Source organism: Patiria miniata, unplaced genomic scaffold (assembly GCF_015706575.1).
Source record: "Patiria miniata isolate m_02_andy unplaced genomic scaffold, ASM1570657v1 HiC_scaffold_18, whole genome shotgun sequence".
NCBI classification, from domain to species: domain Eukaryota; kingdom Metazoa; phylum Echinodermata; class Asteroidea; order Valvatida; family Asterinidae; genus Patiria; species Patiria miniata.
Window position 1 is genome coordinate 12,808,205 of NW_024037056.1, and position 139,947 is coordinate 12,948,151.

The 139,947-nt window shown below is 40.6% G+C and overlaps 2 protein-coding genes across 3 annotated transcripts; both read left to right on the top strand.

The window, feature by feature from the left end:
- The first annotated feature begins 3,464 nt into the window (after positions 1–3,464).
- LOC119724664 (potassium voltage-gated channel subfamily KQT member 3-like) lies at positions 3,465–62,616 on the top strand. 2 transcript variants are annotated; one of them, XM_038195818.1, is made up of 4 exons: positions 3,465–3,650; positions 21,698–21,749; positions 35,335–35,473; positions 61,472–62,616. In XM_038195818.1, exon 4 carries the CDS (start codon positions 61,597–61,599, stop codon positions 62,023–62,025), a length of 429 nt encoding a protein of 142 aa, XP_038051746.1. In that variant the 5' UTR covers positions 3,465–3,650; positions 21,698–21,749; positions 35,335–35,473; positions 61,472–61,596; the 3' UTR covers positions 62,026–62,616. The 2 variants fall into 2 exon arrangements, with proteins under 2 accessions (XP_038051746.1, XP_038051748.1); XM_038195820.1 differs by lacking the exons at positions 3,465–3,650; positions 21,698–21,749; positions 35,335–35,473 and adding an exon at positions 50,496–51,563.
- Positions 62,617–100,318: 37,702 nt separating this feature from the next.
- On the top strand, positions 100,319–139,016 carry LOC119724665 (potassium voltage-gated channel subfamily KQT member 4-like). Its single transcript, XM_038195821.1, has 11 exons — positions 100,319–100,442; positions 117,290–117,416; positions 122,035–122,210; positions 122,994–123,122; positions 127,871–127,981; positions 130,265–130,360; positions 131,272–131,366; positions 132,770–132,796; positions 134,822–135,036; positions 135,719–135,908; positions 136,672–139,016. The coding sequence occupies exons 1-11, from the start codon at positions 100,440–100,442 to the stop codon at positions 137,441–137,443; spliced, it is 1,941 nt and encodes a 646-aa protein (XP_038051749.1). The 5' UTR covers positions 100,319–100,439; the 3' UTR covers positions 137,444–139,016.
- The last annotated feature ends 931 nt before the right edge of the window (positions 139,017–139,947 follow it).

Below are 139,947 nucleotides of genomic sequence, written 5' to 3' on the forward strand. Positions count from 1 at the left end.
AGCATATATATGCCAGTACTCAGTATCATTGGCTCTTTTTGTTCCCCTTTCTTTGTTTTAACTTACAAAATTGCTTGAAATCTGGTTAAAACAACTGCTCTGTGAAGATTATTTTAAACAATAGCTGACACGATGCTTTTGCCGTTATCAGGGAGCTCTGTGAGTACGGATTTGATTTTTTTTCACCTTTGTCAATGTTGGAGTACAGGGCCCAATTTCACGGCGCTGCTTAGCACAAAAATTTGCTTAGCACAAAAAAAGTCTGGCTTATAAAAGCACGTTATCAGCCAAGGCTCCATGTGATTTTCATGCTAAGCAAACAACGGTTGAATACTAATCACGAGCAATATACATCCCTTGGAGTTTTGGCTGGTAACCTGCTTTTATAAGCCAGACTTTTTTTGTGCTAAGCCAATTTTTGTGCTTAACAGCGCCGTGAAATTGGCCCCTGATATCGTGAGCACTGGGTCATCATGGTTGGCTGGTTCAAATCCGTATCTATATACAAACTAATTTTTATGTTAGCAACAGGTACGCTGTGTATCACAATCAAACACAGTGTAACATTGAAAGAATCACAATTGTTTGATGACTCAGTACACGCAACTTTCCCTTAACCTACACACCGGAATGATTGCCAAACGATGCATGGTACGTACGTTTTGAAATGATTATTGAACTAGTGATGTAATTACAGGCTAAACCATAGGCCAAAAAAAAAAATCTGCTTCCGAATACATGGTATTTGAAAATAGAGTATAGGTAGGGAATTTTTTCTGGGCATTTATTTTGTGTTAAATATATGGAGGCGTCTGCATGTAGTCAAGGGTAATAGGTAGTAATTGATGGTTTTGGGTTTTTTCCTCGTGCATTTTTCCCAAAAAAAATTAGGATAGGGGCTGTAAAGATAGGGTAAGTAGGGTAACCGGAAGCAGAAGTATTTGTTTTTTGGCCTTAGCACTAGTACAACATTGTATAACATTGTATTTATTACCTAACATGCTGAAACCATATACAACACTGTGTTGAATTTAGGTGTTACAAGGACCAATGGGTTTAACCAATTAACGCCTGAGGACGTGAAAACACAATGTGGCAATGTATATTCACAGGGGCGGGTGACGGGCTGAATCGTCAAGCTTTCCCCGCTCCGGTGTTGGACGTGTATACAAGTCAGTGGTTCCTATTGTTTTTTTTACACATCGTGTGTTGAACTTGAACTTGGCCGCTGTACACGGCCTGCTAGCAAATATTGCTCCGTGGCAGGTCCTTGGAGTGTTGCAAAATATGAAGTTGTGATGACACGTATCGTACAAATATTGTACAAATAACTCTCAAGAGTTAGTATCTGTGGTGTTTGACTTGATTTGAAAATTTGGCCGATATGTATGTGGGCAATTTCAGCGTTTTGTAATGTCCGTGACAGCTTTTGAATAAACCTGAAAAAGTCTTTTTTCCATTCCTATTACATTCATCATCTAGTAATGGTCAAGGAGATTACAGACTATGACTTCTTGGATTGTTTCTCTGAATCATTAATTAGATGTCATGGTTAATTGGCTCTGTCACGGACATTACACTTCCTTTCATAACGCTGGAATTGCCCAATTTTGTCTTTTTTTCAAAAATGGTGTTTAGCGCCATCAAGTGGTTGACCGCAGTGTCACTGAACTGACAAAACCGGTACATTATTTGCCTGGTAATTCCAGGCATTACGTGACATGAAAAGCAACTTGAAATTCACTGAAACTCCTCCTACATGCAGCCTGCTTGGCTCTGATTACTGATGTAAATTCATGAACAGCATTGGAGTATAATTCATTCCCCCACGTTATTGGTGTGAAGTGCCCTCTTGAGTTGATGCGCCGAGCGAGAGAATAATCAGTGAGTAGCAAGCCTGCTATATATGTGCATAGACGAATTGAGACAGTGGTAATGGACCTTATTCACGAAGAAGCCATTTTCGATCATGTTCCCTGAATGTATTTTATAAGTTATAAACAGTTGAATGGGATGGTGCCAGACTATTTATGCGTTTAAGCCTCACTTTCATTTTTTTTTTTAAATGTGGCTTAAAGGGAATGTACAACATTTGCTTTTTCTGCAATTTTCAGAAATAAATGGATTTGGAGGATTAGAATGTTATAGCAAATATTGTTAAAATGACTTGTTTCACGTTTTGGGCTTGTAGATGTTGGAAAAACCAAGAAAACCAATCATGATCTTGTAGTCTGGTTCCCCGACCCCACTTAAGATGAAATGGAGCAATTTATAGACTTTTGGGAATTGTAAGGTCAGAGAATCAGTCTAGCAGGCTTGTACCCCTTCACAGGTGTGTAATCAATTGCAAAGAACACAATGAATAAGTAATTATGAAAAATTGGAAGCAGGTTTTGAAAAAAGCCAGTTTTTTCCAACGCTGGTCGGCCGACCAGCGTTGGAAAAATACCATTTTTCTTGAGAGTGATATAGCACACCAGGAGCCACGATTTTACAGGATGCTTTAGACTGTCATTCCCTAACAATCCAGTAAGGTATTTCATGATAATTTGATCATTTCGTTTTGTGATGTTTGCAAATGTTGTATCTTCTCTTTAAAATATTATGTTGAATCACAAATTTCAAATTATTCATCGGAGTAGCTAGACTGGTATTATTAATAAATTGTGTAATGGCATCATTAGAGATAATGAGCAAGTGAAGTCAACATACATTGTCATTGCTCTCTTTTCCTAATATTAAAGCAAATAATTAATCAAGATACTTCAAAAAGTATAACATCATTAAAGGTTTCATTCATTTGTGCTTTTCCTGGAATGTGGTGAAAATTTGTTAAATTGCAATTCACCAATGCTTCTGCAGTTTTAAGCCTTGACAAAGAGTTCGATTGAAAAGTGAAACAGCTGTTCAATCCGAAATAAAAACACAAATAGGCCGATGAAATCAATAGTTATAACACATCAGGAGAGACCCAGTTTCTATCTGTTAGAAAGTAATAATAATTAAACAAATGACAAACAAAACGATTGATTTTGAAAAAAATGTATGTAGGCAGCTGCTCTAGAAACAAGTGAGGAATTTCACTCTGCATAATACCGGGCCATGATCACATTAAAAAGCCAGTACCCGGAAATATACACGTGCAAATACCCCAGCAAAACAGCACGCGTGAGACATATACATGCATCTCCAGTGCACCCTCCTTACCTTAACAAGCAATTTGTACCGCGGCCGTGCAGCGTTTAATCGCATTGCCGAATGTTTTTGCAGGCTAAATTCCCCCGATCGATAACGCCGAAGTCTGAACCCTGCGCTCAGCATTGCAGAAGGGTAGAGAGAGAGAGAGTATGTAGATAACAGTGGAAAGCGAAGGACAAATGCTTCTGTTTGCATAGCAGAGATGGCACATGTCTGCGTGTGAATATCGTTAATTTTTTCTTCTTCTTCCGCTGCGCCGCAGTTCTGGCTAGAACCTGATAAGCCAGTCTGCCTGGTGACTTGTGTGGTAGGGCAGTGGATCGCATATATACCCATACTTACATGCATAATATGAAGGACCGATCACTGGGTGCTTGACAACGCGATTACTGATGGCTGCACAGGCAGTGAGGTGTTCACAATAACCCAGAGAAACGCGTCTTCATGTATTGGTGAGTGTTGCTTTTGTTTGCTTTTGGATGTGGTACTCTAGCTCAATACTTTCATTTTCAAACGCTTTAGCTGTGATATTTGATATCCAAGACTGTACATAGTGATTACCTAACTGCACACACTGTGTGCATTGAGAACGGTGTCTTACGCTGCGGTGTTTTGTAGACGTCTTCCATTATTAGCCTGCACATAATGCGCAGAAAATGGATGTTTTTATTATGGCCTTGTGCATATGAGGTGAATAACTTGTCATAGGAGAATTGTACTTGTTAAAATTTTAATCAAACTGTTTCGTATCACTGCCATACTATAAAGCAGATAAAATATGTGTGTTAACCAGTTGCTCATGCAAATTAGGCTGATACGGTTGATCGCCCACATAGCGGGCAATCCCTCGTGAGATGGGACTTGCCCGTGATGTGGGCCACTCGCCCGTGAAGCAGGTGACATGTCCGCAAAGCAGGCGACAGGCGGCGAAGCTGCTTCCCTAATGTGGCAGGCAAGGCCAAGTCTCGTAAAATAAAATACGATCTTTTAATTGAAATGTGCACAATTGTTTAAATTGTATTAGTTATCCCACCGTGACGAGGGCAAGCGAAACACGGAATAGTGTAGTGCGTCTGTGTTCCACGTGCCACAAGGCCGAAGGCCGAGTAGTATGTGGGACACAGACGCACTACATTTTCTGTGTTCCATGAGTGTGAGATGGATAATAAATTTATCTTCAAGCAAACTTGACACACAGTAAAGATGGAACAGGAACGATGGACACAAAATTGTTAGCGGTTATGCAGGAATGGCGCGCGCATCTTAGAAAAGCGTAATACGCAGAGTGCGGTATGGACCGTGCTACATGGGATAATGCAGTGCTGCACCCAAGATTGGCTTGGGGGGGGGGGGGAAACAATTTTTTTAAAAATTGTTTAGAAGTTTAAATTTGTGTAAAAAAAATGTTGCCCAAACATTTTGGCTGCAGAAAACAATTTTTATTTTTGTGGGGGGGGGGGGATTATTTTGACATTGGTGGCACCACTTACACCCCTATTATACCACTCAAAAATAGGCCACTTACAAATCACCAAGGTCAAATAATGGGACTAAAAAAAAAAATTGACAACCTCTTGGGGGGAGCTCAAGCCCCCCGAGGGCGCCCCGAGGGCCCCCCCCCCCCTTGGGTGCGCTACTGGGATAATGAAGCATGGTTTGTTACCGTGGATTGACCAATCAGGATCGACGATTCAATTTTACTTGAAGATAATTGAAAATGTAGCTTGAGTGTGAACAAAATTTATTCAAATTCTATTGACATAAATGTACTTTTGTTGTAGCTGATTAAGTCATGTCAAAGAATCTATGAACATGAATGTTCTTGTTTATAATATTTGTTATTAAAAGAAAATAAATAAACTTCGTTATTAAAAATAAATTGACTTGGTTAAATTGGAATTAAAATGGCTTCAGGTAAATGATCTTTTTGCAAATTTGCTGATCATTATTTCACATCCAATGCTCCGCATTTGAAATGAAAACCACTAGATCATAGAAACCACTAGAATGGCAATTAAATTCCGGGACTACATATCCAGCAGTCGAGTAGGCACGTAATTTGAGCCTGTTTCAGTGTCAGTTTCAGGAAATCATTTTCCGATTCGTTAAGCCTGAATTACCTGCGCGCTGCACATGACTTGTACTCGAGCAGCTCAAGTGCGTTTTGACTCTGCAGTGATTCGCTCAGATTCGCGGCTGAATTGTGTGTATGTGTGTCAAGGTCTGAATGAATGCTGCAACTGGTACCACTGCACTTTTGCCCAGCTCAGGTGGCACGCAAGAGGCCATATTACTCAAGAACCCTGGCCCACTTGCCTGACACACATACTGATGATGACTGTCATCACGCTGAGCTACATAGAAAACTTGGAGTTGAAAAAGGGAACCCACTCTTCAATATTGAAATGTGGGTGATCTTGTTTGCCTCGGGAAAGTGCATCAACTCTGCGTCATATCGCGCTTTGCTCACGAAGTGGCAAAAACCTCAGCAATCGATAATTGTTCAATTTTGATTTTTGCTGGCCTTTTTTTGTATTTTTCGCAAGGAACAATTTCACCAAGTTTTAAAGCAAACTAACGTTTACTTTCTTAATTATTGTAAATAAGCACAATTGGTAAAAAGCCTGAAATCCTTGCGAAAAAGCATGGCTTAATACATCCCCTGCAAACAGGGAATGACTCCATCCACTCCTCTCTCCCTAGGATTCCATTCGTCAAAAAAAAAATTCAAGTCAATGACTCAAAACGTCGCATGGTAAGGATATCTCAGCGCTGAAGAGTGTGGTGTGACTTGCTTGCTATTTGCTTGTAGTTACTTCCCGTCATACTAACATTTATGTCATTTTTCTGCTTTTAAAAGAAATTGGTTAAAGATATAGTCCATCATTTGTAATTTGTGCATTTTGTTCGTTTGAAGCAACAAAAGTGTTCAAAATCTAATGAAGGATACTGAACAACTAACCTGATGAAGTTTTAGCTCAGCTTCAGCTGTATATTCCGAGAAAAACAGCATTCTAGGATCTCAATTTCAAATCAAAATTTGCTGAATTCAGCGTCCGAGACGCGTTCTCACTGAGCCGATTGCAGCTATACGCGATGTCGCACACTGATCCGACGAATTATAGCAACCGCGTGCACCTGTGCGTCGTGCCAATGCTTGCGCGCGCTTCGCCAAATAACAAAACGAACTACTAATTTACATTTTCCTACAATGCGTCTTAAGACACACCGTTGGAAAGGCCTTCTTTCGTTGATTACTTCAAAATGACAGCTTGCCAGAAAGAATAATTTCACAGGGAGTTTAGTCCCTTTACTATCTTTCAACCAAGTATGTTTTTCAACAATAATTACGCCAGTTACTTTTCGGATGGCTGCAAATGATGGACTATAGCTTTAAATGCTCATGAGTACTTGACTACTCGCCATCTCGAGTATTTGACTATCGTGAGTAATTTCTTTGCGAGTACTCGAGTAGAAAAATCCACTACTCGCCCAGGCCTAAAAACTGTACTACAAATTAATTTCTTCATAACACTTGGCAGATAGTCCTTTGTCTTTAACCATGCATGCTTGAACTGATTCAATTCTCGGAATAAGCTTCACCTCCCACCCCCCTCCCCCCCCCCCATTTGTGCCAGTGACAACAAGCGCCTGAGATCTAGTTGCCTTTGCAAAGTGCATGAACTCTGTGTCATGTTTAGGCCTTTCACTTTCCGAGCAAACCGAGCCTTTCACTTTCAAGGAAAAAGCAAATAGGACTTCACGCATGAACTACATGTAGGCCTAGCCAACATATCTTGGCAGTGAAATTCACTGGAGTTGAAATATGTTTTTACTTAAATGCGGCGACGTCAAAAACTCGTTGGTGTGTGCATTTTTTATTACACGTCAAGTTTGATTTAGCTTGTAAGCTTGATATGGAATATCAATTTGAAGCAATGGCCCACTTTTTTTTAACCATACATACATACTTGAACTAATGCGATTCTAAGAATAAGTGCTTATGGTTGAGTGTGTATGGTGTTAACGGGAAAAGTAGTCCCTCCACGTAGTAAGCATAAAGGGACCTCATCTGATGGTGGGGGATGTTAAGCTCTCTCTCTCTTGCAGTTTCTTTTGTGAAAATTATAATAATTGAAATGATAATGTTGTTAGAGTGCCCCTTCCTTTGTTGCAGGGTTGGGGAGAGGGAAGGGGGTGGGGAGAGGGTTTGGGGGAGGGAGGGGGAGGAGGGAGGGGGGCTCAAGTCCAAAGGCACCCCTTTGCTTGGTTAGATCACCCTCTTGGATGTACCACTGACATAATGTAATGTTTGTAGCTGATCAATAGTTGTTGTTCATAGCAAAGTGCATCCACTCTGTGTCATGTTTAGGCCTTTCACTTTCAGAGCAAATACAGCTTTTCAATTCCAAGGAAAACCAAATATGACTTCGTGAACTATCTCCAGCAATATTCACCAGGGTTAAAACACGCTCAACGTTTTGCCAATTTGCAGTGCAAATACTCGCCGTGACGTCAAAACCCGTTGTGCTGGTCTTCGCTTTCCATTTCACGCCAAGTACGAACTAGCCTTTAAAGCTCACTTAAATGTCATGTATCTGAAAATCATCACAACACTTTTGGCAGATTGTCATTTTCTTAACCCTGCTTCAACATATTCAGTTCTTAGAACAAGCTCCGCTTTCCCTGTATGGTTCATCAAAGTTAAGTGTGGTGATAACGCGGGGGGAAAAAGAAGTCGTCCACGAAATGTTGCATAAACATTCGACCCCCTCCCAAATGGATGTGTTGGTTGAAACCCAATCGTGCCATTCTAATTGAAATTTCATGCCGAGCCCCGAACCCTACTCCATTGCACACAAAATACGATCGCATCATGGCTCCAATTTTTTTTCCTTTTTTTTTTCCTTTTTTTTTCGTGTCCGGGAAATCATGAGGCCACTTAGGGTAATGTTTTCTTAGTGGGAAATGCAATTCTCGCCTCGAGTCTGACAGACTTGATCGTATTCCGCCCCGATCTCGAACAGAGCATAGAAACATGCCGCTGCATACTTTTAAAGATAGGTTGTGCATTGCCAGTGTGTTTCGTTAGAAAGTTTCACCTTTGAACGACTTTAATTTGGCCCGGATAAGATGTGTGTTCCCATTCTATAACTTTGGCACTGTGGTACGCAAATCATAGCGGTTTCTTGTTTGGGGTATTAAGCCAGCTATCAGCTCTGAGTTGTCAAAGACATTATTGTAAACACAAACTTCCAAATTCATGGCAAATAATTTAACCCTCCTTTGCAAACATACATTCTGTGCCAAGTAGTCCTTTCAGTCAAAATCAATCAAGTGACTGTTTTCAACAGTTAAGAGCTCCCAGCCTACATAAAGCAGGATTGACTGGCTGGGACTGTTTTAGTAACTTGATACAGCTATGCTTTGAATCCCGGTGAGTGATAAAACAGCTGTGACATCAACTTGCCTGCTTTGTCTGTTGACCCATCAGTTTGACTAGTCAAAGTGCTTGCTTGACATATGATCTGACTGCCGGTGACTAACCTTTGTTAAAAGCAAGGGCGGATAAGGAACACAATTTTGTAGGTGGCCAAAAAAAAAATGGTTCCCCAAAACGTGGGTAAAAAAAAGGTGCAGTGTGGGGTTTGGGGCCCGCTTAAGGGCCCAAAAATCTTTTGGATTCTAGATGCTCTGTGTGGTGCGATCTGAGGCAATTTCTGACCACTTTAACCAATGTTTTTTGAGGAAAAGATGGTGGTGTACTCATTGCCTGCCTTTTTTGCGACGTCACTTGAAAAAAAAAAGCAGGGGAAGTGGAAGTGAATTTTGACTGTCTGACTCATCTTTTCTTTTCAAAAATCCTTCTTTGTTCTTGGTCATGAGTGCATTATGTTGCCACTGAAGAAAACCTCACTCTACTAAACCTGAAAAAAAGGAAACCGAGGAAAAACACTTTGCTTCAAGTATTTCAATTTTGATATAGCAAACCATAAGATGAGCCACAGACCAAATAAGTGCATCCATACCTAAGTATGCATCTTTAATCCAGCATTAAGCCTCTTGCCATCTGGAACAGCGATATGAACCCCCCCCCTTCTACCTATCTCCCTACCTATCTTCCCCCCTATTGCCAACCTCATCAATGTTTATGCAGCAAACAGCCAAGCCCCGGCAATGGGAGCGTTTAGACTGAACGACTATACGGCCGATCGGATTTCGTCTAATTGGCATTCTACCTGCGTGTGTACACTCTAGATATACACGCACGTGAGCACGCCAAGCAAGCCCCACGCCGACACTTGACATTTTTGCATGGAAATTTATGTATTCTTAATGTGTTGAGAATGCGTTTGGATGTCCCCTCATCCAAGTGCGTATGTGTGTGTTTAGTGACGTTGGTTCCGCATGAGTGTTTTTTCATCTGAAACTTGAAATTTCGTGGATGTAAATCCTCGTGCTCTCTCAACAATCTGTTTTGCATTTTCTTGGTGAGTTACACCTTTGAATATTTGAATTATATTTATGCACCTTTTAACTTATGTGTGCGTCAGCAGAATGGGTGTATTGTAGAGCCCGTATTTATGCATGTCTGTGAAAACTGTGTAGAACATTCCGATTGTATCATGCGTCTTTCACGGCTTAAGATTAATTGACATTAAAAAACTGCGGATCAGCAGCTGTATGCATTTGCATTTGTAGAGCTTTGTGTGCATTAGTGGAAGCCGATCGAGAAGCAGAGAAGTTACTTTTTAAGGTGAGCTTTTCATGTACATCAATATTATCATAGGCATGGTGATTACCATGCAGTAATGAGCATGATAGACTCTATTAGGTTATTATCCTGTGGATATTGGCTGAATATAAGCATGTGTGTATTTTATATTACAGATGAATGTGAACATGGGGAGTTCTGTGCTTAAAGCTATAGTCCATCATTTGCAGCCATCCGAAAAAGTAACTGGCGTATTATTGTTGAAAAACATACTTGGTTGAAAGATAGTAAGTGGACTAAACTCCCTGTGAAATGAATCTTTCTGGCAAGCTATCATTTTGAAGTAATCAACGAAAGAAGGCCTTTCCAATGGTGCGTCTTAAGACGCACCGTTGGAAAATTTAAATTAGTAGTTCGTTTTGTTATTTGGCACAGCGCGCGCAAGCATTGGCACGACGCACAGGTGCGCGCAGTTGCTATAATTCGTCGGATCAGTGTGCGGCATCGCATATAGCTGCAATTCAAAACAATTCAAAACATGATTCAGCAACTTTTGATTTGAAATTGAGATCCTAGAATGCTGTTTTTCTCGGAATATACAGCTGAAGCTGAGCTGAAACTTCATCAGGTTAGTTGTTCAGTATCCTTCATTAGATTTTGAACACTTTTGTTGCTTCAAACGAACAAAATGCACAAATTACAAATGATGGACTATATCTTTAAAGTATAGTTTGAATTCAGAATTAAGTGCCTCAATTAGAATTTAAACAATCCTCTATGACGTACGAGCTGACATTTTACCCTCTCCAGAGGGCGCCATTTCCAGCTGATACAGACCTAATTCTTTGTGCACTGCATGCATACATATACAAAAATATAGTACATTACTATTCGCACTACGCTGTAGTGTTGTGTAGCAGGTCTGATCGACCAGGCCAAACCAAAACCGAAACCTAACCGACCTGAAAACCCCCCGAATATCTGGCTTGGGCAACTGTGTCCGCTTTTTGTGCCTGCATGACCTTACCCGCATCTTGTGAAAATTGTCGTCTCGATCAGTAAAACTTAATCATGCCGTACGGTACTCACAGCGTGACCTACTGGTAGGCCTATTATATAGACCGTGACTCTTTTTTTTTTTTTCGGTTTACATGTATTTCGGTTTATTTCGGGTTTTTCCAAAATGGCTTAACTGATCCGACCCGACCCGAAAAGCGCAAACGCAAAACCGACCCGATCCGACTGAAACGATGACAAACTGACCCGACCTGACCCAAGGTCAGTTTCAGGTCGGGTCGGTTTCGGGTCAGGTTTGCACAAGCTGCCACTCAAATCGAAGTTAACAATAAGAAGCAGTCATTGTGTAACGGCTTGCCGTTCAGATAGAGTTGCATCCCGTCTGGAATTCTACGCATTTGGATTGTCAGACAAGCCTCTTTTGTTGCAAACAAATGTGTCCTTGGGCAAGCCACTTTACGCTAACTTCTCCATTTAATATTTTTGTTGGCTGTCACATGTCACATCCTTAGCTTGGTCCGATAGGAATGCATGCTTGTTAATTCACATGCCAGTGCACACATATGTAATTTATCCTCATGACTCTAAATTTGCTTCATATTCATCCAGGTATTAAATAATTCAAACTGAACTTGAAGTCATCAATCATTTCTATGGTCATCATCACCAATGTTGGAATGTGTTCTGAACTGTTGAATATTCCACTACTGTGGCATGAATTTTACTGCTCATGTTTGTATAATGTCAGGGAAGGTAAAACCAAATAGTAAATTTAGATCTCCACGCACAATTTTTGTTTTTTAATGGAGATGTCAGGAAGTGGCTGCTTTTAAACATGTACGTGACCTGCTCATAAACAAATGTTGGAATATGTCATCAAGTGCTATTTGCTCAAGTACTGCTGTATGAAGGACGACTATTCTCTCAAATGATTCGATGACAATTGTAAAAAAAAAAAAATCAAAAAAAAGTGAAAAAGACATACTGTTATATTAGTTCCAGCAACTGACATCAGTGATGTGTTTTTTTTAAAGGTACAGTCCATCATTTGTAATTTGTGCATTTTGTTCGTTTGAAGCAACAAACGTGCTCAAAATTTTAAGAAGGGTGCTGAACAACTTAACTGATAAAGTTTCAGCTCAGCTTCAGCTGTATATTTTGAGAAAAAAACAACATTCTAGGATCTTGATTTCAAATGAAAAGTTGCTGAATCATGTTTTGAATTGGGCCTGAATTCAGCGTCCGAGACACGTTTTCACTGAGCCGACTGCAGCTACGTGATATCGCGCACTGAGCTGACGAATTATAGCAACCTCGCGCGCGTCTGCGTTGTGTCAACGCTTGCGCGCGCTTCGCCAAATAAAAAAAACGAACTACTAACGGAAATTTCCAATGATGCGTCTTAAGACGCATCGTTGGAAAGGCCTTCTTTCATTGATTTCTTCCAAATGACAGCATGCCGGAAAGAATAATTTCACAGGGAGTTTAGTCCCTTACTATCTTTCAACCAAGTATGTTTTTTAACAATACCTACGTCTGGTACGGATAGCTGCAAATGATGGACTGTAGCTTGAAAGGTAATTTTCAGAAATGGATGGATTCGAAATTGCTTTTGGGCAGCCACAGGAGAGAGAAGGATCCAAAAGGGAACAAATTGGCGTATATCGTGTCTTGGAAATAAATTCAATTGCATAAGAATTGCTTGTGAAACCACATGCACATGTATACTGTACATGCACATTGTGCACAGAAGTAGGTTGTATACATGTTGCTTTTGTCACTTTACATGTTTACACAGTGACAAGGGCATGTTATCCTGTGCCAGACATGCCCACGCTTTTGTGTCAAAACACCTTTCGCAGATGAGAATGCAAAAATAGGTCGCGTTGTGTTTACCTAAAGAGCCGGGTATATCTTTTTTTACAAAATGTAATTTTGTGTCGAGGATACTATAATTTCATTGGGACTTTTTTAGTTTTACAAAAATGATTTTGTCTTGGATACTAAAATGTAATCGGACTAGAGTGGACAAAGTTTGTGGAGAAATTAAATGGACATTTACAGGGTGAATCTAACCATAGAGCTAGGACCAGCTCTATGATCTAACTCAGGTCAATTATTTTTTTCCCGTAAAAAGCAATTAAATTTGACACACCAACGAAGCATATATTAAACGAGCATGTTTTTCCACTCATTTGAAAGAAGGAATTACTGAAATTGATCCATGCTATGAGTATGAGAAGTTATGCATATTTAACTACAAGAGTCCATTTTTACAGCTGTCCACGAAATGCCCTTTGAAGCTGTTGAGCTGAGTGAGAACCAGAGATTACACGCAGGCATTCAGATACAATGAGATGCGTTTATAATTTTTGTCAAGACTGAAACATTATTTTTACCATCAGATGCTGTGTTTTGAATATGAGGTTTTTTTCCTGAAAAAAAAGGGGAAGTGTGCGGTCTAGTGGTTAGGATTCGTGACTCATGATCAGAGGGTCCGGGGTTCGGATCCAGCCGCTGGCCATATATTGTGTCCTTGGGCAAGGCACTTCACCCCCACTTGCCCCTCTCCACCCAGGAGTATAAATGGGTACCGGCATTAGCTGGGGAGTAATCCTGTGATGGACTGGCATCCCATTCAGGGGGAGTAGAAATATTCTCAGTCGTTTCATGCCAAGGAAACCGGAGATAAACACCGACCTGATGAGCCACATTGGCTCGGGACAGACTTTACTACTTTTTACTTTCCTGAAATAATTATGGTGATTTTTGTCAGTTTTACTGTGCAAATTTTTGTTCAGTCATGAAGGCAGGAAAATGCCCTTGTTTCATTGTATTGCCCCCCCCCCCCATTTTTTTCATTCCGCCGCCGGTGATCCGAATCGATTCCAAAATGATGGCTTCACCCAAGCCAATCAGGACAATCAGATGCATCGAGTGCACGTGGCGAAACCGTAAATGTCAACAAGACACCTCACAGCATAACCTTCAATGCTTTCATTTATATCTTTGCTGATATAAGCTGCCTTTCCAAATATCCATTTTCACTCCATTGTGTGTCTGTCTCGTAGCCGTAGTTACCAGCCTTCAGATTAGAATAAGCCTAAAATATGCAACGAAAGCACAATGTTCATGTATGGCGAGGCTTCTTCATGTATTATGGCAACTTGTTTTTTTTTCCCCCAGAGAAGTAATGTAGATACCTTCTCCTGTATTCTGGGGAATGGGGATACAGACTCTTTGGGATTTCGAATGTATGTGTTTTGGGGGTAATTCAAACATTATGAAAGGAAGTGTAACATCCATGACAGAGCCAGTTAACCATGATATCTAACTAACCCTCCTGCTGTCTGAACAGTCACAGACAGTCAAAATAAATCAGTCCTCGCCCCTGCCATGCCTTTTACACAGGCTAGTCACCAACAGTCAGATCATATTTCAAGCAAGCACTGTGACTAGTCAAATTCAGTCAACAGACAAAAGCAGGCAAGTGGTTACAGCTGGCTTATCAGTCACCTACAGTCAGCATAGCTGCATCAAGTGACATAAACAATCACCGCCTGTCAGTCCTGCTTTATGTAGGCTGGTTGCTCTTAACTGTTAAAAACAGTCACTTGATTGATTTTGACTGAAAGGACAACTCTGCACAGCAGTATGAGGGTTAATAATTCAGAGAAATGATCCAAAACTCCTAGTCTGTAATCTCCTTGACCATTACTAGATGTTGGATGAAAGTTGAAATTTGGGGGACAAAAATTCAGGTTTATTCACTAAGCTCTTCAAAGCTCTGTCACGAGCATGATCTCGTTTATAGCCCAAAACAAACATCCATGTATGGTTATATAGGCTGATACTTGTACATTAAGGTCTCAACTTGTTTTCTCTTGGTGATCCAGCTATACTTTCTCCTAAATTGTGGGGAATGTAGCTTCATATATATTGGACATGTTTTGTTTTGGCAAACGAAGGGGGGGGGGGGGGGGGGGGGGGGTTTAAACCCCTTAACCCTAACCTCCCAAACTCCATCAAAATCCATCTCCCCATTTTTGATGGGTTTTGGAAGACTTGGTCCTGCAGACAGATATTGATGGAGTATGATGGACTTGGGCCTGGAGGCCTAAAGCAGTGCTGGGGAATCCAATTGATTTTGTCTAGCATCATGTACTGCTCTTGTCACGTAAGCCATGTGTGTACTAAGTCCATCGATATCCACCAGCACTTTGGTGGTGGATTCCATTTTAGGCCAAAAAAAACCTCGGTCTCTGGTCAGCGCGCGCGTCGATTTTAATCATGCACGTCAACCTTTTTTTTTCTTCAAATTAACACGGAAGCTACAACAGCGTCCTCTATTGCCGCACCTCCTCAAATTTTTGTACCAAGGAGCACCAAGGAATGGAAAATTGCACCAAGGCAAATGATAAAGGGCACCAAGGCAAATGATGGAGGACACCAATGTATAATGAGGACATAAAAAAGCAAAATAGTACCCACCTTGTCTGTACAATTGAAGCTTGAAAAAAAAAAAAGACACCAAAAAAAACGCGTCGCCGCATCAATTCCGGAACTTCGGTCTGACCCAAGACCGATTATTTTTTTTTTTTGGCCTTATCATGTAATGGAAGCTGAGTGAGTGATGGATTTTTTTCGGATGTTGATCCTCTACTTGCAGACAGCAGGGAGTTAGGGTTTTAATGCCCCATATAGATCCACAACTGAGTTCAAAATGTCATGCCCGTCCATTTCAAATTTATAACACAATGTGTTGGCGTACTGTTAATTACCTGCCCCATTCCCATGATGGCTTCCTCGAAGACATCATCGACTCATTACGTATGCTAATGTCATCATTTTCCCCATTGCTGGCACCACTAAGTGATTCCATTTCCCCTCTGTTACACCTTTGTGTGCGGCCGCACTGCCGTCTTGAACATGTCGCTTCCTGTTGTTTTCTAGCCGGCGGAATCGGGGGAATCACTCTTGTATCATCGTCGGCCATCGCTGACCGTTACATTCCAGGGACTGTGCGTTAGTGCCCTGGTCGATCAGATCAATAATGACATCTAGAACCACTCAGCAGATTTTGACGTGAATGAAAAAGAAAACAAAAATAGCTTAAAGGCTATCCCTTCCTTCAATTTCAGTTTGTTTCTTCTTGAATGAGAATTAAATTTTGAAGCAGTCGGGTTTTCAGTATACAATCGTGGTATATTTATTTGAGAGTGACACTTTGTGATGAGTTACTGGTGTGCTGTATTACATAGAATCATGTTTAAATGTTGCCTCTTTCAGTGATTCAGGGATGCCACTTTTATGGTTGTGGCTGGAATTCTGGCTTGTTCATGTTTTAAGGGGAAACGTTTGGTATTTCATCCCTTCGCAGGCCGGAAAATAAATCCTTGCGTTGCACGCATGAAAAAAAATCAATAAGTATAACAGAAAATTACAAATTACTTCTGTTTTGAGGTGTGCGATCACACCCCTACGCCATCACATGACTAAAAGCTTCCTGAGAAGTGCGAATAATCGCACGCCTGAATCCCTCAGTACCGCACACCTCAGCATACATTTACGTCATAATTACACTTCATAATTTTTAAAAAATAAAGTACGTCAGTGAAGAGAATATGGATTTATTGTAAACCAAGATGAATATTTTGAAAAACAATACCAGGTTGTTCAATCCCAGCTTGGACCACAGAATCACACGCCTAGAAAAATCACACGCCTAGAAAAATCCAGGTGTGCGTTTTCCACACACACCTGTGATTTTCAAATCAGAAGGACTGTTTATGGCGAACGATTGTTTAAAAGCTAAGTGTATGGTTCGCGAGTCTTGAATCATTGTGCATGGCTGCATGCGCTGCTCAATGGCGATCACCATGCTTGCGAGATACACAATATGTATTATATATTGTTCATTCAGTTTCGACATGCGTAACGCGTTATATTTCGACTGAGTATTTTGTACATGTATGGTGAATTGGGATGTTGCCAAGTTTTTCCGGTCGGTCGTGGGGCAAAAAAACCCACCAGCATTCTTGGATTTGTGAAGAGTATTGACTGGCTTTTTAACTGCCCTCATAAATTTTTATTACTGCCATAAATTGTAGCTTTTCTGTAAGCCAGACTACAGCATAGGTTTCAGTGAGTAGAGGATTTTTCAATAGGCCCATGGATGAACATGATGAACGCCTGAGGATACTTGTCACATCGGTACTCAAACACTTACGAATAGAAGCCTTTGGTTAGAGAAATACAGATAAGGATTGCCCTTCGTGGTCTGCCATATTACCTTTTATTTTGGGGAATAATGATCCACTTTGTCAGGCTCATCGTCAAGGGGGGGGGGGGACCTGGTGGGGCCAGGCCCCCCTTGGCGAGCAATTGGCCCCCCCCCCCCCACGGCAAAAGCCGCACATGTGTATTTTTGTATTTTTACGGTAGTGGGCCCACCTAGTTGGTACTTTGGCCCCCCCGATGCTCAGGGCTGGCGACGGGCCTGCACTTTGTTCTTGCTTCAGAAAGCAAATGTATTGTAACAAAACTTTGAAAACAGAATTTCAGAAAATGCATCTCTTTTTCCAACTTAGAAACCATCATCTCATCGTTTGTCACAAATCAACAAATTGCTGGCAATTATAATTTTAGGCTTTCTTCGTCTTTTTTTTATTTAGATGAAGAAAAAGAAATTGATTCTATAATTTCCTGTGCATAAACTGCACTTGACAGGCATCAAAATTGGAATCATAAATCGGTCACCTTTTTCTCTTTTTTCTTTTTTCCCCTGTGGTTGTGGGAACGTGACATACATTCCCAGCTGTGCCGCCTGCACCATGACGATGATGCAGTACCCAAACAATATCTGTCCGGTTCATGTCTCGCTACAAGTACGCCCTTGCCATTTTTGCACTTCATTCCCCCGCCAGTCGGCTCTTTCATCAAGAGCTGGAATTTTTTGTGATCGATATTTACGCATTTTTTGGGTGACAAGCCAGTTATTTTAGGCAAAAAAAAAATAAAAAATGTTGGTTTCTGGTCAGCGCTCGTCAATTTTGCTCATGCGCGCCAATCTTTTTTCCCTTCAAATTCTCGCAGTAGCTACAACAGCGCCCTTTATTGCCACACCGCCTCAAATTTTCGCACCAAGGAGCATCAAGGAATGGGGTAGGGCACCAAGGCAAATGATGGAGGACACCATACATGTATGAGGACATAAAAAGCAAAATAGTATCCAATTTGTCTGAACAATCCAAGCTTGAAAAAACAAACAACCCCCCCCCCAAAAAAAAAACCCCACTGCATCGCCGCATCAATTCAGGAACTTTGGTCTGACCAGAGACCGACTATTATTTTTTTTGGCCGTATGTACCTTGTGCCAATCTATATGACAGATCAATGTATGGCCCAAAAAAAAAAAAAAAATGGAACCGTCGGTGTGACCGACAATCAGGATTCCTTGTCGACGCTGATGCGATCCCATGACAATATTTGTTGAGTATCATTTTTCCATACGTACACGTAACATGACGGCCGTACATATATTGACTTTACCGCGGCAAGGTTGCAGATGAATATTTCACATCCTTGGGAATTGAATTTTAAGTTGAAAACAGATAGGACAGCGACTTACGTTACGGTTTTCTTTAAGGATAGATTACAACAAATGTTTGTGATTTCGAGACGAGGGAAAACTAGCAATGCTGTATGACATCGAACCTGAGGTGTGTCTGCATGAACAAAACATGTTTGGGCATAATTTGCATGTCTTGATGTGTTTTTGTGAATGCAGGGGCGTCGCTAGAGGAGTATTTGGGGGGGGGGTGGTGAAAAAAGTCATTGTTTTGTTGGCAAAATCCTCATACTATTTGCAAAACTACTTGTTTGTTGGCAAATATGATTGGACAAATAACAGCACCTATTGTCCGATAATGTCAAAAATATCCACAGTGACCAGTGCCCCAAGTCAGATGGTGTCGTTCTCCCTCACCCTCATGTAGTCCGGTTCCGTGTTCCTATACTTAAGACGAAACAGAACAATTTATAGACGTCAGGGAATTGTCAGGTCAGGGAACTAGACTAGCTGGCTAGATTGTACAAACAAATTGTGGACTAACTAAATTTGGTAAATTGGGGGGCAGTATTTTGAGGAAGCCAGTTTTTTCCAACGATGGTCAGCTGACCATTGTTGGAAATTGATACCAAAATTCCTCTTGTCTTGAAAATGACAGCACCCCAGGTGCCATGATTTCACAGATGCTTGAGACTATTTATTCACTTGCAGTCAAGTAGGTATTTCATAATAATTTGGTAGTTTTGTATTTTGATGTTTGAAAGTACTTTTAAGTGTAGAAAAAGGTAGCTCTAATGGTATAAGCAATGAGTCTTGTTGCTATACGTGTGTATGGCCTAATTAACAGATGACGAAAACAATTTATTTTTTTCATGTAGTAGAAAGACATTTTGTGTTTTCAATCTTTTTTGGGGGTAATCGCCCTCCCTCCATCCATGGAAAGATTAAATTACCTTTTGTTCACGGCAAATGATGTCAATTTGCAAGAAGCAATTTGCCGCATCTTATTCGCTCCACAGCACATCTCCTGCGGGTGGGGAAAAATATCCTCCAGTGATAGCGGGGCAAGGACGCAATATGTCTATTTCCTGTTATCATCTCAGTGCCACAGATAACACTTCAGTTTCTGTCCTCTGGGGTCTGGTACCGGAATTGATGCACATACAATGGAGTTACATTTAACCTTCAACTAGATTCCACGTATACATTGTACATGTATGTACGTGTGTATGTTTGCTGAAGACAAGGAATTGAATACATTATACATAAATACAGCCTATTGGATCCATGCACAAACAAGAGAGGGCGCTGTTTGACCAATTTTGAGAGCCAAGTGGATGGGGCACACTGCGTGTGTGTACTGGTTCGCATGCGTAAAAGTGCACAGCACGCACGACTAATTTTACTCTGAATGCATTGCGCGCAATTGCGTGAGCATCAGGCATCGTCGTCAATTTGTTCAATGAATATCTGTCTCAGTGGTCTCTCCCAACTCTCCCTTTCTTACCATTGAGGGGGTACTTGTACTTGTGCCCGGAAACCAAACTTAAAATGAAAGTTGAGTCATCTTTGTCTTATAATAGTTGATGCGGCACCCGCTGCTATGTACATCAGATTCCAACCAGCCAACCGATCCCATTAGCTCAGTGGTCGAGTGGTAAGACATCTGCACTAGAAAGCAGGAGGTCGTGGGTTCGAGTCCCACCCGAGTGATTTTTTTCCAGCTTTCACTCGAGAGGTAACACACTGAGTATACAGTGTTTAAAACGTTGGTGAAGGGCAAAACCTAATTTGATTTTTATCACCCCGACGCAAAATTCCATCTTATGATACATGTACATATACCAGTGGGGATACGCCTCTCCAAGCTGTGATTGTGGAGAGATTCAAACAATGAATCACATAGTGAATGACTGTCCCATTACCAGACTAGACGGAGGAATCGAAGCCCTACACAACTGCGAGGAAGCTGCCCTGGAGTGGCTGGCGGAGAGAGCGTGCTGAACGCATACGACAACATTCGTTTCGCACAGTCCCTCAACAATGCCCTCTTACAAAAAAAAATCCCTTTAATTAGAAATGTAGATGATGAGGGAATGAAAGTAAGCCTGATCATGTTCACGTAGGCAATCTGGAGCCTAATACTCATGTAAATGAGACAGATTGGGACTGATTGACTTCCATGGTGGATTGGCTTGCTATTACTGCTTCACTTGACTGAATTCAGCCTGCTAGCACAGCAGGTTGAATTGTAATAAAGGGCCCATGCAATGTAATATTTTTTAAGGCCCCCCCAAATAGTTCTGCTTCCGGTTTCCCTATACCTAGTACCCTAGTCTGACAGCCCCTACCCTAAATTTTGTATGGGAAGGATGAGGAAAAAACACCATAAACCATCAATTTCTACCTTTTTCCTTGACTACACGCAGACGCCTCTATATGATTGTACACAAAAAAATGCCAAACAAAAAAAATTCCCTACCTACCTACCCTGTTTTTGAATGCCATGTAATCGGAAGCAGATTTTTTTTTTGCCTAATGCAATCCTTGAAAATGCACCATTGTGTCCCATTTTTAACCTATTTTCAATTTTTGTTTTGCTATTTTCGAGGATGTTTTGGTGCCTTTTTGGGTTTTATGCTTTAAACAAATTTCCATATTCATGAACAACAGTGTGATGTCATTTCAGGCAGATACCTCAATGTAAATAGCTATTTCAGCAGCAAAAGTTGCCAGGATTTAGGATATTTTGCTGTCGTGAATTTTCTTTTCTTTGGTGATTCGTTGTTGTGTCAGTAAATGGCAGGAAGCCAATGAGCAAACTTTTCTCACAGATGTTTTCAATGAGCACATTTTTGGTTTACAATTTGAACAGAAAACCCCTAAACTGAACAGTACTGTCTTCCTGAAATGACATCAAAGCAACAGCGTCCTCAGTTGTCCGGAAAAGCATGGACAATTTTAAAAGTTTTTAAGAAGTGCACTTTTCAATAAAATTAACCAAAAAGGGATGTCAAATAGTTTTCATACATTTAAAGAGGAGTAAAAAGTTGAACACAAAACATGTTCCTAATAAGAAAAATTCATCTCATCGACCCTTTAAGATGTCTGCATAAGAAATTGAAAGCAAGGAATTTCGGTTTCAAATTCCTGCCCGCCTTAAAATAACCAGGGGAATTTTTCTTTCTTTCTTGCAGGTTTGCTGAAAGTCTAAGCATGCAAGGCTAACAGTTACAGTGCTTTGGAAAGGTACGTTCAATTTTTGCTTTCTATAATAGTTGCTTGAGGGCAGTGTTCATAAAATTCAAGTGGCATACCCATACATTTATTGCTCTTGATTGGATGGGTCAATTCAGGACACAAACTAAATAAAAAAAATTGGGCGTTACACACGTAGATCCTATACATGCCCGGATGTGCTGTATTCTCGTAAAATCTCGCAAGTTTTTGAGACAACTTACATATATACACGCTAATAAGTCATTTGCGAGTGACCTATATACCCGTTGGGATTTAAATTTGAAAAACATGTGGTACACTGACTAATGCTTGGCACACTTTAACTTCGAATTCTCCAGATCAAAAACACTGTTGCTATTTGCTAATCACATGATTCGGGGCAAGCTCTTGCATAGTTACGTATTGAGACGCTCAGCACAAATACATTGTTCACAATGGGTGAGAATGGGCACAAAGACACCAGGCCATACCGGAGCTGGGGGTTGCTAGCATAAGGCTTGCCTCGAATCACGTGATATAGTAACAGTGTCTTTGGTTGGGAGAATGCAAAGGATTTGGATTAAGTCAGCGTTCCAGATTTTATTCAAATTTAACTCGCAAATGGCTTATTGGAGGCCATCATAGCGGCTTCATATTTTGTTCACAACACTGGGCACGTGCACTTTCCTGTTGGAAAAATCAGTGCTCTTTACAGTAGCATATGTCGTAATCCTTTTATTGGTAGGCTTCCAAATACTCAAGCACGACACGTGCACATACGTCCGTCCTCCACCACTAAGGCTTCACAGTGGTGCCAAGGTTCCTGGCTGCTCACCTCCCAGGCCCAATTCAATGGCACGTTGCTGACATTTGCAGTGTCCCGCCTCACCATGTCAGACACCTCGGTATTTTAATGGCATTTTCCACCTAATGCCTTAACTGCCCGCCCCAGCTGCTCATCCATCCAGGACGAACTGTCCGTGGTCTCACGGATGAGATGAAAACGTCATTTCATTAGTTTGTCTTCTTGATACATCTTGATATCTTGCATGTGTTTGCCCATTACTCCTTGAACTGCCCCAAACAGCCCTGCCTGTAGCATTTTTTTTAGGGAATAAATACAGGGTGAGTCAAAAAAAGCGGAACCCAAACCCCAAAATTATATTTCATATTCAAAAAATACTAAAATTGCTCAATCCTTCAAAGAATTTTACCATTTAAAAACAATGACCCTAAAACCTCTTTCGTCTAAAAATGGGATTTCAAGAATCGTTGTCACAATTGTCTTCAAGCACCACCAGTGATAAAACCTGAGTTTAAAAGTTAAAAATGTTCAACAAAGTCCTTTTGAAGGCCTGTATTATTAAAAAAAAGTGGATTTTGTAAATCATATTGTTTGCCTAACCAGGGTTGTTGAAACATATTATGTTCTACTGTTGTTGACAGTTGTTGAAACAAGTATTCTGTGTCATTTTCTTTGTTGTTCCAAACAGTCAGAATACACAATGACCTTTTTTTTTGACGAAACAGGTTTAGAGGTCATTGCATTTAAATGGTGATATTCTTCAACTGGATTGAACAATTTCAGTTTTTTTGTTATCAAACATTAGCTTATGAAATTGGCTTTCCAGTCATTATTATGTTTGGTGCTACATATTTTTTTCAAAATATGAAATATATTTTTGGGGGTTTGGGTTCCGCTGTTTTTGACTCACCCTGTAGTGGACACAGTAGGAGCCCTTTCGAAGTGGGTAAGCTCCAAAATCACAAATTACATTAAAATGTATTTACCCAAATTTCCCCATTCCAAATATAGCCCCGTCGTATTTCAATTAATCTAACTCTTTAGTTGATAGTTCGTGTGGTATTTATCAGTCATCAACCAATGACAACAGCAGCTGCAAAGTAAAGAAAAAGATTACATTATGAATCATAGTTCTATATGAATCATAGTTCTATAGTATTGTGTCTGGCCATAAATTAACTCTATCCAAAGAATTCTATGGAGACTCAGAAAAATAACGAGTGGTGTGTTAATAGGCTGGCTAGTCGAACAGGACCTTGAGGATAAATTGAAGAAGTCACTTTGTACGTGTGGTACATTTACCCACAGAAATCAATGTGGCGTCGATATCATTTAAGCTCCTATCACGTCAGGTGATTTTCTCTCGCACTCAGTGCTAGCTACCCCCTGGGTGAACATGACCAAGCATCCGCCACACAGCACGGGCAACATACAACCCCCGGTGTAGACAGAACTTTAATGATTTCCATCGGTGGCCTGTCATGAAAATCATTAGAAAAGCATCAATAGCACTTTGGAGTGGGCACTAGTAGCAAAGTATGTATCGACATAATTATAGAGTAGTGTATATTTGTATCAACATCAGCCACATATATGCGGGTGTAGCTGTATAGTGTCAGTCTTTAGTAAGTAAGTATAAAGTCTGTCACGTGCCGGTGTGGTCCATCAGGCTAACGTTTATCTCCGGTTTGAGTAGCATGAAATGACTGAGAACATTTCTACTCCCCCTGGATGGGATGCCACCGGTAGTCCATCGCAGGTTACTCCCCAGCTAATGTCGGTACCCATGTATACTCCTGGGTGGAGAGAGGCAAGTGGGGGGAAGTGGCTTGCCCAAGAGCAATATGACATGCAGCTGGATTCTGACCCTCTGATCATGAGTCATGAACCCTAACCACTAGGCCACAGTCTGGCAGTCTTTGGAGTTTTCAAAGAAGGTAGCTGAGGTGTTTACGTACATGTACATGTACATCGTCCAGGATTTTGCGAGAGGGTTCCTGTGTTAAGGTCGACACATAAAGAGATCTCAAGCCCTCAGCACAGAACTTTGCAATGTTGTGTGAGATATTTTAGGAAAGAGAATTTGAAAGTTTTGTTGGTCCCATCAGAGGGCTAGCCAAATGGGCAATTCCATCATTACTGCTGTTACTTCCAAAGCTTCTCATCCCCTTTTAAAGGCTTTTATTAAATACAACATTTGAGGTTTTGATGCTTGCAGTTCTGAAGATTTCATAAATTTTCCACTTGCCAGCCATGTTCACTTTTGCGTGGAATTGCCCTACATGTACGTCCTCTTTCTAAACCGCGCATTGCTCACGTGTAGGATTACCCTGTAATGCCAGTAAATGAGCTACATGTATATCCAGCCTATTGTGTAGACCAGCTACATGAAAACGCTTCCAAAAGATAGCCATTTTAAATCAACTCAATAAAGTTTTGTGCGCTATGAGCTCAGCTTTAATAGGATAACCTTTTCTTGAACTGTCAGTGAGCTATTTGAACACCTTCTGATAGTAGAAACCCTATACAGGTATGCATTTTAAATGCAATATCCCCCAGGTTTTGCACGCCTACATTGGTAAGATGCACTGTCAGATATTTTACACCCGACTTGCAAATTTACCGTTGACCCTCAGGCCATCCGATGGCACAAACCTTTAAGTCACCTTAGTCTACTTCTGGCATGGAACACCATCTCCTAGGACGTCTAACCCCTTTAAAGAAACCCTACGTCTCGAGTTTTAATTAAGATGCCCATGTCAGTACACCATGCGATCCCTATAGATCAACTAGACGGTGCGGTTTCTTTCCGAGGATCAGCGCTGATCCTTTCCGATTGATTCTAACACCCCGGCCGAGTAGGAAAAAAAAAAGGTGTCAACGCTGAGATGTATTTGTGCTCATAAGTCCGCGGATCCAATAACAATTATTAGTCTGGAACACCCTCGCTGCAGCATATGTGCCGGTCCCCCCCCCCCCCCCCCCCAAGGATGCTTCTGACATACATTTATCAAAGATTAGCTTTGGCTTTGGAGATATTAAAGGTGATTACATATACCCTCTGGGTTAGCACCTTGACTGATGCAGTCATTAAATGCACAAGGTTGATCAATTCTTGCTCATAATTATCGTTGCGTGTATCGAAACGCTGGCCATGTGTCATCATCAGTCATTCATTCATCGGACTGTAATAAGGTGTATTTACATGTATAAAGCGCATGTATCCACCAATATTGCTGCTCAAGGCGCTATACATCATTATTACCCCTGCTCGTTGGGCCAATGAAACATTCCAAATAGCATCTCAGCTCCCTGGGGAGTATACAGCTCGATGCTGCCATTTCAATGCTGAGCAGCTAAACTCGATCACAAAAAAAAGAACAATCTCTGCCCTCACAGGTACCCAATTTACTCCTGGGTGGGGAGAAGCAATGAGTGACAAAGTGCCTTGCCAAAGGGCACACGCACCATAACACCAGGCTGGACTCGAACCCACAACCTGCAGAATTACCCGCAGACCACAAATTCAATGCTCCATGCAGACCACGAGGCCACGGCACTCCACTAAGTATCTGCAGGATCTGTGTTAAAGATGACCTGCCTGGGAATGTGTTTTAGGGTTCTGCAGTTTGGAATCATTTAGTACGGCCAATTCAGTTATTTGAACTTGGACTTGATCGAATATTCGAATATTTGATTTAAATATGCACTGATCACATCAAACGTGCGCCAGCCTAAACTGGGCCACGATCGAGATTTACATGCACCTGCGCCTGTCGAAAGTTGACAGGGCTTATTAAAATAATATAAGAATAGGTAGCGGTGGCTGAAATATGATCTGTGGTTGGTGACTAGCCTGTGTAAAAGGCATGGCAGGGGAAGAGGATTGATTTTTTGACTGTCTGTGACTGTTCAAACAGTAGGAGGGCTAATACAGTCAGTACACATGTGCGGTAAAATCATTAAATCAAATTCATGATGAAGTCTTGAAAAAGGCATTTCATGTACATTTAACTTGACCATGAAATTTGCAACATAATGTCCTTTCTCAATGCGTCGTCATAGATCAATTGAGCCTCGTACATGTACATCAATGTGTATTGGCTACTGTGGACCCAAATCTGGAGACAATAACGCAGCTCGCCGCCGTGGTGTCACACACGAGACGAGGGTCACGGCCGTTGTATTACCGTGCCTCGCACCCGTTAATTGCGGCCACCTTGAGCAAATGAGCCCTGTGGTAATCGGAGACCTTCAACCCTGGTGAGTCTGGAAGGCTGCACTTTTTAAGCAGCCTCCAGTCGCCGCCATGCAGATTTCCCATCCGATAAAAGACACTTATAGGCAGGCATGTTGTGTTGGCGAGTGTGGGGGCTTCCTTCCTTTCTTAAAGTGCAGCCTCATATGTACGAGGATAAATGCTCTGCTCTTTCAGACCCTTGCGTTGTTTTCCGTCCGTATTCCTCGATTCGATTCCTCCCATCAAACGTTGACAAGATCTTTCATCATGGTCGAACGGATGACCGATATTTTAGCAAATAGATCTTTGCCCCGTTTTACAAGAACAAATATACATGAGTATAATACAGGTCGAGTTGCAAAGCCCTGAGTAAAGATCCACGATACGTTCAATTTTGCAAGTCAAACAGAGATCACTTCACAATTACTGTCTGTTGTTTTGATCATTATTTGATCATGTTGTAGGGCAATTCTCAAATGTTGGTTTTAAAAGTTAGATAAGCCTCGTCTTGACTAAAGGCCTTATTTTTTTCAGGGGATGAGGGTGCTGTAAACAGTATATAAATTTTGTTTATTGAAGCAGTGTAGTAATGTATATTTGATCCAGATTTCAGATCAGACTATATTAAACTGTAGCAAAAAGTAATGTTACGTTAGTAACCTTAGACTCGCGTCTGTGTAATAAACCTCTCAAATGGTGTTGTTTAACCTGCCCTCGCGCTCTCAAAAAGTCCTTTGTAGGATTCACGCGGAATCCAGGGTCAAGATTTACACTCTTACTGGTTAAAACGACACTTCTTTGGATAATTTTCTGGGCCATGTTGACCAGAAACCCTTGACAAAATGTTATTTTGATCCAGAAAAGCGTCATCTTGACCCTGAAAAGGATTAAGCCAAATAGAAACCGGATTCCGAGTGAAATCTGATCAGGGACTTTGTAGAGTGCAGACTGCATGGTCTCTCAAAAATATGGCTTGCAACAACCCTCCAATGCAAACAAACATTCCGTGCCAAGTTTTCCTTTCAGTCAAAATCAATCAAGTGACTGTTTTCAACAGTTAAGGATTCCCAGCCTACTGGTACATAAAGCAGGATTGACTGGCTGTGACTGTTTATGTAACTTGATACAGCTATGCTTTGACTGTAGGTGATTGATAAGCCAGCTGTAACCACTTGCCTGCTTTTGTCTGTTGACTGAATTTGACTAGTCACAGTGTTGCTTGAAATATGATCTGACTGTTGGTGACTAGCCTGTGTAGGAGGCATGGCAGGGAAGAGGATTGATTTTTTGACTGTCTGTGACTGTTCAGACAGCAGGAGGGTTAATTACTTGGTTTGCAAGGCTAGCTGTTAGAAATGCGACATATTCCGTTTATACACGGATGGTAATGTTGGTTCAGTACATGTTTGTTTAGTTTTGGCTGTATGTGTCCTCTATCACATTCTCTGAATCAATCAACAAAAAGCAGTTGCAACTTTGTCATCAAGTTGGCTAACCCAGATACTATTCATCCTTGTGCCACCATCTCGCCTGTTCTTTCACCTCAATTAACCCTAGACCGTGCCCACAACACACTAGTCAATTTTCTTCACGTCACCCAGTTGGGTTGTGGTTTGGATTCTCTTTTGTTTACTGTCTTCTTCATGGAAAGTGGTGAGAGGAAATTAGTTGCAAGGAGTGTACACATTCCAACTACACTGATTCGCCAAGCAAAGGCGATCATTCACAGCATTTCTTGTTCATCAGTGTCTCCCTGCCGCAGTTTGTGCCTGAAATGGTAACCAAGGGATTTGTACAAAGAATGTTGATGGGAGAGTTTGAATTCCTTGATGATGAACTTTCTGAGAATAACAAATTCAGTGTCCGTGTTTTGGTCTTGAGGGTAAACGGAGTCAGTGTCGCAACAGGACTTCAACTCGGGTTGATTGACTTCTTTATAAATTGTAGGGCATTGACTTTCTTAGAGTAGCATTGTATATTTTGTTGTTAGTAGCAGCCAATTTTCATCTGCAAAATTTGTGCGATGATCTCACTCAAGTTTGTAGAACGATGTACTATATTAGGCGGTGCAACAAGTTTTCATACAAAAAAAACCCAACTATGCAGCAAATAACAACAAAAGGGTATGTATATCACAGTGATTTTAGGTTCTCCTTAGTTTTCAGGATTTGTTCCTAGGTCTCTCATTTTGGCACAATCTTCTTCGAATTCATTGTGGCAGTGTCCGTATTTTTCATACGGACCATAAAATAATGAGCAAGTACACAGTAGTTTGTTTTAAATCACAGTGGACCAACATTTTTTGCTGGGACAATTCCTTTTCTCTGTCAATTGACCTATCGCCGTTTGTGAGTTAGCCACGCCCCTTAGACAACCCTAAGGAAATTTGTACGTTAAGATTTAATTGTCTCAGATTTTGCGCATTCCGCGTCTATTTGTATATTATGGAATGGGACAATATTTCACAAGCCGCGTTGACGTGATTCTACCATGATAGGTTTGTTGAACATAAACCCCGAAGAACCTACTGTTGCATAAATATGCAGAAGTATAAAGCACTTATTTTTTTGTTCAACTACAGATATCCCTAAGGTGATCTCCATTGTGCATGACCCACACGTAAGTGCATCCTGCCCCTAAGGTAGCCGAAATAAAATGTAAAAGTACAGGAATCAGAACCCTTTGTTGTCAACTGAAATCAAAACAGGTTAAGGTATTCCTCGGATGCAAAAGCAATCAGCAACTCATTCATAAGATCATTTAATTAAAAAAAGGTGAGTTTCCCTTTCAGTTTCAGGAAGATTGTGTCCAAATCTGAAAAGGTTCTCAGTAATAAAACTGGAAAAACATGGATCAAGGAACAGAGAATAAGGAAACCGCTGTAGGGTTTGGGTGTCCTTTTTATTAGTCTTACATGAATACGAATCCGATTTTTGAACAAAATCCCAGAGTCTTGCCCATTACTGCCTTTCTCCCCTAAGAATGCAAACGTCAGCGTACACATGCAGACACATGTACAATCTCTTCCTGATACATATAGCCAAGGGATTGTATTTTAGTGCACAGGCACTTTGATCCGCGCGCCTTTTCCCCCGCGCTGCAAAGAGAACGATACTCATTTTCGCGCCGTAGCGTATCCATTAGCCCCGTTACCATGGCAATGTCATGACCCGGTGGCCTGGAATCGATCCGTTAGGGATAGCTTCACATTTGGTGAGAATTTTCTGCTTGACGATCGAGGAGGCAACTTTGCTCCTAAAGGGGTACATTGAAATGTTCTAAAAGGAGAATGTAATAAATAAAGGAATGTAATAAATAAAGGAATGTATTTGCACTCCGTGACCCATATTTGTAAAGAAAAAAAACCCTGTTTGGATTGTGTTTATACTTAAAGTGACATGTTTTGTGAACAATCCTTATTTTAATTCTTGAATATACATGTGTGTGTGTTTGTCACTTGTAGGTCACAAATTATTCAGGGCATTTTGTTTTGCGTGCTAACATACTCGATCTTTGGAAATACTTAAAGGGTGAAAATGCAGCCTTTGTGTTGATGAAAACTTTGTTCAAATGTGTGCGCCTTTTTTGAATGAATATGCAGTTTTCATCAGACTTTTCCCCAGTTTTTGTGTGTGAATATAACTGCAAATTGTGAACAATACTATAGCCACATCAGTTGTTGACCAAAGCTGTCATCTGATAGGCCAATCAAATGGTTCACCCAGCTCTAGAGATAATATTTGCAAACAAAAATATGTACAACAAAAAAGACAAAACTGTTCAAAACAGAAAAATAATGGGAACAGAAGATATAAAATGAGAAGATGATATTTTGTACTCACTTGACCTCCAGTACATGCAAAATTTCAAGGAAGGGATGATTATTTGGCAAGGCATGGCAGAGAACCCTAGAGACTTAACCCTACCGAGAGACAACGGCACTAGGCCTGGGTTAGTAGTGGATTTTTCTGCACCTGATCTCACTGCACTGTTCTCCCACAGTTCAAGGAACAAGTCCAGCCGGAACATTTTCTCAGCTGATGAACTGTACATGAAGTTGACCTAATTTTCAGATCACTCCTTTTTTCTTCTCTACTCATTCTGTGTGGTTAAAATTAATAAGCTTCACAGGCTAAATTTGTTTCTGTCAATTTTGCAGAAAAAAAAAGGAGTAGCTAATAACCTTGTGCATAAATGTCATTTTTGTTAGCGGGAAAAGCATTTTAGCTTCAGAGCGTAAAAGCCTGTGACACATCCATTGAACCATGTAATTTCGGATGAAAGCGTAGTCCCTTGCAAAATTCTATTCCGCCGTTTTACGCGTGTTTTTGATGCAGTCCTCGGGGCACGTCAGACGCGGGTGTATAAAGTTCCAGCCGCGGCAAAATGCCTGGTTAGGGATTCTGTCATCTGGAATAAGCGTTATCGTTTCAGCCCATCACATTAGTGGCATCAGTGGTGCGAGTCGGGTGTCGAATGCACTGTGTTTGGTTTCTCCATCGCTCGCTGAACAGTATTTGATGAACAGAATTTGCATGATTGAAGCAGATTATTTCATCCCCCCCCACCAAAAAAAATTATGATTTTTTAAGTGTTAAAAATAGTTGACACGATTTTTAAGTTTCAAAGGTAATTGACGCCATTTTGAAAAAAAAAGATTGCTGATTCTAGAAGCAACAGAACAATACATCTGAAAGAGGTTATTACAAAAATTTCCTGTCAAAAATTCAGTGCAGTGAATATACCTCAAAATAAAAACATTGGAAGTGCTAAGCGACGTCGCTTTGTGCTCTGCGTTTGCTGGAATTTGCGGCCTCCCCCATGTAAAACCTCAAAAGAAACCACCTGTTCTGGACAAACTGTCAGTGCTAAGATTTGTTTTAAAAAGTTTGAGCAATATGCTCCAGAGAAAGCCGTGGAAAATTGGGACTTAGGATTTTGTCTTATGGTTTTTAAAATCAAAGTGTCATCTTTATGGTCTTTAACTTTTACATGGGATAATCGATATATCGCATATTCTCAATCTTGGATTTCCGATCTATCGATTATTGAAAAATCTGATATCGCAGTGCTTTCTCAGTGTATGTTTATAGCTGTGAAAAACAGTACGTTGAAAATTTTCCACTGAAATTAAAATGAGACATAAATCTTCAAGTTATCAGAATTATTACGTGTTTTCTGACAAAACAACTTGATTGACACGCACTCGTATACAACACTCCAAATCCCTCAGGCGGGTCATATTAAAACGGAGAAATTAAAAGAAATCAAAAATGACGTTGAGGGAAACACACATATTATATACCTATTCCTTTTTTTTTTCCTTTTTTTTTTGGAGGAACGGAGACGTGGTGTCCCGGAGATCCTCCAGGTGTTTCTGAAATAAGTCTATGGGTATCCGCTAACGGGGGTATCCATGGCAACGCCATGAGTGGGGAACGGTGGCATTGATCCGGCTGTTCCCTCTTTTTTTCGTTTGTCCCAGCACGCGGCGGGCGCAGAGAGGGGAGAAGGCAGTACGTAGGCTTGACCGAAATGCTAATTCAGAATAAGCGAACACTTGTTGAGAGGCGGGTATCTGTACATTATGCATACAGTGGCGTGCCCAAAGAATGTTTGCTTGCAAATTGTGACATTTTGTTACCAGCAACAAGAGTGTCTTTTATCAAGTTGGAACTCAAGAAAATAAGGATTTATTAAGGCTGGTTTTAGTCTTGGTTTTCTGTTGCAATATTCATTCAATCTCCCTGATCAGAAATCAGGATCTAATAAGGATTTATTAAGGCTGGTTTTAGTCTTGGTTTTCTGTTGCAATATTCATTCAATCTCCCTGATCAGAAATTTAAATTAGGCAAATTAGTCTTGAAGCTCATAAAATATAGATGCTTATATAACAAGGCTAGGTCTTTGGCAGATGCTAAAAAAAGAATCAAAGCAGTTTCTTTTCATTAAGATAAAACTGTCAAGCTAAAATATCTACATTGTACTCGCAGAAAAGTTGCTAGTAGACAAAAAACCCACCAAATTTATTGAAGAGCAGGGACAGTGCATCTTTAACATTCCCTTTGTCCGTGACAACAAAATCACAGTTTACATCCAGCAAGTAGACTTTGTAACACATTTGTGTGAAGTGCAAATAGTCCATCAGAAAGTAAATCCGTCCCCTTTTCAGTATGCCCAGCCACGTTCTCCCCTCGCCCCTTCCAATTAAATCACTTGCAGTGTTGCGGTAAATGCCTCTATAATGAGAACAAACACGCCGTCCGTGCGCACTGATGGATCATCAGGAAAACATCCACTCTCGTTTTTACACACTCCGCCACCCGTCCCCTTTATATTAATATATTCATTTGCTTCCTCTGTTTACCACCTCTCGTGGCTTTGCGGCTCGGACTGATACGAGAGAAGGGAAATTAATTTATATTGGGGGTTCAAATAACGTTATCGGAGCCGCAAAGAGATGTCCCTGGTTGCGATATTGTCCCTACGTCAGGGAGCGTCTCTTCACCAAAGAAAAAGAGAAAAAATCACGCCAAACGTGCCCCTCCGAGATTCCAAGCTTGAAAGTATAGAAATGTTGTTGACACGGCCAATAAAGTCAAGACATGGTCCTCCGATTGTATAGAGGGAAAACATCCAAGATTTCGTTGGGGACTTTGCGCTGAAAGAAAAATCTTAAGTCGGATTTATAGGTCTCTCTAAAAGATGTGTCAGAATGCTAGGTTGGGTGCGTGTACGTTACGCGCATGGCGTACGTGCAGTGCGTGCGTTCTTATCCGCATGTTTGTTTGTTTTTTAACAAATTGATGATTTTGGCAATTTGCAGGGAGAGAAATATACTCCTTTTTTGTGGTTTCATCAAACACAACCATTTGGATCAAATTTCACGTTAAATGGAGAAAAACAAATTTAAACCGCACGGAAGTGTTTTTTTAATGACACGTGGCAACCAGGGCAGACAATCGATGCTGCATGTAGTCTTTTCATTTCAATTTGATTACAGATGAAAAGCACTTTTAAACAATTTTCTTTAATTGAATTATAAGCATGGGCTTTAAAAGATTAGCAATCGTATAATGTTAATATTTATCCAGGAAGCTTTGCTATATATTTATTTTCCAAATTTCATTCCCCCCCATGGTTTTCTTCGTCAGAGAGGGCAAAAAACTGTGAGTGAGCTGAGCTGTACTGATAACAATAATGATTTTCAAATGAGGTATTTTTTAATGAGTTAAATTGATTTTGTGCTGTGCTTTCATCAGTAAAGATGTATGTAACTCCAAAAAGCTTTTTATGTGATCTCAGTCATTAATTGGATGTCTGGCGATTATGTCTAATGGAACCTAATGCAGCTTTCATTTGTTTCAGTTTCCCGGGGCGTCAGTTGCTTCTCAAAGGTGTGAGAAGGGGGGGGGGGGGATCTCACGATAAGAACTAATGCAAGTGCAAAGTCCTAACGGCATGGGGTTTGGGGCCCGCTTGAAGGGCCCCCAAAAATTTAGGATTCTAGACGCTCTGTTGTGTGGTATGAGGCAATATCTGAACGCTTCAACCCATTTTTTTTTTAGCAAAAAATCATCATTTCGACATTATTTTTTGGTTTGGAATCATTGAATCAGGTATCTTGAGCTATATTTAGACTAAAAATGCAGGCTACAATTTTTTATTAGTTGACAAAAAAAGTGGGGGGGGGACCCAATGATATGATATCCCAACTTTAAAAGTGTGTGTGTGTGTGTGGGGGGGGACATGTCCCTCCCGTCCCCAACCGATTGACGCTCATGTCAGTTTCCATAAAAAACTTGCATGAACAGTTTTACCCCAAAAGTTCAAATCCTCAGTGCCACATTTCCAGCATGCTATATAACTTTACATTACTCTTGAGGACAAGGCCTTGTCTTTCCCTTCATCCCTATAATAAATAATATAACACTCTCCCATAGACTAAGCACACAAACTCACAATTGAGGACCGTTTTCAACAAAAGATGAACTCCCAAGGACATCATAGAATCTGTTGTTCTCCCTTTGTCTGTCTGTCTGTCTGTTCTTTTGGGTATATGTAAAGTACGCCCATGTATTCAGTAGTTGAGTGTACAGTATACTTGTAAATGAATATAAGGGGTCAGACTAAAGATGATGACCTTAAAAAAAATGAGTTCATAGGCGGGTTCTTGTACATGAATGCGAAGCGAATTTGTGACATGTCAAGTTTTCGTGCTGCAAATTTGCAAAAGTTGAACACATTTCAACACCTGCGAATCTTGTAGTAACTGCTTCCTGACGCCACATTCGCATTACATTCGGTTTTGACTAAACAATTTGTTTTTACTGCAAAGAATTCATTACCTGAAAAACCCTGAAAGATTACGACACCCAAGTTCAAATTATTATTGCGAAGAAGTTATTTTTAAATTTAAAGTCTTGTATACGTTCCACTTTCACATTATTTTCTTTGAGTTAGCCTCATGTTGCCTGTTAACCATACTCACTTTATGGCCAATTTGAAAGAAGCGTAGAGTAAAACACTCTCAATCAAACCAATTTTGTGTCGTGCCGTTTGGTTCCCAGGCTATGGTGTTTCTCAACCGGCTTGATAATCCGCTGATGAATTGGCCCTATAGCTGATTACTAGTATGGGAGCGTGTACAGCCACACTGGCCCCATTCACCTGATGCCCAATAAGGAATAGTCCGACACTGCCCCGAGGGTAAGTAGGAATTAAAAGCTTCTTAGACTGCGCAAAAATAATCCCAGAACGCATCCACTTTAATACTCGGCACCGCGAGGTGAAACGGCTTTCATTTCGAAAAAACGGGAGACTCTCGTGTGGCTGGTCTATTCATCGGGAGAAGAACGTTTCGGGGAGTCCAAAATTAGATGTTTTGTTGAAAATCGACAGATATGAAACCAAAGAAAATGTCTCTTGAATAGAAGTTTGTAAAAGTTGGCTGTGGGCCTGTTGTTTGTCCAGAATTTTCTTAAGAAGTGGCTCGTGTCATTATGAGCTGCTGAGTACGGGGCAATTAGTTTCTGGAAATTGCCGTCGCACAAAGGGAAGTTTAAACAAAGAATACTGCACACTGAGTGAACTGTGCTTCACGTCAACCTCGTCCCCATGGCATTGAGCAGTGCGCTCCCACTATGCTCTCTCACCTATGATACTGGCAGGCCTGCCAACTCTCACGCATTGAGTGTGAGACTCACGCATTTCAGGTTATTCTCATGCTCTCACATGCAAAAAAGGATTTCTCACGCTAAAACAAATGAAGAAAACTCGAAAATGATGTTTAAAGGATGATCTTTTGCTAAAAAAAAGTTGGTTAAAGTGGTCAGAAATTGCCTCAGATTGCACCACAGTAATGGGCGTCGCGAGGGGGGGGGGGGCAAGGGGGGCGCCCAACCTGGACAAGCAACAACAACAACAACAAAAAAAAGGAGGAAAAAAAAGGAGGAAAAAAAAAAGGGAAAAAAAAGAAAAGAAAAAGAGGTGCGAAATCATATTGTTGTTAATTTAATGGGTGGGGGGGGGGGGCAAATGTCCCTGCCCACCCTCGAAAAATGATCAATCATGAAAATGCTGGAAAATATCGGGATTTTTTTTGGAAAAATGCGCTTTGCCCCCTCTAGAAAAAATCCTGGCGACGCCCATGCACAGAGCGTCAGCATGTCTAAAATCCAAAAATTTGTGGGGCCCTCAAGTGTGCCCCAACCCACGCCATTAGGGTTTCGTGCATTGCGCTCGCATTAGCATGATTACTTCTAATCAAGCTCCATCGGCAAATTCTCACCCTCGGCTCTTACTGAAAGTTTGCAGGCCTGATCCTGGATCATTTGCATACATGTTCCAAAATCTTGCACGTCATAATTACTGGTAGGTACGGAATAATCTGGTGCCAGGCTGCATGGAAAAATGGAAAACAGTCTGTGCTTATTATGGTAGTAACAGGGAACACATACAGGCAATTTCAGCGTAATGAAAGGAAGTGTGTTGTCTGTGACAGAGCCAATTTACCAACGGTGATAGAATCAATTATCCAAAACGCCGAGTCTGTAATCTCCTTGACCATCACTAGATGATGGATGTATAATAAGATTTGAAAAATACATTAATGAGCTCTTAAAGCCCTGCCATGGATATACATAACACTGTAATTGCCTCCACATCTACGCAGTCTTCACTGCACATTGGGAGAAAAACAACAGCCCCAATTGATAAATAAAAATGCTATAGTTTGCATTACCATGCTTTCCGAGTATTTGGGTGCCCAATGGGCATTATCTTTCCAAATAACTGCACAATATTCTTTAATGTGTACTTCGATTTGTCTGTATGTAATTGCCCTAATCAGTTTTTTACACATTAGCCAGTTAACGCCGGAGGACTTGTAAACACGATCTGGCAATGTATATTCGTAGGGGCGGGTGACAGCTTTTAAATCGTCAAGCTTTCCCTGTGTCTCCTGCGTTGGACGTGTAGACACGTCGGTGGTTCCCAATGTTTTTGTACACAGTGTGTTTTGAACTTGGCCGCTTCACACGGCCTGTCATCATAGCAAATATCACTCCATGGCAAGGCCTTCGGATTGTTGCAAGATATATGATATTTTTTTTTAATGGATAAACCAAAATAATTGGGCCCCAAATACAATCTAGGACCATGAAAAATAACCACAATAAGATAATGAAATACAAAGAATAATGTCCAAGAAAATAAATGACATGAACATATGTACATCATAGTTGAGAAGAGACAGTATCAATATTTAAGGAAATGATGTTCCCTGGTACAAAATTTGTTGCCGCCACTTTTGTATTGCTCCCCAACAATGTTCTGATGAGAAGTATACTGACTCTCAAGAGTCAGTATTTGTAGTGTTTGACTTAATTCATTTAAAATTTGTATTTTTTTCAAAAATTTGTGTTTTTCGTCCAAAAATTACTCTGACGGCAAGTGGTTAAGTATCCAAGATTGCACTCAACTATTGCCACACACAAAAAATTGTCCAAAATACTAACTTCGTGAAGTGATCACATTTTAATTCATGTTTATATTGCTGCTGTGGCACTCCTGCCTGTATGCGCCTCTGATATGACTGACTGCCGGTACAATGCTGTACTCTAAGAAAAAAATATTAAAGGTTCAGTTTTTCACCCTGCCATCAATACAGGAAATTATATCCACTCCATAACTAGGGCCCAATTTCCGGGCAGCTGAGACTGTGGGGCTTGAGTGGTGCTTGATTGAGCTGCATAAACATTTCCTCCAGCCAATCAGATCGATTGACTCTCGAGCACCGTCATTTGGTATGCATGGGGGAGTTATCCATCGGCGGTTCTTATTGGTTTGTTTGTCTTTTTGTCTTCAGGCAATCATATAAGTTGACTCATACTAGATGTCTATTGTTGTGTGTAGTGAGTCATTCGCTGGAAACATTCATTGTTTTAATATAATATTTTAAAATTTGGCAATTACAGTTTGGAGTTTGGCCTAATGATTAAGGTTCATGACTCAATATCAGAGGGTCAAGGTTCGAATCCTGCTGCTTGCCATATGTTGTGTCCTTGGGCAAGCCACTTCACCCCCATTTGCCTCCCTCCACCAGGAGTATAAATGGGTACCAGCATTAGCTGGGGAGTAACCTGGGGTGGACTGGCATCTCATCCAGGGGGAATATAAATATTATGAGTTTAATGCCTAGTAAACCGGAGATAAACATCGGCCTAATGAGCCATCATGGCTTGTGACAGACTTAACGTATTACATACATTGTGTACATATAATTTTCAACAAGATCAAAGTGTGTTACGTTTGTTGTTACCCCTGCTCATATTGACCCCATAAAACATTCCCTAGACTGCCTCAGCTCTCCTTGGAGTATACAGCTGTGATGGAAAATCAATCCATTATCATCACTTTTGAAGTTTTTTTCCCAATTGCCGAATTCAAACACAATAACCAGATCTACCCACAGTACCTAAATTTACTCCTGTTTAAAGTGTATGAAGAATATTTTGACAACGTATCATGCCCAAGGACACAACAAGAACCCAAATCCCGTAAGCTGCAGAATATATCCCTGTAATCCTAGGGTCAATGCACCAGACTACACGGCCACAGCACTCCAGGCAACTCTTAAAATTATTGTACAAAATGAAGCGGAACTGCGTAGCACTGAAGAAAAGTATAGGTGATGAAAACAAAAGTTAAAGCAGTGCTCACCGGGAATTCTTCTGGCTGAATTTTCGGCCCCACTGGGCCTTCATCGGAGCTGGACTGACTGTTTGAATGCAAAAAATCCACTTTCAAACCGCCTGGCATGAGTGTCCTGACCATGAAGACATCGAACGCCCAGCGCCAGGAGATGGAACAACGCATCATCTACAAGCTTGGAACACTCACGCAAGGCGGTTTGAATGTGGATTTTTCTGCATTCAAACAGTCAGTCCAGCTCCCATGACGGCCCAGTGGGGCCGAAAATTCAGCCAGAATAATTCCTGGTGAGCACTGCTTTAACTTTCGTTTTCGTCTCTTAAAATTATTCCTAAATTTTCACCAAGCCAGTCGAGCTAGTCAGCTACATGTATGGCACACTCAGTGCTCATACGGTATGCATGAGGCTGTCCTTCTTCAGTTCTCATTGGGTCATAAATAAGTGCTCAGGTTCAAATTGGGTGATTAAATTTGAAAGAAGAGATGACGCAAGGCCATCAGTGAGTGGTGTGTATGTGAATGACCTGAGCAGGCTGTACTTATTGAATGGCGACTCTGTCGTATATACAGTGGTGTATCTCTTTTTTATGAGAGCAGGTTGAGAGTTCAGGGAGGATTCACTGCCATATAAGATATTGGATTCACTATAACTGCCGCCGCGAGAGGGCATCATCACGACGAACCGCTATCACCCATGAATAGCTAGCAACAATGTCTTGGGAACTGTGTAAATTCGTGACGTCATTTCATTCCCAAGTCAGGACTAAGTATTTGATTGGTCAATTCGAATGCAGTGTTTTGTAATACAACAATTACGGCCGGGCATATAGATCTATAAAACCTAGACAAGCTTGCGCGTATCGTGTAACATAAGAGCGCGTGACCACAGCCTTTGTTGCTGTGTCTAGTTTTTTTTTATCCATGTCTATGACGCGACAATGGGTGAATGACCGAAGACCTGATATAGAAAGCGCCCGCTGATTGGTCAAAATCCAGAGGTCAAGAGGCAGTTGTCTTGCATAATTAAATAGCGAATCACCATGGCCGGTTTCCCATCTTATAGCGTTGTGCATATGGTGCGCACGACTTGAATTTTCCATTATTTTGAAGAATTATCGAACGTAAATATATTGACAGTAATTCAGATAAGTTTTAATCACTTTTTGTAGCCATTTTTTTTGTATAGCTTTCGTAGTGCAATGGAAATAGTTCAGGCTGAAACTTTGCATATAATTGAATACCCTATTCAATCAGTACAAAAAAAATCGCAAAAAAAAAAATCTGACTTACCGACCCTATTTTTGAAAGGCATGTAATCGGAAGCAGAAGTATTTCTTGGGGGGGGGGGGCCTAATGAACAGTGACTTTTTAATATCAAATCAGTATAATATCCCAGCATATCAACAATCGTCATACAAACGGCAATGAATGTCAATTTGAACAAGCGTAATATCACTTCTGTCCCCTGAGAAGAAAAAATATCAAAAAATCAATGACTTCATATGATAATACACATTCACCGACATCGGTGCCAAATCGTTAGCATAGCTCCTATAATCTGTATTGATGACACTTCTTAAGTGACTTCTGTCGATAAGGCTCCAGGCACCTTCACGTGCATTATTTTCATGTGCCTCGTTTCCAAAATATTGGAAATTTCCTTTTCGGTGTAGAATTTCAGAGGTTTAATGGATTTTTGGAAGTGGGTGGGGAAGGAGGGGGGATGAAATTAAATTAGTTATGTGTGTTTTTGTAATTTTTTTTTCAATACATTTCAGCTATGACCTACATGTACATTTTCTGTCAAGGCAGTATCGATTTTGAAAGTTAATAATTTTTAGTTGCTTTCCACCAAAATAGATTTTTTTTAAAATTATTAATTTACTAACAATTCAAAATGTTTGCATTTTTTGAATGAGACATCAAGGGTAAGTCCAAGAAAAGGTCCCCTTTTTGTCCCATATGTATGCGTGACACCCATGTTTTCTTTAATTACATAATCTTTGCAAAGACTATAATAACATAAAAAACATGTGGTTATTCTTGCACATGCCAACAGTACAATAAAATACACTGAAATCCATGAAAATCTGTGGTTACATATTAGGACATAGCCTGCGTAAATTCTTGGACTTGCCCCAGAACAGAAATAAAAGTATGCCACATTTAGTTATGGACTATTTACTGTACAGTTTTCAAATTACTCGCTGGTCCGACAATAATTTTGATGTATCTTTTTGTTCCAAATAGGTGCAAAAGCAACCCAAAGTGAAAACACATTCTCAGAGGGTTGAAACCCTCCAAAATAGGAAAAAAAGAAACATGTTATACAAATTACAAATTCATAAAAAAAAGAAATGAGAATACGTTTGTAGAGCATGGGTAGACTCGGTAGAGTAACTAAACAGATTTTTTTTTTACATTATACATGTAAATACTCGTGTGTATGACTCAAACATAAGCACTCAGAAAATAAATTTACACTTTGAAGGTTTCATCAGTGTGGCTCCTCTTTAAACCTTCGGGCAATATTACGTCTAAAGCCAGTATTTGAATAATTCCTTCTCTCTGCTCCGGAGGACTTGGCCCGTTCTCAAGTCCACAGGATGTGGAATATAAAAAAACCTCTTTCTCAATAATAGGATTTTCATCTTAGCGAATAACAAATAGAATAAAAGGAATAATCCGGTCTGCCCTCTGGCACTTTTCCCCATCATCATCATCATCTTTGCGGGACGGCAACAAGCACTCTGTGATCGACATTTCAGGTTTTCTTCTTTTTTTGAGAGAGAGAGCACTTGTTTATGACAGATTCCCGTTCCCCACAGATTTACACGGGGAGACCAACAGAGGATCTCATCTCGACTCGTCCCGATGTGGCTAAGCAGGCTTGTTGCGATGGATATTTTTTTTCATTCTCCTGCGCAATTGCGTCCAATCAGTAATGAACAAGTCTGTATAAATATATCCCGCACACTGTTGAATGTCGACGCAATACCGCAGTTGCTGAACTTGCGCAGCACGGCCAATTCCGCTAGCTTGTTGTTGTGTTTCTGGAAACATGTTTGGCCGTACGCATTCGGACGTCGGTTGGTAAACAGATTGATACAGGTATTTGATCAGTGGTCTGAATTGGTAGGGCGCGGGGAAAACCCTTCCCGGAATCCCCATCACTAGGGGTTCGCTGGAAAATACCATTGTTGTTTGCTGTGGCTATTTGCAGGTCGGACCCTAATCCCCACACTGGCCTGTAGCATTTACTTAGTGAAATAGAGTTGATATAGAGGGAAAATTCAACCTCCCCCCAAACAAAAATCTGTCATAGTATTGAAGGCAGAGCAAATACAAGTGTGAAAAATCACAATTCTTAAGGAGCACAGTTGGAAAGGCCTTCTTTTGTTGATTTCTTTAAAATGACAGCTTGCCAGGAAGAATAATTTCACAGGGAGTTTAGTCTCCTTACTATCTTTCAACCAAGTTTGTTTTTCACCAATAATTACGCCATTTATTTATTGGATAGCTGCAAATGATGGACTCTGGCTTTAAGTATCATTTACACACATGACTTTCTTTAAATTATTTTAGTAAAAACTCTTTGACAAGGGCAAGCATGGGAAAATCCCCACCAGCGGCAAAGAAAATTATTGATGTTGTTTGCCTGATAAGTTCATTCTTTTCTGAGTTTGCTGTTAACAGAGAATGTTACAATAACATGTTGACATGTTATTACCTCCGCCAAAGAGGTTATGTTTTCATCGTATTTGTTAGTTAGTTGGTTGGTTGGTGTGTCTGTTAACAAGATAACTCAAAACGGTATGGACGGATTTGCATGAAAAGCTTTTTAGGAGTGGTCCTTGGTACAAGTACAAATTGATTTAATATTGGAAGTGATCTGGATCTGGGTCTGGATCCAGGATTTGTTTTTAAGGATTCTTCACCATTTATGCGAATATTTCTTTAAGGTGTACTGACAATATGGCGGGGAATTGTTTAGCCTTGGCGGAGGTTTGCGCTCTCTGAGTGCTCTCTAGTTGTAAATGTAAATCCCGCAAGCCTAAAAAACCTCCCAAAATGAAGAACAAATCTTGTTTACGTTGCAAATTTTTTCTGATGGCACCAATTCCCATTAATATGTGCAATGATTACCGAGTGATCCTTCTCTCTCTGGGACTCACTCTTCATTTTCTTCATCAGTTTGCGGCCGGGTAAATCTCAGTTCGTGTGTGACAGTTCCCGGGCCTTTTTATCTGTTTGCCGACGTGAACACAGTCGGCCGGGCGCGTGTCGGCCCTTTTGAGGATCCCAAATGCCAACGACCTGTTTATCACTCGCAACAGTGCTATTACGGGCGGCGGATTTTAACTAGAGACGTGATTACCCATGAAATATGCATTTGGCAAAAACAAAAATAGAAAAAAAAATCTAATTTTAAAAGGAAGACTAAGTAGGGCACTTAGAGGTGTTTTGGTCATGGTTTAATGGGCTGGGGAGAAGATAGTTGTTATTAAACTGTAAAGTGTGTTGAGTTATTGCCCATTATAAAAATGAAGTTATTGTGATCAATTTGTCAAGGAATTATGGACTCAAATCGTCGGAGTTTTCACGAAGAGACAATTTTGGCAAAAATCAATATATTTTCGAAATTCTTTTTTGGGCCGAAATCGATTAAGTGTATTGTAACGGACATCTTGGCGAATTTATTTTGTCAAAATATATCAGATGAAATCATTGAGATCATGAGAATCAATAAAGGGAAAATTTCACCCAAGTCGTATTTTCAGTTTTCACGAAGAGACAATTGTAGCAAAAATGCACGTTGTTCTATGGGGACAAAATAACGTGCGTGTGTGATTTTGAGTTTTCACGAAGAGACAATTTTCGAGCGCGCGCAAGCAAAACGACGCGTGTGGGCAAAACGAAGCGCGTGTGGGATTTTGAGTTTTCACGAAGAGACAATTTGTGCGTGTTTGGATAGCGGAGAGTTTGAGTTTTCATGAAGAGACAATTGGATCATTGCCAATTTTCCCTGCAAAACCAATCGCCTGTGGAATTTTGAGTTTTCACGAAGAGACAAATGACTATGAACGTTAATTGCTCCGCAATTAATTGGTCTATTGACTCGCAATTGGTACAATGTGTAAGTGTGAGATTTCAGCTTACTATCGGTATAAAAAAATAATCAACATGTCCTCTAAAAGTAGGCGAAATCTAGTAGTTCAAAAGGGGTTCTGTAGTTTAAAAAGGGTTCAACTTTAAAGTCGATTTTCTCAAAACTACATTTCAACGCCCCGTGGTCACAATTCTCTCTTCGTGAAATCTCTGACGAAATGTGTAAAGCAATTTTGTTTTAAATCACCTTTCTTACTAATTTTTTTTTTCTCAGATGTAATTTGTTTGTTTATTTTGGAAATGATGAAATTCCCAGTGCTCGAGAGTGAAAACAGTAAAGCGCAGAAATGAATGATACAGCATTTAAAAAAAGGAAGGGAAAACACACATTTTGTGGAACCTTACGTTGTTGTTCAGTTCAGTTTGAGAATTTTGGATTTTCTTACATTTTACTATGTCCTCTACATAATCAACCAATTTCAAGACACAAAAATGCAGTATTCGAACTTAATTACGCTAATTACACAAAGTGGCGAATATGCGGCAACTCAGTTTTTCGTTTTGACGAAGTAACGGATCTCGATTTACCTCAAATTTACAGCAAAAATATCAGAGCCCACTCCATCAGTGTTACAAAACCAATGGTAATTTCCATATGCCTATGACCAACAAGTGGTAAAATTATTCCGCTTGCAGTAACTCCCTTTACTGTCCATGAATTGCAAATTTTCTTTATCTTCTCGACCATCTGCATGAAGACAGGGTATTTCACAGGGGGACTGACCACTAAAACATTGATAAGTCCACCGATAACTTAATCAGCCCCTGGCCACTAGATACAATCGCTGGTCTTGGCTATATATTAGATAAAACTGCGGAAATAAAAAAAACCCTGCAATATGTTAGTCAAGCCTTGTGCAGCCACTGCAAATTTAAATCAGTATGTCTCTAAAGACTGTGTTGCTCATCATCTGCTGTTTTAACCCTCCTGCTATTTAAACAGTACCAGCCAGTCAATCCTGCTTTATGTAGGCTGGGAATTCTAACTGTTAAAAACAGTCACTTGTTTGATTTTGACTGAAAGGACTACTTGGCACAGAATGTATATTTACATAGGAGGGTTAATCTTTTTTTAATGTATTGAAGCCAATATTCAAACTGTATTGGATGTAGGTTAATTAAGATATTTCCCTCTAACATATGAAGAGTGTGTTTTTAAAACGCGATAAACGCCATTTTGTTACCATTTTATAGAATCCTGTCCTTTCCTGGCTGCTCGAAGTAAATTATTAATGGTTGTCATATTTAAGCACAATTTAAGAATGCCAACGAGCGAAAATGTAGATTAGAAACTGGCATTATACTGTGAATGTCCTATTTGTTTTCATAACCGTGCAACTTATTAACTTTTTTTCTCTCAAATGGATTATCGCATCTCCAAACTCTTCAGATGCAGTTCAATGAATATTGTCATTTGTTTGGGAGAATTACTGAAGAAAAAAAAGAAGCAATCAGTTTTGAACAGTTTTCCTTCTGAAGCAAGAATCCTTCTGCATTACTTCAACAGAGATAATGAAATTATGCTATATGTGGCATTTTTTTTGATAATTTATCAGAATTTGTCTCAATAGAAACAAAGATGGATGGATTTTTTTTTTACGCCTGATATATCATTTCAAGGTAGTGAAGAAGTGTGTCAACTTTTGGCACTGCCTTCTAAGTTAAGGAACAATTTTTAACTCTGCACGATAAGCCAACTTGATTGTGGTCGTTCATTTTTTTCCTAAGCAGTTTTTGTTTCCCTGTTGGGAATAGGCTGTATATCACAAACAGTAAGTTCAGATCTATTTTTCAATTTAAAATAAGCATGATTACACTTTAATTACTGTTGTATCACCCACAACAAAGTACACATGTGAGACTTTGACGTTAACGCTCCTTGCAATTTCCACTCTATCACCCCCTTACCACCCACTCTCCCCGCCCACCCTCACTCACAACAAAACCTTGGCTTTCTTTCTGAAATTTCTCCCTGAATGCACTCGGTGGTAAAATCAACCTTTTGCCGTTTGCAATTGCAAATTTTATCAATTTCATTACAGTCAATTCCATTACATTCTTATATGTCAATGCTACGCTACGTCGTATTGTCAAGAGCAGGAGTCGGTACTCCGCATAACGCGTGTCAATGTGATAATCTATGCGCCAGGCCCTAGGGACCAGTGATGGGCGGTTTAACCAACCGAGTCATTACAAAAGATTAGGCTTGGGACTATATTTTAATAATACCATATAGTGACAATATTCTTCGATATCCAATAATACCAAATTTCATCTCATGAATAGTTTGGTTGTGGTACCCGCTGCTATATCAGATTCGAACCGGCCAGCCGACCCCGGCAAGCTCGGTGGTCAAGTGGTAAGACGTCTGTGCTAGTAATTAGGAGGTTGTGGGTCCGAGTCCCATCTGAGTAGTTTTTTTCTCACAATCACTCGGGAACAACACTGAGTATACACAGGGTTTATGAAAATACATTGATGAAGGACAAAACTCACTGAAATTTACATCTTATGAATAATACTGAATGATGGTGTTAAAGGGAAAATACAACATTTGCAAACATCAAAAAATAAAACTACCAAATCATTTTGAAATACCTTGCTGGACTGTTAGTGAATGACAGTGTAAAGCATCCTGTAAAATCATGGCACCTGGTATACTGTCATTTTCAAGAAAAGTGGTATTTTTGTATCAATTTCCAACGCTGATCGGCTGACCAGCGTTGGAAAAAACTGGCTTTTTTTCAAATACTGGCCCCAGTTGACCATCGCACTTGTTTGCAATCGATTACACACCTATGAACGGGTACAAGCCAGCTAGACTGGTTCCCTGACCTTACAATTCCCCAATATATGTAAACTGCTCTGTTTCTTCTTAAATAGAGTCAGGGAACCAGACTACAGGAAAATGATTGTTTTTCTTGGTTTTTATAGCATTTTCGAACCCAAAACCTCAAAAAAGTCAGTGTAACTATATTTGCTATATATTTCCAACCCCCCAATTCCATCCATTTCTGAAAATTACAGCAAAAGCAAATGATGTATATTCCCTTTAAAATACCAAAAAAACAGACAACCTCAGAATGGAATTCGTAACCGTGATTTTCCCTTTTGAATGTGGCCAGATGTTTGCAAAAGCCCTTTAAATTTTGTTTACCTGGATTAACCCTGTGAAAGTATAGCTCTCAAAGTTTCATAACATATGGATGATTGCTAGATGTATTATTTTATTCACAGATAAATCATTATATACACAGATATGTGACCTTTCTTGAAAAACGTAACACATTTGCTGTGTCGGCCAGCCATATGGAGGTTTACACACAAAATTCAATTCTATTTGTGAATACCTTTAAAAAATACAGTTTGGGAGACTTTGCCCAATCAGTGATCAACGTTATTCAAAGGGAGTTCAAATGTGTCCCTCAGTGAATACCTACAAAAATATGGGTTTTTGCCCTTCCAGTGATTATTGTGATTTGATTGATTTCAATAGATTTGGAGAAATTAACTTCGCTTAGTTGTTGGGTTTGATTAACTTGCTTCCGACCCAAAAAACAAGAAATTAAAATGTTACGGAGATATTTCTTTTTTTTTAACATAAAAATTTTCCCCTTCGTGAAAACAGCAACGAGATGTACGCACACTGTACAGGAATTGTCTGCCGTATGAGTTATTGTGGTTTTTTTTTCTAATTAGAATTCATTAGAACTGGGCCGAGTCAGATTTGTTTGTAACGAAGCAAGGACACACGTACCAGTAGCCTTTTGTTTACCGGTAGGCCTAATTATCGCATATTGTTAATCTCGCAAGAGTGCTCCAGGTATCTCAAGGACTTCCGCATTAGAATCCCAGCTTTGGCATTGGGAAGGCACGTATTATCTACATGGATTAATTACTACCAGTAAATTGCAAATTGTACATGAAAAACTATAACACTAAAAAAGGTGTGTTGAAGTTAGTGTGTGAATTTGGAGGCATTATTTTGAAAGTTCATATATTTCTGAATATATTTGAATTAAATAAGATTGAATAGCTTTAGAGGTAAATGAACATAAACAACACAGTTGTCTTAATTAAAATCTGGGGTTATGTTTCATGGGAGCGCTAAAACAGTAAACATTTTCACGGTAAGTAAAACTTGGCTGGGAACGTTCAGAAAACAATAATACATGCATATTTTAATTTGGTTTCTGGTTAGCAAAATGCTTGAATCCCTGTGTTGTGGCAGTCCACTCTAAGTAATTATATCTCCACTCAGTTGAGATAAGGCATTTACTTTTGGGATTTTGAAAATCTCAGCTTCAACAAAACCGTCATGAAGGCCAATCTGACTTGATGGCATTGTATGCAAATGTAATCAGTTAAACAATCCTACCTGCACATGTTGGAAAATAACCTGAATAAATGTCAGTTATAACTCACATAAATGTCAGTTACAACTGACATTTATTGATAGGGGTGTTGTGGTCCAATGGTTACGGTGTTCAAGTCAGAACTCAACCAACTGGTTCTTTTCAGAACCACACTTCTTCAAAGAAGAGATTTCTTTCCACATGGTGTTACCCTAAGTTTTCCTATTTTATCTCATCCGCCATGCAAAGCTTCAAGTCATATATACAGTGATCGATTCGTGCGCCGTGGTGCATGGGTTCGAATCCTGACCGTGGGAACATGGTGCTTGTGCTCTTGAGCAAGGCACTTTACCATTATTGCTTCGTCCTTCGGATGGGACGTAAAGCTGTGTGTTGTGTAATGCACGTTAAAGAACCCAGTAACACTTATCGCTAAGAGAAGGGGTTTGCCCCGGTGTTTCTGGCAGTGGCTGCAATATGTGCCGCAGCACCTTGTAAACCCTTATAAGGTGCTATATAATGGGTCTCATATTTCTCATTTAACGTTTCATGTTCCTCACATATCTCATAAGCTAAAAATTGAAATGCCAAACAATTGAATAAGTACTTTTTATTTGTTACACTTGTTTTCACTTTTCTCTACCCCATCTGTTGCTGAACCCATCATCTGACATCTCCCCCAGAGTGAGCGTCTAGCGCCATCTAGTGTTGAGACTTTTCATAGTTCAGTAGTTCTTGAATCTCCTGTACAATAGCCGAAACATTTACAGTCATACTGTAGGCAGTAGAGATAATAATGGATTATGCGAAACGGAAAACGCTTCATATTGTGAAAAAAAATCAGTTGTGGAGTTTCTATATCATTTGAAAGCCAAAACGGAGCTCTTCCTTATGAGATGAAGATCCCTTTAGTATATAGCAAATGATTTTCTGAAAATTTAACATAGAGGAAGGAATTTGATTTTTTTTTGGCGTGCATTGTTTTGTTAAAACTGTGACAAATTGTAATAGTATGACAATATAGTGAGGGCAGAATCTATTTATTATTTACATTTTTTGAGAAATATTCCTTGAATCAAATCGTGACTCTTAAAAATTTGGCCCAGAATTTTCGGAATTTTAACTAAACCCAGTGAATTGGCCCGAACATTTCTCTTGACTTAAAAAAAAAAAGTGCACAATTTTCAGATTCCCTTTAAAAAAAGAAACAATTAACTTAACACCCTTAAATCTTCAAGTACTGCCTCGTACTTTAAAAGCCTTACACCCAAAAATGTTGTGCAATTCATTTGTGAAAACTGCCACTCAAAATCTGTTTGCAGAAAATATAGCCATTGAGCTTAAAAAAACAAGAGAGTTATTACAACATGTGTTATGCTTAATTTCTTATTCTTGTGTTCTTTTTCCTTTTTTTTTGTTTTTTTGTTTTTTTAATTAAGTACTCTGGAAAGGGATACTAAAGAAATTAATATTTTTCCCCTTCTCTGCCGTGTGTGTAAGTGTCTCGTTTGCAACAACATCCAAGTTTTTCTGTTATCTGACAAAAACTTTAAAATCTTCACGAGCCTTTGATTTGAAACTTGATCTGAGAAAATGAGTTTGAAATTGCAGAGAGTAGCTTTATTTACAGGTGCTCGTGGACGTCAACAGGCCTCAAATTTCAGGGAAAATGAATCTCTCAGAATGCTTAAATATCTAAAAGATGCCTCAGAATGCACTGGGGAAGTATCTAAACCCAAGTAATAAGTTTGAAATTAAACACCAAATGAGCTTTATTTTCTGCGCACGAAGAAAAGCAGCTTTAAGATTAATTTTGCTGGTAGAAGTCCTCCGTCAGAATTCATTACCTTTCAACTGACTGAAGCAAAGTTTCCCGTCTTTGCCATCTCCCCGACCAATGCATGAGGAATTATTGTGTATATATGTGCCCTCCAGAAAAAAAAAGGAGAAAAAAAATTAGAAGAAAAAGTAGAGAAATATATTGGCGGAGGAGTATTGAAGTGAAAGTGAGAGACTTATTCCCAATTTTATTGGCTTGGTTCGGAGTCCGCTGCTGCAGCTGCATTATTGGAGCAATTAAGTCTCCCTTGTTACAATGTACGTCTGGCATAAGCTCCTTAATGCTGGCTGGAAGCCAAATGAGAGAACAGTGATGTACACGTACATACAGTGACACCCCCTCATGTACCAAACCCTGGCAGTATCACAAAGAAAAGAAAAAAATCATTCAGGTCTGCTACACGTTAACACACAGGTATGTACGTGGGAGCTATAATGCACTAATTCCTTCACGGCGTCGCGCGCCGCACACACACATCTGTGTCAGCCGAAAGCAGCAGCCCACTTTAAACCGCGGATCGGAGCATATATAACGACGCTCTCTAACGCCAATTGAAGGGAAAACATTTAAAGCATATGGTCGGCAACTGGAGCTGCCGCACGCCGAACTGTTAATTTAGCGGTCGTAACAATTGATTGTCCTTTGGAGTGGAGTTGACAATGAGATTGGAGGCCTCTGAATGAAAAGAGCGAATGGGGGAAACGGACGTCGGAGCTTTTGTTGATACGTAGGTTCTGTTGTTGGGTTAAGTACGCAGAGAGAGAGAGAGAGAGAGAGGAGCCTGATTCAAACTGCAGTGTTTGGGAGTATAATTGCCGTTTGTATTGCCGATTTTTATCGCGGGCGCAATTTGACGTTCCGTGCTCTGGAGAGAGAACTCGACCAAATGTGCCGGACCTACAGCGATCTTAATCTGTGTACATAAACTCGGCCTGTGAATTGCCAAATGGGATTTTTTTTCTTCTTCTTCTTCTTCGGGAATTTGTCCGGTTGATTTCTGCACACAGCAAGGGATTTTTTTATCATTCCTTTTCTCTCGCTGCTGAGATATTTACCGACGATTGTGTGCCGAGTAGTTGACATGTTGACTCTTTTATCTGCCGGTGGGTTGTGCAAAGGTTGACTTTGTTGCCGTGTGTCGAGGCTTGTTGCAGTGTGAATATCATGACCAACGGACAAGGCCACGGTATTGCCGTTATGGAAATTCATCTTGTCAATTCAGGTACAGTCATTCCTGTCATATCTAGATGTTTCAGTATGCTAAGGACTATTTGATTACTGTCATTTTTTTTTCTAGCGAAAGAAACCTTCAATTATAAATGAGGACTTTCCACATTGTATGTCAGTCCGTTTCTTATGTATCGATTATTATCATATTTTTGTGTCCTGTTTTATATTTTTCTGACCATAATGCTACGTATATTGTCTTGTGTTGCTTGTCAAGGAAGGACAATGTTGTACTTTTGTACTACTGAAAAATATTTCTAGATCTTTGAGAAACTTGTAAAAAGCCCTTATAAACATCATTTTCTAGACCAGATTTCAAAAGTGGAAAAAAAATTGTGGTATTACATGTTGTCACAGAAAGGAACAGATGAATATTTGAAATGTCACTATAAATGCTTGGTTTAATTTATTTTCAGTATCCTAATGGTATGGATAAAATTTTGGATTCTGACTAATGCTGCATTACTCCGTTAACATAAGGAACAGTACACACAGCAGACATGAGGCATTGAAGATTTTTTTTTGGGGGGGGGGGGACTGCGCACCCCGAAGGCAAGGATTTGGTTCGCTATTGTCGGCTAGCTTCAGCAGGTGGATTCAGCCTATGATTGTGCCTGCTATTTTGGATGTTGTAGGCATTTAGCCTCTCTCTCAGCCAGCCAGGTTGGACTTGGCTCCAATTTCATTGAACTCCTCAGCGTAGAATTTGCAAAAGCACAAGAATTAGTTGCATAGGCCCCCCCCCAAAAAATATTTATATTTCTGATTCCGATTACATGCCATTCAAAAATAGGGTATGTAGGTAGGGAAATATTTTTTTGCCAATTTTTTTTGGTGTGTGTACAATCATATGGAGACGTCTGCGTGTAGTCGAGGGTAAAAGTTAGAAATTGATTGTTTTGGGTTATTTCCCTCATATTTCCCATAAAAACAAGGTAGAGGCTGCTAGAATAGGGTTGGTAGAGAAACTGGAAGAAGAACTATTTTCTTTTTATCTTAGTAGAAAGCAAGTTACCAACCAAAATGTCATGTAAGCTGTACTATTTTTTGACTGGTACTCTGTGAAAATTGGTCTTGGGTGCAATTTCGTGTGCCTCTAAAAGAACCTAAGTTTCTGCTAAAAAAAAATCAGTCCATTTGACTGAGACTCTATGCGCAGTAAAGACCATGACTACTTCGGTGCCAGAATTTGCTTAGAATAGTGAGGCATAGTACAAAATGTTAAAGCACTTAGAAGCGTTGGCAGCTCAAATACGATTTTTTTCTGCTAACTGGGAAGCAACACCTTGAATTGATCCTTGATATTTTGAAGATATGGACCTTCTACTACTTTCTGAGACATACACAAATTTCACGAAAAGCTGAAAATTCTTTACAAACCATAGAATAACATAATTGCTGTACATGTACTTTCTTTGCTTGTGGCAAGCGGAGTCTTAAAATTGGGCCAGAAGCCTTAGATATCGAGTTTTACATGTATGCCAAGAAAGTAAAGATAAACAATGGCTTTATATGCCCTATCAGCTGTGGAAAACTTAACTCTTCAAGCATGTGTCAATCTAAAACAGAAAGATAATCAGTAAATTATCAAATGGTGGTAAACGACAAGAAATAAGCAACTGCTTGAAGTGAAGATGTTTCCGAGTCAACACCAAAGCCCGAACTAAAGAACCACTCAGAGTTACCTAAGTTTTTCATCTTGTGTGGCAGCAGTCATTTCCACACCAAAGTGAATACAGCGCGTCCCAAAATACCCGCAACATTTTTTTTTGCGAGGCTCTAGTGTTGCCGCGGAAACACGTATCGCCAATACTTTTATATCATTTTAAAGCTTAGAATCTTAACTTTATCCCTGGTAAGTATTGGTTTGATTTTCAAAAGGGTTTTGAAATGATTCGTGTTCAAATAAAGGCATGTCAAAAAAAAAAAATCATGGGCATTGTTTCTAATGTGGAAATGGTTCATCATGTTTAATGATGATGTGACGATCTCGTTGCCTTTTACTTTCTGTGTTTCCTATTCTGTTCGATCCACGTAGATACACCTTAAATGAATTCACAATATTGCTCTTTGTTTCAAGTTTAACTTTGAAATTCACGTGCATGTATGTACCTATTCAAAAAGTGCACTAAAAGTTTGACTCGAGTTTGCATCTGATGTACCGCATCATTGATTTTCCTTGAAATCGGTTGAGTTGGTTTTCGACATGCCTTTATTTGCACACAAATAATTTTAAAACTGTTCTAAATATCAAACCAATACTCGCCAGGGATAAAGTTCAGATTCCAAGCTTTATAATGGTATAAAAATAATGTCGGTACGTGTTTCTGCGCCGCCGCTAGAACCTCGCAAAAAAAGTTGCGGGTATATTGGGACTCGCTGTAGAACATTTCCCTGAACTACATGTTACCTGTTTACTGTACTCAATACCAGTTAACAACATTAAGATGTAACATGTGTGCAACTCTGCACGAAGTCATTAGCCTAGTTAGGGCCATTAGCCTTAATTCAGGACACACTAAATTTGTTCCACACATGGACTACTCTGTCCTTTCAGAGAATGAGTGCACTGTAATTACCTACAACCTAATGCATTTTGAGTGCAGGTACGGTAACAGCTTGTATAAAAACTACATCATATAGTGCGTGCTGTTTTATTTTTAAAGGAAGAGTATATCATTTGCAGCTATCCAAAAAGTAACTGACAAAATTATTGTTGAAAAGCATAGGACCTACTTGGTTTATTTCTTTTGCAAGCTTAATAGCATAGCAGCATAGCAGTGTATACATGTACATGTGCATGTATCTTGTTACCTGCACCCTTTGCAGTATAATAATACAGCATATCACTCGACTCGTACTCAAATTGCCTCGCTTGAAAAAAAAAAATGTGATAGATTGATTATCGTTATTGTCAGGTAGTGGTTCTACTAATATTGTAATCATACATTCTTTGGTGAAACTTGGCTATTATGTAGCTCCTCAAAAATACATACTACTACTGCCCGGTAAGGCCAAAAAAAAATAGTTCTGCTTCCGATTACATGGCATTCGAAAATTGGGTAGGTAGGTAGGAATTTTTTTTTTTGGGGGTCAACTTTTTGTGTGTACGATCATATGGAGGCGTCTGCGTGAAGTCAAGGGTAAAGGGTAAAAGGTAGAAATTGATGGTTTTGGGTGTTTTTTCCTCATTTTTCCAATAAAAAAATTAGGGTAGGGGCTGTCAGAATAGGGTAGGTAGGGAAACCAGAAGCAGAACTATTATTTTTTTTGGCCTAATTCATTGCGCACTTCACACATATTGCACTGCACTTCACCGAGACTACGTCCACACTAAAAATGGTATTGCTACTTTACTCTTCTGCTCCCTTTGTATGATATTTATTTTGGATCTCCACAAATAAAAACCATTATAGCCTAATTCCTTTTTTGTTCTGTTGTTACTGTTTTTATTACTCCAAAGTCCTTGATCCCCCCTGAACGCTTAACAGGCTTGAAGTATCTCTAGTGTATTATTTTTGGAGCTAAGCCAATATGGTTCAATTAGGAGACCCCAGATTGCAGATACGAGACATTGACAGGCTGTGACATAGCCAGAAATTTCTTCCTGGGAATTAAGCGACTGCCAAGTAATTTGAAGAAAGGGCAAAAACGGCCGGAGCACTACTAATAAGATAATCAAATCCTGTCTAGGAAACTTTGGCGCTCGGACATGAGAAATTCCAAGCTAAGCTCCTGCATGCTATTGTGTTTTTTCCAATAATATCTCAAAATCTTAACCTGTTGAAGTTTCAGCTCAAAGGCGGATCCAGAGCACTATTTTTTTGGGGGGGGCCAAAAAAATTTGTTCTCCAAGAAAGATTATTAAAAAAATGACGGAGAGGGAATTTTTTTTGGGTTTCTAGATGCTCTGTGGTGTGATCTGAGGCAATTTCTGACCACTTTTAACCAATTTTTTTTTTCAGCAAAAGATGGTGGTGTATGTAGTGGCTGCCTTTTTTGCGACGTCACTTAAAAAAAACCCCAAAAAACCATTTAAATAAAATTTGAAAGTGAAGCTAGAAATAGTCTGGCACCACTCCATTCAACAGTTCACAATTTATAAAATACATTCAGGGAACATGACCAAGATGGCTTCCTGTTGAATAAGGTCCATTGTGTTGTTTGCTATCACCCTGATGGATTCGCATACAAGTATGAAGCTGATGACCTTAAAAACAGCATAATTGTTTTCTGAACTGAATGAACAAATTAAACTTGTGTTTTAGTTTCCTTCTCGTAATTTCATCGCCACAATTTATTAACTCTCTTTCCAACTGGACCTGGGTTCTTAAGTGCAAGCTAGAAACTTGCGTTGGTCTTGACATTTCACGTCCCTGTACAAAATGTAGTATAATACGAAGGAAAAAAACACAAAAACAAGCCTTCAATGGTAAATGTTACTTACCGGCATGCATGGACGAAAATAGAAACGACAACGAGAGGTCGTTTACGATGCAAATTAAGTCCACTTCATTGATGGGCGACGTGGCCTTGGCGGTTTCGTCTGTTACCATGGATTGTGTTGTTGTGAGCGTCTAATTGTGCTGATCGTTTCCATGGCGATACCATGGAATTTTGGTGTACGCTCGTGAGCCTTAATATCACAAGCTTACTCGGTATGCAAGGTAATGTCTGTACTTCCAGCAAATGAGTCAGTTTTTTTTTTTCAATTATGTAAACAGCCACTTTGACAGCCTATATGGTTGCCTTGTTGAAAGCTTTAGAACGTAGACATACCTGTTTTTTGCAACCTACAGTGTAAATAATGAAGGCTCAAATACAACCACGTCATCCTGCTGCGATTTCCTTGAATGCCTGGGGAAGTTAAACAATGACCTTTTGGTATGTTTTCAAATTTACTAAATTTATTTATTATATGGTTTATTTTACTCTCCCGTCGCAGCCCGAAGGCTGAATTGTGGGCAGGTTTACAAAAACATTCAAAAATAGACAGTAGTAAAAATTGCATGCATAACAATTCAAATAATTACAAGACCATAACGAGAGTTAAAAAAATAATCATGCATGTAACAACAAGAATTGAGGTTCATAACAAAAAAACAAAAAAACAAAATCTTAAAAAAAAAAAGACTTATAAGGCCAAAAAAAAAAATATTTGGTCTCTGGTCAGACCAAAGTTCCGGAATTGACGCGGCCACGCGGCTTTTTTTTTTTCTTTTCTTCAAGCTTGGATTGTACAGACAAGGTGGGTACTATTTTGCTTTTTTGGTATCCTCATGTACATTGGTGTCCTCCATAATTTGCCTTGGTGCTTTCGATCATTTGCCTTGGTGCAATTTCCCATTCCTTGGTGCTCTTTGGTAAAAAAAATTTGAGGAGGTGCGGAAATAGAGGGCGCTGTTGGAGCTACCGCGGAACATTTTGAAGAAAAAAAAAAAGATCGACGCGCATGATTAAAATCGACACGCGCACTGACCAGAGACCGACTTATTTTTTTTTTGGCCTAACAGTTGATTAAAAACAGTTGATTTAAGAACAGTTGGAAAAAAAACAGGGAGACAAGAATTGATCAGATTACGAAAAATGTTACAGAAATTGCCTATTTCTCTTAAAAAGTCCATGTATAGATGATATAACAAATCGTCACGGACACCACGAACTGACTCTCACGCGCAAGTGGATGTCAGTTCGTGAAAACCGCATAATCAACAATTTCGGTTTTACGAACTGACACCAGGTAGTGTGCGCATTTCGGACAGTTACGCGAAAAAGAACGATTTTCGTTTTTACGAACTGACACCCAATTTTTGCGGCAATACAGCACGGAGAAAAACGGTTTGAAAGGTTTGACATGAAGTTAATCCATCCGTATACTTGTGGCCTAGTACACAAAAATTTAATGAAAATCTGTTTTAACTTGTGAAATTAAGATCCGTGTCAGTTCATGAAAACGAAAATGTACGGAGTGCTCGCTAGAAGTGCCGCACTGTGCAGGGCGTCACTTCGTGACAACGAAAATAACCCGGTTCTGTAAAATACGCGCGTGTGCCGCGCACTCATGCGCAACTGAGTGTCAGTGACGAAATATAGCAACATTTACATATGTAAGCCTGTTTTTTCATTTTTGAAATCCATCTTCTTTTGTTTTAATTGCTACTTTCTACCATTGCAAACGTTATTCATTTTGGGATGAGGCATTATACGGAAAAGCGGCCAATGTTTAGTTATGGAATAATCACCTCACAAATTTCAAATTCGGATGTTGCAAAAGCAACTTAGAAACCCAAAATAGAAAACAAATCAGCTGTTTTCGTTAACATAAAAAATAAAGCGTAAATATCATCGGGAGAAAAACAACCAAGACCACAGACAATTCCTTAAATGATTTGAAAGACAAAAAACCTGAAGAGCGTAGTGTTTTTTTTTGGTTGCATTTCAGAAACTGAGTAATAAGTGAAAAACAAATAAAACATTTGTATACACTTTGATACTGCCAATCCCCGGCGTATAGATCCTGCGATAATTTAGTCTTAACGTCAACATCGTGTTGTGGGCAGGAATAATTATGTTATCACTGACCCCCTATTGATTTTGGAGACGACGAGGGCCTCGCGATTGTAGAGGAAGTTAAGTGATATGGATTAGTGTGGTTAATTAATGAACAAGCGCGGCTTGCGCTATCGATAAGAACACGTTAACTCGTGTAAAAAGTGACATCTGGCTTTTGAGGGGTTGGAAGACAGGGGAATGCTAGAAAAGCATTAAGAGCCTTTTCATAATATCTAAAATGTCCATGTCAACACAGAGATTTGGGGACACCCTGTCAAAGCACGATCAAACTAGCAATAATCCAACATGGATTTTACATGGGTCCGACGCTGTACACGGGTCCGGCGCTCCGATTGCATTATGTGACGCTCAAAATTTTGTCCACATAGTCCGCAATGAAACAGAAATCACATCCGGTATGGAATGTGCGCATTTCTATGGGATGTTTTCGGATAGCATTTGCGCACATTGTCTAACTGCGGTCTTGAACAGCTGCAGCCAGATGCTTTGTACATAGGTCATACAATGTAGGCCACTTCCTTCACAAGATTCTGTGAAGCTCATCAGAGTATCCCAGCGTCCTGTTTGCAGGGTGGGGGGTACGAGCGAATACGTGGGTCCGGTGCTCCACATGGGTAAAATCTAACCCTAGTCGGTAACAGGGTTGAGAGGCCGTACATGTAGCTGGGTTAAAAATCCAAAATCTACAATCCAGTGCAGTGTAAGTGTGCAAGGCAGAGTTGTAATGACTCGAGTCAATAACTCATCTCGAGTCCGACTCGAGTCACAATTTTTGGTGACTCGACTCGACTCAAAAGAGTATATCACTAGACTTGACTTGAGTCACTGTGAGCAAATGACTCAACTCGACTTGAGTTCCTCATCGTAATGACTCGAGTCAATAACTCATCTCGAGTCCGACTCGAGTCGCAATTTTTGGTGACTCGACTCGACTCAAAAGAGTATATCACTAGACTCGACTTGAGTCACTGTGAGCAAATGACTCGACTCGACTGAGTTCCTCATCATAATGACTCGAGTCAAAAACTCATCTCGAGTCCGACTTGAGTCACAGTTTTTTTACTCTCTTTGACTCGACTCAAAAGAGAATATCCCTAGACTTGACTTGAGTCACTGTGAGCAAATGACTCGACTCGACTTGAGTTCCTCATCAGAAGTCTTGACTCGAGCGAAGGCTAGTAAGACTTGAGTCCCAAAAATAAAAGCAAAACTTTGCGAAAAATATTGAAGTCTTGACTCTAGCAAAGGCTAATAAGACTTGAGTCCCAAAAATAAAAGTAAAACTTTGCGAAAAATATAATGACTTGCGATGCAGAATTTATGTTACGGTACGAATACAGTACGGTACGATGGCCGCTTGTCATGTACAAACATACAATGTCTCACAGACTCCCACCTTGTGGTTCTGGAATGCACAAAATGCTATCCCCGAACCGAACTTTAAAACACGTTTTCCAATTCGTGGTTTCATCATTGGCTTTGGCTGTTTTCTAATTTAGCTCTTGGATTCGAACCTTGGCTAAATTTATGCCCTTCTTTTTAAATTCAAACTGATGAATGCCCGCTTCTACAGGGCCCTCTCATGTGAAAAATGGCCATATTTGAATTATGCATACATGTGTTTGAGTAGGCTATTGATCGCTTTAATTTAAAGGGAACATGAAATAAAATTTTGATTGCATTTTTTTTGCTTAAATCAATAAAGGATGATGTTCTTAACAATATTTTGTGTATGGCGGTGTTTATTTTCTAAGATAAATGGGGGAAAATAATTTGTGAACATGTTTGGTCAAACTACTCCGCCCCACAAAGGGAAGCTTCATTAACATAAAACTTCGCGAGGGGTATGACGCAAGCGGAGGCAGAGACTTGCCGCGCTGCGGGGGCACCGGCATTGCGGCGTGCATCATAATACATGTACATATACATTGCGGCACTGAAAGTTTTTCTGGTGTTTCGTTCGGAATCGAGGAGAAATAACACCCGATTTTCGGCCATGCCGACAAGGTGTGTGGCTGCTGGGTGTAGCAAAACTACCAAGGATGGAGTAAGCCTTCATTTCCAGTAAATCCGAAATATCGGAGCATTTGGAGAGCCAAAGTGAAGGTAAATACCAGAGCAAAGTGGTCCGGGCCCAGTGAGTTCGCTGCCCTCTGCGCTGCACTTTGAGCCGTCGTGCTTTGATGCTGGTCTGTACAGCAACTTGGGCATGCCCCTAAAAAAACATCGAGTCAGTGTCTGAATCATTAGAACTCAGATTCGAATCGGACGAATCTGTACCATTTTCATCGGATTCGCTAAGGAAAGAAGAGGACGGTCTTCGGAACTTTTACGGTCATGACGGTCGTCGTGTTCATTCGACAACGGTGGCACCGTGGCACGTCCACGTGTACTGTACATATCCCATGTAGACACATTCGTACGTGTGCATATAATGCCACGTACGGGTACGCGGCGGCTGCACATACACACAGCACAGTAGCTTCGCTAATCCGTCTCGTACCCAGACGTCATTTACGGGCCCTGGATTTCTCTGCCTTTGTTTATGTCATGAACAGCGCCCTCATTTGGAGTTGCCGCGAAAATCAAAAAGGGGGGGTTCAATTTTGGACGGCAAATTACCACACTAAACGTACACCAGAACCAGTTCTGCTTTTATTTCACACTTAATACACATAAATGAATGTATATATAAAATAAAATACGTTATGAAAATTTTGGACTGCATGTTTCCTTTAATCAAAGGTCTTTTCTAAACAGCAAAAACCCCCGGGTACAATGTGCTAACCTACGTCAGTCATTAGCATAAGCCTTAAGTTTTTATAGGAAATAGTATAGTGGAATATGGAATATAAATAATGCAATAGTACTAATGTTCAGCAGTAATGTACATGGTGAGGCACATTGAACAGGCCAAGCACAGTCAAACGGCAGACGCCCCATTAGTCTGCAGACATGCCTCCCTTCTTAGCGCGGTGTGGTTTTCATCGCTCTATCACTAAGGAAGAACGACAATGTAGGTAACCAGGCCCCTATCAAGAAACCTTATATGTGTGTCTTTGTGTGTCGAAAGGAGGGGGGGGGGGTTAAATCGTGCTTGCATTATGTCTTCGGAAACGACTCTCACAGCGGGTAAGGCCTGAGTACATTTCGCCGTTCCAAGACTGTCACCGAGCGATTAACTCCGAGCCATCAATCTTGCGGGCTTGGGTAATTGTACAAACACGCTTCTTTCGGAAGCCCGTCTTTATACAGTTCTCCAATGTTTTCCCGATTTGTCTTATGTTTTCCTTTTTTTTTTTTCTCCGCTCGTTCTATTTTTGCATACAGGTCCTCAGCCACGAGTCTGAAGTACAGACTGAAGCACCACTGAGAAGTCGCTCGGATCACTGTCGCTTTTTTTTTTTTTTTGGTTTGGTTGGTTGTTCGCCGGTCCGTGACGGCGGGCGATCGCTATGTCGGCCAGCGATGCGACCGAAGAGGCCGAGATGCAACCTCTGAACCCGTCGGGCGCCAGCGGGGCATCGGGCGCCACCGACAGCGGCACGGAGGAGAAGGCGGGCAACGTCACGCCGAGCCTGGAGACGGCGGACATGCCGCTGGTGGTCCGGCCGACCCGGCAGCGCGTGGGGTTCCTGATGGAAGAGGACGAAGACGACGAGCACAGCGAGCTGCGCAAGAAGGTCAAGCGGGAGTTTGCCAAGATGAACGGACGCAGCAGCCACGAACGGCTTCAGCAGCAACGCATGAGTCTACTAGGCAAACCGCTTGCGTACAGACAATCCAAACGGGACGCCAAGTTCCGCAAAGTCCAGACAAGGATCTACAACTTCTTGGAAAGACCTGCGGGATGGCTTGCCATCATCTATCACATTTTTGTGTAAGTAGAATTTTTTTCTCTCTCTCTTTTCTCTTCTATTTGAACTTATACAGCCCCTTTCTTTAAATTTATACCATTAACTGTTTATACTGTAAATTTTAACCAATAAGTGTGAAATTTGTTATGAATCATGCCCTTTTTTGCAGGTAGTGAATATAACCCAGGATGCACATTGTTAAAACAGCCCAAAAAATAGCGAATGGAGTTAGAACAAAAACCAGTTTTGAAGAGCAGCCCGTGAAAAATAACATTTCCCTTTGAATGCATAATCAGCAGTATTTCCACACAAAAAAGATTGATTAGGCCTATGCAGTTTGATTACTCCATTCTCCATTTTGAAGTTCTGTTATGATGATTGTTAATGACAGGCTTTCGTCTCTGACTACAGCGACACATTTTCATACTTGTTGATAAATGCACATTTCTGGTGCACCAGATCACAACAAATACTTCAACTTTGCACCTTTCCGCCTTTGGTTCGATAAATGCCATTGCGGGAAAAACTGCAGATGTGCATGCAGAAATGGAATGAATGAAGCGCTGTGTGATAGTGAAAACAAAAACAATGAATTGTAATTGCGATCCCCGTTGCTATAACAGATTCGAACCAGCCAACCGACCCCGGCAAGCTCGGTGGTCCAGTGTTGAGATGTAAGCATGAGGTCGTGGGTTCGAGTCCCACCCGAGTAGCTTGCGAATGTTTTCTCACTTGCCCTCGGACAACACTGAGTGTACAGTGTTCATACAAAAAACGGTGAAAGGCAAACCCGAATATTGAAAAAGAAAGAAAAAGAAAATGTCTTTGGATGCAGGCACTTGTACATTACCACTGGTAAAATTGTTCAAACAGTCAATGGGCAAATAAAGATAGCAGTGGTTTTTCAAGTCTGTGTTGTCCTTAATAGGAATAGACGTAACTTTGCTGGTACCAACCACCCTATTCAAGGCTGTTAATTGTTCAGAGCTCTCATTGAATAGTACTTAAAATATCTGGAATGTACTGGTACCGATCCATATAATAGGTGTCTTTATGACAGCATTTTATAATTATGATCTACCGTAGCGGCTCTCACATTTTCTCCAGTATAGGAATTCAAAGATGATTGCTAAAATCAATGAATTTAACAGTGTTGTGTCAAGTCCATCGCAAGTTGGGTCACAAATCAATCACATTCCAATTTGGAGGTCCAGTCTCAAGTGACGTACAGGTGATGGATGTTAACTCTAAATCCCTAGGCATTATTGATAGGATGCAACCTCTGTCCTGCAAAATCCTCCAACTGCACGTGAAAATTGCATACAGCCTCAATCCTGCAAACTCATCCGTTATTTCTTGACTGTAGTCCTTGGAGGGGTGACCACTGCCTCAATCCTGCAAAATCCTCCGGCAATCACTGTCAATATGTTGAGGCAGAGCCAATGACATCCTGGAGCAGTGCGGAGGATTTCAAGTATAATCTACTGGTAGGCCTAAATTTATGCACGGCTGAGCATAAACAATGCAAGGTCCGGCCTAAGACCTTGACACAGTGCATCCTCCAAAATCAGCCACACACTTTCACCATATAGCCTCAATCCTGCAAAATCCTCCATTTTGCATAGAGATTTTGGAGGATTTGGGAAGGTAAGGGCAAAGGAATGAGTTTGTCCCAATTCACTTGAATTTAGCCTGTGACTTGGAACTGCATGGATGACTTACGTGCTGATCTTCGGAGGATGCACTGTGTCAAGGTCTTAGGCCGGACCTTGCATTGTTCATGCTCAGCCGTGCATAAATGTAGGCCTACCAGTAGATTATACTTGAAATCCTCTGCACTGCTCCAGGATGTCACTGGCTCTGCCTCAACTCATTGACAGTGATTGCTGGAGGATTTTACAGGATTGAGGCAGTGGCCAAGAACCACATTCACTTGTGAAAACTGTAACGGACATGGGCTGGGCTGAAATACTGAATTTTGACATACCTAAAGATGCATACATACATTAAATGTATGTACAATCACTATGTAACAATACTGACTTCCAAAAAGTAGACGTAAACTAAAAAAAAATTTTTAAAAATAGGAGTGGCCACGTCTACGTGCAGAAAAGCGTGTCTTGTGTTTAAAACTCCGGTGACATACCTGATCTGTGCACGATATCAAATTATCTCTTATCAAATTATCTACCATGGCACTTTAAACCGATGTTTGAACATTGTACAAGAAAATTGGCTGTTACCCATTCTCTTGCTTGTCGACGCCTACCAAGACAAAAAAAAAATCAGCAGTAACTCACGTTGCGGGTAGATCATTTTCCAACCAGCTTGAACAAATGTTGTTACATCGGCGCAGGATTGAAAGACTGAAATAATAATGGGGAAGAAAAAGAAAAAAACCCATCGGGATGATGAATGAATTTTTAAGGATGTATATTGCTCAGGCCGGCGCAAGCATCTCTAAATGTCAACGAGCAATTGAAACAGTAAGATGTAACACTGTAGATGGTTAATCAACAACCTGTTTTGTGAAGTTGCCGAGGGCCAAGGGTCTCCCAGCGGCACGGTCAATCAATCATGCAGTTTTTATCGGTATCGGCGATTCAGACCCTGTTTGTTTCAGGTTATTAAAGGTTAATTTTTGTGGTTGTTTTTGATTGTAAACAGCGATTGTAAATCAACCCACACAGACTTGTACTTTTTAGGGTATTGTACTCCATTGTGCGTTAATTCTATTAGCGTCTCTGCTGCATTGTATTAAATTTTTATATTTATTCCTGGATGGCTCCATATCCTATACAATGCCGGGATAGCTTGCGGTAGGGGTGTGCATCTGAACCGGGTACCGGAGTACCCGACTGTGGTATCAGGAACCATTTCCAGATTATGGGATCGGGTACCAGTAACCAACTTTACGGATTACTTATAGTAACTTCTCAGACAATGAAAAAGAAAGGTTTTGAAGTCATTCATGGGGAATTTCTAACACAGTATTCAAAGATGAAAATTTCTGATTTTTATTGGAAAAATTGACTTTTTGAATTTTCCAACGATATTTCCAAGTTTTGAATGATTTGTCCCACGAAATTTTATTTTTTTAACGATTTTCCACAATATGTGATTTTATTTAAAGTATAATTTCAATGAGAAGTTGATGAAAAAGTCGATGAAAACAGCACGTAAAAATTGTCACAAGCATAGTTTTAATCTCTTTCACCAGTCGTAATTAAAGTGAGAACATTTTACCCTTTTTTACACTTCGTAAAAATGAAAAATCATGGAGTTCAGGCTTTTTGTCAGATGTTGATTTAAAATACGTTAATTAAGGCCGTGTCCGTCTATTGTCAGCGCGTCCCGGCATATTTTCAATGGGTGCAGACCTAGACCTACAATCCCGGCCAAAATGGTTGGGACACTTGGAAATAACCTTAGCCTTTCACGGTCACCCACTCCCCCGCTCCCCTGGTCAATGTTGTTCTCTCCAGCTGATGGAGCACACACCGCGCAATGAGAGACAACATTGACGGGGGGGGGGGGGGGCCAGCTAGATTTGGCCAGGATTGTAGCTCTAGACAGTTGATTCGGATGCAGCCTATTAGAAAGTAAACTATGGTTTGCTTTGGAACTTGGTCATGTTGTTCCTTGATTGGAATTTAAGTCACACACATGACAATTCGTTCAGAGCTCCAGTGACCTCGGAAGCAGAGTCTCCTCTAAAGCCATCCTGTATCAGGCAGGCCCAGCGCCTTAAACCAACTCCAAGATCCTCGCTAATGAGCTGCCCTTGGCCTAAATAGCCACCGACAAGAATCCGACTTGATGCTTTCAATCAGTCTGGGCATCCCAAAGCCACTTCCCATATGGGGGAATAATAGATTCCTCAGATTAGGGATGAAGTACGATAAAGGGCCTTAACTTCAGACGAGAGACAAAATAAAATTTTCAGACCAATAAGAGATGAATGTGTTTTAAGTAATACGTACTTTGGAAAGTTGATCTGTGAATGAGGGAGTGATCTACTTTTTCCTTTGATTACATTTTCAGTGATGTTTCTGCACGGTTTAAAGTTTATCAGAGATATTGTTATTGCTGTAAAGTGCATTGCCCAAGGACTGTTACTGTTTATACTTTATACATTTTCAAAACCTTGCCACAGGAAGTTTCGTGTCGCGGTGGTCAACAAACCGTGCAAGTCCGTTGCTGGCTTCATCATGTTTACAAAGTAACGACCCATTTTTCATGCCCCCAACCCCAACCCCTTTGCCATCAATATTCTTGCTTACCGTGAACTGACCCTCCCAATGAATCAAGTCACCGCAGTTTAAGACTTCTTGCTCCCCTTAAAAAACAATTCCCGGCCAAGGGGCTGGCTAGCAGGTTCGTCTGACTCGCAGTCCGGACATTAACGTTAATTGCCCATTAAAATCCCTGTGATATCGACAACCATGGCAATGCAATTAGCAAGTCGGACCAGGCCGTAGAAACCGAAAACCAGAAAAGAAGAGAAATCGAATTACTGCCACGGTAGCCCGCACCGACGTCTTACAGGAGCCCTGGCCCGAGTCTCGCCGAAACACCTGCCAGCTTAAACCATCAGGTTTCATCGGGGAAACCGTAACACGAAGCCACCGACTTGCCCCAGGATCCACCCAGTGTATCTTGGTACGAAATAGCTGACTTGTTTCCCATTGTTTTCTCTGTTTCTTCCTTACGTTGTTAGCGCCGCGGGGCATAGGATCGTTTATCGCGAGCTCTTTCCCCGACCGATGAGACCCAAGAAGTAAAGGAGCTCAATTTTTTTTTCCTTTAAATTATTTTCATCCATCCTTCTCTTTCGCCCCTTCTTCCTTCGGCCATCTCTTTCGGAAGTTATTCTGATGAACGGTTTCTGACAGTGGCGGGCCGGTGTACGGTTTCCATGCTTTTTTTGGTTGCATATATGCAGATGAGATTTGATCCGGTTCTTTTCAGAACCACACATACTCACAAAAGAGATTTTGCCAAATGGTGCTGTTGCAACAACTTATCTTATTATTACATACATGTATGCAGTAAAGCTGAGATGTATGTATGTACATACAGGGTGAGTCAAAAAGAAAGTGACCCTGATTAAAGATTTTGTTTCTCCTTTAAGAAGCAATCAAACTTGATACACCAATGAAGTATGTCTCAAAAGAGCATGTTCTTCCACTCATCTGAAAAAAAAAGGATTACTGAAATTGATCCATGCTATCAGAAGTTATGCATGTTTTGCTAAAACAAGCCATTTTTATAGCTATCCGTGGAATGCCATTGGAAGCTATTGAGCTTAGTAAGAATGACAGATTACACACAGGCATTGAAATACAAATGAGATTTTAATAATTGAAATCAAGACAGGTGAAACATTTCTTTACTGTCAGATTTGTGTCTTCAATATGAAGAACAAGTCAACTTATTTTCTGAAATATCGATGGCGATATATGTTTTGCTTTGCAAGTTCTCGTTCATATAACCCATCAGGCCGGTGTTTATCTCCAGTTTCCTTGGCATGAAACAACTGAGAAAATTCCTATTCCCCTGGACGGTTGCTCGTCCACCGCAGGGTACTCCCAGGTAATGCTGGTACCCATCTATACTCCTGGGTGGAGAGAGGCAAGTGGGTGTGAAGAGGCTTGCCCAAGGACACAACATATGGCTAGCAGCTGGATTCGAACCCGTGACCCTCTGATCATGAGTCACAAACCAATTATACGCATCATATATAAAGTGGAGCAATGCACTCTCCTGACAAGGTAGTTACTTTCCCAACAACATCCCAAAATAACAATTTAACAGAAGAGGAACTTATAAACAAGCTGTTTTTGTTTATATCTCAACCTCTTCTTTGATAAATTTAACTGAGCGGAAGTTGTTTTGTGCTCAAGATAACAGTGTTTTTGCCAAAATAGACGGAATTGCCATCAGCTATTTTCTAAGTAAAGAAGGCAATAAGCCTAATAAGAGGCTCAGAAGAACACATCAGCAGATATTGAATAAACAATTTGGACTTTTCTCAGAATGTTTGTTACCAGTCCATTAATAACGTTGCAGAAAATATCACCGTGAAGGTATTTATATCTTGGGTAAAAATAGGAACAAACACTTGGCAAGATTGTAGGTGTTCTCCAAAAGCAAGTTTAAATTCACCCCAGAAATAACTTCCCAATAATCTCTTTATATTTCTTTATTGAAGCTGGCAATTGAATTAATATCTCAAAGTGCGCTCACTGAAGTTAAAAAGATCTTAGAAAATGTCATTGTAATTCTTGCCTCCATCACTTACCGACAGTCTTTAACATTTCACTGTCAGAGAATTCCCCAATTACCAAATAAATGTTTTGTTGGATAGAGTAGAAGTCCCATTTGAGGACGAACAGTTCATGTCAATATTTGAAATGCATCCATAATATTTACTGTTTGCTGTTTGCTCCCTCTGCTTTATTGATTCTGCGGTAATGAATCTTTTTCCGTGGGAGGAACCACAGCAGTGTATACATTGTAAAGTTGAGCACATGTATGTGAATTTACAGTGTAGCAGACATGTGGAAATGGCCTTTATCTTGTAATCTCCTGAACTGCAGTGTAAGAAAAGTAGTGGTCGAACAAGGTGTACAAGCATTACACTCACGATATCGTCACCGTTTTCACGAAGAGCCACATATGTCCAAAATTACCATTTTTCCGATTTTGATTTTTTTTCAATATTTTGCTTTAAAACAATGTACTTAACCATGTTGGCATGTTTCTGTAAGCAAAAGAAGAGCCACATATGTCCAAAAGTACCATTTTTCCGATTTTCATTTTTTTCAATATTTTGCTTTAAAACAATGTACTTAACCATGTTGACATGTTTCTGTAAGCAAAACATCATTAATTTCCAAGTAACATTAATGTTGCAAGGGGCAGAAATCTCGATAAATGCATTTTGAGTTTTCACGAAGAGCCACATACATTTTGGCCCTTTGGACTCGTACAAAACCCATTGCATGGAAATAAGTAAAACTAGGTCAAATGAGATTTCCGTTTTCACGAAGAGCCACACATCTTTGTTACATTTTCAGCTGCGCGCGCGTGCTCACGCGCGCCTATGGAAATACACGTTGAACAGAAAGGGCCAATATGTTGGAAACCTGAATTTGCATTTTCACGAAGAGCCACATATCTTTACTAATTAATTTTCACTAATTAACTGCTATATTAAGTCTTATTACTGGGCTCATGTAAAAAATTCAGCTCTCGTAGAATCATGTGATGGTTTCCTTGCTGCACAAAATTCTTGCAAAGTGGTATTTTGTGCAGTTTTAAAATATGAGAAACTTCTTTTGCGATTATCTCGAAAACACTTTTTCTTCAAAATCCACATATGTGGCTCTTCGTGAAAACGGTGACGATATGTGGACTTCCGAACAAACGAGGTCCACATAAACCAGGTAGCAGCGACGTTGCATGGAATGAAATTAGCATGATCGTATTACACCCCGATTTTACATCCACGCAAATGCCTGCACTGAGCCCGCCAGTGCAGAAAAGAAACACTACGCCCAGTGAAAACACTTTTTGTAATTTCCTGTGGATGGGGCTTCCTGGCGAGAAAATGTCATTCCCGTGTCGGTCCCTCGGCCCGTGCTGGGAATCAGAATCCGTGCCCGTCTGCAATAACATCAACAGTCTGTCTGAAAGAGGAAACGAAAACAATGAAGACCTCCAAAACACCTGTATTTTGAGCCAACAAGATTCTTTCACCTGGTGTATTTTCTCTCGCTCCCTCCGCCCCCCCCCCTCGCTTCACCCCGCCCACTGTTTCTTCAACAATATCTTATGTGATTTCAGCAGTTGAGTATGCTGTCTTATTAGACCCAAATTACACATTATGGCCTTGAGGATAACAATTTTTTGGAAGATAATTATTATTATAATTTTTTTTATGTGGCGGGATCTTTGTATGTGCCCATGTATAGGCAGGGCCGGATGAAGTGTTCCGTAGGCAAGGAGCCATCACCAATTTCATGTTGGTGCTAAGCTTTACTGTGAGCAAGCCAGGCCAAACTGGTACCTGTAGCTCAAAAAGACTGTTGGCATACCGCGGTAGGGTTTTGTGTGGTTTATTCTCCCCCCTTCCCCCCCCCCCCCCCCCCCCCCCCCGGCTGCAAAAAAAAAAGAGAAATCATGCCAAAAAAACAGCACATGCTTGCTACACCCTCCACCCTGTTTGACCGTGAATCCCGCTCCCTTTTGACAGGTAACACCCCACCCCCGTTTGACAGCTGCCAGTACCCTTCCTCCCACCACCCCCAGCCCCCCATCCACCCCCACCCCCACCCCCCACCCCAGCAGAAGCTGTATCCATCCCTGGGTACGTGAAATATCAGGTCGCAGGTTCAACTTGCACCTTACGTCAATTTCTTGTATTGATTCCAAGCGAATGAAGTCGGTATTTTCCCAGGTTTTTGAATTTGATATGACCACGGTCCTTTTCACCACCCCCCCCCCTGTCGTGTTTTTAAGGGAAGAATTGTCGCCCACTCACCCATGCTGCATAATGCAATCGGCCGGGAAATTTATATCCCTGGTGTGTCTATCTGCAGACAAGTTGAAACTTGACTTTTCTTGTTATCGTTATCTTGTCTTCTTTTCTTCTTTTTTTTGAAGAGGGGGGGGGGGGGGGGTTACTTCGTGATCCTGAATTTGAATCATTGTCCATTTGTTGGCATTTGATCAATACTGAAGGACAAGTTGTCACAATGGATTGAATGTGACACATAGGTTTATACATATTTCTTTAGAGAAAGAAAGACATAACTTTCTAATAACCGGTACTAATTATAATGTACATGTATAAGTTCTGAACAAAAAGAAAAAGCAAATGGGATGGTAAGGGAGAACATTGCTTCTCAACTTTTTTTTCTCCAATTATACTCACCTTCATCAAATTATTTACACATTTTCATCAACTGTCCCCTCCCCCACCTATCTCTCTTGTGAGTATTTACATGTCGCCATAACAAAATATTTCAAAATAACGGAAACTTTCAAAATTACTGAAAGCCACCACAGATCTGATCATATAAAATTAATTGGAATTTTTTCATATGTCCATGTTTAATATTTTTTTCAGCATTATAGCCTTGAGACATTTTAGTATTTAAAGCTTTTAAAAAAAATCTGTGATCGTACGCGCTCGTCCTTCAGAAAAGCTTTCCTAAAATATGTTAATACGTAGCGGTTTAAGGTGAAAGAAGGTTTATCTTTACAATCAGTCAATATTAATTCTGCAGGGTCATGAGGTTCTCAAAAAGATTTATAAGCAAGACGAGCAGGGGTAATAAACCAGCACCTTGTCACAGATCTTAATTGCACTTGTTAGTCTACGCATCGGAATTTTATTTCCAAACTCGAGACAAACACCTGTTGACAATAATGAAATGCAACAGGCCGACCGATCATCTCGATGAGTTTTTATGGACCAGATCACATTAAATTTGTGAGTGGATCGTGCGAGTGCCAGGAAAGGGCATCTGTAGTTGGCTCCTTGCCAGCGTCGCATCGTCGAGTTTAGTTATGAGGGCAGTTTTCCAATTTGCTCCTACTCTCTATGCTATCCAAGATTGCTGATGATGGCTAATCTTTATGAGCACTCGATGGATAGGTGTTGTTTAAAGGTAGAATACAACATTTGCAAACATCAAAAAACAAAACTACCAAATTATTAAGAAATACCTTACTTGACTGTAAGTGAATAATAGTCTCAAGCGTCCTGTGAAATCATGGCCCCTGGTGTGCTGTGATTTTCAGGAAAGTGGAATTTTTGTATCAATTTCCAATGATGGTCGGCTGACCATCATTGGGAAAGAAATGATTTTTTTTCCTTTCTTCAATACTGCCCCCACTTTACCCAATTTGGTTAGTTCACATTTCATTGCAATCGGTTACACATCCGTGAATTCGTGCAAGTCAGCTAGTCTGGTTCCATGACCTGACAATTTCCCAACGTCTAATAAATTGCTCCATATCATCTGAAGTAGAGTCAGGGAACCAGACTACAAGAACAGGGTGTTGTTTTTCTTGGTTTTTCCAGATCAAAACTTTAAACAGGTCGGTGTAACAATATTTGCTATAAAATACCCCTAAATTCCTCCAATTCTGTAAATTACCTTTACCAAGTTACCAGGGGTAGCTAGTTGTAAATAGTGGTAACTAGTTACCAGGGGTAATATTTACCAGGGGTCAAAACTACAACCTCGTACTTCTGATTTGTGGACTTCCTGTATAGTTCCCTCCAACAATGACCGACTTGTGATCGGTTACTATATTGTTCCCCAAAAAGTACCCTGTTATCAAAAGTATCCTCTCACGTCTGTGAAATACCCATGCAATGAATTGTGGGAGCAAGCCGTACCCATAATGCTTTGTGTTTCCTTCAAAATATTTCACAAAGAAATTTAGTTGTCATCGGTTTCTTTGAATATTGAAAGTTGGCCGGCACTTAGTATTTAAGCAAACATTGTCAACGTATTGGCAAACAGTTCAGGCAAATATGTACTCTTGTATATTGTAATTGAAAATGGTGGTGTGAAAAATAATGTTTGGAGTTCCATTTGAAATTATTGTTATATGGTAAAAGCAATACAGAGTATTTTCCAGAACAGAGCTCTCGTAATGACTATTTAGAATACAAATCTACATGTCAGGTTGGCTCAACAATATATATTTTCTTTGTCCAATTGGCATGACAAATGTTGACTCAGCGACGCACAATATTTGTTCACGTTCCAAATTTTTTGTTGAAATGCTGGTCTTCACACCTGTCAAGTTATGACGATTGGAACCGAAAATGGATTTTTTTTTGTAATCAACCGTGCCTGTGCTCACAGTTTGAAAACCTGGTATTGTTTCCGACACCATGCATGCCAGATTGAATAGGTCACAGCTTTTGTAGTCTTGTTTGCCAATTGTTTTTGACACGTTTGGCACCCAATCATTTTTCTCAGCACGCAGCAGATGTTTTCTTTGAAAAGTATTGATTTCATAAGTGGCCTTATATAATATTGATGGTATCAAGTGGCGTAACTGATGCCTGTGTGTGTGAACAGGGTTGATTCCATGATCACGATGGTGCATGAAGATGAAGATAACACTAGCTGAGGTGTTGGTGTCTCTGGGCAAGGTACTTTATCATGATTGCTTTCTCCACGGAGTCAGACTGGCTGTCTCCATGTTAACCGCGATAAATATGTACATCTTTTATGTTAACATTCGTACATTGTTACACATCAACGTATTTAGGTCAGGTGTCGATGTGCACTTTCCTATTAAAAGTCAGGGACGTCAATGTCAAGTGGTGGTCGATCACTGATTGAGCTAACATGAGCACATTTGTAATTCTGAGAACGTGCACATGATAAACATGAGAAGGTCCTGAATTTTGCAAGGACATGAGTGCTGTCAGGGAGTCTGGTCTACTGACTTTGAAGCTGCAATCTGTGTCAAAAAAGTGCTGTTATTTCATTGGTGGACGTGAGGCATCATGCAAACCAGTTCGCAGAGTTAACAATGCGTCAAACTCATACTTTCCTCGGAAACCATCATGTGAACTCTAAAGATTTTACTTGTCTTTGGACTTTCATCAAACTGACATGTCATGGATTAACCCTGACCCCCTTGAGTGATTCACTTAGGAACCTTCCTCACTCTTGCAAAGTCCAACACCATTTGGTAACACAACACCCAAAAGAAAATAATCTTGTGGCCTTTGAAAACATGGTGGAAAGCATTATTTAAGCACCACACATGGTTTCAGGCTTTTGTTAAAGAGGTTGTGGAATGCTCATTTCCGTCATTTTTGGGGTATATGTAGCCTAAGGTGTGATGAAATCAAAACGACTATTGTGTCTGTCATGAAATGAGTACAAAGGGTACTTTTGAGAGCTATTGTTCAGGTCCTGTTTCGACCCGAACGTGCAATTTGTGTAAAAGTCGTCGTTGCGGGCAGCAAACAAAACACAGTAAATCGTGACGTAATAAACAGGACTCTTTTATGCTACTCTGCATCAGGAGTCCTGTTTATTACGTCACGATTTACTGTTTTTTGTTTGCTGCCCGCAACGACGACTTTTACACAAATTGCACGTTCGGGTCGAAACAGGAATGACAGGAAGTTGAAAAACAGCTCTCAAAAGTACCTTTTGTACTCATTTTATGACAGACACAATAGTCGTTTTGATTTCATTACACCTTAGGCTACATATACCCGAAAAATGACGGAAATGTCTTCGAGCATTCCACAACCTCTTTAAGCACCACACATATACATGGTTTCAGTCTTTTGTTAAAAAAGTTTCACTACATGGAGCGAGGTGAAGAACTCATTTCATCACGATATGATGAAACACAACCCTGCTGATGTGATACGATAGGCATCATGATATGTATTATGAATTGAATTATGGCAGTTATGTGTGCTTATATGTGACAGCTGTCTGACATGTACAAATCATTGTATGTATGAAGTTGTCCAGATGTCGTGCATAGTGCATTGCGTTTTATTTTTCCAACTCCATGAGATTGTTTCAGCTGTTTGTTTCTTCGCGCCTTTCATTTTGGAAATAAATTGTGATGTTCTTAACCGTACTATTGTTTAATCAGTCCCAGACAGTGAAAAATTTCTTCCACTTCCCGTGCCATGCATTTGTACACAGGCTAGTAAAACTAAAACCAGTCAAATCATATTCGTGTAAACACTCGCTGACGAGTCAAATTCTATCAACAGACAAAACGAGGTAACTGGTAGGTTTAGTCAGCATATCAATCATCTCCAGTCAAAGCATGGCTATATCAAATTGTGACCGGCTCCACGAAAAAGGGTATTATGTCGCAAAAAAAGTGAAATTGAGTTATATACATGTTTAAAAAGCCCACAATGTAAGCTTCCATTTGATATATAATAGAGCTCCATAGCCCCTCCAGTTCTGGAGATATGATGTATTTGCATATTAATTGCTTCCTTGGAGTTCAAATTACACAACTGAGAAAACAGGCTTTGAAATAGCTGGCTCTGTTGTAGAACAACAGAACGCTGCACACACAAATGGTTATTTTTTTCCATTTTATTCATCAAACTCAGATTTTCTGTGAACGAAACCTGAAACTGTAGGTATTAAAGATGTCATTCATGACAAAAAATAAAAATCACATTTTGACGAAACTTTCACCCTCTTAATGTTGAGCGGGCCATTACACAATAATGCTCAGTGTGACTTAATACCCTTTTTTGTGGAGCCGGTCACAATTAACCAGGGAATTCTTAACTGTTAAACACAGTTACTTGATTGGTTTCGACTCCTGTGATGATCTGAATTTGCCAGCCTGAGAGATTATAATTAATTCATGGGTTTTTTTATTGACAAAAAAACTAGATGTTCACTGATTCATTATTCTAGTGCCCCAAAGTAACTGTTGTCAAGTTTCAAATATTCACAGCCAAAAAGGCAGGGGACAGGGCCTTCTCAGTGTCTGGTCCCCGATGTTGGAATTCCTTGTCACACAACATCCACAACATCAGTTCTCTTGACAACTTTAAGGGCAGACTGAAAACTGATCTGTTCTCTCCACATAATCTGTAACTTGTCTTCTGGAGTTGTCCTTAGTCGCGCATTGAAACTTGCGAAAATGCGCGCTATATATCGTGTTATTATTATTATTATTATTGCAATACAGATTTTTAATAGCGTGTCACAAAATTTTCATGCAGCAATTTTCAATACCCTACAAGGATGAATCACCAACGTTTCGTGCCCATTTACTATTTTTTTTCCTACTTTTCAAATTCAGTTCGTGTGAACCATATGGAACTAAGGACAAAGCCCTGGCCATATTCTTATCTTTTACCCTGCTCGTGTTCTTTTTTTTATGAATTTTTTTTTCTTCTTCTTTTTCTCTGTCCCTGTTTATTGATCGCGGGTAATCCATCCATGGCCTTATGGCGTATCAAAACATTGCCAGGTGCACTGTTTCCGAAAGTCGTCCTGGTGTGCAAAATGTCGATGACGGAAAGTAGAGGACGATTGAATCAATTTTTCAAAATTTTTTTTAAGGTTAAACTGAAAGAAAAGGGCAAGTATACGAGAATTAGACAGGCAGAGGAAACGTGCACAGAGCCCGTTTTCAGTTTTCACAGGAAGTCTATATTTAGCATACAAACAGTTAGGACAATAGGAAAAGAAGATTGAAAAAAGAAAAGAAAAACTAGAGGCGTGGAGACCATACCTAATTGTATTCAAGTCATACAATTATTACCCAGAAGGTGAAAGTGCAGTCGGACATCGGTCATTCAATAATTTTCCATATTTGTCTGAACTGATAATGGACGTGCGCAGTCCAGTTTTTGAAAGTGTATTTTAAGTGCCTTTGTCGGCTGAAAATTAACCTGCCTAGTTCAATTTTGTCTTGTTCTTGTGTGTGTCGTATTTGATTCTTTAAGATGTAAGTGTGTAATTTTTTATATCTATAGTCGAAGTTTTCAAGTAAATGAATGAATTTGTCTGTGTTCTAAGTGGTTATACATATATCAGAAAGTTTTCTGTAGGTGTATTTTCCTGTGACCCAATTATTAGGTACGTCCATTTTATTGATGTTTTATTTCACATGTACCGCGTTATGTACAGATTGGGTTTATTTCATTTTTGTGATGACCAATGTTATGCAAATTGTTTTACCCTTTTATTTACGTCAGAGTCAGAGATGTTGTTCCAGATGAATCTTTATATTGTAAAAATGCACAGAAATAGGAATTTCACAGATTTACTTTTTTTCCTTGTTAAAAAAAATGAAGCTGAGAGTATGAACAAACTTTGACCAAAAAACCCCATATTCCGTATAAAAAACCCTCTCCCCATCCCAAACGTCCACCCACACATCACCCACTCGTTGTACTTTCTCACCTTCGGCTTTATTCCCCCGACCTTCGTTTCCAATCTTCCCCCCCCCCCCCTATCCCCGCCCCCACCCCCTAGGTGATACCCTGACCTTTCTCACAACCAGATCAAACTCTGGCGTCAAAATCATTATTTTTTAACCCTTAGAACTATGAAATCAAACTCTGGCGTCAAAATCATTATTTTTTAACTCTTCTATGCAAACATCATTCTGTGCAAAGTTGTGCTTTCGGTCAAAATCAAGTGACTGTTTTTAACAGTTACAGGTGTAAGAGCTCCCAACCATATACAGGATTGACTGGCTGTGATTGTTTATGTAACTTGTACAGCTATGCTTTGACTGTAGGCAGTTGATAAGCCAGCTGTGCCTACCAGTTGCCTGCTTTTGTCTGTTGACTGAATTTGACTAGTCACAGTTATTTTCTGAAATATGATCTGACCGTTGGCGACTAGCCCGTGTAAAAGGCATGGCAGGGGAAGAGGATTGATTTTGACTGTCTGTAACTGTTCAGACAGCAGGAGGGTGTCATTTATGCACAAAATGAAAGCCTGAAGTGCAAACACCAAAAATTGGGGGGAAACAGTAAAAATTGTACTTTTTTAAGCTCACAGGGCACACATTTAAAAAAAGAAGAAGAAATGTACACAAGTTGACAATTTTCCCACTGTGTGTGAAGATATCTTCCAAAGGCTAAATCGCATCCTTTATTGTCATTCTGTACGCCCACACTGGAAGAGATGTGGCTAATATGCAATTTGGTCCATCATTGCATTATATCCGCCCGCGCCGTAAATGCCAAGCCGATTAAGTTAACTCCGTTTTTCCTGTTTGGCCTCCGCGTGTTGGCTAGCCGGGGACCTGCGGGTGTATCGGATTCTGTCCCAACCCCTGCAAGGTTTGCCCGGCCGCGCTCATCCATCGCGGGGCCGTAATTCCAACGCCCGGCCTTGTCGTAATTTATTCAACTCATGATCAGTGGCAATTTACACCGGAAGCCGATTTACAATTAAGTTAAAATGAACCGATTTTGTTTTCTGTCCTGATTTTGCGAAGGTTATGAGATTTCTTGATCGTGGTTGTCCCAAGTGTGACATCAGAACGCTTAAACATTTTGGGATCGTTCCAAAGATTGCTGTTAACACTCATGATTTGTTGAAGTTGCTGCAAAACACTTTCAAAGTGTCAACACTCCATGGTTTTATGGATTCATCAAAGGAATGAATACAATGTAATACAATGTAATACAATGTAATACAATGTAATACAATGTAATACAATGTAATACAATGTAATACAAGTTCCTTTTTGTACATGTACTAATGGGTTAAGGGCAGAGCATGTAGAAAGACCTTTGCGAAGACACAGCCTAAGACTACCATAACAGCTTTGATTTTAGCGAAATCACGTTCGGTGCAAATTGGAGTTCAATCGAATTCCATCAATGTTTCATTAAAATATCTGAAATTTTTTGGTGCTCAAATTGAGTACATTTGGGGAAGAAGCTCAAGAAAAGCTAAGACTAATGTGACAGCTTTCCTTTGTACGAAATCTCTTTCGGTGCAAATTTGAGTTCAACTGAATGCCATTAATGCCTCGTTACATTGTTTGATTTTGTGTGCTTTCAAGGTCTATATACGTTCAGAGCTTTATAAATACACAACCTATAAGATTACTGTGACCGCTTTAATTTGAATAAATTCACTTACGATGCAAATTTGAGTTGACCCAATTCCATTAATGTTTCATCACAACTATTTGATTTTTTCCCTGGACAACTTTATAAATTCAGGGAAGGAGATTTACGAAGACACAACCTTAGAGAACTTGGCTGCTTGCATTTGAACATATTCACTTTCAGTGCAAATTTGAGTTCAACCCAATTCCATTAAATGTCTGATGAGTTTGTGGCTAAGTTGAATACATTCGGGGAAGAATCTTTTGTCAAGTCAAAACCTAAAGCCTACTATTACTACTTTCATATGAATGAATTCACTTTTGATGCAAATTTCATTTGTTGTGCTCAAATTGTATAGATTTGGGAAGCAGCTTTGACACAACCTATACTGTGACTGCTTACATTTGAATGAGTTCACTTTTGGCACAAATTTGAAATCTACCAATTCCATCAACAACCCTCCCTCTCTGGCTGGCAATTTCATCAAGGCCAGCCCAGCAGTCAAAATCAATCAAGTGACTATTAACAGTTGAGTGCTCCCTGGCCTGCCTTCATAAAGCAGCATTGACTGGCTGTGATTGTTATGAAACCTGATTCAGCCATGCTTTGACTGTAGGTGATTGATAAGCCGGCTGTGCCTAGCAGTCACCTGCTTTTGTCCGTTGATGGAATTTGACTTGTCACGGTGCCTTTTTAAATATGATCCGACTGTTGGTGACTAGCCTGTGTAAAAGGCACGGCAAGGGAAGAGGATTGAACATTTGACTGTCTGTGACTGATCAAACAAAAGGAGGGGTACTATGTCTCATCAAGTCTTATTTGTATACATTTGTATACATTGTATACATTTAGGAGTGATATTACACAATCCTGGATCATTTTTCTCTGACGTACAGGATTACGTTTTTGCATAATTTCAATATGTATGTAAATCCACTCTGTAATGTGGTGAATATGATCCACATGGCTCAGTGATGCAACTTAAAAACATTTGATTTGAAAAAAAAAAAAGTATAAAAATTGTAAAAAAAAAAATAAAAGTTGGAAACAAAAAAAAAAACACCAAAGAAACCTAAAACCAAATCTATGTAATATTACGGATTCAGCAGTCACTTAAAATTTGTGGAAGGTATCACAAGTTCAAACAGTCAGTGTTTTCTACTTTTGTTCTCTTTTTTTCTTTCTTTAAATAGAAGACTTTTTAGCTGGTTAGATATTTTTTAGCTGGCCAGCTCAGCTCAGTACAGCTGCAATGTTCCTGGTGTTAAAAGACTTGCGGGTCAAATCTTAGTGCATTCCATTTCACTGTACGACCTTTCATTAATATTAAATTAATATTTGGATACATTAGACTTCAATGGTTACATCTGCACTGAGAAAATATCAAACAAAGTTCAGTAAGATTGAAAATGATAAGCAGACATTACAAAATAAGTAGAACTGCAACCCATGTTTTATTTGAAAACATATAAATGGGTATTTAACGTTACACACCATTTGAGTTTCAAATACGCTTGTGTTGGAAAATTGTGAGCTAAATGCACTCAACCAAAAAAGAAAGTCCCACCTTAATACTTTTTTGTCTAACTCAAAAACTACTGGGCACATCTTGCTCAAACTATGACTGATCAGTGCAGAAATTCCTTAGCAGTCCAGCCATGCTCTTTGTTTGGCCCAAAACTGTGATAATATGTACAAAATTATGCAATTTGTGACAAATAGTACCGAAAAAAAGTTGCACTTTTGTGTACTTGCAAGGTGAATGTGTGAACCACAACCCGCACGTATACAAAAGTGCAACTGTTTTCGGTATCATTTGTCATAAATTGCATAAATTCATACACATTACCACTTGTTTTTGGCCAAATAAAGAGTATGGCTGGATTGCTCAGGAATTTCTGTACTGATCATTTATTATTTGAGTGAGAGGTGCTTAGTAGTTTTTGAGTTAGACAACAAAGTATTAGAAGGGGGGAATTTGTTTTTTGGTTGAGTGTATTTCAAGGAAATACATGACTTTCATGTCCAGACGTTGCTTGAATGCCTACATACATGTTATCCACATCTCCCCCCCCCCCCACTTCTCCGTCGGCACATCTGACAGAATAGTCACGCTTGATCTTACAGTTAGTGTTACCCTCGCGTTATCTTTTGCTTTCGTGCACAGCGATCTTTGCGCATCAGTCACCCGGGTTCTCGAAAAAAGAAACAACCGATGTTTGCCTTGATCGGCTTTCACGGAGCTTGTGGGAGAAGAAAAAACAAATTCAGTATGCCGAGGACAAGATCCCGTTGCCTAAACCCCTTGCATAACGGGATGTGTGCCGAAGGGGTGCGGGGACGCACTTTAAGAGTCAAATACGCGGCGTTGTGAATACTCAAGCGGTGAAGCGCGATCGTAACGTGTGGGCGATGCGTATATGCTAGGCATTCCGTTACAAACCGGCCACGCTGCCACACGTAATATCATCAGCCCCAGATTTATTGCCGAACCCTTGTCACCATTCATTTGAAATCGCATTTCAGGGCTATATTACAGTCCCCGTGCTCTCTTTCTCCCCCCCCCCCCCCTCAAAAAAAAATAACGCCCCAGAAAACCCAAAACCTGTTATCCGACAGACCTGGTTTGCAATGGAAAACGACCGCGCTCGAGCCTCGGTGGACAGTATAGCATTCTAATCGCATCTTCGGTCTGGGAGGTAAATTAAATTTCATTAGCTGTCTCGCCTGGTGCTTTTTTTTTCTTTCTTCCCCTGCTTCTTCTTCTTCTTCTTCTTCTTCCTCATATTAACTTTGAGGGTCTGATCCACCGGCATTCAGTTACCCTGGGCATTCAGGAGAGGCTGAAATCTAAGATAGTTCCCTTTATTGGCTCGGTTGATATGGTCTGCGGCGGCGTGATTGAAAAATAAACCTGTGAAGGTATGCACAGGCCAAACGCCGATGATCACGGATCACGGCAGCCCTATAAACCGTAGTCGTGTGGTGGTTTGATTTGAAGCTTTCGTGTCTTCAATTCAAATTCTCCTCAATAAAAACACGGCCCAGGGGTATTGCCTGATATTGCCAATTCACATTGTGATATTTAGTTTTAATTCGGTAAAGGTCACATAGCCAAAGTGGAGGGGTCCTGGTGCTTGATCGTCAGTTTATTGGAGAGATTACTGATCAATACAAAAACTCATCCATACTTCTTATTCTCTAATTTTTTGAGAGTGAAACTAGGAACTAGACGATTCAGGATAAAAATTACTCTAACTCTGTGATTGAAATACTTTGAAAAAGGAACCGCTTCGATTGAAACTTGAGTGAAAACTCGATCTTATAGAATGAACCAATTTCGCTTGAAATGGTCTTTTCCGTATTTTCATTCAGTCGGAGTGAATTAACATTCATGTACGAGTGTTTTAAGAGTTGTAGCGCCTTGATAGTTCACCCTTAAAATCAATCTAACCATTTTTCCTCGTCAACGCATGATTCGCTGTTACAAATATACTAGCAGGATGACGTATTTTTGAGTCAGGTTTTTTGTTTTGTTTTTTGGTTGTCCCTTGTAATCTCTGAAATCGTTCATCCTACAATGCTTACTGAATAGCTTACAGTGATCTCACTTTGGCTATAAGTGTAGCAATTGGAGACATTCCCCTGACTTTTATAAATAAACTTATTTTTTGTGCGTGTATCTTAATTTTATGTTTAAGTTTTGATCAACGTTTTTGATTTGTTTGGTTTTTGTCTTGTGTGTTTTTGTTTCGTTTTTGTTTTCCTTCTTGTTTTTGTTTTTTGAAGCTCAAGGATGCAGACCACTTAATTCTAGGTTTGTTACTAAAGACCAGTACATACTTCATGCCAAAGCAAACTCTAGTGCATTAAAATTCAAGAAACATATGTTGCAAAATTTGCCATAATTCTCATGTGTTCAGCCTTTGCTAATTTGCAGCGCCAAAACACGTCATTGTGGTATTAACACGAATTGTGGATGCGCTATTGGTTTCCTGCCGAGTATGAGCCAGCCTTTACGTGTGAAATCTAAGCAGCTGCTTCTATGTGACTTTCTCACATTCAAATGTGTAATTCCTACAACAAAACAGTATTTTTTTTTGTTTCAAATTTCCCAGTAGACCAGCTGGGCGTATCAATTACAATTTTAATTGCCAATCTCAAAAGCCACACAGGTGGTCACAGAATTTCACTGAGGCAAATCAGTGTTATGCACTTGTTTTTCGCTGATAATGAAATGGTTCTACCAGAGCTCGCCCGCAGGTGTTGCATGGTCAACCATGCATCACCAAAAAAATTGATCCTCCAATAAAAGGATAGAATTTACCCCAGCAAGTAAGTGGTGCTTTGCAGAAGTCTCATTTTCATAGTGATTGGAGAAAAAATAAAAACAGGTTGTGTGAGAAACACCCCTATGTTCCGACACCCCTATGTTCCAACACCCCTACATGTACGTTCTAACACCCCTATGTTCCGACACCCCTATGTTCCAACATCTTTATGTTCCAACAACCTGCACATAAGATTGTGTTACTCCCGGTTAGGGTTTGGGTTAGGAATAGGAATATGTGCAGTCGGAACATAGGGGTGTTGGAACATAGGGGTGTCTGAACATAGGGGTGTTGGAACATAGGGGTGCCGGTACATAGGGGTGCTGGTACATAGGGGTGTCAGAACATAGGGGTGTCAGAACATAGGGGTGTCGGAACATAGGGGTGTGGGAACATAGGGGTGCCGGTACATAGGGGTGCTGGTACATAGGGGTGCTGGTACATAGGGGTGTCAGAACATAGGGGTGTCGGAACATAGGGGTGTCAGAACATAGGGGTGTCGGAACATAGGGGTGCTGGTACATAGGGGTGTCGGAACATAGGGGTGTCAGAACATAGGGGTGTCGGAACATAGGGGTGTCGGAACATAGGGGTGTTGGAATATAGAGGTGTAGCCATGGGCACTTGGTACTTCGTTGGTTCTTCTCCTAAGGACTTCCACAATGGAGTATAACTAGGAGGCAAGAAACACTGGGGCAAACCCCTTCTCTTAGCGATAAGTGTTACTGGGTTTCTTTTACGTGCGTTAGGCCTTATACAACACACGGACCTCCGGCTTAACGTCCCATCCGAATGACGAATCAATAATGGTTAAGTGCCTTGCTCATGGGCACAAGTGGGAAACAGCAGCTGACTGATAATCGTTCAAAATGAATCGCCCATTCATCTGGGGTTGCATTCATTGTCGGTGAATGAGTTGAATTTCCCAGAATAGACAATACATCCAATTTTTAATGCTAATGTAACAAAACTTGACTTATAATGTAGTAAATGTTACTACATTATCGGTCATTTTTGGTAACATTATCGGTTAGTGATACAGTATCGGTCAATTGTTGTTACATTATCGGTTGGCGTAGCGTTATCCTTTGGTTATAACATTATCAGTTGTAACACAGTGTCATCCATGTCGTTCCAATCCCTTCTCCAGCATCTCGGCTAAGTAGTCAACTACAGAACCCCTTTCGGCCACGACGTAGTCGGATTGTACCCTGCCGTAGGGTTTTATTCATGGACCAGTGTTCGCTAAAAGAAGACAGGGAGAGACGGAGATAGAAAGGTTTTTTTCAGTTGGGGGAAGGGGGATCTCGAAATCAGAATTGTAAATCTATGTTTTGCATGTGTGGTTGTGTGTATGGGAGCCAGGTGCCGTGTTTTGTCGGATATCATGGAGAGTGGATTGATCGAGGGAAGTCCGATCGTGCTCGGTAGGGGGGAAAAACATGGAATGAGAAACATTGTCGCCGGGCATTGGCCTCTCGTATAAGTATGTCTGCACTCTAATGGGGTGGACAAAATCGCAAAGGGGGTGTTTCGTTTGTCAAGAAGACAAGCAAATGTATCATAGGAAATTTGTAAAAATCTTTAGAACATTGAAATCGGAAAAAGATTTGTCCACTTTGCAAATTAAACGTGTCTTTGTTTTTCTTAGTTATTTTATGAAATCTTTAATTTAATAATATTTGTTTGGCAAGAGAGTACTTCAGTTGTATTTGATTTGCTGCAAAGGAGTATCTTTTGGCTGCAAATAGGTTGCTAAAGTTGTTACTCGTGGAAGCTACATGTAGTGAATTTCTCAAGTTTTTGAGAGACCGGGATACTGATCTGATACATCGTGCCCTCTGGAGACATGCACACAATAGGGAACAAAAGGTTGTATACGTCTCCACAGGGCAATTTCTATAGATGAATACGTCTCCACAAGGTTATCACGAAATAGATGTATGGATTTTACTCGAAAACTAGGAATTTCCAAGGTGGGTTGATCCGTCGCAAATGATAGAGTTTTAGAAAAGGGATATTAAGTCCGAATTTCAGCCAAGGAAATTAATTCTGGTTAAAATAAAAGCATTTTGAAACTGTACTTTCGAACTCGAAAACTTTAGTACACCAGAACAAAGAAATGTCTCCACAAGGAAACAAATTTCAGTATGTGTGCTTTAAACTGTTTAAATCTGCTGCAATTCTTGTAAGAACCCCCCCCCCCCAAATGAAATTGGAATTACAGCATCCCCCAAGATATTTTAGACATCCTGCAGTTAACTAACTTCAATCTGCCATGGTCAATTGGTTGACTCAATTTACAGCAGTCTGTGTTCATAGAACTTGTGTTCTTAGGCAAGACACTTTACTATAATCGTCTGTCCACTCAGGAGCCTTAACAGGTGTCTGCTGAGTTAAATGTATGAATTCAACTGATCTCGATGCCCAGATGAACAAGTGTAATAATTGTGAAGGGCTGTTAGACATTTTAAAGCTCTGCTACCTTACTTCTGTTTGTGTAAGATTCTTATTTAACAAATCCTAAAAGCCGATTGCCGTGATTGTGACCATGGCTAAATTGCCTCGTTTGAAATTGCCAATTTATCGTGTCTGCAGCGCCCATGAAAAAAAAAGGAGAATCACGAAATAACGCCAGTGTAGAGAAACTTGATGACTTTCTTGCAGTCTCATGTTACCTTACTTTAGGTCATCATGCTGAAAAGACCCGGCCGGTGCATTCAAGTCACGACAAAAGCGCATTGAGGTCCGCGATGAAACACGGTAGTTCTTCAGACACAACGCCTTGAAAGGCTTCTTTTTAGAGGGCCAACAAAATTAGCCAGTTGTCAAATCAATACAGACCATATGGGCCCTGAGGGTGCCGTCAAACACACATTTAGGAACGAGGAATAGATAATCGCCGCCTTAACGAGTGCTCCATGCAATATCAATAATTTAACAATTTTGTGGGGACGTGGAGCACTCGAGCAGCATAAGAGGCTTTGTAGTCAAGCCTCGACAACCAAAGAGCTGTAATGTATTTTTTTCCCCATATCTCTATCAGTAGAGGTGTGCACGGAAGGTAGGTTAGGAATTTTGAGTGGCAATCGATGCTCTCGGGCAAGTGAAGAAAAAATAGTGTGGAAATTCGCAGAGGTGTCCAAGGTAAATGGGGTTGTTGACACGAAGGGACTTTGTTTCTTTTCTCTTCGGCTGAGGCGTGGGATCAATACGGAAAGCCACCGAGGCGAGAATACATGCGGAGTTCACTGCCAGCGTGAGTTATTGATGCATGTGGCTTGGATAATAACGCGACAACGGGCCTGACACGATTAAAAATGCATAGTGTGTGCATTGTAGCAAACTCTAAAGTAGTACAGGGGGCTAACTGAATCACCCTATCAGCGGAGCCGGTGCCTGCCCTGACCCAATTAACACACAGAGGCGCGGTGTGCGTTTGATTAAGGGGGCGGCCGGGGACATATGCTGCACCTTTACCTGTTTACCAGATCTGCACTAACGCAAGACCCCCATGGAATGACGTCAGAGTCTTGAGCAGCCCCCTTTTTTCCTTTTGTCGCATGCCGTTCAGACAAAAGACGTCTTCCCTGACAACAACTTGTAATTTATTGCCGTCGCTGGGTGGTTGAAAAATGTCATGTCGGGGAAATAAAATGCTCGGAAAAAACAAACAGCTTTGTCTGGCATTAGTTGTTTTCGCTTCTTTTGCCACTTACGTCACAACCCCTGTTCAAAGATGTTTTCCAGTTAAATTATTCATGTTGGGGGTATCAGGGCTCTTTATTCAGCACAATATACTGGCTGTTTGTTTGTTGGGTTGTTTGTTTGCTTATTTTTGAACAAAGAATCATGAGTCATATTCTGTCTTATATGTAAGTTTATTCAAAACTTGGCAACGTTTTTACCCCTGGGCTTTGGGCTTATATGAATCATTCCTTAAAAAAGTGGAGATGCTACAAATTCTTGGAGCTAGCACAAAGATTTCTGAGTTTCCATTTACTTCAGAATGTCCTACTGAAAGGTATGAATCTATGATATGCGCCCATTTCAAATTCTTACTTTGATCACCTGGAAGCAGCAAGTCACATTGAAGTCGCCTTTTTTATTTCATTGTGAAGCTTTTATAAAAAGCTGCATACAATGTGTACATGTATATCCAAAAACCCCAAAAAGGATTTAGGAAATTAACAGTAATTAATATGAAGTAACATTTTAGTCAAGATGTATTTTAGGGCAAACCTCAAAAATACATAGTTTTTGGATGTTTGCAAATGTTGCATATTTCCCTTAAACACTTTCAAAAGTTAACAACAAACATGCCACTGTCAAAGCTATCAATGAATATCAGTCACTTTAATGTAGGCGTCAAATTGCTTGAAGTCTCTGTCAAAATGCTGAGCATGTACTGTAATCCTGTTTTCTCGACGGAATCACCGTGCACAAAATGCAATATTTGACATTAAAATCCCCCTCCCCCAAGCAAACAATATTTCAGTTTTGTCATCGGCCGCCCGAGAGATTTCCTCAGAGACTACACTTGATGACAGATTGCTCAAGGTACACATCAAACAAGTGAGGAAAACACCATCGTGCGAATCTATCAAGTAACATCTCTAGTTTTTTCTTCTTTTCTTCTTTTTCTTATTCTTTTCCCCAACCTTCCCATGTTTTGATGCAGGGGCACGCGTGTATAAATCATCAACAGTTCTAAGGAAGTTTTAATGATTGATGCGATGTAGAAATGAAAAACAAACGTTGCAAATTTTTTTTCTCTCTTCTTAATTTTTTTCTGTTTTAATCATAAATAATGACAGGGGCTCGCACCTTTCAATCAAAATTTGTTGTCTTGCTGGAGTCGGCCAGTTTGTCAGCAAGAACGTGTCCCACGGGCCGCCTAAATGCATGCGCAGGGTGTAGATTGGTATTTTGGAGTTGCTTTAACTTGTTTGTTTGCAGCAGGGTGACTTGATGACATCTGTTTGCCCTTTTGTAACAAACTAGCAGGATTCCGCGCTTCGGACGGCACCTGCTAGCTAGGTGGAGTCATATACTAATATATTACTTTGACCTCAATTTGCATGTTGACCCCAAGTGGGCGTGGTAAACCTTGGTGAAGCAATTCTGCCACATATTTTATCATCAACGTTTTGCGTAATAGTGTTTTGGAGTGTTTTAATAGAGTCTTTAGACGCACCACTAGAAATGACCTTTCATTGTTTTCTTCAAAATGACAGCATGCCAGAAAGAATAATTTCACAGGGACTTTACAGTGCCATTACTATCTTTAAACCAAGTAAGCTTTTCAACAATAATTTTGTCCGTTAATTTTTGGATAGGTGCCAAAGATATAGGCCTACTCTACCTTTAACAGAACTTACACATACTGAGAGATGGGCCTGCATTATTATGAGCATCGGTCTAAACACTCTCCATCAGTAGTCAGGGTATGTGCATTCAGAAATTGTCGCCTCCGTGCAGTCTAGTTCCACAAGCCTCTTCCCCTCAAGCAACTCATTTCACGGTGCCTGCAGATAGAGACGGAGACCAGACTCATTACTAGAAATGTTGTTATGCGTGCGCATTTTGCGCATACAATCCACGTTGTCATTTTGGTCATAGCAGGCTTGCCTACTTAGGACATTTGTCGTAGGAGATGCATTTTAAATTGCGTTCCTTGTGTTCTTCAACAAATTTGATTTTTTTTTCTCAATAAATTTTCTAAATTTATTTTTTGGGCATCTCCAACCCTCTAAAAAACAAAAGTGTTTTATGGGTCACAAACAGATTTTCTTTTACAAGCAAACTGGCTCCTCGTCCGTACATTATCAGATTGCAGGGTGGGAACCAGCCTACCCTGCAAAGGCAGAATTATTGTAGGGCCCAAGTAATACAACATTTGTAAATTAATAATTCAATAATTATATAATGGCCAATTTTTTTAAAATATTTTTTTGGTTGATGTCTCTTTCAAAAGTGAATGACTTTTGCATTGCTAGAAGACTAGAAATTTAGAAAATGAATCTTAGTTTCGGGATGAAACTGAAAATAGCAAGGGGATGGAATCTTTAAGTGAGTCTCATATTCAAAATACTCTTACCAAATACAATTTCATGGAAACTGAACATTTAGTCAACATCATTGCTTGCATAGTACAAAGGTCATTACCTGAAATAGATGTATTGTCTATGGTTCTCAGAATCAAAAATGATTGTAAAGGGTCTCAAAGAGGTTCCAGAAATCTCCATGGTGAACCCAGGCCCAACACCGAGATTTTGAATATTGGCAAAGCTAATAGCCTTCTGAATGTTCAGGCAAAGCGGTGCCGTAAAAGTATTGCCTTTACAAGTGCTTGAGGTTTAAACTTGTACATGAATACCGCTGTACAAGCATCAGTACTTACTGGCCGAGAGCTGGGTCAACAAAGCAATCACTTAATTGTTAAACCCACAAAACAAGGGGAGGAGAGCACACTCATTTGTTGTCCGACAGCGTACAAGTCCCAAGCTGGAAAAGCCGTGGAGAGGTCTCCGTTGATGATTAACTCTTTGGGACTCTCCGAACGTTGGCGTAAAAAAAAAAAAAAAAAAAAAAAAAAAAACGGGCTGAAAACATTTCCAACGGCATGGGTCGGCCCGCCGTACATGAATCTCACGGAGTTTTATAAATTACCTCGCAGACACAAGTAACCGGGCATTAATATAGCTTAATAGACGGACTACGAGCTAGTGCATGTGCTTGTGTTGTCATGGCAATTGGATCGCAGGGCACGCTACGGTCAGGAATTTGTTTTACCTGGTGTTTGGTCAGCTGGGTTTGAATGGAAACACAGCTGATGTGTTTGAAAGCAATGTAGCGAGTTTTCGTTGCAATGAACGTGAGCCCATATATGGTCTTCAAACTTTCAATTGATTGTGAGTTTTAAAGGTGTCGGATGTGACTAAGTTTTTGCTTCCAATGGATTCTGATGGATGCAGGACTGTAGAGCTTTGTTCTAATTTTTAATGTGCAAGGCATTTGCTGTTTAGTTTGATGTTAGATTTAGGTAGAATGGGAAAGTTTTCTCAGTGAGAGGTTTTTCAAATGCCAAAATCTGTTTTTGAAAATCAGAGTGAAATCCATAATTTGAGAGGTCTTAAAACCCTATGCAAATATACACTCTGTGCCAAGTTGTCCTTGCAGTCAAAATCAATCAGGTGACTGTTTTCAACAGTTGAGTGCTCCCAGCCTACATAAAGCAGGATTGACTGGCTGGGACTGTTTAAATGTAACTTGATACAGCTATGCTTTGACTGTAGGTAAATGATAAGACCGCTGTGCCTAAATGCCTACTTTTGTCGTTTGACTGAATTTGACTAGTCACAGTGCTTGTTTGAAACATGATCTGACTGTTGGTGACTAGCCTGTGTGAAAGGCATGGCAGGGGAAGAGGATTGATTTTTTTTGACTGTCTGTGACTGTTCAGATAGCAGGAGGGTAAACAGCTTTGTAAGTCTACAAGCGAATTACAAGATAATCACAAAGCATCCAAGTGCTTCAACATTGTTTGAGATGTTAGCCTATAAAGTATAATCTTTCCAGATCCTACTAAATCAACAGATTTTTGGAAGACTGAGAAAGATGCAGGCCAGTCACATATTGTCATGTTGCGGCCATTTGGATTTTTCCCATTCAAATCAACGTAACCAAAGCGAGGCTGGGAGGAAAAATAGTCTGGTTCCTTTTTGCACAAAAAACATCATTCAGTACTGTTATTGGATACAGGGAGCATGACTGAAATGGTGGCAGCATGATAAAGGTCTGTTACTTTTACATGGGGATTGATGCCCCTTGAAAACCGAAGTGCACAGAGTATGCCATTGGGCTGGATATGCCATCGGTATGCAGACTGATTGATGTAGGAGGATTTAGTATGTACAGAAAGCATCCTATAGCATTCTGCCTAGGGAGTTGGGACATCAATAAAGGAGGAAGAAGAAGAAACAGCCATGCAAGATACATGTAGTACCATCACCAGGCCTGATACAGGTTGTCCCATGGGAAACCTAACAGTCAAATCGGGCATATTTCAGAAAAGTGGTGGTAGTATTCAAAATCGTGTCTAATGTATTGCTGAGTAGAATAATTGGTCTTCCAATGCTTTTTAGTTGGTTTCATTAGGATGTTTTGTTCAAAAGATACAGTAATCACAATACTTGACTTGAAAAAAAAAACACTTGTGCCACTTTTTTTAATTGATCAACTTTACAGATCGAAGCTGGTACTACAGTGGTAGAATAAGTCACACGTTACTCTTGAACAAAGTAAATAAATCCTTTGTGCATTTCTTTAACTGCGCTTTCTCACTTTAAGGAAAGTGGGCCAAGACGATTTTCAACCCTTGAGTTCGATGAAGCATAGCGTTTGTTCAGATGCATCGATTTGAATGAAATAAAGTTTGTATGGTAGATTGGTTATCTGACTTTAAGAGGTAATTTAAAAATATTCCAAAACTCACATGCAGTATGCCTTTATTAATTGGTTTTCGACTGTTAGTTTGAATGTGGGACAACCTGTATGCATGTGTTAACATACATCTTCATGCGGTTCGCCGTGCCTGTATAGTAGCCGATTCTGGTGACCTACATGCTCCCCGGACATTTGTTGCCACAGACGCTAACAAGATTTATCCCTTTCCACAGTCTAAATACATGCGTGCCGTCAATCTAATTAAGCGTTTACACGCTCCGCTGGGCCCCGCCGCGGCCGTAACAGCGCTTAGCGGTTTTAAGCATAAGACGTCTACTATACCCCTCATGTTGTTGTGTCTGTGATGCGCCCGGTTCCCCGCTTCGCATCCATCACTCTTGCCTTCGCTTTATGTGGCTGACTCGATTAGTTTCTCCCTGGTTTCCTTACATCACTGTTTGGCCATGCAGAAATCGGAGACGTATGCTCCGGGGCTGTTTTAAATGCCACATGGCCAGGCCAACTCGTCCCCCCCCCCCAAGTGTCTTGTCGCTGTGGCAACACATTCTGAGACCAATTTCGCGTATATGTAGCTGATGAGAACAGAAATTAACCAAGTTGTACCAGAAAAAAAAGATTGCTAGCAAACTTTTTCTGTTGTGTGTATTTCTTGCGACGGTTTTCAGCTGCTTTTTCCTTAAAGGGAAGATACCACATTTGCAAACATCCAAAAATGAAATGATCAAATTATCATGAAATACCTTACTGGATTGTTAGGGAATGACAGCAGTCTAAAGCATCCTGTAAAATCGTGACTCCTGGTGTGCTGGCATTTTCAAGAAAAAAATGTATTTTTCCAATCCTGGTCGGCAGACCAGCGTTGGAGAAAACTGGCTTTAAATAACACAGCCTTGTTGCCTGAATTTTGTATTCATTATTATTTTTTTTCATTTGTTATTTTAAACTTTTTTAAAAGGGTCAGTGGTAATAAGTTTGTTTTTATCTTCAGTCAGGAGCCCAAAATATTAGGGACGGTCGGAAATGAGGACCAAAGAAATAAAATGGATACCCTAAGCAATATTTTAAGTTTGGTGCTTCTCGAAATTGGCCTTGTGTTAAGTTAGCATGATAAAGATACATGCAATTGTAATGGTTACTTGATATTAAGCAATCTCTGACCCCAAGATACATCAAAACATTAAGATTTTCATCCGAGATTATAAAGTTCTTCAATCAGACAATCATTTGTAAAGATATTTTTTTTTAAGCTTGAGCAAAGACATGGACTGGAAGGGGGTTCGAACCTGTGACCTCCAGATTACCGTTCCAGTGCTCCACCAACTGAGCTATCCAGCCCTATGCTGGTGGTTCCTCCTCTTTGTCAATGTCTGTGTAAGCCACAAACACGTATGTGCCATGTGGCCAGGATCACGCCCAAATCTCGATGCGAGCAACATTAGCAATACTGCAAACCCTGGAAATAGCAAACGGGGATCACTAAATGAGGATATGGCTTTAAACAATTATGATAATATACCTAGTCAGTTTCCCATTGTGGTTTATCTGAAAATTTGGAAAGATTGTCATCAGAAGAACATTTGTGCGCTCTTGTTGCCGTCCCAATTAGATTAGCAGACTGCTACACAGTTCTTTTACACTTGGAATTGGTCTGCAGTATTTCTCTGTCGGAGTGCATAAATTCTAAATCGGGATCCACTGCAGAAGATAATGTGCCATAAGTGCGCAGACACAGCGAGCATGTTTTCACAGTCGCATCGCGATTGCATCAGACAATGCATTCACCCGCGTCGTTGGGTGTCGCCTTCGCTCCCGCAGGAGCGAAACCGTCGGTGCCTTGTAGGGACGCGGGATGCTTGAAACCCGCTCGGGCGACAAAACGATTGGTACCAGAGGGGCTGACACCGATACGGCGGGAATATACCCACACGGGGAGGGTTTAAGAGTTCTTGTCGGACTCGCTGCAATCTGGTCCATCTTGGCGTATCATTCCCCTTTAAAGGCATATACGATCGTTTGCACTTGTTCCAAAAGTAACCTACCAAATTATTGTTAAAAAAAATACTTGGATTAAAGATAATTTTGGTACTAAACACCCCGTGAAATTAGAGTTGAGTTGTGCGTTGGTTCTCTCCTGTGCCACAAGGGTTTTTCTCCGGCCCTCCGATTTTCCTCCCTCCGGAAAAATCAAACACTTTCAATCTCAGGCTGTGCTCTGTAGTCACATATGGGTCGATGTGGCCGGCAGCCATAGGCGCCTTTACGTGCCAGTGGCCCGACCACATTGTAGCCGCGTCCTTCGCAATTCAGCATCCCAGCTGCGAGTAAGGATGATTAGCCTCCCAAATTATTATTATTATTAAATCTGTAAGTACGTTTCACAGTAATTGCAAGTGTTCCTGCCTTTAAGCCAAATAAACCTTCTGGTCTACTGTATGTAGCTATTGAATTCAGTTGGCTTCTACAAATTATTTTCAGTACAAATTGCTTTGAATTGTACACACGTTTTTTGGGAGGCGGCAAGCAAAGTTCCCTAAAAATAGAAGAGTCCTCCTCCGCATGTTCCTCAAAATATTCCACACCATCAATCTATGTGACTAGCGACACTTCTGCTCTTGAAGAATTTGGAAGTGTACGACTCTAATGCCTAGAGCCTCTTTCCTCATAGGAGAATCTACCTAACGATACCCTGATGTACTGTGAAAGGTGTGCATTGGTATGAGTTACACATCATACACATGTGCGCTTGAATAGTTTGCAGTAATAATGCGTCTTTATTTTTCCGTTCAAAATGTAGCTATGTTAATAATATTAACAGGTTCTTTATAATGCTTATCAAAGCACTTTACATCATTATTACCCCTGATCAATGGGCCAATTAAACATATAATCCATCTCAACTCCCTGGGGAGTATACAGCCGGATGCTGCCATTTTGGCGCAAGGCAGCTAACATCAACCACAGTAACCATCTCTGCCCTCACAGGTATACCATTTACTCCTGGGTGGGGAGAAGCAATGAGTGATAAAGTGCCTTGCCCAAGGACACACGCACCATAACCACGGGCTGGACTCGAACCCACAACCTGCAGAATTACCCGCAGACCACATAATGTTAAATTCCTATGCAAAAATATGCATAGAATATCTTTCCAGTAGCCTGCCCCGTGGCGTTTTTTTTTACCATGCAATGCATGTCTCCTGTTACAAATGTTCGCTTGAATTGTCTCCACCATTTACTGTAATTTTTTTTTTTTTTCTAAACTGTCGAGTTCCAAGGGTTTTTAGTATGCGTAGAATGACTTTCCAGCTTGCCCCTGGCAAATTTCATCATGCAGTGCATTATCTCCTGAGATGGAAAGGCGTGTTTAACGACACTCACTTTAACACTTTGCGCGGGAGATTTTCACTTCTGCTTTACATTCGAATTCATCAGAGAACTTTTTTATGTATTCCCTATTTTAAACCTAAATTCATGCTATTTACACTAGCGATTTGAATTAAAGGGTGCATGAAATGAATTCCAACTGAAAATTATATTATGCAAATATTAGTGCCTCTGAATTGTATATATTGAGTTTGAAAGTGAATTTTATGCATGTACAACATGGTTTACTTTACCTTTTCTTTTTGTTATTTTAGCCCATTAGAATCTTTACTGCATTGTATAGAAATGTATTCAATTGTATTCACTCCTTGCAAAAGCTATTTAATTTACAAAACCTTCAAAGCACTTCAATACTTTACTGGATTACATTCAGGCCACAAGTAGTTAAGCTTTTGCTTTTTCAGTGATGGCCATTGTTGATTTATTGTGTCAATCACACCGGTTCTGCAGACATAATGAGCATGTGTCAGCCTTTGTGAGTGGCTAAATGTTTAAACATATTTTTAAAGGGAATGTACATCATTGGCTTTTGCTGTAATTTTCAGAAATGAACTATTTGAGGGGTTAGTATAATAGATCAAATATTGTTTAAGTGACATGTTTGAAGTTTTGTGTTTGAAAATGCTTGAAAAACCAAGAAAAACTAAAATTGTTTAAGTAGTCTGGTTCCCTGACTCCACTAAAGATAAAATGGATCAATTTATAGATGTCGGAAAATTGTAAGGTAAGGGAACCAGCCTAGCTGGCCTGCACCCATTCATGAACATGTAACCAATAGCAAACACAATTTGGACGGAAAAAATTGTAAATTTGGAGCAGTAGTTGAAAAATAGTTAGGTTTTTCCAACGGTGGTCGGCCGACCACCGTTGGAAATGTATACAAAAATACCATTTTCTTGAAAATGACTTGACACCAGGTGCCATAATTTTACAGGTTGCTTTAGACTGTCATTTACCAACATCCTAGTAGGGTATTTCGTAAAAACTTGGTAGTTTTATTTTTTGATGTTTGCAAATGTTGTATATTCCCTTTAAGCATTTCTTAAAATATTTGCAGAATGCAAAGTCACATGCTTAGTGCTCAGTGGTCTTGTGTCAAACTGGAAGGCTGAAAGGGAGTGGGGTCCCTTGCCTCTGTGCGATGACTGGCCATGTTATAAATTAGGCCAAAGATGCCAAAAACAGCAAGGGAATCGGTCACAGAAAGCCCTATAATTTTGTACAGGAAGATTCAGGGGAAAAGTCACGGAATTGCACTTTAAGATATCTGTGGGAACCTCTGAATGTGAACTACAGCTTATATTTCACTCTGCTTGTCAGTCTCAGGAAACGGGACTCCACTACAACAGTGTTAATGTGTATGTGGATTAGAATTTGAATAAGGATTATTCAGACGACGGCGCGGCAGTCGTCGGAGAGCTCTCAGATCCTGTTTTCGTACACCCAGCGATACATGTATGCAACACCCTAGCTTGTAGTTGGTATTCGTGGAGTGACGGCATTCAGCTCTGCGAGGTGCTACTTAATGCCCCGTTGATGGGGCTTTGGTGTCCCATTCCCCCCCCCTCCCCTCGGCTTTAACCCCCTTTGGCCTACTGTCGGCAGACTTTGTGACATGTTGGAGTGTCGGTACGTGGAACTCATTTGATCAGGAGGCAATGAAGCTGCTATTGTGGTGATGCTGTCTCGATTCATGCCGGACCTAGATTTTCGGCGTGTAAGGCTTACGTGTATAATCTGCCGTAAAGAATTTGGTCGTTCAACAAAAAGGAGACATGAATGACACGTGTTTTCACATAAAAACTCTGGCTGTGTGTCGAGGCTTAAATGTTAGTCGTATTTCACTTTTACCCAAAGTAATAAGAGAGATGTTCATTCGGATGTAAACATTAAATGACAATATTGAAGTGAAAAGTAAAACTTAAACTTATTCATCTTCTTGGCTTAATTTATGTCGGGGTGTAATCTCATTTTGTATGAAATTGTAAAGCAACATCTCTGACAAAAGTCAGGAGGTATTTGTTTTGCTAGTCAAAAAAAATTAAGGCGGCGAGATGTTTTTATCTTAACAAGATCTTCAGAAGAAATATGACAGTGTTACAAGAAACAAACACGTGGGGAACTCAACAAGGTTGGAAGGAGAAACACAAAGCGGGATTAAGATCAGAGCAAATGGAGTGGAAGAACAAACAAATGGTGGATTGATTAGGGGATAGACCAAGAGGGTTTGAAAAGGGGAAAACACCAGTATGTGTTTTGCTAGTTCTTAGAATTTTCCTGGCTAGAACTTTGGAGAGAATGACGCTGAGACTTGGAACAACCAACATTCATCGGGAATTTCAGGCAGTGTAACCTCAAAGCTTCTAAAATTGATTGCTTGAAGGCAGAATAGAATCCTGATAGTTCTGCCCTGTTTCCTTTGAATTCTGACCTAATTCCTGTAAGCACCTTCCAGCACAAGGTAATTGTCGAAGACCGAGATGTAGACTAGACAGTAGCTGGCATCAAAAGATGCAGACACAACTGAATCATTCAAATGATGTTGACCATTCCCAGACACTGATGCGTTGATCTCAGTCCGATATTGAGATGATCTGCCCGACTGATCAAGAACTCTTAAAAAACTGCCGCCAGACGTCGGCACTCCACTCCAACTCTCAAAACTGATAAGGTACCTGCCACTTCCACCCACGCTCCGTCTCCCGATGGTATCGTTGTCAGAGAAAGGTGTCCAAATCCACCCCCTCACTCAAGAAAAAAAAAAAACCAACTCTACGAATTGAGAATTTTGCGCCAAAATGACCAAGTACGCAAACGCACACCGACATTGAAAATAAAGTACAATAGGTGCTCTTAGCTAATGGGCCCCAAGGTAGCGCCGTTGATTGATTTTGCGGGACCAAAAGCGTGAACAATTTATCAACGATATGCCACGCTTCATCATATCGCTCGGCTGATCAATAACTGACTCCCAAAACACCTGGTGTGTTTCCTTGTTTAAAGGCATCCAGCGCTTGTTTGTCTCCATTTTTTTCCTTTCTAACGTCACTTGAGCTCATGTTAATTGATAAGCTTGTCATTTTTGTGTGGTGGAGCTGTCGTCTAGGTGTTTTGTCCTAAATTGAAAATATTCACAAAATGTCACCAAAGGAACCCAGTGCTTGTTTGTCTCCATTTTTTTTTTTTTACGTCACTTGAGCTCATATTAATTGATAAGGTTGTCATTTTTGTGTGGTGGAGCTGTCGTCTAGGTGTTTTGTCCTAAATTGAAAATATAATTCACAAAATGTCACCAAACCAAGTACTGTTCTAGATAGTGAAAAGGGTTGGGAGAGCTTGGAGGGTTTGTGTTTGAGCAAAAAAATGCATTTTTAAAAAACAAAATGATGGGAAAATCTCCTTGACACAGGAATTTGTCACCCTATTTAAATTAATTTAAAACAGTGAGAAGTGAGAAAAACAGTGAGGAAAACTGAATGAGTTATGAACTGATTGGCATGTCGTTCCCAGTGGGCAATATTTTAAGACGATAAATTGAGATTTGGAAATTTAGATTTTTAGAAATTTAGAGATTCAGAATGAAAGTTCAGGGGAAAAATAAAAATTGTCAACTGTCTGATTGCACTTAAGATGTGATTAAGTGACTCTAAAAGTTTTGGTTAAAAAAAAAAATGAAGCATGAACGTAAACTTGTATCTTGTGTTGGTGTTGGTGTTAACAAATATCCAACTTTGTCTGATAATATTTACATACATTTCTGTTACTCAATTGCAAGAAAAAAAAATCTCCATTGCATCAATACATTCCAATGTATAAGATGCCAATTGTGGTGCCAGAAAGGATACGATCAAATGCCAGCAAATTTATAAATTCATCTGCACTAAACAATGGCAAAGGCCACACGTCAATTTCACCTGCCCGGACCTTTCCATTTCATGTTTGTGTTTTTCCTCGTAAATCTCTTGACTATTTTCCCAATTTTTGCCACCACCGGACACAGAACTGTACATCGAATTAAGGCCGTACATTTCATTTAAAAATAATATGCCATAGTTGTTTATTTTCGACAAACTCTGGGAGGTGACTTCAAGCTGTAAATTATCCGAAGCTGCCCGGACCTGCCCTTTAAGGTTCAAAGTTGCGTAGTTTGTTATGGATGGCTGGGTGTAAAGGTGTAATGGATCGATCCAGTATTTACATCCATTACGTTGTTTCCCGGCAATGCCACTGATCTCCAATCAAGAAATGAAATACATATATGGAAAAGCCTTTGTTTTTGTTCTGATTTTTTTTCTTTCTTTTTCTTTTTTTTTTTTTTTATCCCAAATCCCATAGACTTTGTACATGTTTCATTCTTAACTGCATTTTTTGCATAAAACACAGTCATATGCCTTTCAAACTTAACTCGGCATAAAGCATAGTAAACATGGACTTTTTTCCAGGTGAAAATTGAGATGATGTCATAATTTTACAGGCGATATTTTAAAATAAGCTTCAATTCACAACAAAAATCATGGTGCGGATAGCCCTATGTTCTGTTCATCGAACAAACAAAGCTCTAGTTCTTTTCTTCTTTTTCTTCTTTTTCTTCTTTTTCCTTTTAATCAGAGATGATGCACTGCAGGCTTAGCTCGTAACCCACAAGCAAGATGTCGATCGTTGAAACTAATGGATTTTGAAGTTTAATTGTTTTATTGATGCTCAATAAATTGTATTTTTTAAAGGGTTTCATGGTTGTCTCCATTGATCTCTGCACGAGTATGTATTATCAGGGCTGTTAATCTAGAAGATACATGTAAAAAAACCAAAAAACGAAACCTTGAAAGATCCACACTCGCCAACAGAATTGTTTTCCTTGAATCCATAGATTCAACCTTGGCTTTTCTAGCTGTTCAAGTTTTGATTAAATTGTTTCTTCAAAAGCTCAGTTACGCTGAAAAGTCAATTTTAATGAAATATTGAGTTGTGGTGGAAGGAAAGGGCACATGCTCGAAACAACAGAAAAATTATCTTAATATTTGCATCAAAACATATAATGATGGATGTTTGCCCTTTACGGTAATTTTATAAGCACCGTACACTCGGTGCCTTTTTGGGGGAACTTGTCAGAAAAAAATTTAAAAATTGCAAATTTGATTGAAAGTGATTGATTCTGATAAAAAAGAGGAAAATCTGTCTCGTGCTTATATGGCCCGTTAGGCCAGTGTTTATCTCTGATTTCAGTGTCATCAAACGACAGACTTAATTTTGTACTCGTGGGTGGAGAGATCGAGGCAAGTGAGGGTGAAGTGGCTTGCTTAAGGACACAACATATTTTCAGTAGGTGGACTTGAACCCCTGACCCTCTGATCGTGAGTCCTGAACCCTAACCACTAGGCCACACTCCCCCACTTATACGGGAGTAGATGTTGGAAGTAATTTGAATTTTCTTTTAAGATAACACCGAACTGCAAATGACGTTTTAATTTTTAAAAATGATTCTTTTTCTCTTTTCCCCCTGCAGATTTCTATTGCTTTTCTCGTGCCTTATCATCAGTATTCTTGCAACCGTGGATACAAGTACTAAATCTGCAAGCGGAGAAATTATCCAATCCTCTATTTACATCACATGCAATCATCTTGTCTTTACAATGGTAAGTCAACTTTGACCTTTGTACAGGGTGAGTAAAAAAAAAGCGAAACCCAAATGTCGGGACTATTGTTTTAGTGAAGTTCTGCATGTAGCACTTTCAAAATCTTGGATAAAAGCCCAATTCATAAGCTTTCTTTTAGTACAAGAATCATTCAAATCACTCATGTACTTTCCAAGTTACGGAATTTTAAACACAACCACCGTTTCAAAGTTCTGTCCACGGATCACAACAAAGGTGTGTGATCTTTCAGCCAAACGAAAACAATTCACACACATCTCTATGTGATTTGTTTTCGTCATGCTGAAAGAACACTTACCTTCTTGTGATCCATGGACGGAACTTGAAAACGGTTGTTGTGTTTAAAATTCCGTAACTTCAAAAGTACATGAGTGATTCGAATGATTCTTGTACTAAAAGAAAGCCTATGAATTGGGCTTTCATATCCTAGATTTTGAAAGGGCTACATGCAGAACTTCACTTAAAAAATGGTCCTGACATTTGGGATTCGTTTTTTTTGACTCACCCTGTATTAAGCCAGGTTCAGACTTTAAATTTGAAACTATGTATATTCATAATTTAGCATCGACAACTTTTCTACCCGACAAAATGCGACAACTTTCGCTGATACAACATTTTAATTTCAAAGTTGTTGCCCCGTGAAAAAGTTTCACACTTTTGAAGTTTGATCTGCATTTTGATGAACTACATGTAGGTCTTGGATTTTAATAATTTGATCATGGAAAAGTCATGGGAAAAATCAAGGAGTTTTATTGTCCTATAGATGCAGGAACTCTGCTTTAGGTTTAAATGTACGTACGTACATATGTACGTCATATGCATGTATGTGTACTCCATACGTTATTCGTCAGAACGCTGACATCTTCAGATGGTCCTCTGTGAATACAAAACTGTTTTTATCCACGACTCCCACAAAAAAACACTGCAATCATTTCTTTGTACACTGCTGAAAAGAACCTGACCTTTCTTTCGTCGACATGTTTTTTTTTAAAATCAAATTAACGGCAAAGGAAGAAACGTAGGGCAAATACGTCAAACGTAGTGCCCCAAACGGATGCTCGACGGTGAGCATTGTCACATCTAAATGGAAATGGCTGTCCTAATACAATTACGTTTAATCCACAAGAGCCATTAATGAAAGAGGGACAATGCTTTTTTTGTACGTGGACACGTGCCCGGGGCATACATTTGGTATTTTAAGACTTGCATTTAAGCTGGCAAATCTCATTTTCGGAAGGTGTTTTTATCTAAATTGCGTTGTCAACAACTCAGTGACTTTTTCATGTTTAAAACCGCTTTCATAGTATTTTCCAGTTTGTGTGATTATAAAGTACAGAAAATACCTCGTGCATCGTGGCATTACGGTACGATTGCATGTGGGATAATAATAATAATAACAGGTTTTTATAAAGCGCTTTTAACTATTAAGATTAAAGCGCTTTACATTATTATTACCCCTGATCATTGGGCCAATGAAACATTCCAAATGCCATCTCAGCTCCCTGGGGAGTATACAGCTCGATTGTGCCTGCTAGGCGCAAGGAAGCTAATTCATTCACAATAACCATCTCTGCCCTCACAGGTACCCATTTTCTCCTGGGTGGGGAGAAGCAATGAGTGACAAAGTGCCTTGCCCAAGGGCACACGCACCCTAACCCCAGGCTGGACTCGAACCCACAACCTGCAGAATTACCCGCAGACCACAAATTCAATGCTCCAGACCATGTGGTCATGGCAGTCCACAAATCTATCATCTAAAAATAATAACATGAAAAACATGAGTATACATGTACCTCTGTGGAATCATTCGCCCTGTGAACATTCCACATTATGAAATGTCCGTGACACAGCTTTTAAGAGCTCAGCGAATAAACCTGAAAATGTTTTTTTTTTTTTTTATCTTATACATCCATCATCTAGTAATGGTCAAGGAGATTACAGCCTAGGAGTTTTGGATCATTAATTAGATGTCATGGTTAATGGGCTCTGTTTACGGACTTTACACTTCCTTTCATTATGCTGGAATCGCCAATGTGCAGCTCTGTGCGAAATCCACACAGTTGACAGAATTCCTATTTTGATATCAGTTTGTTCCCTGATGGTACCAGGTCCATTGCATTAGCCGGCTCTACCTTCCTCAGTTCATGTACCGCAACTTAGTGCTTATTTCACATTCGGGGGACAGAGCTGTACCCTCAACTGTAGTCATTATTGCATTGGCAATGAAACCGATGCGTTCTCTCTACCACCGACTGTTCCTCCGCGCGTCTCCTGCCGTGAATTCAGCGGGCCACCAGGGGATATTAAACCCTAATTCAGCGAGGTAAAACGCGTATCATCCGTCGTTGGCGCGAATCGAATATGATTGGCAATTGACTACACGGCTCATTAAACCCTCGGCGGTCTGGCCCGGCCGGCGTGCGACAGTAAATCAATGGCCGGGATTGGTCGCGGGGAACAAATTAAGGAGTTATTTTGTAAACTGAAGAGGATCGATGCCCGACGTTTCGGCCAAGGTTGCCGGCATTACCCAGGAGGCTCATAAGACGCTGGCTCTTCAGAAGACGTGCCTCAGAGAGTTCATCGGAGCTACAGAGATTATTCGGTTAACCAGCTTACACGCCTACAATAAAGTTCAATGTCCATATGCTGCTTTCGAATCCCCTGGTTCTTGGGAGAATCAAGTCAACTTGACATAAAAAATTGTCCGTCGCTGGGCTTACAGAATATCTGATAAGGAGACACGGTGTGGGAATGTATTCATTGGAGCATGGAGCATCAATGTCGACCTGTCATGCTTGATCTAAGATGTGGAGTGGCTGTGTGTGCTCACTCAAATATGTCATGGGTGAATGCTTACACCCCTGCCCGCCCCCATGTTTTCGTTGTTTGTGTGTAGAAGAGTAAGAAAAGGTAAACGGCAGTAGCTGTTGAATCTAGCTTGAACAGATTCTCACAAGTCAATCACATGTCACTCCTGTAGTGGCTGACTGCCCTTTCTAGAAGAGATTCAGAGGGCATTTGTCTTGGGAGGTAGTTACCCAAATGTGGGTGGGCGAAGAAAAAGATTAGTAAGTGGATTGGAGGAGGTATAATGTTCCCTCCCATTCTGCCACCTATAGACTAATCCAGCGACAGCCATCTTCTGCGATGGCACCAGGCTTGCGCGAGTCGTGCTCTGACAGTACGCACCCACTCCAGCCTCCTTCGACCAAAATGCATGTGCGCCTTGTCTTTAAGAACGCGTGCAGCTTGCGCATGAACGTGGTGCCACCTCAAACACGTCTTTCCAATTTTGTTCGCCGGCTTGGTCTATACAGCCTCACCCATAATTTCTATTTAATGTTTAATAAATTTGCTATTATGAAGTTAAAACATCGGTACTGGCATCTTTCCTGTAGAGATGGAGGAATTATGATTTTGTGTCCTGTGCAACATGCACTTTATTGCAGCATGCAGTTCTTAAGTTTTCAGTGTGGCATCTGCAGCATTGGCAGTGTTGAAGGGAGAACAGTACACACCCTCGTTTGAAAACCATGATACAGATGTTTATACACGGTGCCTGCCACTTTCAAAAAGGTTTCGCTGCTATCGCAGTGAGCTTTCACCTCAGGCCTATTCCCTGACCTGGGACTTGGGGGGGGGGGGGGACGGTTGTTCGTCAGTCCTCAAAGTGATCCCTTGCTCTGAATCTCTTACAGCATTCCTGTCACTATCTCATACGTATTCATCCCCAAAACCTAGTAACACCATTCCTCTGGTGACAGAAAAGCAGTCCAAAAGAACTTCAAATGAACCCTTCCCTTTACCGATTGACAAAGCTCCAAAGAGATCAGCATACCAATCATCTCTGTATCGTACTCCCTGGATAGAAACCTGTTAATAGCCTTACAAACTTGACTAGTCAACTCACACTGAATAGCAAGTTAACTGAGGCCTGAAGTCAGAATGCCCAGACGTGTCTAGAGTACATTCCAATTATCTCACTAATTCACACCTTGCGCCAAAACACCTGTGCCTATGCCAGTCACCCCCACCCCTGCCTCTCCACCTGCTCTTTTTCTTGTTTTCTCTGGAGTCGAAGGCGTGAGGCTACCTCAGGAAATTCAACACCTATTACCTTTCTCCCCATTAAAGCGTGGGGCCCCAAGTAACAGCCCAGACAACCGTGACCGTGTTGTTCGAATGAGAGGTGGCAATCCTCTTTAAAAAGTACCGACTTGCTTCTTGAAAGTTGTTGCGCGATGTGTCGAAAGACATTCCCCCGCCGGGCTGCCACGCTTGTCGCGTCGCGCTGCCCTCCGGTGACTGTGGCAAAAGTCGTTAGCGGAAAGGGGGAAGGAGGTCTACTGATCCAGAATTCTGGGGAATGAGGGCCATCACCATTTTTGTCCTTGGGAGGCTTTGGAATCGGCAGTTGGCTAATGTGTTGAGAGATTTTCGAAGTCTTGAAAATTAAGAAAGGAGCTATATACCCTGTTGCGACAGATTTTGTCCCTGTACTATACCGCCCTAAAGTGCCGTGCCTGTTACTCCCTGTATTGCCCAAAACCGCCCTGCCTGTCACTCCCTGTACTGCCCCAAACCGCCCTGCCTGTCACTCCCTGTACTGCCCTTACCCGCCCTGCCTGTTACTCCATGTACCGCCCCAAACCACCCTGCCTGTTACTCCCTGTACTGTCCCAAACCGCCCTGCCTGTTACTCCCTGTAATGTCCCAAACCGCCCTGCCTGTTATCCCTGTACTGCCCTAAACTGCCATGCCTGTTACTCCCTGGACTGCCCCAAACCATCCTGCCTGTTTCAAATTTCAAATATTGCTGGGTATGCTGTACTTTTTCCTGATGATGGGGGCTGAAATGTAGTATATTCCAAGACTAAAAACCTTCAAAATACAGTCTTTGTTCCCGTTACTTTCTGCCGACATCGAAGTGGAAAAGAAATTGGCCCTTTCTCTAATTGAAAACTGGTTACTTTTTTTCTTTTTCTACAAAATCGAAACAGCAGCTTTACAGCGGCACATTCCTCCAGATACCTGATAGGCAATTTATCTTTCGCTTACACTAATATCATCACTCCCCGTGAATGTTTTCTTCCAGAAATATGTACAAGCTATTCCAGAATTGATGTGTTTCATTTTCTTCGGCGATAAAAACAAGCGGTGTCATCAATTTCGATACCAAGATATCTCGCATTCCGTCTGTCACGAAGATGGATGTTACAGGGTACCTTGAGCCATTAAGTGAAGTTGTGTAGTCGTGCCGAAGTCCAAGATCGAAAATGTGTTGCTTGAGACTTTACACAAACATTCTAATATCTCTTGTATGTATCATGAAGAATGTAAATTATCTGAAGCACATTTCAACCTAATCGTTGCCAACTAGAATGGTGCTGTTGAAATAAAGACCACAGATTTGATTATCATTCATGTGTCTCATGACCGTGTAGACCAGACATTCCATGAGTGAGAGGGGAAGAGGAATGTTGATACTGATTACATGCCAGTGTCTTTAGTCGAGGTAGAGTTGTCACGGAACGAGGGAGTTATGTGATTAAGTCATCACAAGTTCATCACAAGTCCAAAACAAGTGAATCACAAGTCCATAACAAGTTCATCACAAGGCAATTACAAGTCCATAACAAGTGAATCACAAGAGAATCATAATTCCAACACAATTTCATCACATGTCAGTCACAAGTCAGTCACAAGTGAATCACAAGTCCATCACAAGTCAGTCACAAGTCAATCACAAGTCCATCACATGTCAGTCACAAGTCAATCACAAGTCAATCGCTGGTCAATCACAAGTCCATCACAAGTCAATCACAAAGCAATCACAAGTCAATCACAAGACAATCACAAGACAAACACAAGTCCATCACAAGTCCATCACAAGTCAGTCACAAGTCCATCACAAGTCCATCACAAGTCAATCACGAGTCAACCACAAGTTCATCACAAGTCAATCAGAAGTCAATCACAAGTCAATCACAAATCAATCACAAGTCAATCACAAGTCAATCACAAGTCAGTCACAAGTCATCCTGTCCCTATTCAAATCAGTGTTGTATTGAGGTACTTGTTGTAAATCACAAGTCCATCACAACTCCATCACAAGTCAATCACAACTCAATCACAAGTCCTCCAGCCCCCAGCCAAATCACAGGTTATGAACTGTGGCAAAGGGATTCCTTACTGTTCATTTGTGACTGGACTTGTAAATTTACTTGTGATTTACTTTTGACCGGGACCTGTGTTCTGTACTGGTGATCAATCACTGTTACTTGCACATCAAATGCTTTCCCAGCCCAAGAATGTTGATCAAGTACAACATATCCCATCCAGCAATATACTCGTGTCTCGCAACACGACTTGAAATAACCACTGGATGAGTGGACCAACCCCAGGCTGGTCTAGTAGCTTTCATGACCCAAAAAATCCTGTCACTTTGGAGTTTCTTGGTTTTTTTATTAAGACTTGATGATATTTCTTAAGAGTTACCACACAGCATATAAAATCCCACAGAAAGTTATCAGTACTTGAATTTACAATTCAAGAACTGTACTTGTATAACTCAATTTATTCAAAGAAAAAAAGAAAAAACTATGCAGCAGTTAATTTGTAATCATTGGTATTGAACATCTGTCAGATTTCCTTGAGTTGCCGTCCTTTAGTGTAGCCAACATTCTGTCCTGAAATTCAAGCCCTGCATAAAATGAAACAATTTGAAGATTATTTTGTCCTATTAGTCTCACGGCTGAAGAATCTCTCCCCGATGTTCAAGCCTCGAATGAGTGAGACAATGAAATCCTTAACATTTTCCAGCGGACACTCGTCCGCAAGGCCGCGAGAACGCGGGCCCTCAATCATCTCAGGAAGGACGATCCATAGAGTTTAGATCAATAAACCAAAAGGGTAATTACAGACTACCGCCGTAAAAAGATGACGGCCGGTAATGATGGCGGCCGCGATCAGCAGGCCGCTAATTCTCGAATACCGTACGTAAAGCGTAGCTTCTTGATGGACAGAGCCGGTCGCGGTGGCTTTCCGTCAACGGCCGCGGAATATTGACGCAGCCGCTTATCAATCCGCGTCCTGCTCTCAATTACGCCGTCCAGTTCCCCGTGCCAGCCATGTTTTAGCTGGGTTATATGCGGATCGTTAAAGACATTTGCACAGACGAGAATCTGTGCATGTTGACGTAATTGCCTGGCCATTAAAACAAGAAAATATTGATTTAAGTTTCCTGATTGGAGGGGGGTCGCCCCCCTTTTTTGAAGGTGTTCCATTATCATTTTGATATCGTCATGATCCTTTGACAAACCTTCTGACATTCTATATTAGGTTTTTCCCTTCACCGACATATTTCTGTGAACACTGTTTACTCAATATTGCCCTCGAATGATTGTGAGAAATAAAAAACACTCGGGTGGGATTCGAACCCACAACCTCCTGCTTACTAGCACAGACGTCTTCTGACATTAAAGCAATGTTCGGTTGGGCAGGGGCATCACCATTTGATTTTACAAGAATTCTACCTAGCTCATTCTTGACTGGCAGTTCAGTTGAACTTCCACTCAAGAAGTTCAGATGAAGTTGGGTTTTCTCTTCACCCTTCCCAAAGAAATATGGAAAGGATGTGACTGGTTAAAGTTATGTAGGAGAGATCATAAAATAAATGGATGGATCCACTAAGAACATCTGATCCCTTAAATTTTCATTAAAAGTCCACTTCTCCATGAAAACAATCTTTAAGAGATGTTTCACGGACATTTACATGGGGCTTATATAGGACTAATCCTGTATTAAGGGTATTTTCACATTTTTTTTAATGACCCTGACCACTGAGGATTATCATTGGTTATACATAACGGTACACTGGGTCTATCTCCATGGGTAAACAAAGGACTTTCCTAAGGGTGTTTTCACGGACTCCTAATCTGGCTTAATATGTTGAAAAATCCGTGAAAATTTAGTTAACAGTAATTTCAAGGGAAAATGGCTCTTTAACGAATTTTTAAGGGATGAAGATGTTCAGAGACCTGGCAGAAGTACATGATGTGATGGCAACAGCAAAAAGGAGTAAATGAAGATGGGCGGGAAACCTGGCAAGAAAAGAGGATGAAAGATGGAGCCAACAGAATGGCAGTCACTATATGGCACAAGGAAAAGAGGGAGACCTCGGTGTAGATGGAGGGACGAGCCGGTGGTGGAAACGGGGACAACAGCCTGGAAGAGACATACTGGGGACAGAGAGAAATGGCGTGATATGGGGGAGGGGTTTGCCCAGCAGTGGGATGATAAAGCCTGATGATGATGATGAGGTCATTGGCGTAGTGGTACTTTCCTCGCCTTCCACTGCTGTGACCCGGGTTTGAATTCCGCCTGGGCCAATATGTGGATTAGGTTTTCAGTCCCTGCCTGATTCCATGGGTTTCCCCAGAATATTCTTCTGGGCTTTTCCTCCCACCTCTAAAACTGTAACTTCTTCTCGTTGTCTTCTCTCCACAGGTTTCTTCAGGCTTGCGAGCTGCAGTGCCTAGGGCGCTTTTGAGGAATCCTTGATTTTCATTACCAGAAATGATTAATAATAATAATGATGATGATGATAATGACTGTATGCTCAGTATCGTCTGAGAGCTTGGGACAGAATTCACGAGCTTATACTCAGGTTGGACTCGAACCAGCGACCTCCTGCTTAACAGTGCAGACATCTTTAGATTGATTTTAGGATCAACCAAAGAGGTTGGTTGAAGGCCGACCAACATATTGGTTATAAATGACAAATTAGGTTGGTCGATAGGTTGGTTGTACACTCAACCAACGTGATTGGTTGAAGGACAACCAATGCATTGGTTATTAAGTAACCAATAAGTTGGTTGAAACAACGAATAGATTGGTTCTGGGCTCAGCCAAAGAGAGTCTTTATAATCGAGTACAAGTATGGGTACTTTGACGATGGAGTTCGATTGTGAATTAGTCAAGTCCAAGTACTTTGCCCCTCGAGTACAAGTACAGTGAATTTGAGTCTGAGTATTTTGATATTCGAGTGCGAGTATGAGTATTCTCCATAAGCATTAAGCCAAAGATTGCTTAACAATAGGTGGACTGGCTAGATCAAATGCAGTGGCGTTGCAGCTGACACTATGAAACGTGGTGTTTACTTAGATGTACCCAATTGCCTCAGTATTACAGCTTCCAGTGTATACAGACTATATATTCAAGAGATTTGTACTCAAGTCAGATTCCTGGGGTATATAAATTATAGCTGATGAATCATGTGTAATGTACACGAGTCAACAGTGAACCCTCAAGTTGAAGGCAATCATCGCAGAAGGAAACGTAACCCTAGACTAAAACGACTTTGCATCTGATGTTTGTGTGAAGAAAGCTTGGGGGGGTCCATGATATATGGGACACTGGATGGCGACGAGAAGTTATCATGATTTCGGTGTTGGTTTGCTGTTGGCGCGTCCCGACAGCCGTTGTTGGTATTGCATCACGACCTACGGCCAAGTATCTCGATCACGCTTGTAGAACAACGCGCGTGCCGGCTCCGGCGCAAATACCGCAGAGGCCAGGGGCCAAAAACATTTAGCGAAACGGGAGACGAGCGAAAACCGGTTAGATGTGGACAAATTTGTCGGGCGGACATTTGCGCTGATAACTTGGGAATGAGTCATTGGAGACAGCATGAGTGTGATTTACTCGAGAAAAAAAAGGAAATCATCCAGACAGAGAGTTCGTGACTTTCTTCAGATCAGTGGCATTGCCAAGGTTTGGAGGTGTTAGCTTATACATAATGAGGAATTTTGTGTTTAAAAGGGCTGACATTTTAGTTATATTCGGCTGGTTTATTCACACAAGCATTGTATACACTCAGTCCTGCCAGAGCATTATGAGAAACGTGTTGCAAGCTTGCTCATCAGGTGGGATTCGAACTCACTACAGACTGACATCGTTCTAAATTCCTTTTGTTATGTAGGCAGCTGAGAGTTGATTTCACAGGGTGCCGTTAGCAAATTTTTCTAAGCACTGAGAAAAAAAGTTTGGACACTCGGCTGAAAATTAGGGTTGTCAAATTCGAATAATTTAGTATTTGATCACTCGAAACTGTGTTTTACCAAATATTCGGATATTCGAAACTGCCAGATGCCACGAAACTGACACGAAGAGCGCGCCAGCTGTAATTTGCGTACGACGATCGATATGGGGCACTGGAGTGTTTTGCAGTTAGTATTTTTTAACTGTAGAGGGCTTTAACCTGCTAAACGGATGTGAGCGATGAACCGCCGTTGACAAAAAAGTTACCATCGACCAAAAAGTGACACCTGACAATAAAGCGCCACAACTTTATGATAAAAATACATCACAGTGGTGTGTGTATGTGCGTAGTTTTTTTGTTTTCGAATATTCAAACCAGCAAAAAGCTATTCGAATATTTGATGATCGAGTAATCGGTAGTATTCGGGATAGCCCTACTGAAAATTGATGCCTATATCTCTGTGTACATGTAGATACTAAACACTGCAACAACAAAAAGGGAATTTTGTCCAACTGCATCATTTTTCATAAACCGTTGTCAATCTTGGACGATTTACAGTCTTTGGTAGCAAACGGGGTATCAACATGTAGCTAACAAAATTCCCCAAAGGTCGATATTAATGACGTTATCATAAAATGATCAGATTCAAAATTATGACCCCTCCAATTAGTGTGGACTGTTCTTACTTGACTTGTACTGTCCAAATCATGTATTAGCACATCAAAACTTCTCTCCTTTGGTTGTAAATGAAAAGTGTTTTTTATAATATGTTATAAGCTTACTTCTGCTACAAGCTAAAAATATTAGTTTTCAAGATTAGGCAAGTATGAAATGATCGAAACCATCCTAAGCAACTATAGTACATTGAGGACATCTTCTTTTCCACAAAGAAGTTTCAAGCTTACTTCAACTTTTGTCTTTAAATACCCGTCTAATACTAATAGGCACAATTTAACAAACATGGTAGGTCATGATATAGTCCAGAAACCACTGTACATTAGTATGCTCCCCACAGAGTTGGGAGAGATCCAGGAATGACGTTCAGCCTGTTGATCAGCGGTAGTATCATTTGAAGTGCTAGCATTACATGTACATTATTCACAAAGGGACCCGCAACCGTTTCAAAACAGCTGTTTGAATAATCCAGATCCAATTAATGTCTGTTTTGTAGCACTGTGCCTGACATTTACCTGCAGTGTGTACGTGAATGGCATAACAGAGTGATCGTAAAGGTAAAACAAAAAAGCAAATCTCCTTCATCAGCTATAGCATGTTTCTTTCCCCGTTCCGATAATCTTCGATGAATCCTTGATAAAACAGTCTACACCTCGACTCAAAAACAATCTCCCCACACTATACCCCTGTGTGTGCATTGCCTTTCGCTGTCTGTTATTGACCGAATGAAATTGCAGTCAGCGGTCAACCTTTATAATCCCAGATACGGTTGCCACGGTAACCATTTACATCATTCGTCGATTTCCTCGGGGGGGGGGGGGGGGGGGAGAAGATCCAACGTTGAAATCTATTCAATTCGCTGAAGAAACTGCGCGCCGATCGCCAGCTCATGAAACTGAAGAGGGAATTTGTGTGTTAATGAGAACTGGCGTCTTTGCTAGGTGATTCCAAGTCAGTGCGATGCCTTGAACCAAATTCTTAACAGAGTTTGCGGGATTTGCCGACATGCAGCAGATGCAAATTTGTCGGGGAAGTTTGCAATTTGATCGGTAACCGATTGTACCGAATTCATCTGAACGTCCCGTTCGTGGTAGCGATTACAACTTGTTGGTAATTTGTGAGGCATCACTGTCTTTCCCTTGTGAGTTTGTGTGGTGCATATCATTTGTAGGGCTGTACTTTTCCGAATAAATCAGTCTTCGATTCCTCTTGGACTGGAATATTTGAATATTTTCAAAATGCGCTGAATATAGACCTTGGTGAGTAGTGGATTTTTCTACTTGAGCACTCACAAAGAAATTACTCTGGAGTAGTCCAGTACTCGAGTAATTAACCAAGTTCCCATAAAGGCAGAAAAAATGGCATGTCCGTTAGTATGACGTGAAGTAACTTACAAGCAAATAGCATGCAAGTCAAACCACATTCTGCAGCACTGAGATTTCCTTACTGTGCAACGTTTTGGGTCATTTACTTGATTTTTTTGTTTTGTCTAATGGAATCCTAGGGAGAGAGAGGTGGAGGGAGTGATTCCCTGTTTGCAGGGGACGTATTAAGCCGTGAACCCTAAACCCTAAATTGCTACTCACGAGTACCTCCTTCTACTCCCACCAGGATGAGTACCCGAGTAGATGATTACCATGAGTAGAACAACGGGTAGCATAAACTACTTGCAAGTACTTGAGTAATCAAGTTACTCGCCGAGCGGTAGTGCTGATCAAATTAACGTGCACCAGCCTAAACTAGCCGCCCAACCGGGATTTGTATGTGCCTGCACTTTTGAAAGCTGACAAAGAGCTTATTAAAATAATACAAAGAATAGGAAGCATAGTGGCTGATATTTGACGCTTTCATTGATTTGCCGAATTACAAACAAACAAACGGAAATTTCCAAAAATGCATCACTTGACGCATCTTTGGACGTTCTTTTGTTGTTTTCTTCAAAATGACAGCACGCCAGAAAGAATAATTTCACAGGGAGTTTAGTGCCATTACTATCTTTAAACCAAGCATGCTTTTCAACAATAATTTGGTCAGTTACTACTTTAGATAGCTGCAAATGATCTATGACTTTAAAAGGAGCCATTCCTCTCATTCTGCGGGAAAATAATTGTTACAATTAATCACCCTTTTGTGCCCAATTTCCCCAGCCGCAAAGAATTCCCCAATAAATCTCGTCATAATTGCATCCTCTTTTACCGGATTGTCGTCAAATGAAATTTAATCACCATTGCAATCCTCATCGGAAAACCCCCGGAGTAAACCATTTATTAAACGGCAAACACATGTTGCTACTATGTAGACCGTCCATGTATGTCTACTAATGTGATTGTTATCTTTAGCTTAGCCATCCAAATGGCAGTGGAAAATACGGTCATTTGTCAAAACTCTGCGACCGGAAAAGTTATTGTATTAGGTTCGTATTGCTTTTATTATTATCCTTTTTTTTTTGGGTACTGTTCGGTTGGTGAATCTAGAGCATTGACTGACTACTCCAATTTAGCGCTTACGTCCGGTGGGAAATCTCTGTATCTGTACTGTGTAGCCTCGGGCAGGAAAAGATCACAGAAAGGGGGAAAAGAAGAGAAGGTATTGCTGGGGAAAATACTCGCAGGGTTGTTGTTCTTGGAAGATTTGACGTGATGAAAGAGATGTGCTTTGCAGTTTGCGTCCTGCGTGATAGATGAAAGAAAAACGATATTTGACAATGAGATGAAACATGTACACGAAAACAAAAAATTATTACTCTTCTTGACCACAAACGTATCAATCAAGCAGAAAATCGTGTCTGCTTTCAAATTTTAGAAGTATGCGATCCAGTTCTTACCCTTGAAGGTCATCTATATGATCATTTGCTTTGGGTTGATACTTGGTATGTACATAGACAGGGATGTGTTCTAGACGAAAATTGATGTGACGTCATGATGACTTCATCAGGTGTCATGTTACATCACATTAAAGGTGCATATTTTGAAGCCTTATCTACACAACTATTGGTTCAACTGGGTTGATACTAATTGGTATGCGCATAAACAGGGATGTGTAATAGATGAAAATTGATGTGACGTCATGATGACATTGGGTGTCTGGCTACATCACATTAAAGGTGCATATTTTGAAGCCCTAGGTATCTACACAACTATGGGCTCAATTGGGTTGATACTTGGTATGTACATTAACAGGGATGTGTTCTAGACAAAAATTGATGTGACATCATGATGGCATCATCAGGTGTCATGCTGCATTACATTAAAGGTGCATATTTTGAAGCCTTATCTACACAACTTTGGGTTCAATTCGGTTGATACTTGATATGCACATAAACAGGGATGTGTTATAGACAAAAATTTATGTGACGTCATGATGACATCATTGGGTGTCATGTTACATCACATTAAAGGTGCATATTTTGAAGCCCTGTACAACTATGGGTTCAATCTGGTTGATACTTGATATGCACATAAACAGAGATGTGTTATAGACAAAAATTGATGTGACGTCATGATGACATCATTGGGTGTCATGTTACATCACATTAAAGGTGATTCTTTGAACCCTAATATTGAAACAGAAAGCCAATTGGGTTGAAAGTGTGAACATGCATACATTGTCAAACAAGACACAAAGTATTTACAAAGAGCCGAAACAGATGGTTTGTCCACATGACAAACACATTTCTAGTTGTGCATTTTTTCATTTGAAACATGATTTTTTTTTGCTCTCTTAAAACTTGCTTTTGCTGCTGAGTGGACAGATTTGTCAAATCGGTGACACTGTTAATGGGAACATGCTGACAATAAACATAGAGCGTTTTCGAAAGACCGGCTTTGGCTTTGTCTTCGGCTTAAGGAGATTTAAGGCCCAAAACTTCTGGAACTCCAGCTACATTTTGGTGCCTGTTATGCTTCAGGAACATTCAATCAGTTGACATGAAGCCAAACGTTAGAATATTTTTGTTTAGTTTGCCTCTCAGTGATTCAGAAGTCGGAGGCAAAGCCGAAGCTGAGCAAAGGCTTCGAAAACCCCCATAGCTGTAGTTCTGCAAGCGTGTCTCAAACACAATCTTAATTTTAGGGAAGAAATTCTGCTTGATAGAGTACCCCATTCACGTTTGCATACCCCCATTGTAATTGGTCTGCCCAGAACTGTGGCAAGGCAATAAGAGGCATCCCGTAAGCTAGGAGGTGCCGTTAACTCTTGAAGTATACAGAAATACTTGCCTACGTTAGATGAAATTAAATCAAGTGGCCTGTCGACTCTAGTGGGCCTCATTCGGAGCCGGCATACTGGCTCGCCGCAAGTAGAGGAATTTCCAACTGATGTTATTGTGTCTACATGAATGTTGCCTTCACAAGGGGCAATGCTCCCAAGACCACTGTGTCTCGACTCCCAAGCTCCAGCCCCACAGGAAATCAAAGGCAATTCTATACATGTACATTGATCTATCCCTTAAAACCCAAAATTGAAATTGCTTTGTTAAAAAGAGCTTTCCAGAACAACTTAAAAATGGGGAAAATAATCCTTGTCATAAAAAACGAGAATGGACAGGCCTCAGGTTTAATAGCAGCATTGAAAAACTGAAAGATGGGGGAACTTATCCAATGGGATAATCAATTGAGTTCCGAAGAAAAATCAGTTCCGCGAGTGAAGAAAATTCCCAAAGTGCATAGTCAAGGAAATTCAGTTATAATGGCAGGACTATTGACGACTCCGTTGAAATAGCTAACAGACAGCAGGATGGTTAATGCCCCCTTTTGAAATCTTGAAATGAAAAAAAATGATGTCGCACTGTTGAAACAAAACATTTACCCAGACACCCCCCTCCCGAAGTTTGGCCCTAGTTACGTCACTGTTTAGGATATGGGCAATCCGTTAATCTGGACGACATGTCAGACACTTTAAAGACCTACTGCTGGAAAAGTAATATATGACATCTAATGAGTAGAAAACAATTACAGACCAAAGTAAGGGACCACCGCCTTTAAACGAACTTGTACATGTCCATCATGTGGTCGGACGTACATGTGCGTTGATATTTACGGAATTGCCCGTGTATATAATTCATGTTCCTATGACGTACATAATTCTAGATGTCTTCCCTGATCCGTACGTATTCCCCTCTGCATCAGGCAACGGTATCAGACATACTGTTTACTGGCCTGGCCTGTCCTAGATTTAGCCCTCGCCAGCCAGTGATGACAAGGAGGAGATATAACTAGAGTCCGTCTGTAATGCGACTCGATGATGGATGTTTCTAGTTTATATCGGTACTTTAACTGTGTCATAACGGTTATTTACTTTTTTTGTCAAAGCCTTTTAAGTTAGTTTGTTGAGTTTATGTTAAAATGTTGAACATTTTGGAGGGCGTGTTTCCAAAATGCAATAATTGCCATTTGGTAACATTTTAGAATCCTGCCCTCTCCTGGTTGTTCAAGGTTTTGGCGGCCGTTATGTTGTGAACTACAAATGAAAATAGAATACAGAAACAAAATATGTAGTTTAGGCCAAAAAAAAAAGTCTCCGGTTTCTGGTATGCGCGCGCGTCGCCGTAGCCATGCGCGTCGGAAAAATGAAACAAGTTTTTTTCAATGAAAGATGATGTCTCAAAACCGCCAAACTCACTGGTTTGACTGGAATCCTGCTGCTGCACAATTTTAACATGTTTTTGGATGGGGCTATGATCGAGAATAAGCTTTATGTGGCCTCTCTGGACTCCCATATATTTGCACTAAGTTTAGTCGGGCACCATTTGCAGTCATCAGCCGACATTTGAGGCAAAAAAAATAAGGTAAAAAAAAAAAAAGCCGCGTCACCGCACCACTTTTTGGGCAAGCTCCATTCCAGAAACTGGAGACTTTTTTTTTGGCCTTAGAAACTGCTCTTATACTATTGTATGCTCTATTAGTTTTCATAACTGTACAACTTTTTTACTTTTTAATATGTATATATCGCATTTTTTGGAAATGATGTCTTCAGTTCTAAAATCGGAATGTTACACAGGGTCAAACTTGCTTTGCATTCGCTTCGCATGAATTATGAACCGGCCTTTAGAGTTTCGAGGAATCTTTGGTAAAAAAATTAATTGAAACTTTTATTTTTTCTCTTCTTGCAGGAATTGGTAATTGTGTTAACTCTTACTATTGAGTGCATCTTAAGAATATGGTCGGCCGGCTGCAGGAGTCGATACCAGGGGCATTATGGGAGACTTCGCTTTATAAGACGACCTCTATGTATTTTAGGTAAGTGTGAGGGATGTTTGGAAGGGATGGGATATGGGTCATCATGTGGAACATTCTTGACCACGAAAATTCAATCAAAGGCTGCCAAATGGGCAATGGTTCCTCTTTGTGAGCATATAGGATCATTTGCTTCTGAAGGGATTGGATATGGGTCATCAAGAGAATTGTTCTTGACTACAAAATTCAATCGAAGTCAGTATAAATACTGTTGAGATCACTCTTGCGAATCAGTGTTTGTGGCGTTTGGCTGTGTATCAGAAGTTGGCTGGGAAAGTTTGCCTTTTGAAAATTTAGGAATTGTCTGCAAAAATAAGCCTGGCGCGAAGTGGTTAAAATAGTTACACCTTATAGTGTAGCGTTGATTAAAAAAATCTATGATGAGAAGTGAACACATTGGCAATTTTTAAATAAAAGAGCTGAATTTCATATTTTCAGTTTCACAAGCAAAAACACCATTGAGAAGGTTTGCCCTGGAGGTATCTAACATGACAAAACAGACTTCCAAAGAGTCTAAGCTTCAGAAGGACAATGTCAAAAAAAAAAGTTTGATCTGGCAAACATCCACTTCCGAAACATGGGGGAAAACATCCGGGAAAACTACGTATTGAAAAGCCACATCGCTCCCTTTAACTGCAAAATCCCCCTTTTAAATCAATCAATTTACTGCAAGATCCACTATGCGTCATTCACTAGTAAATCCCAACAAATATGATGGCTGGCTCCAATTGGATTCTCTCCACTTCAAGACAAGGCAAACAAAAAAACAAAATAAAACTGATTGCATGTTTTCCATTAGGAAGTGAATCAATTTGTAGGAGTAGCCGGCGTGTTTGCCCGGTCGTCCCTGTCAATATGCCAGGCGATTCCCCCGTCATTTCCAGTATTTGCTAATTTATTTTTTTTTCTCACCTGCACGTAGCAATCACCTCAAAAGGAACACTTCAAATTTTTGATTCAAAACCGCGACAGCTTGTCTTGTTGTGAAACGCCGCACGAGCGAGCGCATATAATGAGGTACTGCACGTGCTCAGTGTTTTTTCCTTCCCTGCTTTGGTACTATAAAAAAAAAAGGGGGACGTATTTACATCTCGCGCGGAACGTGTGCGTAGGACAATCTGCCGCGCTGGCCATCATTGTCAGGCTGTCGCGTTCGTTTGCAGAATCGTCCCTCATTTGAGCGATTCGGCATGACAGGGCTTTATCTGCTGCCGGCCGGGTGTTATTGCACAGCTGAAAAATCACAAATGCTTAGATAATTAAGATTTTATGAAAGGGGGGATCTTTCCTGGATCAGATTCCTGAACCGTTTGTGGCATGTGCAGATTAGAAGCCCAGATAACTCAGTCAGTGATGTGAAAATGAATGATTCAAACTTTATTAGCAAAACAAGACTTTCAATTTACTTTTTCTCTAAAGTGGGCATTATTATTTATGTATTGAAAATGTGTCACTGATTTCACAAGTTTCACTCGCTGTGTTGTTTGTCTTATTCAGTTAAAGGCAATATACAACATTTGCAAATATCAAAAAACAAAACAACCAAATTATTATGAAATACCTTACTTGACTGTAAGTGAATAATAGTCTCAAGCATTTTGTGAAATCATGGCACCTGGTGTGCTGTCATTTCCAAGAAAAGTGGAATTTTTGTATCAATTTCCAACAATGGTTGGCCAACCATAAAGTAACCTTGTTTCAAATACTGCCCCCAATTTACCAAATTTAGTTAGTCCACATTTTGTTTGCAATCGGTTACACATCTGTGAACGGGTACAAACCAGCTAGTCTGGTTCCCTGACTTGACAATTCCCTGATGTCTATAAATTGTTCCGTTTTGTCTGGAGGAGGGTCAGGGAATCAGGCCACAAGAACTTACTTTTTTCTTGGTTTTTCCAGCATCCAGTGTAACAATAATGCTATACTAATCCCCAAATCTATCCAGTTCTGAAAATTTCTGAGAATTGTCCACACAAATGTCTACACATTGTTGGTTTTAACTCACTAAAACCCATTTCTAGTCCAATGTAGATGAGTGGAAGGCTACCGTAGCTGCAAACGTCCTGTCTGTTAACTAGCTTAAATAAATACACTTAAAAAAAACAGGAGAATGCTGTTCACGTGTTCCTTTTCTCTGAAGCCCTAGGTGCCAAAATATGCATCAATTTGTAAAAATCTTGGAGCTAGATTGTCCGTCCAAACTTCCACTGTTTGTTCAAAAATCATATTGACATACATTCTCAGCTTAATTTGAAAAACGGCTTGTTATTGCACTCCTCCCAACACATCACTTGATGCTTCCCAATTCGGGAAGCCGTTGTCCAAACATTTTCTCTGATATTCCAGCCGCCATGATTGAGGTTATTTTTGTGGGATAAGTGTAGTCTCAACTCCAGTCACTCACCGCATGTAAGGGACTTAACCCTTAAACCCATTAGCCTGGGGAAACACTCCTTGAGTGACGCAGTATTTTTTATTTTTATTCCGCTTGTGGCACAGTCTAGCATTTCATTTCTTAAAATAAACCGGCCAGAAAGATTTTTTTTTTAAGTCACGGGAAATTCCTCGACTTGATAAAATGCCAAAATAGGCTCCCGGTCGGAAACGGTGGTACGATCTTGCATTTCGCGCAAGTTTCTTAAAATAAACCGGCCTGAAAGAGTTGTTTCAGTCGCGCAAAATTCCTCGACTTGACGGAATGCCAAGATAGGCTCCCGGTCTGAAACAGACAATCGATCGGGTGGGTGGCGTATTAGTTATGCTCAATTGAGTTCCTGTCCCCAAATAGGACACTGCGGAGCCACGATGGCACCTCTCCAACCGCCGTTCAACCTTAAGCTTGCCCTGTCCGTTTTTAAACCCACACCCATCAGAAGAAACTCTGTCACGCGAAAATAACTCATCAGCCTTATTTCCCGCTCCTTTTCAAGCTTTAAAATCCAATTTATCCACATCCCAGACTCCCTCCTCATTCCACGTTTTCCATCACTCGTCTTTTAAATAGTTACTATTTTAAAAAATAAACAGGTGTTTTTCCGAACTGAAGAAACCTTCACGCAAATACACGTCTGTCGTGTGGAACACTATAGTCCTGCATGTAAAGGTATAGCATCGATTTAGGTAAACGACATCTCGGGTTTTCGTGATCGAGTTTCCAGTGCCTACCCCCCGCAGGGCACAACGGCGCAGAGTATCTGAGTGGCACCCTGGAATTCTACTTCCCGCATCATCTCTAGTTTTTTTCTTCTTCTTCTTCTTTTTTTGTGTTCCTCTTCGCCTCATCTTAACAAAGTTAGTCCCCTTCTGGTTTGGTTCCCAGTGGCCTATTGCATCTTCTGCATGGCTGATTGAGTTGCAAGTCGGCCCCAGGGTTCATATTGGACGAGAGCCGAGAAACCTCTTTCATTCCCGTCCCTTGTCAATTTTTTTGTTGTTTTCGTTTCGGTGAGGCATTTTTTTTTTCCCTCTTGGAAATATTTTTCATGTAAATTCATTTCAGAGGCTCTTAAAGTGCTTTTGAGTTGCCCCGGAGAAACACGGTCAAATTCAATAGGTTTGGAGGAGAAGCTTGTTTAACTGGCAGTCAGAAATTTTTGCCTGTAAGCAATAAAAGCATAAGCCAACAATTCTTGCTTACTGGCCTTTTTTTATTGACTTATAAACTCTAGTATCTAGGAGAGGCTCACTAAATTCGGTGTCAAGTTTTGTGAACAAGAAATAAGAGGCTACATTATTTAGAACAAACAACTGCAGATTTTTTTAAAAATGTTATCTGAAAAATCACTATTTTTGTTAGGACTACGAAGAATGTTACATATTGCTGCAAAATTGAGACACCTCACAAGTTTTGTGTCTGGGTCATAACTTTATGTCTTTGAAATCTCCAAAGATCTTTTTAGGATCACATGAACCCTCAAAGATGCTGACAACATTTGAAATGACCAACATAGAGCTGGATAAACTCACTATAAACGTAGGGCACCAATAGAGTGTGTGTACGTCATCGAGTGGTCGCAAGTTCAAAACCCTTTTCATTGTTTTTGTTTTTGTTTTTTTCCTCAACCTTATATCAATGTAAAGTGTCATTATTTCAACAAAAAGGCTAATATGCCTGTACAATGTTTAAATATGGTTCGTATCAATTTCTTCATTCTAGCTAATATTTATTTCTCGGAAAATAAAGGCAAAGGGGCAATCCACTCCGTTCACAAGTACCCCTTCACCGGCAAAGAAAGTACAGTTGGGGGTGACCGAACGACGCCATCTTGCCTGACTGCTATTTTTTGCCGCGAAGCGCGGCCACTATGTGTACATTGTACAAATCCCCTGGTGTACGTGCGTCACACACAAGGAACGGTGCGTGCGTCAACCAGCAAAATGTATGTGTCCCGCACATGGGACGTCGTTGCTAGGTAAAAGGGCGCCCTCTTCTGTTGGCGCACGGAGCCCATTACCACTCCCACCAAGTCAGGTTAATATTCAACAATCTTTTCTCGTTTTTTTTTACGGACTTGTGATGACTTGAATTCCTCCCTCCCCCCCCCCAAAAAAAAATCCCCAGCAAAATCAATATTGGCCTTTGTGAAATATTTCATATGAATCTCGTCTTGATTTTCCCCAGATATCGTGGTAGTGTTTGCCTCAGTATTGATCATTGCCGTGGGCACCAAGAATGCAAAGTTTATGGAGCCGGCCTTCCGAGGCCTTCGCTTCCTGCAGATCCTGCGCATGGTGAGGCTGGACAGGCGGGGCAGCACCTGGAAGCTGCTGGGCTCTGTCGTGTGGGCGCACAGACAGGTAGAAACGCTTTGCATTTGGGCGTTGATGCATCGACATATAAATAAAACCTAGACACAAAATTTACTGCTTTTACGTTGCGAATTGTGTGAGCAAAACAGGCTGCGTCAAGCGGCATGTGACGATATGCTACGCAATGAGCGAATGTCATGTGGCTTTAAATCACGCACATACATACACGTACGTAAGCGCGCAACCGATGATTTAGTTGCGTACAGTACGAGTCGGATTTGGTTGAAATATTCTATGCGCGCAGCATTTACTTACAGATGCGATAGAAATGTTGTGTGTAGGTTTTATTAGATGTCTTTTCAAATGCAATTAGGGCAATTCACAGATGCAGTGCGCCACCAAGAGTTTGCCATGGAGAGTCCATTTTTCAAGTTAACGGTTGTCAACTCATAGCCCATTTGAATGAGTGTCAGTAGACAACTTGAGCTAATTAATCATAAATTGGAGCATAGCGTTCTGCTGCCTTGCAAAAAACACCATATTGATAGAAAGAAAAAAAAAGGCAAACATATACTCGAATCATACGCTTACGAAACTACTGACCGAAAAAAAAAAAAAACAATGTCAAATGTCCCGCGCTGCGAATTTGTCAGCCATCTCCCACAATGCACTGGGAAAAATGAACTCTCCGTGGCAAACTCTTGGTGGCGCACTGCATTGTGAATTGCCTGAATTGAATGTGAACTTAAAGTAGCACCACTTGTTCACATTGATGCTAATGTAAATAATTAGTGTTTTTTTTCTCTCTGTGTATTTTTATTTTGGATGCAGGAGCTACTTACGACATGGTACATTGGTTTCTTAGCTCTTATATCCATATCATTCCTTGTATACACACTGGAGCATGAGAATAACCCTAGAGACTACGCGACGCTACCGGACGCATTGTGGTATGGTTTGGTAAGTGACCCCTCTACTCCCCACGTCGCCGCTCTGGTGCACCCCGCTATGTCAAAAATCCGTATAAAATCAAATGATGAGGTCATCATGACGTCACCTCAAGTTTCATCTGTAACGCATCCCGGTATGTGCACATACACAGTTTCAACCTAATTAATTGGCCTTGTAGTTCTGTAGATTTAGGCCACTGAAAAAAATGCACCTTTAAGATGATGTCATATGACATGATGACGTCATCATATCGTCACTCTTCGGGACACAGCTTTACTATGGGGACTATGCATATATGCTAACTTTGAATGATGTATGACAAAATTGAATGCCCAAAGTGGCTGGGAGAAAAATCATGCACAAAGTCTATGGGATTTGGGAAAGAATAAAAAGGAAGAAGAAAGACAAAAAATTAGAACAAAAACAAAGGCTTTTCCGTAACTTTGCAGAAAAGCCAATGAGCATTAGGACATAGAAGATGAATGTTGGACCCTGTGAAGTGGGACTTCAAATATAGCATCTGGTGTTTAAATTGTGAAAAACCATTTAACCACTGGACTATAGTTTGGTAATAAAAAGCACAAGCCCAGCATTTAACATGTAGGATTTTGTCCAGCTGTCTAGTTAGTACTAGTGGTTTTATAATTCAGGCTATTCACCAGCTCGGTGACTAGTTAGACATCTGCACTAGTAAGCAGGAGGTCGTGGGTTCGAGTCCCAACCAAGAAATCTTGTGAATTCTTTTTCTTATAAGTTTTCAGCACGGAGCACTTGTATGGTACTTTTAAAAAAATCGCTTCAGTGTAGGGCAAAATTCCATCTTGATACCCATCCTGCTGTCTTGCATTGGTTTTTCTCCCCCATTTTTTTTCACACTTTTTCTGTTACTTCCATTCCGTAAATTCCTCCTCGTGTTTTTCCCACCACTTTGCAATCTCATCCCTCATCCATCCTCTGATAAAAAGACTGCCGCTGGTGCACTCGACAAGAGAACCACCCCAAGGGAACAAAGCAACGAGTTTCCAATTCAGTTACTGGAATTGGGGTCGTACTTATTTCACCCCAACCTTTCATCAAAGATAGAAACGAGAAAAAAAAACCCTAACACTAAAAACAACCTGAGAAAAATCGTAAATTGAAAAAAGGTAGATGGGCAAAAAAAAAAATGGTAGGGATGCAAGAAATATGGTGTTAATGGCACTGGGGAATAATCGAAAGAAACAGAGCGAAAAATTGATGGGGATGTAACGAAACGGTCGAAAAGAGCTTGAAAATTGATGGATGTGTTTTTCGGTCGAGAGAGGTTCAGAAAGGTTTATCACCACACTCGTAGACACAAAAATGTGATATATGTGTGAATGTTCCTAGTGGATGATGAAACTGTATTAAGATGGATAGCGACGTGGGCCGTAAGTCTTCTGTTGGGCTTAATGTGAAGTGGTTCAATCCATATGAAGTACGCACTTGGGATGTGGTTGTTTTGGCTAAGTAGTTCAATAACCCAATTGTCAAAACGCTTGTGCTCACATATTGATGGTCAGATTTTTGGGGTAGTGGAAAGTGGTAGCGGAGAGGGAGACATACATGCAAATTGGACCCCTACCCACTTTTAGAAAATTGTATTTTGCCCCCCCCCCCCGACTTACTGAATCCCTGCTTCCGTGAAATGTGCTGTGCCCGACATCCACCACCACCCTACCCCTCCCCTACCCCTCCCCTACCCCACCCCTCCCCTCCCCCCAAAAAGTTTAATATATCAAATTACATCTGTAGATTGGTTGTAATCGCGCATATACTTTTTTATTGAACTGAATAAAAAAATTACAATTAAAATGTGAATGGTATGTTTGAAACTGGCCTGTGTTAAGGCCGTCATCCATTATTTATTGGGGCAGATAGGGGAGATATTTGGGGGAATTGTGCCTTTGATGATACAAGCATGGCATTTGGCACACAGTCAGAGTATGTCATGAGAAAGATGTCTGGCTATAGGGCCATCGCAGATTTGTCCTTTGGCTGCCATTGCTTGTTATTCTACCTATATTTTGTTAAAAGGACAACGCTACGACGGCCCTATAGCCAAATACGTTTCTCATGACATACTCTTACTATGTGCCAAATGCCATGCTTGTATCATCAAAGGCACAATCCCAGCACCTATCTGCCGTACTACTTAATTGGCGCGCAACAGTGAACGTGAATTTATGACCTTACAGTAAGTATCCACACTGCAAAAAATCACACACTTGACGAATTTCACAGCTTATATTTCCTGGCGTCATATTGTATCGGCATTCACGTGAAGTATTAACCGACACTTACATCAGTAGACACCAGGTTGCCAAGTTGACATTAATGCTGATACGTGTACATGTCGATCCTTACAAATTACAAACTTGTTAAGGAGTACACTATCAATTATTTCTTAAAGGGAATATACATCATTTGCTTTTGCTGTAATTTTCAGAAATGGATGGAATTGGGGGGTTGGAAATATATAGCAAATATAGTTACACTGACTTTTTGAGGTTTTGGGTTCAAAAATGCTATAAAAACCAAGAAAAACAATCATTTTCCTGTAGTCTGGTTCCCTGGCTCCATTTAAGAAGAAACAGAGCAGTTTACATACATTGGGGAATTGTAAGGTCAGGGAACCAGTCTAGCTGGCTTGTACCCGTTCATAGGTGTGTTATCGATTGCAAACAAGTGCGATGGTCAATTGGGGCCAGTATTTGAAAAAAACCCAGTTTTTTCCATCGCTGGTCGGCCGATCAGCGTTGGAAATTTATACAAAAATACCACTTATCTTGAAAATGACAGTATACCAGGTGCCATGATTTTACAGGATGCTTTACACTGTCATTCACTAACAGTCCAGCAAGGTATTTCAAAATGATTTGGTAGTTTTATTTTTTGATGTTTGCAAATGTTGTATTTTCCCTTTAAATCCAGCTCCTTATAAAATAATGGAGAGAAGCCACTTCTCAGTGTTCACGGAATGTTCACAAGCCGCTCAGTCCGCGCACGAACATTCCCTTGGTTTTCAGCCAACCCTTGCAACCCACTGTTGCCGTGTTAATGAAAACGGTCTGGGTCATCGCACTTTTACACCTACATGTATGTGTGGGCGATGAAACGACCCGATAAAATACAGAACTTTGGAAAATAATGAATATATGCATGCCCTGGGTGCAGGACCTTTATTTGAAATTATACGGTTATATTTTTTTTAGAGGTGATGCAAAACTATAAATAAATAATAAGGAATGTTAATATGGGAAAATTAATATTTGATGTCCATAAAGATCCCAGAACCTATTATAAATTTGTGCCATAACAGAAAACGAGAAAACTTCAACTAGGTACCTTTTGTCTCGTCACATTAATCATGCTAGAGCCTAGCAACAGTTGGCATGGCGATGGAGTTTTGCCGGAGATTGAGACCCCTTGGGCTATTTTTTTTTCCCCGATGACAATCTCATTTCTCTTCAGGTGTGATCAATGATCGTTCCGGTGGCATTGCCCTTTGCAGTATTTCCCCTTCCTGTGTAAAAAAAAAAAAATTATGACTGAATGTTCAAAATAGGAAAAACAGATGGACAAGCGAATGCATTTGGTAAATTTCTGAGATGGATGTCGACTTTCTCCCATGATGCACGGCAGGATTTTCGGCACCACCAGCACTTTTCTGTATCGAGAATCACGCCATTTACCAACTCTGAATAATACACCCATCCCTAATGTGAAGGGATAGAACCGAGAAATTGGTTTACCCATAAACAAAACAGCAAATGACACAAATGACCCAGTTACATATCTTGTCCTGTTTTTTTTTCAATCGGTGTGAATTCCCCATTATCCTGGCATTTGCAGGTTTTTTAGCATTTAGATGACCAGACGGCTTCTCTGAGCCCAAGAGAGAATCGGAATTGCCGTTTACCGTTGTTGATCTGTTTTTCGATCGTCTTTGTCTTCTTTGTCTTTATTGGCTCAGGCTTAATTTCTGAGTGCAATTTTTAAAAGCCTAAGATGGGGAATTTGTCCCCAAGGTAGTAGGGTACGGAAAGTGCATGCAGGTTTTTCAATTATTGTTTAGAAAGTGTTTACTATGGAGAATTGTTGGGGCGAATCACCGGAAAAGTTAAATTTAACTGGTTGCCAAGAACATCACAAATAAGATTTTATAGTATGCAGTGAGTAGGTAATAGAATAAAGTCTGTCTTGAGCCAATGTGGCCCATCAGGCTGGCATTTGTCTCCGGTTTCAGTAGCATGAAACGACTGGGAATATTTCTACTCCCCCTGGATGGGATGCTGGTTCATCGCAGGTTACTCCCCAGCTAATGCCGGTACCCATTTATACTCCTGGGTGGAAAGAGGCAAGTTGGGGTGAAGTGGCTTGCCCAAGGACACAACATAATTATGACCACAGCACCCCAAGGGGAAGAGTGGCAGGCTTTGAGATGGTTATTGCATCAGCCTCCCGGGTTTCAATCCAGCTTGTGGCCATTTGTGTCTATGGGCAAGCCACTTTACCTTGCTCACCTCTCTAAGCCCAGGAGTATAAATAGGTAGGCATACTAGCTGGGGAGTAACCTGCATGCGATGGGCTGGCATCCCACACACGGGAAATAGAAAATATTTTCAGTCATTTCATGCCAAGGAAACTAGGAGATTAAACACCGGCTTGGTGAGCCATATATTGGCTAGAGACAGTCTTTCAATTTTATTTAAAACCTATTTTTGTTTCGTCTGCAGGTGACATTAACGACAGTAGGGTACGGCGACAAGACGCCGGAAAGCTGGGCAGGGAAGTTGTCTGCTGCCATCTTAGCTGTTCTCGGGGTGTCTTTTTTCGCACTTCCAGCGGTGAGCTCAAATTTTTGTTCAGTTTCGTTACAATCAAACTCACACACACACAAAATGAGTTTTAACACAATTTGTAGATGTGTCTTATGATTAGAATAATGAGAAAACTTTTGATAAACCAACATTTGAGCAATTCACAGTTTCAAACCAATCGGCCTTGTAGTTCTGTAGATATATCTTTTAGTAAGAATAATGAGTAGACTTTGGATACACCAACATTTGAGCAATTCATTTTTTCCTCTTCAGGCATTAGGCTTGATACAGTTTGGAATTCACCCCAAACTACCAGGCCACAAATAAAAAATAAAAACTTCAGAAAAACCTCTTGTTCACATCTGAAGGAAGTCTGACATGACTTTTTTTTCTCAAAATGATGGGTGCAGCTGATCAAACTACTCATCCAAGATGTTTGAATATTTAAAACATTGCACAGCCAGACCAAGTTTGTGAAATCGATCGCAGGTATATTGCACAGCTGTGCAACAAAGTTATTGCGTAAATCATATAGATTGCATAAATTGTGCACCATTTAGTGAACTTGGCTGCAGGACAGTTAAGGCCATTGCCTCAGTGACCTATATGTACACGTACATTGTAAATGTAGCCTCAGGCTCATACAATCCCCTCCCCCCCCCCGACTCAATAAAACAACCATGGGCCCAATTTTACAGAATGCCCTGCACCAAAAATCAACTGATGAGGACCAACCACTGGCAATGAAGAGCAAATGACATTTTGGCTGGGAACCGGTCACTGCACTAAGGAAATTATGTTCTGTGCTACCCAAATTCCCCCAATACATTTGGTCTCTAACAAGAGTGGTAGAGCCGCTGTGGTAGAGGTTACCATCGACAAGATTGATCATATCCTCTCTTGAGAACTTCGGCAACGCTACCCAGATAATTTAGAGCATACCTTACACATCCTGTATTCAAGTTGATGCATGCGCGTGAGGTACGCTCTGAAGTTCCTGGCTAGCGCTGCCAAATTTCCCAAGACTATATTAAATTCATCTTGCTGATATATGTCTCTCTCAAAGACGGCCATCTCTGTAGGAGAAGTGCAACTGCGTACTTTACGCAATCAAGCACGCATTGCGCAGTGTTGAAAATGTTCCAAACGCCCTAGGTTGTTGCTTGAAATGTGTTCGAAATACAACGCAGCCGATGCGCTTCATGCAAGTTGACACTCAAAATGTGGATGCGCATGGCTGGTCTGTAGGAAATGACGTCATTTGAGAGAGACCTACAGCACCCTCTACCCCAGCTTTGGCCTGCTTGCCACGGACCTGATACATTAGGAGAATAAACTCCAAAGCCCATTCTTGGCCGGGACGACAGGTTCATTAGCCTCGCAGATGAATCGACGCCAAGAGTCACAGCTGTGCATACCTACATACTGATGAATAAGAGATGAATGCACATGTCTCGATCACCTTTAGGCACTAGCATGCATGCTTCCGCCTCTATCATGAATAAGTGTTCAGTGCACTCACCATTAATTTAAAAACTCCAATAACCCATACCAGTGTACAGAGTTAATTAAGTGTACTTTGGGGCCCATTTTAATTAGTTTGCGAAAAATTGGAGTTCTGGGCTTGCGATCATCATTCTGTGATAAGTGCAGAAATTCTGTGCTCCACATCTAAAGAATGACACCCATTTCGGAAAAAGATCGAAGCAATAAAATATTTTTGTTGAAAAGCAGACAGAGCTACAGTTAATTTAGTGAAGCTGTGTTCATCTACTGAATTCTAGTGGTTTAAGATATTGCAGGCGTGATATTTTTCAGACTTTTGTCTTCATTCAGCATTTTGAATCTGAGAGAAAGACATCAGTATATAAAGAAATGCATCTTTCAGACCTTTAAATAAATTTGGGAGGATAATCATCCTTACTCGCAGCAGAATCTGAATTTCGAAGAATGCAGCTACAACTTGGTAGAGCCGAAGGCATGTGAAGGTGCCTCACAACCCATGTTTTACCATGGAGCACAACCAGATCAAAAGTGTTGATTAGTGTGGAGGGAGGAAAACCGGAAAACCCGGAGAAAAACCCTCGTATCACAGCAGACCATCAATGAATATCTCTACTCACAAAGCAGGGAATCGAACCCGGGCCACGGTGGTGAGAGGCAAGCGCTTTACGCATTGTGCCACCCATGTCATCCAATTTTTAAGACCTTTTTTGAAATTGACAATCTCATCCCTAAGAGTGGCAGTCTTCTCCGGCTTCTAAAAAGAGTACGGTGTAATCTCATGATCATCTCGATTTCTTGTACCAGGGCATCCTGGGTTCTGGCTTTGCCTTGCAAGTCCAGCAGCAGCAAAGGCAGAAGCATTTTGCAAGAAGGCGGCATCCAGCAGCCATGCTCATTCAGGTAGGTCAATGTGTCATGGTTCTGTCCTGACACACTCTTCTGGGAGAACTGGTTGAAATATGTGGGGTGCTGTGGTCCAATGGTTATGGTGTTCGACCCGTGTACCGTGGTACAGGGGTTCGAATCCTGACCGTGGGAACATGGTGCTTGTGCTCTTGAGCAAGGCACTTTACCATTATTGCTTCGTCCTTCGGATGGGACGTAAAGCCATATAGGTCCCGTGCGTTGTGTAATTAATGCATGTTAAAGAACCCTTAGTAACACTTATTGCTAAGAGAAGGGGTTTGCCCCGGTGTTTCTGGCCGTGGCTGCAATATGCACTGCAGCATCTTGTAAACCCTTATAAGGTGCTACACAATGGGTCTCATGTCTCTCATAAACTTTATTTACCTTTCTTTAATAATGGACATATCTCCAGCGCCTTGAGTACCTAATAGTTGGTAGATACATGCGCTATATAAGACTCTGATATTATTTATTATAAATAGTTTTTGAATTTTGTTAAAATATGCATGTAGATCTTCCCCTTTACGATGACAATTTCATTTATCAATACAGACAACTCCACAAATCATTCCCCAAAACCACATTGAGAGGCAAAATTGCTGAAACTTTTACGGTACATTTTAGAAAGATTTTGGCTCAATTTGTTTTGAAGGCTTCAAGTCCCAAAATATAATCAAACATATAGTTTTAAAGCAACAACTGACACAGATGTGCAAGAAATAGGCAAACTTTTTGGACTTGGATTGGTGTTTGAGTCCAAGTCCTTTTGCAAAGTGTTGGGCATTTCAGCATATATTGTTTTGTCAACAAATTAAGAAGGAAAAAAAAATAAAATGAGGTTCGACCTGTGTTAACATAGGGTTTTTACATCCCATATTCAATTTGAAAACTTGTATTATTTGCAGTGCCTGTGGAGATGTTATGCAGCAGATCCCAATTCATGTTCCATGGCCACATGGAAACCACACTTAAAACCTGTACAGAGCCCCACCAATAACAAGTGAGTAAATCCGGAAGCTGATCTTTTATTCATATTCAAGGGCCATATATGGAACACTAACAGCTGGTGACTCTACTAACATACAAGGCAGATCTAGAGTTGTTGTCTTTACTAGTTGATAACTAAAACTAAAAGAAAGTTTAGTTTCTTTTTTCTATTGCTTTTTTTGTGTGATTTTTATCAGGCTAACATTTTTCACAGATTTAACCTTCAAACCATGGCTCTTTACATAAAAGAATTAGAATCTGCTTCATCTTCTTCAAATTCTGCATTTTCTCATTCCATTTTCCGTATTTTTTTAAAAAGTTCTTACTTCAATTAAATCAAGCTCCTCCAGCATTTTGTCTGTCAGAAAAGGGAGACATTTCTCTTTCATGCAAATGGTATCAAAAATCTAACTGGCTTCAACCACTGGCCAACAGAGGGCGCTATTAAACTCCCATAGAGCCATGGATAAAGAGATGCGATAAGCAACCACTCGTGGACAGTTTATAAACTCAATCGACTATAGTGTCCAGTTTCTGTCCAGATTTTTGAACACCATGATCGCATCTTTATGACTTTGCTGATATGCAAACTCATTCAGCCAGCTAGCCATGCATTAATTCAGTTTAAATCTTCCTTGTTATCAATCTTGCTGAATTTTGCATTTGCTTAAATGTTAAGCATATTCCATATAAATCTTAAAATTAATGTGGCCTGACGTTGCGAACTTAGCAAGTTCTTCTTCAGAGGCTAAAACAGAAATGACAGAGGTACATACATTAACATGGGGATGCACACAAACATGCAGGGCTGAAAGAAGAAACACAAAAGGAGGATTAGGTGTGAAAGGTGTGGAAAGATGCAGGGGAGGGTGGATGAGAGAACAAAGAAACACAGGGAGATGGCAAACCACAAGGGGTCTTGTGTATACAGGGGAGGGACCAGAAAGGGGAAGGATCAAAGGTCACAGGGAGTGGGAACGGACAAAAGAGTGTGAGAGTGAAGGGATGATGTGGGGGGGGGGGGGGAACAGTATTGAGGTGGAAAGGGATGAAAGATGGGGGAAGATGGGTAAACACAAACAAGGAAGACCAGATGGATTATCTGTAACAGAAGACAATGGAGGAAGAAAAGGATTAATCATTTCCAAGTTGGACATTTGAAAGAAGAAATATAAAATTGGTCCATTTTTCTCCATTGCAATGCTCATTTCAAAAAGTCCATTGTACTGTTCAATTTTTTTTTGCCTTAATATCTTCAGATTCAAATTAGCAATCAATCCATTGCGCAGAAGTTGACATTGATCTGTCCTTAGCAAAAAAAAGTCAGTTTCACGTGCATAATTCATGGTTGACATGCTCATGCCAACAATCCAGTCTATCATAATCTACATTCCAATTGCCATTTTTGTTTGTCAGTGTGCAAGCCAGAAGCAACAGGCACAGGTAAGACCATTTCTCAAACCCCGCCCTCATCAGGCTGCAGGCAACACCCACTGAATGCTGACTCCGCCTGCTTAATGGAAACCCGCCCCTTTTTTTTTACACTGCCTGCATCTCATTACCATATCATGCAAAAAACTAGACCCTGAGTGCCAGCTGAGGCCAATACATATATGCCTGAAACCCCGCCCATTATATTAGGCTCCACCCACTGATCACGGTTGGCTCCACCCACTGATCACAGTCAACTCCACCCACTGATCATGGTTGACTCCACCCACTGATCACGGTTGGTTCCACCCACTGATCACAGTTGGCTCCACCCACTGATCACAGTTGGCTCCACCCACTGATCACGGTTGGCTCCACCCAATGATCACAGGTAGCTCCTCCCACTGATCACGGTTGGCTCCGCCCACTGACCACGGTTGGCTCCACCCACTGACCACGGTTGGCTCCACCCACTGACCACAGGTAGCTCCACCCACTGATCGTGGTTGGCTCCACCCACTGATCACGGTTGGCTCCACCCACTGATCACGGTTGGCTCCACCCACTGATCACAGTTGGCTCCACCCACTCCACACGCTAATCATTCATATATGCTAGTCTGTGTTTCAAAGTTCCGCCCCTACATTGTAAACTCAGGTAAGAGCTTTTAGGTTTGCTGCACCCACATTCATACATGTAGACAATGAAAAACTATCATCTGCTCGCCAAAGGTGTTAAATGGAATGCTTCATCAGGTCTTTAGTTGTAGCATTGTGATTTTGCTAGTACATGCCATCATGTATATTAGATTAGGAACATAGGAAAGTTTTTTTGCATGCCAGTGATGAAAAAAATAAGTCGTCTCATGGACTGATGAACAGGGGTAATAATTGTGAAACGCTTTGAGACCTTTGGTATAAAGTGCTAAGCACCACATTATTAAGCGCCCAGAGCTTATTCAGCAAATACGGGTTACCAGACCAAATGTCATGCATATATTAGCTTTTTCTTTAGATTGGTTCCATTTGATTTTTGCTAAGCATGTTAATTTACCATGCAATCTTTTTTAGCCAAAATGTAGCTCTGTCAAATTTACAGTGTTTATTGTAAGCATGGCTTGCTTGTCGATAGCACAGCTATAAATTCAAAGGGAGAACAAAATCATATGTTAAAGCGTCATGCTTTATCTGTGTTTAAAACTATTAGAGGACTGCATGTTTGGTAGTTTTTTTTGTATTTTTTTAATTCATTAATATGATAGTGATGCCCATTTGTTTGGCCAGAAGAAAAGTCATTTTTGTATCCATAAAAGCGCCCTCTGTTGATTTTTCCATTCGCACCTCATGCTGATCATGAATATGAGTTTTCTGTGTCTTTTTTTGTGGTACACATGAAGATTATATTGTAATGCATTGACTAAGTTTTTTAACCCTATAGATTTTTTTCTTTCGAGTAAACCACATAAGCCACAATAGACTTACTACAGAAGTGGTCAAATTCAGGAGACATATTGAAATTGCAAGTCAGAAACCAATCAGCCATTTATACAATGTGGCCAGTGATCATGGCCTAAGTCACAATGATAGAAACATAAGCAATGCTGCAAACCAAACAGGAATCACTCAGAGTTAACTTACATGTAGATGACAGAATTTGGCAATGTTACTTATTTCGCCTCTTGTAGATATTGTAGATACCCCAGAAGAAAGGAGTACCGTGCATACATCACAGTTTCCTTAAGAAATCAAGACATTTTAGGCTCATTGGCTAATTGCAAAAAGAGGCTCCAAACTATCTAAAGGAAGTGCTGCTTCTTCTTTGTGCAGTCAAAAGGGAGTTGTTGGAATCTTGTCTCTCATTTATATTTTCTTAATACTTTCCTGCCAACTTAGATTAGTTGAAACCTGTTTCTACATTTGAATTTTTCTTTTCTTCATCACACTTTATGTGCCTCTGAGAGGTGGGATGGGCTTTCAGTAGACTTGAATTTTCAACCTCTCGCGTCTCTCTCGTTTCGTCTTGTCTTTTCCCGTGCAGTAGTTTCCGCACCAACAACCTGATCTCGCGGCTGTCCATCAAGCGCAGCACCAACAGCCCCATGCTGCACCGCAACAGCGACCGGGTCAAGAAGGCCGCCAACGGGATCTACGACGACGAGGACAAGAAGATGGAGCTCAGCACGGGGGCATACGGGGAGCAAGACTCCATCCGGTCCCGCGGCTCCCACCGATACCACACGCAGCATTCACAAGGTTGGTTTGTCGTGGAGGGTTTGGTCAGCATGCCTGTACGTATCTTTTCCCGCACTACATAGCTTCACCCTCCTGGGCAAGCTACTTCACCAACAGTAGGCAAGCTACTTCACCCACACTTGCCTCTCCCCACCCAGGAGTATAAACGAGTACCAGCATTAGCTGGAAAGTAACCTGTAATGGACTGGCATCCCATCAAGGGGAGAGTAAATATATGTGATGCGATCAAGCTAAATGAGTCGTTGGCCGACCCTGGTCAATTTTTTGATTATTACAGATTTCAAAGGAGCACAATCTCAGCATTACTGCTGTGAAAACCGCATGCTGATACCATCTTTAGTTCAAAAATTATGGAAGTCCCAACACCAAGAGATGCGATGAAGTGATGTGATGAAGTGGCTCTATTTTGGCCTGTATCTCCACATAGAAACTCCCGACAAACGACTCATTTAGCTTGATCGCATCACATATTCTCTGTGGTTTCATGCCAGGGAAGCCAGAGATAAACGCTGGCCTGATGGGCCATATTGGCTTGTGACAGACTTTACTTTTACTATTCCATAAAACCAGATGTAGGAATATATAGCAGCCACAAATGGATCCAAGTGGCACAAGAAAAGAGTTCTATTTTGATATTGAAACTGGGACTTCTTTTTCTTATCCCCTGTCTGTCCCGAAGTAGAGCCTGTCGGACTGACCAAGCTGACAGAGGCTCACAAGAACGCCATCCGGGCAGTCCGGAAGATTAAGTATTTTGTGGCCCGGCGGAAGTTCAAAGAGGCGTTTCGGCCGTACGATGTCAAAGACGTTATCGAGCAGTATTCCTCAGGCCATGCTGATATGCTGGCCAGAATTAAAAGCCTTCAAGCAAGGTAAAACTTAGTGGGTTTTTTTGGGGGGTGCAGTTAGCAATGTTGTGGTTGAGTCCATCACAAGTCTATCACAAGTCCATCACGAGTCCCATCGAAAGTAAATCACAAGTCTCATCAATAGTCCTTTCTCACGTCCAGTCACAAGTAAAAGGAGATGAACAGTATCAAAGGCGTGCTTTTTGTGACAATTTTGAATTGCTTGTGACTGGAATTGAGACTGGAGGACTTGTGATGACTTGTGATGAACTTGTGATGGACTTGTGATGGACTTGTGATGGGCTTGTGATGGACTTGTGATGGACTTGAGATAAACTGTGATGGACTTGTGATGGACTTGTGATGGGCTTGTGATGGACTTGTGATGGACTTGAGATGAACTTGTGATGGACTTGTGATGGACTTGTGATGGTCTTTTGATGGACTTGTAATGGACTTGTGATGGACTTGTCCACATTACTGTCAGTTAGGAAACCGTGGTTGGGAACTTCAATTTTTTTCCCTCAGTTGATTTACTCAATACCATAACTTCACATTCACATTTCATTGGTTTTTTTTACAATAATTTGAAAATGATTTCACAGTCTTTAATGGATGCTTTTACTGACGATAATGATCACCAGGAAGCTTTTTCGTTTCCAAACTTTATCAAGTTTGATACAAGAAATTCATTGCCTTGTTTTGGAGAGTGGCGAGTTGCAGGTTTACCTTTAAGAAAACGGCAAATTGTTTAGTTTGATTCTAAATGTTTATGTTTTACTGACAGGTTGGACAATATTTTGGGTAAACCAGGGCAGCCAGACAGAAGAGTGAAGGGCCGCGGAGGCAGCGACTTAGAACTCTTTGATCCTAGCATCAGCCTGCTATCGCGCGTCGTCAAAGTGGAAAGACGGGTCACACTGATCGACCGCAAGCTTGACATGCTGATTGAACTCTACCGTGAAGAGCGGCACGGCAAGACGCAAGAGAGCCGCAGCGAGGAAAAAGACGACTCGCACGAGTCGGAACTGGAATCCGCGCCAAAAGGTTTCCGGAGAAGGGTGTGGAGCTCGAGCGCGCCACGCCCGCGGGAAGCGGGCCAGCGGCACGAATCGACAGACACTTCGTCGGCGACTTCCCCGGCAGACATTACCGGCGGCGTTGTAGTCACGCACAAATTAAAGACGTCGGACCCCAGTTTTGTGGAAGACGATACAAAAGAGATGGACGTGACGATCAGCACGTGCCCCCCGACAGATGCGCAGGCGCAACCCGGGGGCGCTGTACTGTCCGGCCGGAAAACGCGACTCGGCAGCCAGACGCGAGACTCCGTTGAGGAAGGGGCGACCAAGGACAGTGAAGGATCCACCGCCGCAACTTCTGCGGAGCCCAAGAAATTGAGTCGGAGATGGAAGCGACCGGGGGGTGTTAGAATCCGGCCAGCCCGATCTGCCGAGTCGGTGAACGCCCCACAATCTGGGGACTCAGTTTCGTACAGTAGCGGACGACAGTCAAGCATGGGTAGCTTAGCTCCCGGCGAAGGCGAGACACGAATCTGAGAGACGACGCTACGTGACTGACACATCACAGATGATTCCTCACTCACTGTGAGCGAATCTTACAAACCTTTTCCAGATTTTGCATTTTACCGTGTTTTGATGCTGAGTAACGTGAAAACGGCATGTATATTGGTGGTAGCGTAACGCGACAGACGTCTTTGATAAGTCAACGCAGCAAGCAAACGCCGCAATCCGACAGTGTATTCCAGCAGTTGTCTTCAGTATTAGAACAGCAGCAGCCCGCATCAAGGAAATAGATACTCAAGTGGAATTTTGTTTTTCAGGAAGCAGTGCTTTGGATTCAAAAAAAGCGGATTCAAAAAAGTTGCCTATGGAGTCATCATCATACAAAATACTGCCAAGAAAGAAGTGACATGAATACAATGTATATTGAAAATATATTTTTGTATTTCAAACGACAGCCATATTTCAGCTGAAGAAGATGACTTGGTGCCACACAACTTTGGTACAAAAAAATATAAGGCAATTAAGGAAACTGGACAGAAAGCAGAATTTTGACCTCAACTTTTAGAGGTTGGGAGAGGGGCTTCAGCAAATGGGGAAGTTTTTGAAGAAACGTCGATTAAATACGAAGATCTTTTTAGGGTTCTGATCCCTCTGCAAAAAAATGTGGATGAGTGCATTGCAACACTTTTTGACGAAGCTTTCGCCGTTCACCCAGGAACTAATCTTGACAACAAAATTGAAATCCGTTTTGAAACCACTTTTTCTATAACTCAAGCACTGTAAGCGTACAGCAAATTGTTAAATTCCAGGACTGTGCACTGAAATTTGTTTGTGCTTTCGCTGCTGGAACATTAAAAAAAAAAAAAACCTGCCATGGTCTTTCCTGTTTATTCTCAGTGACTTTTGTAAAACAAAAGAACTGAAGCACAATTGAGTAACGTAGTTTTCAGGGTCGGTGCTTTTTTAGAAAGTAATGCACCGCCGTTTTAACTTTGAAGTTAGAAGAACTGAGGAATGAAAAGCCTGAGAAATAAAAGCATGTAGTAAATTGTGGTACAACTGCAAGTCTTAAGGACAGAGTGCATGGACATATTTGCATGAGTAGCAGCTCGCTTTTTTTGATAGAGGGCAGTCCAAATTTACCATCTAGAATATACAAACAACCCCAAGAACACATCACGTCATGTAGAGGAATTCCATTGCCTGTTATGATAGTTCCTCGGTATTGGCATGCATGAAAGAGTCACAAGAATGATTATGTTGCGAAAGAGGAGACAATTGCCGTCAAATGTACATGGTGACCAATGACTGCAATGATTTCAAAATGACTGTTTACAATGTGGTTCTTGGGTTTATATTGGCCTTTATATGAAGGTCTCAAAGGGCTTCACATTCAGTGTCGAGTCGAGTTCACAAGTTCTTCCAAGTCCCTGCAAGTCCATCAAAAGTCCGTCATAAGTCTTTCAGTCTCAAGTCAAGTCACGAGCTATTCAAAGCGAATTGTTACAAAGTTGTTGTTCATCCCATTACTTGTGACTGGACTTATCAAAGGACTTGTGACTGGACTTGTCAAAGGACTTGTGATGGGCTGGACTACAACACATTTCACAAGTATTAGCCCTGTTCATCAGGCCATGCGACTAGTTCCCTGCAGCAGCCTCAGATCTTAAGTGGAGAGAGGCGGTTGTAGTAAAGGGCCTTGCCCAAGAACACAAGCCCATGTTTCCGTCAGAGTTCAAATCCGCATACACGAATCTCCACCTTATCTTCTAAACTTCGTCTTCTTAAAAGGTCTTGGGCATTAGCAAAACTCTGGTGTTTCTGATCAGCAGAGTGTGGGTTTGAGTCTTGGTTTTGACACTTGTGTCCTTAAGCAAGACACTTAATCGTTATTGCCTTATCCTTCGGATGGAATGTAAAACCATAGGTCCTGTGTGTTGTGTAATACACGTTAAAGAACCCGGTAACACTTGTCCCAAAGAGAAGGGGTTTGCCCCGGTGTTTCTGGCAGGGTGTTTAATTTATACTCGTACATTTGAGGCTGCACTTCCAACGAAGGAAGTCAACTTACCTCCACTCCCTGTTCTGAAATAGACCCATGCCCTGAAATTCCAGACCTGCTACTGATGAGAATATGGCTACCCAAGTGTGTGCAGGCATTTCTGCCATATACCGGTGCTGACATTTTTGTGTTGTCCTGATTAATTGTTTCACCTGCTAGCTAAGTCTCTCCCGAGTTTAGCTACCACGTGAAGCGAGCACACTGAGTAACCAGTTATGGTGGATTTGCCTTTATTGGTAAAGCTAGATTTTGTAGAAATACTTTAATACAACTCACGAATACCAACTCTTGCTTTTGAAGCAAAAACTCAAATGGCTGATTAAAATATACACAAAGTATGTGATAATAATGTGCATACAAGCTAATATTGTTACAAAAAAATATGACATTGTACAGTAGTGCTTTTGTTTTTATTTTGACGTAATGAAATTTTCTTCTAGTAAGAACAGTATACAGATTTTTAAAAAAGGTGCCA

What these genes read in the sequence shown, in the direction of transcription:
- LOC119724664 (XM_038195818.1), top strand. Translation starts at nt 61,597, where the DNA reads ATGTCGGCCAGCGATGCGACCGAAGAGGCCGAGATGCAACCTCTGAAC.
- LOC119724665 (XM_038195821.1), top strand. An exon ending in ACGCATTGTGGTATGGTTTG is followed by an intron (nt 123,123 to 127,870) that starts GTAAGTGACCCC and finishes TTTCGTCTGCAG; the next exon opens with GTGACATTAACGACAGTAGG. An exon ending in CCACACGCAGCATTCACAAG is followed by an intron (nt 135,037 to 135,718) that starts GTTGGTTTGTCG and finishes GTCCCGAAGTAG; the next exon opens with AGCCTGTCGGACTGACCAAG.